Source organism: Pseudoliparis swirei, chromosome 4 (genome assembly GCF_029220125.1).
Source record: "Pseudoliparis swirei isolate HS2019 ecotype Mariana Trench chromosome 4, NWPU_hadal_v1, whole genome shotgun sequence".
NCBI classification, from domain to species: Eukaryota; Metazoa; Chordata; class Actinopteri; order Perciformes; family Liparidae; genus Pseudoliparis; species Pseudoliparis swirei.
The window spans coordinates 18210595-18353507 of NC_079391.1; the positions used below are offsets into that span (position 1 = coordinate 18210595).

Genomic DNA, 142913 nt, shown 5'->3' on the forward strand with positions numbered 1-142913 from the left:
CCCATGGGTCCCCAAAGAATTTGGAAAACACACAACATATTATAGGTGTAGTGCCTGATATTGTTTTAGATCCAAATACACACAGTTGCACAAATCCCAGAGCTTGCGGTCATTTGGGGATTTGGGAAGATTTAAATCAGAGCACTATGGCTACACAAAATATTTAGGATTGTGACACATTGTGTTTAGTTTGACCATGTTTTGGAAATTGGAAGTGCAACATTTTTTTAAATCAAGTGTCGTTGTTTGCATTAAACATATTTTTATAGTGATTAAAATGGCCATAAAGTGCATTTAATTGATGATTTGAAAATGTTAATTTTGCAAAGTAAATTTTCTTGAAAATTCATAGAAAAGAATCCCAGAAAAGACTTGCTTCTGAAAATATGACTATTTATTATATAGTGCAATAGCGCTTTATTGGTGTCTCTAGCGAGTTGTAGTGTACTTTGTAGTTTGTCATTCTGATATGTTATGTCCACATCTATTTCCCTCTACATCACATCCTGGTGCCGTCTCACCTGAGCTGACCTGTGTGACCTCAGACGTGGATTCATCTCTCTCTGTTCATGTGTGTCCTTGTCCTGTGGCTCCCTGTCTTCAAAAAGGGAAGTGGCGAGTGTCAAATGTCCCACACTCGGGCGAGTCATCCGGAGCTCCAGTCAGATCCCTCCCCTTCAGTGGGCTGCAGCGGTGTGTCCGGGTATAAAACCAGCGCGCTCCCCTCTCCTCGGTCTGGTGCACCAGCTGCGCAGTGGCAGCGAGGATCTGAAAATAAGGGACAGGGATTAGACCTCTCCAAGAAGAATTTAAGTTCTGCACATGCTTCTTTTGTCAAACTTGTTCTGATAACTTTTTCTACTTCACCTTGTAATCCGTTTTTCCCCCATCAAAATGACTGGTGGCCCACTGGCAGGGTTACTGGTTGCGCTGTGCGTAAGCAGCGCAGTCCACGGCTTACCGAAGAAGAGCAAACGACAGAGTGGCCAGTATCAGGTGTTTCCTGAGCTCAGGGACGCAGCGGCCGTCTCTCCAGGTTGGTGCAAGGACTTCCATAACCATCAAGTGTCTTGAGTTTAATTTAGAAGTAAAAAAGTTATATTTTATTGTTATGCTTTAGTTTAGATCGTAATTTATAGTTTGTGTCGTATCAATACATGACTTAACAGTAACGTAGGCCTATTACCTAATGATTTGAACTAGCAATAGTTTGATTTATTTTGAGATAAACCAAATCGGCCCTGAATGTCAGTGGTCATGTTATCTGTAACAATCTTTATGTGACATATGTTCCTCTGATGTGATTTGTAGTCGGCTGTGAGGAAAACGGTCGCTCACACAGAATAAACGAGCAGTGGGAGAAGCCCTACCTGGGGAGTACACTGATATGCACCTGCAATGGAGCAGCAGGCATCAAATGTAAAACTAAACCCGAAGGTCAGTGAGAGACCAACTGGTTCCATGTAGAAATGTCTCAGCAGAACATTTATTCACTGTCTCACTTTCCACATCTGGAAACGCAAAACCATTTGCTTCAGAATGTTTGTGTCGATTGCAACAAGTGAATTACAACAACAACACAAAAGACGTAAATCACACCATGACTGAGACACCAGTCCTGAGTTAGAAAAACTTTGTTTGGAATATTTTTAGTAAACTTCTTGTCAAGTTATCAGTGTGTTACGCAGTCGTATAAATACACACGACAATACCAAACTCATTGCTCCCTCTGTGTCTCTCAGTGGAGGAGTCCTGTTATGATAAGAGCAATGACCGGTCATACCGGGTCGGTGAAACCTACGAGAGACCCAAGGACAGGATGATGTGGGACTGCACCTGTATTGGTTCCGGTCGTGGCAAGATCAGCTGCACCATTGCAAGTGAGTTGGGAGGACATTTTATATTAAACAGATAAAAATGTTTGACAGTGATTTCTCATTTGAATTTGATAATTTCTGGTTTGCCAGTTATTTTTGAAATTGCCCCACTGTGGGACAAATAAAGGAATATCATATCATATCATATCATATGTGTTATTAGCTCGACAAAAGAACAGTGGATTATGTTCCCTGCTTCTTCCATGCATTGGAAACACAACATTACCTCAGGGTGTTTTAATTGAACATTTTACAAAATTGTACGCTACTGATTAAATATACAATCTGAATAATGGGCATGTGTCACAGTGGAGGTTAAGGACATCTGTTCAAACCAATTCAACTTAATACATGTTCTCCTTTACAGATCGTTGCCATGAAGGTGGGATGTCCTATAAAATCGGAGACACTTGGCAGAGGCCTCATGACACGGCTGACTACATGCTGGAGTGTGTGTGTCTCGGAAATGGCAAAGGAGAGTGGACCTGCAAACCAGTGGGTGAGGGCTTCATGTAAAACCTGCAGGGAAACCAGCACGTCAGCACTTTACACGGGAACTCTGGAATGAAGATACATGTGAAATGTTGCAACTCAAACATGACAGCTTGTATATTCAGCACGCTCACGCACACACACACACACACACACACACACACACACACACACACACACACACACACACACACACACACACACACACAGACACACACCTATAGACAGGGTTATTCCTCAGAACAGTGTGAACAAACCAGGTTAGCGAGTGAGAGAGCACACCTCTCCTCTTTGCCCATCATACACCACAGCTATTGATTTTCACCTGGTTTATGTCTCCCGACGCTATGATTTCATATCGGATATCACGGTGTCTTATGGCAAACTGCCGATGCTATTAATCCCTTGTGTTATCTGTGCAGCTGAGCGTTGCTATGACACCACCGCTACGGCATCGTACATCGTGGGGGAGACCTGGGAGAAATCGTACCAAGGCTGGATGATGCTGGACTGCACCTGTCTGGGAGAGGGAAATGGACGCATCACTTGCACCTCAAGGAGTAAGAGGAGTACAAACACGTGAACACACACTTTGGCCTTCTCCAGTAGCGGCTGCTGACCACTGTCGTTCTCCAACCAGATCGTTGCAACGACCAGGACACCAGGAAGTCCTTCCGTATTGGGGACTCATGGTCAAAGAAGGACACAAGTGGCCACATCGTGCAGTGTCAGTGCATGGGGAACGGTCGTGGAGAGTGGAAGTGTGAGAGACACAACGCAGGCCGAAGTGAGATTTACAAACTCTTGCTCAAATTCGATTTAGCTGAAACCCTTTTCTCTGACATTCAACATTCTTTCCATCCTATTGGTACACAGCTGCAGGTACGGTGGTGTTGACCCCCGACCAGTCCCAGGCCCAGGTGCTGCCGGACCACAATATCGAGGGGACGTGCCGCTCAGACTCTGGAGCCACCTACTACGACAGGCAGCGCTGGTTCAGAAGCCAGGGCAGCAAGCAGATGCTCTGCACCTGTCTGGGCAACGGGGTCAGCTGTCAGGAGTGGGGTGAGTAAAGCAGTGGTCTCTGTAGAGAAGAGTTATGATGATGAGCTCTGTTTTCTGTTATGTTTCTGATTGGGTTTCCTTGACATCAAATCAGTTTCAGAGCACCCGATTCATGTCATAACACTGAAATAATCCCCATTATTCGACGCACACTGCTTTGTCCCTGCCATAATAACCCTTTTCTCGGTCTGTGCAGAGGCCAGGAAGCTGGCGTATGGTGGCATCTCTGACGGCCAGCCGTGTGCATTCCCGTTCGTCTTCATGGGAAAGACGTACTACTCCTGCACCTCAGACGGACGCACAGATGGGCAGCTCTGGTGCGCGACATCTTCAGACTACGAGAAAGACCCGCAGTACTCTTTCTGTACTGAGAAGAATGGTGAGACTCAGTCAAAGGAATGAAAACCTGTGCGTGACCATTTTCATTGGTTTTGTCCATATATGGGGCTGATGTTGTCCTTTTATCACAACTTCCACCGCCAATGTATTTCCCTCCCTTAACTTTAAAAAGTCCGTAGAACCTGCAATGTAATGTTTTTTTAACATAAGTAAATTAATTCACTTCACTTAATGTATCATAGTTCCCTTTCTGGGTAGTTGTACATTTAGATTTTTAAAATGGCCACATTTTAAGATAGAGACTATTGGTGCAGATGTTGTCTATCACAGTCCCCGCACCCTAAAGACACCCTGACATCGTGGTATGGTGTGATATACAGTGTCTCCATCTCTCTTCCAGCCATTGTGGCAACACGAGGTGGCAACTCCAACGGCGGCCTGTGCCACTTCCCCTTCCTCTACAGTGGACGCAACTACACTGACTGCACCTCCGACGGGCGCCGTGACAACATGAGGTGGTGTGGCACCACCCATGACTACGACACAGAACAGCGCTTTGGATTCTGCCCCATGGCTGGTGAGTGTGTGTGTGTGTGTGTGTGTGTGCGTGTGTGATTGTGTGTAGGCTGCCTTTTTCCTCATGCAGTCATTTTGAGACTTGCCAGTTCAATGTCTAACATCATTAACTCACTGAGTATTCAGTTTCCTTCTCGAGAAAAGTTTAAAACAAGAAATTGAAAGATGAAAGTTGGTGAACTTGTGTTACGTTACATCAATTCATCCTCAGTGTTAATGCGTCTCATTGCCAACGTCAGACATGTTCAAATGCTGAACTAACATGCTGCAGATATGTTTTCTTTTGGGGGGGATGTAATCACTCTAAATGCTTTGGACTTTAGTTCATCTTGTTGTCATAGATGCTAATGACTGTTGGGTTGCATGGGCCACTTGTAGATAATTGGGGACTCATTGGGGTGTATGGTCATGGGAGAGTAATGTCTCTATAAGGGCTGTTACACTTACAGCATTTGATTCCATGCAGAGTGGTGACACTGGGCTAACTGGACAAAGGACAAACACACGCAGTGCTATTTTTGTATTTATTTACTCCCATCTTTCTTTATGCAGCCCATGAGGAGTCATGTACCACCAACGATGGACTGATGCACCGCGTAGGCGATAAGTGGGACAAACGCCATGATGTCATGGGTCACGCGATGGAGTGCACATGCCTGGGCAACGGCCGTGGGGAGTGGAGCTGTGTGGCTCAGTCACAGCTGCGAGGTCAGAGAGGTCACTCCGTTTGGATGTGACACAAAACTGTCGAATTAGTCTTGAAGCATTAATACGGTACGCTGACTTCACGCCACTTTTTTCCCGTGTCCAGATCAGTGTGTGGTTGATTCCTTGTCCTATGAAGTAAACCAGGACTTCACCAAGCGCCACGACGAGGGCTACATGATGAACTGCACCTGCCTTGGACAGGGGCGTGGACGCTGGAAGTGTGACGCGCTCGGTGCGTTCGTGGCTCTTTATCTCACCGGCTGCATTACAAATGCTGATGCTCTGTTCATCTGGAAAATACAGTCCTGTCCGTCTTTGTCTCACTTTACATCTGTCGTCTTCCTCTGTTTTCTACACATAGATCAGTGTCAGGAGCCACAGACAAGAGCTTTCTATCAGATTGGAGATACGTGGGACAAAGTCATCCATAATATCCACTACCGCTGTTATTGCTATGGCAAAGGGGTTGGAGAGATGAGATGTGAACCTCAGCAGACCTACCAAGGTTAGGAAAAGTAATCTTATGATTGCCATCTGTTTAACGCTGCTTTCCACTTCAGTTGGTTTACAGCTCTTTTTCGAGTTCCCTCTGTCTATTTTTGAATATTATGGTTTTAGGATTTTATTCACACAGCAACAAATGTAAAACAAGAAATTATCAGAAGACTTTGTTTTGATCAGACTCCTCCCCCTCCGAGTCATAACTCACCGACATGATACACACATATTTAGAGTTAGCAGGACTTTAACCCTTTATTTCTCAGACATCCATTACCGATATACGTAAACTAAGTAAACTTTGAAAATCATAGATTGAAAGACACTTCTTCTTCACAAATATTGCATTTGGAAGTGTTCTTCAAAACAATCAGAATCAAAGTAATCATGTGATAGCAGGTTAGCCCAAAAGGGAATTGCAAATTAAGTATTATCTAATTGGTAAAGTGTGAATACCTCCAGTGCCTCCCAGTTCTTTCATGCAGCTTTTCCATTGAGTCACATAGCTGTTGGTGTTTGTGTTTAGGGTACTTATTCGACCCTCCTTCCTCTCACCCACCCCTGTCCTCCCATCACACGTCACTGAGATAAAAAGTCCACTTGCCAGGCGAGTGCAGGGCAGCGGGGGTTTGGTGTTTTTCTTGACTTTGTAGTCTGTAAAATGGAGAAGTATTTGCCAATCACATTCCCCCCTGTCTTTGTAGTTGGACAAAGGTTTTTCCTCCCCCCACCTAGTGTTGTTCTACTGACCTGCTGAGGGGAAAGGGATGCTGGTAGCGGGGAGGTTGCTTCATGTGGTACTTTGCACTGCAGCACATTGTGTGTCCTGAAACATCGACCTGCAGAGTGTCCGTTGCACCATTCATCTCAACATCATCAGTGGTGTGTGCGGAGCGGGGGTTGAAAAGCTATACGTTAGCTTGATCAACGGTGATGAATATAGTGCTCCGGTGTTATGTCTGTAAGATGTCAGTGGGTGTTTGAGCTGGTTTAGCACCGTCTGGTGGTTTTGGTTCTGTTCCCAAACCATAAAACGAACTGACAGAGCGTCACCAAAAAGGAGCCACTGTCCACCCACCCTCTCTACAGGTAACACTGTTACATTGTATGTCTTTGATAGTGAGTGGGTCCTTTTCTCATTGCTAATAGCAGCTTTGTTCTGTGTCTCTTTCTGTTCCTACTCCTGCTTCTCAGACGGCCACAGACCTGTCCAGGTGATCATCACGGAGGCAGGAAAACAACCAGACTCACACCCTATTCAGTGGAACCCCCCCTCATCGGTTCAAATCACCCAGTACATCCTCAAATGGAGAATTGTGAGTCACTCTTTTGGTTCAGGTTAGAAATGGCCTTTTCTTTTAGAGACCGGTATTAGTAAAGGGGAGCAAACATTGAAGTGCTTGTGGTAATGTTGACTGAAGTTTGAACATGGACAACATGTTGATTAGAGGGGACATGAACTCCCCTTTACAGCCTAACACAAACACACTGACGCCAAGAACAACATCCCCCTCACTGGGATTTTTGTTCTCACACATCTTTTCCTCTTTGAAGACCTCAAGGACTGACAGGCTGGTTGTAATGTTGATGAAGCTTCATTGAAGTTGATCAGATCCCCTCTGAAGAGGTTTGTGTATTTTGGACAGAAAAGTTACGCAAAGCCCTCATCAGTTTGGTAGTTTTCCGACAGAGTGCAAATACTCCTAAAGCATGATGTAGTTTCCGAGTCTTAGTTTTCTGAATTAATGAATGATTCCTGTAAATTCTCTCTTATTTTTCCTCATATTTCTATTCAACTACAATATCTGGGCTGTCCAAATTGTTCATTACAAGACAGCTTCATGTTTGACACCAAGAGTTAAGAAATCAAAGTTGAGAAACGATTTCTCTACGAGGTCCATTTAGTAGCTCTTCTGGAGCTTTCAATCATAATACATGGCCAGATATCAGCTGAAAGAGTTTGCATATTTAGAATAAAATATTACTTTCAATTATTCTTGTCCATGTTTGCTCAACAACTGAGGTTCAGATTCCACCCTTGAGCTTAAAAACAGCAGTTGAGAAAATGTCTGCTTCATGTTTTGAAACTGTGGCTTGTAACCCATTAACCTTTCATCTTTTTATTCTTTCTGGTAGAAAAATAACCGCTCTCCCTGGAGGGAGGTCACCATCCCCGGACACCTCCACACCTACACCATCAGCGGGCTGCGTCCAGGCATCACCTACGAGGGTCAGCTGATCAGCATCCTGCACTACGGACGCCGCGAGGTCACACGCTTCGATTTCACCACGACCCACGGTTCCTGTGAGTAAACCTCAGCGTATACATTCCCCCAATGCCACAAATGTAAAGATATTTTTCATCGGAACATTATTTGCCTTTTTCTCTCAAGTGGAAACGTCGGAGGGAGAGACGACCCTGCCTCCTGCGGTGGTGGACACTTCTGAGTCTGTGACAGAAATCACGTCAAACAGCTTCATTGTGTCCTGGACGTCAGCCTCCTCGACCATCTCTGGCTTCAGGGTGGAGTATGAGCTCAGTGAGGACGGGGCCAAGCCCAAAGTCCTGGGTGAGATCCTTTGAGCGTCACTGAAACTCCCAGAATTCTTCCATAATCTCACATCCAAATAACTAAATGTTGTCGATTTATTGGGTGGTTTTTATTTTTATTTTCTGACTGATTTCATGTTAATTGTGATCAACACCAATTCCATTTATGGGCAATATGGGTAAAATCATCTATTGTGGTATATGTCATTTTAAATCAAGCTTTTGATCAATATTGTCATGGAAATAACCAGAAAAGTCTGCCTGTTTTAAATGAATCAGAAAATTAAATACCTGGTAAATCTTAACAATCCAATATTGCCATTTAGCAGCCCTCCTCATATACTGATACGTGTATTAATGAACTTTCTGTCTGCTTCTCCAGATGTTCCCCGGACAGCCTCCTCTGTCACCATCGTTGACCTCCTGCCAGGACGCAGATACAACGTCAACGTCTATGAGCTCCCAGATCAGGGACAACCAAACCTCATTCTGACTACCACCCAGACTACAGGTGGGGGAGTCCCTCTCTTCTCTCATGAAAATAACATCAAGCGATATGAAGGTACATTATTACACAAAATACAATGTGTCTCTTCGTTTCCTTTCCCCAGCTCCTGACACCCCTGCTCAGCATGCAGTCGATGAGGTGGGAGAGTCCTCCATCAGAATCAGCTGGTCCAAGCCTCAGGCTCCTATTACTGGTAGGAAATGGGTTTATACAAAATGTAATTGTTTGATGAAGATATGAATTGTATTTTGTCTGTGTCTAACTGTATGTCTGCGTCTGCCAGGTTACCGGGTGGTGTACACACCGTCAGTGGAAGGCAGCAGCACTGAGCTTAACCTGCCAGACTCAGAAACCTCAGTGACCCTGGCCGACCTCCTGCCCGGTCTGCTTTACAACATCAGTATCTATGCAGTGGAGGAGGACCAGGAGAGTGAGCCTGTGTTTGTACAGGTCAATACAGCCGGATCCCCTGTACCAGGTGCATATAGTTAAATAGATATGATCTTTCAGTTCATAAAAAGGCCAAAATGAATGCAAACCGCTTTACGACTTAAACGAATTGATTTTCTTTGGTTTTATTAAAACATTCACAGTATATTTTTTCTATTCTGTAGATTGTTAATTGTTCTTTTTATGTTTCTTTGTCTTTTTACTGCCAGTGAAAACAGAGCAGATTAAGTTTATACTTGCGGCTAAAGATTCCTTATAGGGCCAGACAGCTTTGTGAAGTGCTTTCTAGTGTTTGGGAAAGACTGAGCTTGTCAAAACATTGCTTTGTCAAATTCTGCCCTTAGAGTTATAATTCTAGTTGGTGTCATTTAAGCCTGTGGCCCCTGAATGAACTCTTAAAACGTTAAAACACAGAAAAGCAGCCATGCATGTGCAGCCCACTCCCACACACACACACACAGACTCAGTGGCGGGCCGTGGGCCTGGGGCCTGGGCCTTCAGTGAGGTCCTACACAGTCCCACCCGAATTAATCCACCTCTTATTACTATCATGGCTCTTGACCAGGGCTCAATACGTCGATCACGGCGTAGTATTGGTAGATCGCATGACATAAAAAAAAATTGGCCCGCCCCCGTCATTTTCTCTATAGCACGTCTTTGTTCATTTATTAAACTAAACAGCCGTCTGATGTTGATCGTATCTACACAACAGCATGTCATTTCTCTCGGCTCTCCGTCTCGCGCTGCAGAATGCGCGCATCGGGACGGAGAAAAAGAAGAAAAAAAGTCACTTGCACTCGTTTGTTCACTAAACAGGGCATTGTCGCACCCAAAGCAGATTTCAAGTATATGCTCGACCAAATCGACATCTTCTCCTCCTTCCGCCATTGTGGGTTGAAAAAACAGCTTTGTAGTCCGCGAATTAATTCCTTTATCAAATTCAGTTTCCTAGTTCTGAGGTTTTGCATCTACCTGCCCATAGGACCCGCCTCTCAATATTGGTAATCCAATCAAAAGACGTGCAGCACTCCGCCTGCTCGCTGCTCCTGTGCCGCTTCCGGGGCCTTCTAGAAGGCCTACAGGAGCCAACTCTAAAGCTGATTGGTTGACACAACATCGTCATTCCCATTCACTTGAAGCTACCAGCGCCTTCAATGTTGATTCTGAAGGCCTAAGGGCAGATGTTAGCCCCCTGGCAACACACGATGGCTGAATATGATTGGATAAAAGATCTAACATAAAGACCAGCCCTCCAAATCTCAACCTGGCGCTGGCAGCAGCGCAACCAAGAGGAACGCTATGAAATTAAGAGAATAACTCTTACTCTGGGAAATAATTGAATACATATTTGTGGGGAAATATATTTAGAAAAAAATATATATTCTGATGATGTTTAGGCCAGCAGAGAAGGCCTTGCTGGCCCTGACGGCCCGCCACTGCACAGACTTCATAAATCCTCAGTATTTCCTAAATATGTTTTCCTTTTCTGAATCCATCTTTGTGCCTGGCACGGCAAAACGTATTGTTACCTTCGCATTGAAAATGCAGAAGGTTATGTTTTGATCGCCGTGTATTTATTTATTTATTTGTATGCGTGTTATTCGCACAACACAAAAAGTATTAAACCGAATCGCATGAAATTCAGTGGGATGATTGGTTATTATCCGGGGACCATTTGATTAGATTATGGGATCGATCGGGTCAAAGGTCAAGGTCATGAAAAGGTCACAATCTTCTTTTTACCATAGCGCGGTCAATTTCTATCCAATTGGCATGCAACTAATGCCAACATGTTCATAATTCAATGCCCAATCTTGTGATATGTGAAGGTATGCGCTCTACCGAGTGCCCGTTCTAGTTTGATAATGAATTTGTTTGAACTTTGTCTTTGTCTTGTTTCTCGTTTCTCTCATATTTTCTTTATCTGAGTGTTTATTGTGTATTTATTGTGGATATTTGTAAATTGTTAAAGTCTTATCTTATTGCACTTTTACCCAGATGTTTGCAAATCGGACACAATGAAAGTTTTAGATTATATTGCTGTATTTAGAATGTTAACCCTATGCAGTGCAGCTAACTTAAAGGGGCCATGTGGAGTCTTTTATAAAATTATGTTTACGTTCAGTGTCAGAATGAGGACCGACTCAAAAACTCCGAAGGGTATCTTAAGGACCGATTCTGACTGATCTCCCACTTCCTGTCCACAGAGGATGTCCCGGCACCCACAGACCTGCAGTTCTACGAGGTGACTGATATGAAAATCACCATCACCTGGACCGGTCCACCCAGCGAGGTTACCGCTTACAGGGTGCACTTCACCCCCATTGGACCTGACGGCTCTGAGACGAGGCTCCTGCAGCTGCCTTTCTCCCCCAACGCATATGCTGATATCACCCACTTGCAGCCGGGCACACTGTACCGCTTTTACATCTACGCCATCAATGGTGGAGTGGAGAGCAAGCCCCTGATGGGAGAAAGGTGGACCAGTAAGTACCGCCATGGACAAAGGAGTCTGAGTTGGATCACAGTAATGTATGAAAGATGAGAAACTTTCTGCCTTACAAATGCAAAAATCTTTTTTATCCCCTCCAGAACCGGATTCTCCCAGTGATGTGCGCTTCACTGACATTGGCCACAACAGTGTCATGGTCATTTGGGAGGCCCCCCGCACCATCGTCAGTGGCTACCGTCTCTTCCTGAGCATCAAGGGCTCCAACCCCGTTGAGAAGAGGATCCCTAGCGGCGTCACACAGTACCCTTTAAAGAATTTACGTCCAGAGACGAAGTACACGGCCATCCTGCACTCAGAACTTGACAATGAGCTGAGCGAAGGCGTCTCGACAGACTTTACCACCTGTCAGTATTTAGAGAAACACAGCATCTGAAGAGAGAAGGTTAAATTGTTGGAATTAAATTAATTGTACTTCCCCTCACTCTGTCCTCCTCACAGCTCCTCAGATGGGAAATGCTCCTGCTTTTAACACTGATGTCACTGACAGCTCCATCACCATCACCTGGATACCTGTTCGTAGGTTCAGCTACAAGGTAGACAACTTCATCTTCTTAAAAAACTTAATTAAAGCTGCCCAATCATTATTTTCATATTTTTAATGGGTCTAACCACTATGTGTAATGTGAAGGAGGCTCCTCCCAGATGCCATCAACTTTACAAGGTGATAATGTATCTACATCGGGTTCACCTCTTGTGGTGCTTCTCCCAGGTTGTCATAAATTATATTTTCCAGGTTTCTGATCTCTGCCTCCTTCCCCCAGCTGTCTGTGCTCCCCAGCCAGGAAGGCGAGTCTCCCAGACAAGAGACCTCTGACTCTGGGCTTATTCAAATTCCCGGTCTGATTCCTGGGACTCAGTACACTTACAGCGTTCAGCCCATCTTCAACGGACGCAACCGTGGAAACCCCATCACCCGCAATGTTGTCACTTGTGCGTATCCAATTCACTTTCACAATAAAATAAGTTGTGTAACTGATCAACAGTTGGAGTTGATACAGCTGTGGGCCCACATCGCACTATTCTTGAGTTTGTTTGAGAAGTCACCGCTGCATTGAATCAAGTTTCTCATGCTTGTGTCATAATCTGCTTTCCTTTCCTTGCAGCCATGTCTCCTCCCACTGACCTGCGAGTGGAGTCCAACCCCGCAACAGGAGATCTCACTGTCCACTGGGTAGCTTCCAAAACACCAGGTAAATATTGACTGTGCTCCCCACGCACTGACTGCTCATTGGATTTCACCAAGTCTCGACCTTGGCCTTTGAATAGTATTTCTTTTCACCAGGAAAAATGTCTCTTCTGGGTATTTCCTTTTGACCTCTATATTTGTCATGTTCCTCCACCCTCTGCAGGCATCACAGGCTACAGAGTGACAAGCACACCAACCACCGGCCAGCGAGGGAACACCCTGGAAGAGTTTGTCCCTGCAGATCAAACCTCATGCATGCTCGAGAGCCTGAATCTGGGGGCCGAGTACAACATCAGTGTCTTCACTACCAAGGGCCATTTGGAAAGTGTGCCCGTGTCCACAATTGTCACACCAGGTAGGATTCACTAGGAGAGCATTCACACATGTTAATTGGCATCAAACATACCTTTGTTGTATCTGTGTGACAGAGGAATAAAAGAATAAGAGGAATGTGCCTTTAGAGGCTGGGTTGAAGTCAAACTGGAGCCAACTCCAGTCCTTCACTTCCTGTCATTACAGTAATATTCTCAATATTCCCACCCTTACAGTGTATTGCTCTTCATGCTGAGACCTTTACCCTACGTATCCATTCTTTCTGAAAGTGGCACCATTTCAAAAGAAAAAAAAAAGCTTGAATACATTCATGAAGCTGCAGTAATGGATTTTGGGCCACTCGGTAGCAGAATAATAACAAAACCACAATCTAAGTGACACAGCTCAGATTTTTTTTTACATCGACTAAAAGGATCCATGGAGCTGCAGAGCTGGGCTCTATTCTCTGTGGCTTTGTTACAATGAGCCCTTTGTAAAGAATATATTGTTTAATATTCGTAACCTATTACTAACATGATGATTTGAACCCTGCATGAAGGTCATGTTTATTAATTGGGAAATAAATAAATAGTTTTGAGCATGCACAGAGCAGTATAATTAATCACTGTTTTATTCATAACAAAGTGTGAATTGTCTATTGACTTCAGTAATTTGTAGTTTTCTCTACCGAGCATGGCTACTGTCTACTCTGGATCTCTGACTGCTTTATTGGGAATGCAATCATATAACTAATGTACTTGTTATGGCGATTGGGTCTTTCTGTCTCTCTAACTTTGCTTGGATCTTTGCAACTGACCGAACCCTTTCAGACATCCCCGCGCCAAGTCACATTGTCTTTGTCGACATTACTGACACCACCCTCGGCCTGCGCTGGATCCCTCTGACTTATACTACCATTACTGGTTACCGGATAACGGTGGTAACGTCAGGCGAGAGCTTGCCAATTTTTCAAGATATGGTGGAAGCATCTGCTGGTTATTACACAATTCGTGGTTTGGAGCCCGGCGTGGACTATGACATCAGTATCTTCACTGTTACAGAGGAAGGGGAAAGCGAGCCGACCGTATACACAAAGCAAACACAAGCTGGTGATTTAACTCTTCCACTCCATCTGTGATGAAGCCACATTAAACAACACTTTTATTAACACACATAATTAACTCGAGCACTGTAGTATATTTCAAAATGTTCTTCTTTTGTCATTATAAATCTACTTTTATTCAATTAACCTCTTTCATGTGTTAGCTATAACTTTCAACCCCTCGTTCTTACAGCTATTCCAGCTCCCACCAACCTGCAGTTTAGAGGGGTGGGTCCTGACCACATCAGGGTGACATGGGCAGTCCCTCATGTCGCCACACCGAGCGACATCTCTCGGTTTGTCATCCGTTACCATCCCACAGCCACAGACGACGACATCAAAGAGGTTAATGTTGGCGGAGCCACCAACACCTTCGTGCTGGAGAGTAAGACAACCAGTTTCAAAGTGTCTAACAGAGAGTCCAATATGAGTTGTTTTTCTCTGCAGTGCTCCATGTCACGCCATTCTAACGTATGCGTATCTCGCCATTTCCATATAGACCTGCTTCCCAACACTGAGTACCGTATAAGTGTTGAGTGTGTGTACGGTGAACGAGTAAGTGAACCAGCCACAGGGACCCAGAGGACAAGTGAGTATGACAGTGGTTAATTTCCATTTCTGTCGTGTTTGATGTTCCATTCCATAAAAATGAGGCAATATCTACATGAACTATTTTGTTTTTAAACATAGCAAATTTGACGACCAAAACAACACGCATCAAAAATCACTGCATTAAAAATCGGCTTAAATTTGGAATAATACAGCAACTAAGATTTCTCTGCTTTTGAACAGAACAAAATAGAGAAAATACATATCATATTTAATTAATTATTTCTTGTTCATTTAAAAGAGAAACAATATGTATATGAAAATGTGCTTAGTTTTTATTCCTGGGTTATCTTAAATTAGTCTTAAACATGAGACTAGATAGTTGATGTTTATACATGTTAGTGTCTACAAATGTTATTCTATATTTGAATGTTATTTGTGTTGTTAGCCCATTAAATAAAAATCTTATAATAGATATTCATGCTGGTAATTCTGAGCCATGTGTTTGAATGATCTGTTTCGGGGCCACTGGATTATGACAGTCCAAGTCAACAACCCCTCTGCTACAATGGTGCAATTGTCATTATTATTGCATGTAGTTTAAAGTCTCTCTCCTAATACCTTTCCCTGCAGCTCTGGACTCCCCCACCGGCTTGGACTTCTCCGACATTCGCACCAACTCCTTCACCGTTCACTGGCTGGCTCCGACCGCTGCTATCAGCGGCTACCGCATCAACTTTCAGAAGACGAGCGGCGGGCGGTCGAAGGACGAGAGGCTGCCCCCATCCAGGAACCACTTCACTCTGACCGGACTGACACCAGAGACAGAGTATCTGGTCTCTGTGTACGCTGTCAACAACAATCAGGAGAGTCATCCTCTGACTGGCACACAGGCCACCAGTGAGTTTCTTTACTGGTTTCCACTACAACCTCTCCTTTACTTCTCTTAGTGAAACTAATTAGCTGAATTTTGACCATACTTGTTTATTTTTAATGTGTGTCTTCTAATCCTCTCCAGTCTCCGATGCTCCCACTGACCTGCAGGTGACATCGTCCACCCCGTCCAGCATCACCATTCGCTGGGACGCCCCCTCTGTCACAGTGAAGATCTACAGGATCACCTACGGAGGCACACGTCTGTACATGTGCTTTAAGTCTCGGCAGTAATAGTTTCCTCTTATCGTCAACAATATTTGTAACGTTACACTCGGCTCTTCTTCGCTCTCCTTCTAGGTGGTGAGGCTCCTCAAGAGTTCAGCATCCCAGGCACTCAGACCACCGCCACCGTCACCGGTCTCAACCCCGGTACTGACTACACCATCACGGTGTATGCTGTTACCGGAAGAGGGGACAGCCCCGCTTCCAACACCCCCATCTACATCACGCACAAGACTGGTACAGCAACGTGGAAAACATGTATTCCTGGTCTGAAAAGTGTTGAATGGTGAAACAAAATCTAAATCCCATTATGTGTCCGTCCGTCTTCCAGATACCGAGTCCCCCACTGACATGAAACTGACTGATGTGAGTGACAACGCCCTCACAGTGCGCTGGTCTCCTGCTCAGGGACCAATCAGAGGCTACAGAATCACCAGCGTCCCCAAAAATGGCCTGGGGCCATCCTACTCTGAGGTGGTAGCCCCTGGTAAGTCAGCCTGAAGGAAGCTGCCGTCTCCATTTCATATATAGCATTTCATATTTTTTCCAACCCCGTATGCTCATCTCAGTGGCTCCTCTTCTGCTCCTCTGTTACAGATCAGACTCAGATGACATTCACAGGTCTGATGCCCACTGTTGAGTATGTTGTGAGTGTCTATGCCCTGGGCAACGATGGACAACCCTCCTCCCCCGTGGTGGAGAATGCAATCACTGGTTAGTTTGACTCTGAAAAAAGACTTCATCTTTCTCAATCAGGGGATTGTTTTGGCAGAAGTGATGCAATTTATTTTCCATCAATAATTTTGATGTTATTTACATGTATCGGGTTACAGGCGTCTCATTTATGTCTTACTGATTACTTTCCTTGATTTCATGTGAGTGAGAAAACTAGTTTCATAATCAAGATGGGGTATTAGGTAAACGTTCCCCAGCTGGATTCCTTCTGGATGCTTGTGTCTCCTCTCAAACATCAATCTCACTTTAAGATGTCTTCATAGCCTGAGAAGTGAACGTCCTTCATTGAAAACAACAGCTCAAAGCTGACAGAAAGTCCCCCTGTCTTCCTCCCATCCTGCAGCTATGGACCGTCCCAAGGACCTGACCTTTACTGACATCGACTCCAACTCCATGCGCATCACTTGGGACAGTCCTGACGGCACAGTGACATCATATCGCGTCCTGTACTCCAGCTCAGAAGATAGAGAGAGGGACCTGTTTCCAGCTCCCAGAGGAGACCAGAACACTGTGGTTCTGAGGAACCTTCGCCCCGGAACAGAGTACACTGTCAAAGTCATCGCCCTCCATGGACGCACACCCAGCACACCTTTGGTGGGAACCCAGGCCACAGTGATCCCTGCTCCGACCAACCTGACGGTCTCAGATGTCGGCCCATCCACCTTCACCGTGTCATGGCGAGCCCCCAATGCACGCCTGTCAGGCTACCGCATGGTCGTCAACCCCAAAAACATCAACGGCCCCACCAAAGAGATGAACGTTGCTCCGGACACCACCCGCGTTGTCGTCCCAGGGCTCATGGTAACACAAATTCTTATCTCAGTATTTACATGGATGTATTCAGTCAGCCGGTCAGTGATTAAATATCAACTGTCTGTCTGTATGTTGTAGGTGGCGACCACATATGAGATACATGTCTATGCTCTGAAGAACTCCGTCACTAGCAGGCCTCTGGATGGAGAGACAACCACACTGGAAGGTGACTGGCTGCACCATAAATGAACACTTTTCCAGTTATCACCAGTCGTTATGCACTGCTCTGTTCAATGTCCGTTTTCTTTCCCCCTCAATGCAGATGTAAGTCCTCCTCGGCGTGTGCGCATCTCTGACATGAAGGATTCTTCTTTTACTCTGACCTGGCGCTCCAAGGCTGAAACCATCACTGGTTACCTCATTGATGCCACGCCCCTCAGTGGCTCGCACCCCACCATTAGCAGTACCATCCCAGGAGAAACAAACACCTACACTCTCACAGGTACAACAGACTGACTTGATAAACACACCTTTAAAACCATGGAAACAGGTTTACAGAAGTATTGGAAGTGTGATTTAACAAATTTAAAAAAATCTTTTTTTCTCTTCCCCCTCAGGTCTGCAGCCAGACACAACATACTCTGTTCACCTGTATACTCTTAAGCACGACACAAAGAGCGACCCATTTACTCTCATCATCACAACAGGTAAACATGCCCATCTGTGTCATATCTTCCTGCTTTATTGTGAAAATGTTACATGATTTACAAAGTGACCTTCAATCTAAATCTGATTTATTTTACATCCATAAATGTTGATCTACACGTAGTTGCTAGAGCGTTATCTCTCTAAATCATTGCATACAGTACATCCTGTATTTATAGTACAAGTTAAATGCAGCCACAGTAGACATTTTCCCAATTATATCTCAGTTTCTGCAGCATTATTTATGATAATTATGTAAAAATTTTCACTGGGAGTTTGACATGTTTAAATCAGTGGATTACTCGTGTAAGTCAGGTCTTAAAAAACTAATTGAAATGAGAACTGCAGCTGTAGCATTAGACATAAATCACAACTATAACTGGCAAGGTACCCACAATGCAACAAGCAATCAGCTGATCTAAGGTGATGTTTTTCTCCTTAGCTAAAGCAGTGGTCCAGGCCCCCACCAACCTCCAGTTCACATCTTTGACCCCCACCTCCATCTCCTTCACCTGGCAGCCACCTGCCACACACATCACAGGATACTATGTCACCTATGAAGAGTCAGGAGGAGCACCACAAGAGCTCAACCCACGACCCCACGCCGGCCAAAACTACGCCACCGTATCTGGTATGCCCTTGTCAACTGGTCCATTATCCCTAAAAGCTGTATTGCCACTGGAGATATTGTATAGCGCTTGTTTTGTCACTGAAACAACACCTTTGCTTATTTAATTTGGCTACTGGGCATTTTATTTTTTATTTCCATTTTGATACAGGCTCTACCGGTAATATCATTATTTTACATGTAATCACAACTCATTCCACGATATGATAACTGCTTCTCTCCCCAGGCCTGAGACCAGCCACCGAGTACATCATCAAGATCATTGCCATCCAGAACACACAGAGGAGCACACCTCTGGTGGGCAGAATCAGGACTCGTGAGTGTTATCAGACTTCTGCTCTGTACAGTGACACATGTGATGGTCAGGGTGATGTCAGATGAGTTATGGCTCGATATTCATTAAAATGTAAGGTTTTGAATGGCAGCTTCAACCTGCTCAGCTGAATCAAAATGCCTCGCTGCAACAGCTCAGAGGCTTTGAAATAAAATGTGCAGTCAGTCAACGTTAGCTCTCCTAAAACAATAATAATAATACATTTTTTATTTGAATGCATCTAGAAATGCCATTCAAAATAACTTGTGTGTGCGTAATACTGCATTAAGACCCACTTTGCCGTGGAGAAGTAGCCCAGCAATGCTGCACATCCGTTGCCTCGTGTTGGCTGAGATACGTCACTGCAGCTCTGCTTAACCCCCCCATGTCTAACCTGCTCGCTTCCCTAACCGTCTCTCCCGCTCAGAACCAGACTCCTTGCTTCTCTTGCCTCTGCCCCACAACCCCGGAGGTATTGATGACAGGCTGGATGTGCCTGAAACAGACTTGGACAACACAGTCCAGGTAGTGGGCAACAATGGCCAGGATGGGCATGAAGGCCAGAGCCAGAATGTGGAGTACACAGAGTTCAACAACAACAACAGAGACAACAACCGATATAATGGGAACAGTGGCAACCCACAGTCTCCCTATGGGCAAGTCCATGAGCCCCTGGTCTTTGTGCCCCTTCCTGATGCAGAGGGCCGCAGACTGCCCATCCTGAAACTGAACCTGCCGATTGGCTCTTTGTTTGATAACGAGACGGGAGTGCCGCAGGAGGCCCAAACTCGGACCTCCATCTCCTGGAAGCCTTACAAGCAGAGCAACGCCTACCTGGTGTCCTGCCATCCCCTCAGTCACTTAGATGAGAAGATGTTCCAGGTAAGAGACGAGGGCCAAGGGTTCCAGTCCAGCCCAGCCCGTCATGCCGTCTCAGCATAATTGATCAGTCATATTAGAGGAATGGTCTCATCTGACGTGGTCTCTCTTTATTTGTCCAGGTCCGCCTTCCAGGCACAGCCACTACTGCTACCCTGATTGGACTCTCCTCCGGAGAAAACTATAATGTTATTGTGGAGGCTATAATGGGGGCGCTCAAACACAAAATACTGGAGCAGATCGTCACTGCCGGGAGCACAGGTAAGCCCCCGACAGCAACTGCTGTGTCCTAAGTGGGCGGGACAGAGTCAAATTCAGTGTAAAGCAACTTTTGCTGATTAAGAGCCTTTATTCACCTCGGTGGCAGAAAACATTGTTTTATATGATCAACTAAAGGATTTTTCACTTTGCAAAAATAGTACCTTCAATTGACAGAGCCTCACAAGCCTCCCCTAAATGAAGTCCATAAATGATTATTTTATTTATGCCACTGTGTTTTAATACAATGAAACCTCAGGAAAAAGGTTCCCTTGAGAAGTTTTCACATTTTAGTTTGTCCACTTATGACTGACATATAATTATTAATAAGCAACTGAATAAAAAAACATCATGGTCCAAAAGAAGTTGATCCTGTTGGAATGGCAGTTAATCAATCTTCAAGTCACTAGTGGCTGATGCACATTGTTTTCCTGTGTTTTCCCACCAGTCCCAGATCGAGTGCCCTCCACTAAGGACTCGTGTTACGACGCCTTTACTTCCACCTTCCACGATGTTGGCGGGGAATGGGAGCGGATGTCTGAGACGGGCTTCAAGCTGTGGTGCAGGTGCCTGGGTCTGGGAACTGGCCACTTCAGATGTGATTCATCCAGTAAGTTGTTGGAGGAATTGTATTACCCGGAGGTACAGCAGCAGAGCTGGAATTAGACAATACTTTCCTTGGTTTTTCAACATATTACTTTGTCCATCACTAGAGTGGTGCCATGACAGTGGCAACAACTACCGCATTGGAGAGAAGTGGGACCGCCGCGCAGAGAATGATCACTTGATGAGCTGTACTTGCTTGGGAAATGGCAAAGGAGAGTTCAAGTGTGAACCGCGTAAGGCCTCCTGAAGACATATTATATGACTGTTTCAAAAGGACGTGAAGGAGTCTCATCTTAATTTAAACGTGTATTTACGCCCATCCAGATGATTCGGTGTGCTATGATGGTGGCAAAACTTACCAAGTGGGAAACCAGTGGCAGAAGGAGTACCTGGGTGCCATCTGCACCTGCACGTGCTTTGGAGGACAGCAGGTACGACATGATAAGCCTGCCTGGCTCCGGCACTGTTGTTCAGTGATACATTTATATATTGACTTGTGATTCATTTGTGGTCATTCTGTGAGTTAAATGAAGCGCTTGTGAACGTTTGGTCTCATCAGGGCTGGCGATGTGAGAACTGCCGCAGACCAGGTGGCGATGTCGCTGCCAGTCTGCTGCTGCAGCCTGTGAGTTATGGAAACAAACTACAAGTGAGTGGAATTCATGTCAAATAGCTATTATTATTTCTTTATTATAATATTATTTAGTTTTCTTTCCCAATTAAGAGCAGGGAATTGCTCAGTGTGTTCTGCATATTATCACTTTTTTTATAACATGTTGATGGCATCCGATAAATCTAATTTTCATGACATACACTATGTTTTAAAAACCCTTTTATGAATACATAAAGTTTATTATGACCCTTTTAATGTCACACTATATAATTAATTTCTTTATTTTTTAAAATTTGTGTGGCATATGACTTTTTATGATATATCTTTGATGCCATAATGATCTATACATTTCTTTTTGCCTTTTTATATACTACACCATGCTATTTTAATGGATTACTATGACTACTTTTTACAACATACTATCTAATGACTTTTTCTGACAGATTTAATGACATACTATGACTTTTCTGTGAGTTTTGTTTCACACTTTTGTGATATTCTATGATTTACTATACAATTCCCTTCTTGTGACATTTTTACAACATACATTATTGTGACTTATTTGTGACATTTTATGATATTCTATAATACTGTATGATGTTTTTGATTCCACAATCAAACCAACTTGGGCCAAGAATAAAGTGTACGGTGCGATGGCCCCTTTCCTGCTTCCTAACCACCTACCTCTGGAGCCCTTGCTCAGACCAAACCGTTCTTCACTCGACCTTCCTTATAATCTCAACCACACATCTGTAATGTTTCGCGACACTATCCAGGCAACGATATCTTGTCTCCAGACACACGCGCGTCTAGCACGCAGAAGGCCCGTCTTAACTCCTGACCTTCTGACCGCCTTCAACACATCTGTAAAGTTTGTGCATCCTGCACGTTTGCGACGCCGCCATGTTCCACACACACACACTCGCAGACAAGAACTCCACCTTCACTTTGATCTACACATCTGTTAAGTTTTTTGACTGGATCGAAGGTGCTGTCACTGTCAAACAAATCTGGCCAAAAAACATCCAGACACACACATGGACCCACACATTAACAACAGAGGTCACTTGGGAAACTGACAGAGTGAATAAATGTTATGACAATACAGGATTGTTTGCACGGTCCCTAGACATGTGACCTTACCTTGTTCCTTTCTCCCTCCAGAATATTCATTGCCCCATTGAGTGCCTCCGACCTGACCTGCTGGCAGACGCACACGCTCCTCAAAGTCCTCTGGAGTAAAGCTATGAACATGTTTTGCTCTTTTTTCAACCAATTTGACACTGTCTCACCAATTAAAAAGCATCCCGTCTGCAACTAAACTAACTGCCTTATCACTTTCTGACAAATCTGTTACACTGCCCTGCTGCCTGATCAAAGAGATTCTCCTCTAAAGCCGGTCTTTTCACTGAATAGCAAGTCTCGAAATGCATGCTCTATTGTAAAATGAAGACTCCCGCTATTTCCTTTGTGTAACATGACCCTCAGAATTGTGTGTACTTCAATAAAAGCAATATAGGCCTTGTCGCCAATCAGGTTTATATACTTCTCAATTTGACATTTTGTCCATTTAAATATTCAGAAACACATTTTGATAGGAGCAGAAACTGTCAGAAAGTAAGCACTGTGTTAAAGAATGTCAATGTAGTTATTGTTTAAATTGTCTCTTAAATTGTGCTTTTCTTTTCCGTCGCCCATCTGTTACTGAGGGGTCGCACTGTGTGTGATTGACACATTCGTACATCATTTTAATCTCAATGTGTGAACCGGGATGAGAGAATTTGAACTGTTCTATTTTAATACTTTGTCAACCATGCCAATGTTGTTTCTCCCTTTAGACAAAAAAGTCCCTTATTTTAATAAAGCAGGAGATCCTAAAATCTAAACGCAATGTTATGTTTCTGGAAAAAAGGAGGTTTTAGGCATGAAAAGATTAAAGATAAACCCATTTTGGAGGTGACCAACTAAATGCCCTCGAAGTGGTATAGCCGGTTTAAAGTTGAAGAACAGTATATTGGCAAGTCACAAAACAAAGGCCAATCTCAAATGAAGTAATTGTATTGTAATGTCATAAGTCACAGTATGCCATACAAAATATCTAAAAAGTCATGCAGTCTGGCATAAATAAAAAAAAAGAACTGCAAAAAATGTGTATGCCATAAAAATAAATATCTTTTGTCATGACAATATTGTATACCATTAGATGATTATAAGACAGTCATACAAAAGTAATACATTCTAATGACCTTGTTTGTATGCCATTCAGTCATAGTATAAAATAAAACAGAAATCTCACAATATGTAATTGAAGTCAGTTTGTCACAAAATAGTTAAGAGTATTACAAAATAAATAAAACAATCATCTCATTAAGCTGTGCCATAACAAAGTCTTTGTATAGTTAGCCGCGAAGTAGAAGTAACGCCTTGTGGTTGTTAGCCTCCGAGAGCGACATAATAACACAAGAGAAAACTATCAGTCAATTAGTTTATTTCACACTGAAAGAAAACAGTTGAGTGCATCTCTGATATTAGGATCTCAAGTGAGGAATGTTGTTAATAAGCTAGGAAACAGTGGGACCTCCACACGTCAGCGTGATGAGGGTTGGGATGTTTGGAGTATCAGCAATGTTGGAAAAGAGTTCAACTTTAATGCTCCCAAACTGAGTCGAGTGTAGAGAACACCTGGAGCAGCGCTCAGTGGTGGAAGAGACGCAGGTTGGTGTGCACCAGAGTGATGCCTTGCTCATTACAGGCGGTAATCACCACCTGGTCAGCAGCAGAGCCGGCTGGAGCAGCGATGTACTTCACGCCACTCTACAGACAGAAACAGGGAGAGACGTGAGTGAAGACGATTGGAAAGCTCGTCAGTGTCAGACAGTAGTTTCCAAAAGATACAAGTTCAGCAGGTGTCTTCAGACCATTCCCAAGCAATTTATTAATAAAGTGCATACAGTGGGAAAGGTGCGTTATATTGACCTGTTTGGCACGATCGATGTTATCTCTGAAGGGGAAGAAGGCGTCGGAGCTGACGGCCACGGCCTTCAGAGAGCTGATCCAGTTCTTCTTTTCAGTCTCTGACAGAGGCTCGGGTACCTCTTCATATTTTGACTTCCAAACTGCCAAGTCTGGGCCCTGTCGACGCATATAGGACATTTAATTTATTCTCAATATCTCAACATGACATTGAACATCAGACATCAGCAGCAGACGCGTGGGCTGTGCGTACACACGTCCAGATGTAAACATGGTTACCCTCTTACCTCTCCAATGGTGCCGCTGACGTACTGGTCGATTGCGTTGGCCATCTCTGCTCGCTTCACACCACTACAAAACTTCATGCTCAGGACACGAGGGTGGTGTCTCAGCCACCAGTTATCCGCCTTGTCACCAGCCAGCCGCATGCAGTGGATACGAGACTGCTGACCGGCGCCAATACCAACAACCTGGAAAACAGACGAGAAAACACAAAGAATTTTTTTTTGGCTCATCCAGATGCCCCTCTCCTCCTCACATCTGCCTGCTCTTACCTGTCCATCTTTAGCATAGCAGACAGAGTTGGACTGAGTGTACTTGACAGCAATGGTTGCCACGGCGAGGTCACGCACAGCTTCCTCCGAGAGCTTATCGACATAGAAACGATCAAAAGGGTGCTCACTTGTCAATTACATAGAATTATGTCAATAATTAAATAATGAGTCGAAATGACAAAGCAGGATGAGAAGGTAAAAACACTGCAGTGACTCACCGAGCCTTCGGAGACAACGTTGCTGAAGAATTCCTTGTCGATAAGAGCTCCGTTCCTCTTTTGCTTGAGATAGAGGCCGAACAACACTCTGACCTCGGCCTCATCAGGCTCGTAGTCTGGATCCATCTTGGACAAAGAAAAACAGAAAATGTATCCAAGCCCTAATTGTAACCGTCCTTATATACACAAATACAAAAATGAAGATGATAAATCTCTCACCTGAAGCACACAGTAGTTGCCACCCTTCTTTTTGGAGAGGATCTTGAGGGCCTCCTCGTCATAGCCAGGAGCAATGATACCATCCGACACCTGAGAGCAAGCACATGTCGTCATGGTAAAAAATACAAATGTATAAATAATTATTTCCATTTATTTGTGTTGTAGGACACAGCTTTACCTCTCTTGATATGATCTTGGCAGTGGGAACGTCGCAAACATCTGACACAGCAATGAAGTCGCCAAAAGAAGACATGCGGTCGGAGCCTCTCGCCCTGGCGTAGGCCGTGGCCAGCGGGGTGAGGTCCTTCAGCATGTCGTGCACCATGCACACTTTGGCTTCCTCCTCAGTCAGAGGAACTCCTACTGCAGCTCCTTCAGAGGAAACACAAGAGTCATCATAAGTCAAGGCACTTCAAATCTAAAGAGTGTGTTTGCGGTTCCGTCTTGGTCTTACCAGCAGGGCTGACGTGCTTGAAGGAGGCGGCAGCCGCCATGCCGAGGGTGCCCTTTAACTCTCTGACCAGCTGCCAGGCGTTCAGAGCGTCACACAAGTTGATGAAGCCGGGGGAGCCGTTGACCACTGAGAGGGGGCAACAGTAATGATGTTTCGGGATAAATGTATAGTTTTCTCCCCATCTCCCTCTACTCCTGTCATATTTCTTGGATCAAATCTTCTACCGCACTGTAGAGATAACAAAATCCATCTGCCAGCACCTCCAACTCAGCGAGCCAGCATTAATCTTCTCATCTGACTCTCCACGACGAAGCAAAATAAGACTATTTATCAAAATGGTAAACTAGTCCTTAAAAAAATAAATAATAATCAAACAATGACGACACGTTCAATTCAGTTGAGGTGTAGCCGGGTCTACCTTTGAGGGGTAGGGCTGGGCGCAGGGTGTAGAGTTGGGCGGGTGCTTGGTGAGGGTTCATGCCGTAGCGCAGAGGCAGCTGGGAAACACCGCGGCTGTACTGACCACGAAAGTAGTCCGATATGGCCTCGTCATACTGCGCCGTGTGTGTGAAGGCCTGAAGAACATCAAATACACTGCGATGACACAAAAAACTATTCATGTACATCATCCTCTTGTAATGTGTACCAAAGCCAGAGTTATTAACCACAACGACTTCACCCATATTCAACAGGCCGCCATCTCAGATACAACCTCCAAAACAGTGTCAGTCCCTCAGACTCGCCTTTAAACTCGTGGTGAGCTTTTGAGGCGGTAGCACCAACGCTGTGGAAGGCTCTGCCTGCACCCCGAATGTTTGCAGATGCAATAGTATCATTTAAACTCCATCTCAACACAACTTTTAACACTGGCATTTGGTTAATCTAAATATTCTATGGCCTTCTTTTTGTCCTGTTCCTTTACTGCAGCAACTTTTACTGTGCATTCTAATTTGCTCTTTAAACTGTTTGTTTTGGCTCCTGTTATTGACAAATTGTTTTAATTGACTACTGCACTTTGTGACACTGATAAGTGCAATATAAATAAACTTTACTTAAACACATTAAAAATCACTTCAAACCGATAATGAGTATTGTTTAACATCTATAACATGACCCCAAAGAAACACAACTTCTGTAACCGTCATGTTAAACTCAGTAACCCGAAACACACTTGTGCTAGAAAGCCAAGTCTGGACTTTGTCTTGCACTGACCATCATCTCTAACCCTCATCTCTAAACAAACATAAACAGGTGTGAAATAATACAGACACAATATGGTGACTTAAAGAAAATTATCTAAATTGAGGGATATGATGAAACGTATTTATTATATTAACTGACTTTTGCCTCAGAACTCTTAGTATTTCCTCATGTTTTGTAGGAACCCATCACCTCATAGAAGCAAACGGTAAGATTCACCTCTTATGACAAAGTCTTTGCCACAGTTGAGATTAGACTGGTACAAGTCTGGATATTGACGGGGCAGAGTTAACGAGTGTTAAGAGGAAAATGTGATGAGAAGATAGAGGTCGGCCAACAGAAAGCCCAATTTAAGTCTTCCCCACTTTCAAAATGTTCAGCTCAGGATTATAAAAAAGGAAATTAGTTGTGTCCCTTCCCTCGCATCAAGACGATAAGCCCATCAAGCCAAATGTGAAATATCCAAACAGCTTGTTAAGAAAGACCAACAGTCCAAAACTGAGATACTCAGTTTACTATCACAGAAAACAAGCAAAGACGTATGAGTCAGAAAGGTCACCCTGAATATGCACCCTTGCACAAGTTCAGTTCATATGGTGCAAACTGGTGGGGAGGAAGAAAGACATTACTTTGAGGGCCAGAGTCCTTCGGGTTTCCAGGGTTGTGTCTTTGTCTGCTGAACTCTCCATCTCCTTGGCAACCACTGAATAGTCAGCAGGATCACACACTATGGTGACCCGAGCGTGATTCTTGGCCGCTGCTCTTAACAGAGTTACGCCACCTGAGGAGAGAAAGATTTTTTTTTACACGTGCATGCTAATAATCTGCTTTGATTTTTAATGCAATGTGAAATATTCACCTTTAGATTGTTTACTACAAGCACACAATCTCCTCTGCACAACTCACCGATATCAATCTGCTCCACAGCATCTTCCACTGGAACATTCGGGGTGGAGACGGTCTTCACAAATGGGTAGAGGTTGCACACCGCCACGCTTAAAAAGAGCAAACAGAACAATGATGAAGGTCAATACACAGACTTCACATCATGCACAACAAAACTTCCATTCAGGGTAGTTTGAGTCACTTTGTATTCTAGCTTTCACACTGTGGTCATGCTCATCACCTCTCAGAATTTAATTCTTTAAAGGGTAGTTTAACAAAAAAATAAAAAATAACTACTGTGTGGATCAATCTATTTTATTATTATTTATCGTTTCATCTTGCACATCTAATTTTTTTTCCTTAAGCACACATTTAATGCCTTTTTAAGTCCAGAACCTCAAAGATATCACATAAATAAAAAAAAGACAATAGAAAAGCACATCCTCACATTAATTAAGTTGAAACCTGAGAATGTTGGCATTTATTTGATAAGAGACTAAACATATTAATCCACCATCACAACTGTTGATTAGCCAATTGACCATTTCAGCACAGCTGCTTTTAAAACTGCAGCATGACAACAGACTGTGTCCTGCTTTTCTGGCCTTTTAGTAACATTGTTGCCAACGTTTCTATCGTACATAGTATTCTTGTGTCACACTTGTATCGCTCTGTGTGATCAACAGTGTGAGCTTCTCCTCAACACACTCATCCTCTATCTTTTAAATCACATGCTCCCAAATAACTTCAGAAGACAAGGAAATATAGATTGCAATGCATCCATCTGATGTCTTGTTTAATTCTCCAATGACAAGATATCTCATCTTATGGTAAATTATTCTTGTCCTGAATAAAATGAGTGTCACAGGACCAGCTTACAGCAGGAGCAGCAGCTTGCCAATAAACCAGCTGCTAATCAATTACACGTGTGCTTTCTAATGGTGGACACAAGTCTGCCCTCTAACCCTCTTAGCTTGTGATCGACCACAGGTCATGCATGCTCTTTGACCTGGCTTTTTTTTTAGGAATTACTCAATCTTGTTGCCCCTAAATCTTCACCATGTCATCACAATGACGAGGCTGCTTTAAAAAAAAAAATTTACAAGACTTTTTTGCCACTGCTCCTCTCACCGGACGAGGCTGTAGCCCATCTTCTCCATGTCTGCGGCGTCACTGGGGGTTTTCCTGGCCAGGATACCCCCATGGACCGCGGGGTGCAGGGTCTTCACTCGGCCCCCCAGCATCTCCGGATGTCCCGTCAGCTCCGACACATCTCTGACACACAGCGGAGACACCGACAGGTCACACGGGACAGCCCCCACAGGTGGCCGCTAGCTTCAGGTACATTTGGGAGAATTTTACTTTATTTTCAGAAGACCACTTCAGCACTCACCTGACCGCCAGCCCCGCATCCCGCAGGGCTTTGGCTGTGCCCCCCGAGGCGACCAGAGACAGCCCAACATCCACCAGCCGCTTGGCAAAGTCCACCAGTCCACTTTTGTCCGACACGCTCAAGAGTGCTGCGAGGACAGACACAAAGGACACGGAGTAAAACACCGTCGCGCATGTTCACTTCTCACAAGAGCGAGAAGGTGCTTAGGGAGGTTAGAGCCGACCACGTTGGCTCAAGTTAGCCAGCAAGCTAGCGTCGTGGTGTCGCGGGTCAAAACTTTATAGCGACGACAGGCGAATGAAGCGAACTTGAAGGGAACCACTTACCGAGCTCCGAGGAGGCCATGCTGCCGGGTCCGTGTACGTTTTGTTAGTTTGTTTTTTCGTTTCATTCCAAATACGGAATACGGAAATCACGTGGTTTTTTCGTTTTCCGTTTGAAAACCAAAAACGGAAAAACGGAATACCACCTCCGTATTTCGTTTCTGCTGTCTGAAACCAAAAACGACAGAACGGAAGTGCTTAAAATGAAGTCAAAATAAAAGCCAGTGATACATATTCGTATTACCTTAGAAGAATATTAATTAATCAATATAAAGAATAAAGAATTAAACGGGATATTTTAACGATGCAAACACATAGCAGGGTAACGTTAGAAGAATATTAATTAGTCAATATAAAGAATAAAGAATTAAACCTGGATATGTTGGCGACAGTGGTGACGACGGGAAGTTTAATATTCATGTACACAGCAAGAATCACCTTCTCACTTAATCGTTGCATTGTTTGATGCAACACAGTTCCTAATATAGATTAATCAAAGTAATGTTTCTGTGCAGAGTTGTTGCTGTTATTATATTTATATTTCCACCGCAGAGTAAACGGTTCACCTTTATACCGCTAGATGGCAGTATACCTGTTCTTGATACATATGTATTTAATGCCGTTTATTTCCTCCGATATTTATGTTCATGGTTAATTTCCAGCATAGTTGTATACATCATGTATTTACTTGTTTTATTTGGGTCATTTTGTAACTAAACATTCCCACATGGAAGAGTGAGGATATGATGACCACGAGGCAATACATATTGACAATTGAAAAATAAAGAGACAGTAGTTTTTTTCTTATTAAGCAGCCTTCAGTTAGCACCCAGTCACAGCACCACCTGTGCTTCACCTGTAACCTTCATTACTACATCATCATTACATCAACGGTTAATGGGGACACGTTTTTTGGTTTATGTTTATATGTGTGTGTGTGTGTGTGTGTGTGTGTGTGTTTGTATGTGTGTGTGTATGTATATATATATGTGTGTGTGTATGTATGTGTGTGTATGTATATTAATGTGTGTATATATGTATATATATATATATATATATATATATATATATATATATATATATGATTCTTTGAAATACGTTTTTTCGAGAAATCATAGGTTAGGGCACTTATAAGCTCGTTAGCTTCAGCCTCGACCCTTCGGTCAGCCACTTTCTTCTTTTGTTGAATTATGATTGTTGTATATTTTGCTGATCGAAATAAACTAAATCATCATCAACATGTAACCTGTTCTGTTGTGACTCTGCTGTCAGTGTCTTTCTCCTCTGACTACATCACATCATCATCAACATGTAACCTGTTCTGTTGTTACTCTGCTGTCTTAGCCCTCTGACTACATCACATCATCATCATGTAGTACTTTGGTCTCCAGAAGGATGGAGCTCTGTGTTGTGTGTGAACATGTTTTGAGGAGTTGATTCCATGAGTTATTGTATCAGAGTGAAACATGGAGAGCAAAGCTCCTCTCACATCTCTAACATGTCTCACATAGTTTATAGTAGTGATTGTTAGGCGTTATTGTCTGTGTTTAGCCGTATGGCTATATCTCTGCATGTACATTTAGATAAGCCATATTCAGCTCAGAGCCTTCTTTAGCTTAGAGCAGCAGGTCATGGCCTTCTTTAGCTCAGAGCAGCAGGTCATGACCTTCTGTAGCTCAGAGCAGCAGCTCACATGTACTTATATCTGATCCAATGACATCTGCACACTTCTAGATTAGTAAAGAAAGACAATCTTTGGTATTTTCTAATTATTTGTCAAGCACAAAAAGAGGAAGCACAAAAAGAGGAAGCCTTCAGAATTAGTGGTAGCATTGCATTAGGATTACATTTCTGTATTTGAATTGTATTGCTGGATCTCAATTCCTCTGATTCTTCCATCTGCAGTTAATCTGCTCGCATGATTTACATCATCAAAGTTGTGCCTTCCAAGAGCTGTTTCAAATTAAAAGTGAATGTCAAATGTATGAACCGTCCTGACTGAGCTTCCACTGAAGCTTTATACCTGCTACAAGCTCAGGTCAAAATGGTGTTTAGTATTATGTGATTTATAGGTTGGCTCAGATTGTTTATCATTGATGTTTGTTCCTGCTGTTTGATTGTCGTGCTCAGACATCAGCTGTGTTCTTAGTGAAGCAATAGGTATCAGATTGGCATCCAAACTGAGGGTGTCAGGGTCCTTAAGCTGCCCTTCATAAACAAGCGAGGTTCCCAACCACATAGGGGTCCTCCTCCAGTGGGAAATCTTCACACTGGGTCCAAATCTGTGATATCCGGCTGTCGGGGAGACCGATTTATGAGCCTGAAACAAGTGATACAATGGTGGCTAATGAATGAAGTTATCATGGCTTCACCGCCCGAAACCGGCTGTAACCATCTTGTGTGTGTATATTTTGGGGTGTACGTTTGTTACCTGGGTCAGAGGTCACTGAACAAGCTATCTTCCAGTGCCTTACTCACACTGGCAGGGGGTCAACACACCGTGTCACTATCAATAGTTGGTGTTACAGGTCCAGCCTTTCCCATTACAGATTAAAAATGAAATTCGTGCCAGACTTTAAAGACTGTTTATTCAAAAAGAACATATTTCTCCTTTAAACCCCCAACATTTGAAGAAAAGAAAAAAACATCCCGTCAGTTGAACCAATTAATTAAAAAGCACAGACAATAACAACTTAGACACACAAAAACATCAGCGTTGACAATTTCTCCTTGAGATGTCGATGAGGCCTTTGAGTCCATCTTTGAACGGTTGTGGCAGATTATTCACTGCATTGTCCAGCAGTACACTTGTATCAGGGCACTGCAGAGCAAATTCCCTCACTGCAGCTTCCTGGTCCTGTAAACTTGGAAATGGGTTGGTGCCAAAGTCTGACACTCGTGTCAGTGAGCCCACTTCCTGGTCGTACCAGTCTGCAGCCACAGATGCATTTGGCAAAGGTCTGTCGACAGCTTCTTTGGGCATCCATCTCTGGCCAAGTAATTTGGTATATACGCTCCTGTAATAATAATTCAATGTGGCTGTCACAACCATGCCATGTATTGCAACATGCTCCTTCTAGTATTTGATTAAACATGTTTAAGAAACATTCAATAGTAAAACATTTTGAAAATAATTATTCAAACAGCTTGTTAAGAAAGACCAACAGTCCAAAACTGAGATACCAAGCAAAGACATATCAGTCAGAAAGGTCACCCTGAATATGCACCCTTGCACAGTTCAGTTAACATATGGTGCAAACTGGTAGGAAGAAAGACATTACTTTGAGGGCCAGAGTCCTCGGGTTTCCAGCTTTGTCTGCTGAACTCTCCATCTCCTTGGCAACCACTGAATAGTCAGCAGGATCACACACTATGGTGACCCGAGCGTGATTCTTGGCCGCTGCTCTTAACAGAGTTACGCCACCTGAGGAGAGAAAGATTTTTTTTACACGTGCATGCTAATAATCTGCTTTGATTTTTAATGCAATGTGAAACATTCACCTTTAGATTGTTTACTACAAGCACACAATCTCCTCTGCACAACTCACTTCCACTGGAACATTCGGGGTGAGACGGTCTTCTAATGGGTAGAGTTGCACACACCCACGCTTAAAAAAAGAACAAACAGAACAATGATGAAGGTCAAATACACATCTTCACATGCGTACACAAACTTCCATTTCTTGTATTCTAGCTTTCACACTGTGGTCATGCTCATCACCTCTCAGAATTTAATTCTTTGGTAGTTTAACAAAAAAGTGTGGATCAATCTATTTTTATTATTTATCGTTTCATCTTGCACATCTAATTTTTTTCCTTCACACATTTAATGCCTTTTAAGTCCAACCTCTGAATATCACATAAATAAAAAAAAGACAATAGAAAAGCACATCCTCACATTAATTAAGTTGAAACCTGAGAATGTTGGCATTTATTTGATAAGAGACTAAACATATTAATCCACCATCACAACTGTTGATGAGCCAATTGACCATTTCAGCACAGCTGCTTTTAAAACTGCAGCATGACAACAGACTGTGTCCTGCTTTAGTAACATTGTTGCCAACGTTTCTATCGTACATAGTATTCTTGTGTCACACTTGTATCGCTCTGTGTGATCAACAGTGTGACCTCAACACACTCATCCTCTATCTTTTAAATCACATGCTCCCAAATAACTTCAGAAGACAAGAAATATAGATTGCAATGCATCCATCTGATGTCTTGTTTAATTCTCCAATGACAAGATATCTCATCTTATGGTAAATTATTCTTGTCCTGAATAAAATGAGTGTCACAGGACCAGCTTACAGCAGAGCAGCAGCTTTGCAAATAAACTGCTAATCAATTACACGTGTGCTTTCTAATGGGACACACAAGTCTAATCCTCTTAGCTTGTGATCGACCACAGGTCATGCATGCTCTTTGACCTGGCTTTTTTTTTAATTACTCAATCTTGTTGGTAAATCTTCACCATGTCATCACAATGACGGCTGCTGCTTAAAAAAAATTACAAGACTTTTGCCACTGCTCCCTCTCGGACGAGAGGCTGTAGCCCATCTTCTCCATGTCGTCACTGGGGTCACTGTGGCCAGGATACCCCATACCCCCATGGACAGGGTGGTCAGGGGTCTTCCCCAGCATCCATCTCCTCCCGTCCTCTCCGACACATCTCTGACACACAGCGAGACACCGACAGGTGCACACGGACAGCCCCACAGGTGGCCATATTCAGGTTTTGGGAGAATTTTACTTTATTTTCACCGCAGGGCTTTGCTGCCCCCCCCCGAGACCAGAGAGAGCCCAACATCCACCAGCCCGCTTGCAAAGTCCACTCAGTCACTTTGTCAAAGGACACGGAGTAAAACACCGTGCATGTTCACTTCTCACAAGAGCGAGAAGGTGCTTAGGGTTAGAGCGACCACGTTTGGCTCAAGTTTAGCAGCAAAGCGTCGTCGTGGTGTCGTCAAAACTTTATAGCGACGACAGGCGAATGAAGCGAACTTGAAGGGAACCACTTACCGAGCTCCGAGGACCCTGCCGGTCTGCGCGCGCGGAGCGGGTCTCCCTTCAGCCTTTGCTCGGCGCAACCTGCAAACTGCGGAGTGAGAATGAGGAGGAGAGAAGCTGAGGAACTTCCAGCAGCGTTTCACTGCTTCATCATGTGCTTCAAAAGTAGAAAAAGTCCCGCCCTGCCAGAGTCGCCCCGCCCCTCTGACACACAGTGCACCCAAAAGAGCCACGCGGCGTAGAAAATACGCATTTAGATCCACAACAATACAAACAATCGAACAGTGTTCAGGGACTAGTGCATGTATGGCTCATCCCCCATATTACAGTCTGACTTTGTACACATGAACAATTGAGTTGTATTGAGACTCTAATAAAATATAGACATATATTTAGTTTTGAATGTGTTTAAATGAAAGTCACAAAATATAATTCACATCATCGGTGTAAATCTAACCCAACCCAGTTATATCTAATTTCAAGATTTCTCAATTTGATTTAATAAGATTAAAATACTAATATTACATTATATTATTGTTATTATGATTATGATTATTATACAATTGCAATTATAGGAAATACCTTTTGCAGAAACTAACAAAATATGTTTATGATCATCTCTTATATATTTTAGAAACCCCAGAGCTGTTCGGAAATAGTATAGATCAAATATTGACTGAAGTAGATTTGCACAATCATTGAATATCTCTGCTAATGATTTGAGTCGAGTCAGGCGAAGTGTATTCTTTTTTTGCCACAAGAGGGCAGGGCAGACATGGACCATGTTCATACTGCGAGACACAATTATATATTTCAGATCAACATTATTTATCCACACTAACGTAAACGTTAATTACAATGTAAGCTGAGATGTATGTGGGCTGTGTCCCACCCACAGGTGTACTTTAGTTTATATTCTATTCATGTTATAATGTGTCTCTCGCACTATTTTATGTTTAGATTTAGATTTAGTTTTTTTAATACACATGTAAGCAGCATTATTGGAGGGAGGCTGAGACTTTAGATTTTAATGACCAACTCCTGCTTCTGTAATTGTTGTGCATATGATGAAAAAAATATCTAATTATATGTTACTAAAACATTTTTTTTCCTAAATCAAAAAAATGATTTAAATCAATGAGACTATATGATATATATATATATATCATTTGTTATTTTATTTCATTTTCATGGCAAGATATTTTTGCTCAACAGTATTTGAAGGTTACACTGACACCAAGAAAGGCCAACATCATCACTGCGTCCATAATTGGTCAAACACCTGTAACCGCCGTTTCCTGCAGCAATAAATGACGCTCATGAATACGCATCACGCCTTTTCAATAAACTTTATTGGCAAAAAACTGTGCCTTTTTTCTCCTTTGGAACCGCGTTTTAAGTCGGACAGATGTGGATTTATTGGGCTCCGTCACTCACTCGTTTACTCGGCCATTAGTTAAGTGACAGGCAGGGCCCGCGGAAACCGGCACCAATATTTGCGTTAAAAGATCGGGCAATCTGTTCATATTTTACGTAATGAGTCCGACATTTTGCTGATTGATTAAACTATGGGGTGTAAATATTTTAAGGGTGCCCTGATTTATCATCTAACAAATGCACAGACAAAAAAAAGGCCGCTTTCTTGGTTTAACTATGAAAATGTTTCTGGTAACTGCTCGACGTCTGAGGGGCCGAGGTGACGTCGCAGAGGGCGAGCTGAGTGATTCAATAGACGGTGAAACATTTTTATCGAAAGACACGCGCTTCACTATATAGCGTTATTGGTTAAAAGAAAGAAAGAGGCGGTCAGGTCGTCAGCACTTTCGTCGGGCTGGCTGTTGAGGGAGACTGACAGCAGGGACTTACGCAGGGATTTTTTAATCAACATGACTGGTGTATTCAGATTAAATTAGACGAAAACCGGAATCAATGCCCTCTCTACATTGCTGCGCTGCTTGATCAATTAACTGTGATTTTTTGTTCTGAGGGGCCTGTGTCATAAAACAGGCCACAAGTCATTCATCACGCAGCTGACAAGTCACACAACTAAATTAGCTCTTATTGATTCGCATGATTTTTCATCAGCCAAATTAAAAGCTGCAGTTTGATTGAGGTTCGGCCTGCAAGCTTGTTATGTATTCTATTCGCCCCCATTAAATCAAATCTGAAAAAAGTTCAATGAAAACTCCTCTGAAGTCCTTTGAGTTGACTGGAAGTGTTGATGTCGGGGACTGGACCGGATGTGTGAGGCTGCAGCATCCGGCCTCAGCCAGGTTGGTGAAAGCTGCTGTCACTTAAAGGACTGAAAGTTTAGATCGTAAGAAGATATTTATGCTTCATTCTGTTCGATGTGCTTGACTCTATTCCAACCAAGTCACATGCACGTTGTGAGAGGGGTTAACCAAAATAGTGACACATATATTTACACAACAGATGTATGTATATGTATATATTTATTTGTATGTATATATATATATTTATATATACATACAAATACATATATACATACATATAAATAAATGTATATATACATGTATATATTTACATATATATATATATACATACAAATTATATACATACATATAAATAAATGTATATATATACATGTATATATTTACATATATATACATACATACATCTGTTGTGTAAATATATGAGTCACTAGTTTCGTTAACCCCTCTCACAATTTGTGACCCGGTTGGAATAGACCCGTTGACAGAAAACCACGTGGAAAGTGTACTTTCAATCGTTCAAGTGGAAGAAGTCTCTGTTGCATGATAACTCTGGGACTCTTGACACTTTCTTATGGGTTTTCAGCAGAAGCCATGTGCTAGTCTCCACTAAAAGAGTGTTTAAATGCACTCCCAATCATTATAGAGGGGTGTGAGTGTAGTTAAGAATGCATTTAATCACTATATAAGCATGTGACATGTGGTCTGAGAAGGGGCCAAACGACACCGTGCTGCATGTTCTGCAATCTGCTCTTTAATCACAACCCTTACATGGGCGGCCATTAAAACGCCCCGTCGCAGTTACAGTTACACACACTCATCATGTTGTTGCACTTGGAAATTAAAATGGGCCCGTGTGACATCACCATCAGGCTTTTGATGGCTTTACTTCCTCTTCATCAGCTTAATTATTTAGCTATCAGTAAACCCCACAGAGTAATTAATATCTGAGAGCTTTTGTAATAAATTTAAAGTAAGAACTGAGAATTTGCTTTTCTTTGCTATACCAGCGGATGTGAACGAGAAAAGAAGAAGTTGAAGACGGCGGGAATACAAGGAGTTTTTCTTCTCTGTTCTGTCGGGTTGTGTTATGTGAATTATTTCTTTCTTTTGATCAAGTCAGTATGTGTCTTAATATGACTTTTTCTGTATCTCTGTCTGTGTGTCATGTCTGTCTGTCTGCTGCTCCCCCTTTTGTCCAGTTTTGAATACCTCAAGATCTATTGGATGAATTGCAATGAAATGTTGCTTTGACATGTATGTTCCCGAGAGGATGATCCCAAAGACTTCATGGTCCTCTGACTTTTCATTTAGCTCCATCAGAGTAAAATGTATTTGTTTCATCACCAACTATCTGCAAAACTTGAGATGTCATGATGCCCACCTGCTGGTGAACATGGTGAAACATATATAAGCTTGTTGGCATTATTGATAAAAGGCTAATCGGGAACCTTGATCAGCAATCTAGACATTTTAAAGTTTAGTTTTTATTTTGCTCTATTTTTTGTATTTTACATTTACACCACAAACAAGTTTCAGATAAATACATGTACGATTCATCTTTGCAATCATTTCAATAAATTAAGTTCATTTACATGGAAGTGACAATAACAAATTCATGAACACCATCGAGAACAAAGGAATCCCAGCAATATTGACACATGAAATGCACAAAAGTAATATGTGAGATGTTTGGCGATGTGCCCCCCCTCCCCCTCCCTAAACATCTGGAGAAGCAGATGTTTTTTAGTTTGAGTTGTGTCTTCAGTCACAACACCATGCACAAAGCTGTATATGTTTTATTTATTGTCTTCATGATGCAGTGGAGGCATTTGCACTGTACGCATACACTGCAGCCTCAGCCATGTGTGTTCACTGGGTGGAGCTCCAGCTGTCAGCGGATGGAGCAAAGACGAGGTGACGAGAAGGTGATTGGCATCGAAACAGCAACATTTTGGGAGGAAATGAGAACCTTTTTAATTGTATTTCTTAGCATGCTAAAAAATGTACAGTTGAGAAGATTTTATTCACAGATGGTTTATAAAGTATATTTGTGGCATTTGTCCGGGGATTGTCCGTGACCACAAGCACAGACGTGTCCCAGTGTAACATGTCTGTAATTCTCATGAAACCACACTGGCGTTTCCCCGAGTGTCTGTTCACAGTCCTGCCATGATCTTCCTGCTGTCACCTCCTCCTCCTCCTACGTCCTCCAGCTCCTCGTCAGAGAATGGGCTGTGGGGACTGTCGCCAACATCGGTGCTGCTCTGCAAGAAGTCCTTGGCTCGCGGCATCCCAACAGGAAAACCACGCTGGGCATCCTCCTCCTCCTCTTCCTCCTCCTCCTCTTCCTCCTCCTCCTCCTCTTCCTCCAGATCGAGTTCTATCAGTCTGTCGTCTGTGTTTGCAGCTTTTCGGCTCTCCTTTGTTTTGTCTTTGGTTGTTTTTCCTCCGCTGCGTGGTTGCTTGACCTCAGACTGGGCAGAGGTGGAGGAGGCCTGCTCCTTCGCCTTCCGGCTGCGTTTCCACTTCATCCTCCGGTTCTGGAACCAGATCTTGACCTGCCGAGAGACGAGAGGGCAACGGACATGTGTTCACGAGATGGTCCCAAATATTATTTTTTATTTTTCCACTGATACTAAGGAGCAAGTTACGCATTTTATTCTGCAGAACTTGAAATACAATTAAAAAATCATTGTTCATTAATTATACACATACCTCTTTTTCTTTGCTCTTTTACACACTACTTTAAACTCCATACTTTTAATATATCACTGTTGTTGATTAAATATTCTCATGTAATTCATCAATGCTACCAGAAATATGATGGAAAATATAATGAAAATAGAAACACAGAACAATATTTAAATCTTACTTATCCTAATGCATTTAGTTTGCTGAGAAATTACCTTAGTTTTGATATTACAATATCGCCACAATAATAAATACAAAATCCAATAGTGTGTCGTAATGTGTAATATAATCTGCATGTCCGCACATCATGTGCCCTTAATTTAAAATAAACTCCTCTTTGTTGAATTAGAACATAATCTGACATTTCAGCATGTCAGTCACAAATAGTTAAATAATTAATAACTGTTTAAGAGTGAAGGTATACTTCATATATAACTGTTCACATGCAGGGACGCATCACACACGGCTGCTGATGGGGTTTTATTTTACTCTTTGTAGGCTTTCAGCTCATGTTTGTTTTAGTTTTTCAGGACACAAATGTTTTACACGATTGTATTGGAAATGCTATTTGCCGTTTTATAGTCAAGCTATTGAACTCTGATTGTTGTTATTGCTGCAGGGATGAAAAGAGATTTCTCTATAACTGAATCAATTATCCTGGTTAAATATCTAATAAATAAAAAGCACAGGTGTCATCCAAGTAATCATCCTGCTCATATTACTAATGTGTGTTAAAATCCAGTTATAGTGCAATGTTTGTGTTCACTTTGAGACTGAGAGCTGAACAAGAATATTATGTCTTAATTTCAGTCATTTGTCTGTGTCTTTGTCTTGTGGTATTCAATGTGATGGGTCCTCGTCTCCTTCTTGTTTTATACATTTTAACATTGATATGATCCCTGTGGCTCCTGAAGTGGACTGGTATCTCCTCCTACCTGTGTTTCGGTCAGCATGAGTGAGGTGGCCACTTCAAAGCGTTTGGGTCTGGAGAGGTATTTGTTGAGCTTGAACTGGTTCTCCAGCTCCAGCAGCTGCTGACTGGTGAAGGCGGTGCGAGGCCTCCGGCACTTCCCCAACAGACCGGCCTGGGGCCCCGCTGGAGGAGGAAGAGATACGTTATCCTGATTTTATGACAACTTATTTGATACCACTCATGGGCTTTCTTTTGAATTGTTGACACGCAATATCTAAATATTTTTGTTTTGATATTTCAAGTAACATTTATTTTCTAATATCTGCCCTTTTAATTAAATATGTTGACAATAACTGCCAGCCGTCTTATTTATTTAATGCTAAGGACATGGAAGTCCAATATGCTGTGGCTTCGGAACAGGCCCACATATGCCCGCATTCTCTCGCCATCATTAACTATAATAGCTTTACTCCAGTTTATTGTTGACGGAGGGACACGGCAGAAGCGGGCGAGGGGCCATAAAAACACAGGCATGCCATTAACTTAATGAAAATTCAATGAAGGCTTTTGGGATTTTATTGATGAACTACAGAGCGTTTTAGGCGTTTGTTTATAGTTTCGTCATCACACAAAGACAATTTTCATCGTGTTGGCGTTTATAGAGAAATAAATGGGCCAAAATTAAAATATGACACACGCAGTCAACAGAGGCCAGTCAGGGCGATGTGACTGTTACCACAGAATATATGACAATCAGCGCCCAACCTTGAATAATTATTATAATAATAAAAGTGTAGAAAGCATGGAAAACTGAAATAGATGGCAAAGAAAAATATACTGCCTGTAAAATGAATTCAGCACAGAAAGCTCTTTGAAGAATTTAAAAAAGCGGAAACCATGTTTGTGTCTCATGTTCGAAATTGTATATTGTGTGTCAAAAACTCTGACCCGCACAGAAGGACAATAGCCGGAACAGACTTAAGTGTTATATAATTTGGATACTGAATTGAGTATTCTTAAAAAGGAAACAAGATAACAAGCTCACAATAAACAAGCAACAACTGACAACGAGCTATGAACGTATATGCATATAATTAATTAAGCATGTTATCTGTAATAATTGCATATATTAATTTCAACCTAACATTGATATTAATAGTCTCAACCGAACAAAAATAGTTTAGTCAAAAATCAACTGGTTTCATTCGACTGTAAATGTTTGTGTTCAATGAGTTTACAACACCTGCGGTTCTTCCGAGGTCAAACCATCTGATTAGAAGCTGTAAAACCCGATAACAGAACACGGTTAATGAGTGGCACAGATATGGCTTTGTGTAAGATAAACTGAATTTAATTGTTTGGAGAATTGAATTAATTTATTTCATTTTGTATTTTGCTTTTATATTTTAAATTCTAATCGTATCATAGGCCTATATGTTTGACTTTTTTTTAATATACAACTTTATTTCATATTTCCAGCAGCAGCCTGAAGATGAAGCAAACGAAAATCAGTGATATATACTTACTGGTATAATCTGGCAGACGTGGCATCATGAGCCCGGCGCGGAACCAGTGCTCCAGGGGCAGAGATCCCGCCATAGCAGCCGCCTTCAGGTGCTCCGGGTAGGTATGTGTTAGCTGCGTGAAGCCGGTGTATGCGAACGCGGGGTGCTGGCCGCCCAACGCGGATAACGGGTACATGGGTGCATGATACATGCCGGGAATTGAAGCAAGTCCTAGATGAGGGAGAGTTAGAACACCCGGTTTGTGGATTAATCCCTGAAGGTGTGCGGCCCGTGGGGACGGGGTGTCCGCGCGGCGGCAGGAGACCGGGCTGCCTGCGGGGCTGTCGCTGCTCAGACCGGAGGAGAGGTCTCGGCTCACGCGGTTGGTCTCATCAGCGAGCAAGGCGTCAATTCTGAAGTTTTTTGATTTTTCCATGACGGCTTCACTCAAAGAAAACAAAAACAAACAAACGTGTCAAGCTTGGCGGATGTGCACCTGTGCCGTGCGTCAGCGCGCAGACAGCGAATCCTCTTCCACTCACAAACTCATATGTTCTCCTTGTATTTTCAAAAAAGTTCAGGCTGGACGGAACAACACAAGTTATGCTATTCACAAATGAACATTAATACATGCTCAAAGTGTATGTTCACGACTGAAAATCACCGACTAAATGAGTGACGCGTGCATGCGCATTCCTCCATCTGTTTCCTGGAACTGTACCTGCATATGAAGTCACTCTGCAAAAGATAGGCTACTGTACGTCCGTCCTGGTGTTTACCACTAACTTCACAAGAGGGATGTGTCTCACTCCATCAGCCATCCTTCCTATGCAGGGCGCTGTGAGCTATAGGATTGGCTGGAGGCTGAGCTGCTCTGACGGGCCTCTAATCAGCTAATTACTCGCTCGTTTCTCCCCCCAGAAAGCATTCAGAGTGAGGTAATGTCCAACCCTTGTCCCGCCTGCAAACACCTTCAACTGCATCAAAGCGCGGAGGTACATTAGAAGATTAGGCGATTGTATTTCCAGTATCTATCTTACTGCCAGCTCCTATACTCACCACAGATTGCATCTACCTTGCAATATAATTACAGATAATTATATCCACCGCTTTGTCCAAACTAATTATGTTCTGCAAACATCCTCCACAACGTAGCAAATGACATTAGCTGTTTGTCAGCAGAATTGAGATTTCTGCTGCTGGGTGAAGTTTAAAAAAATAAAAAATAAAATGCATTTTCTCAAGTCCAGTATTTAAATCATTAATATTAATGGCTTTCTTCATTCTCATATACCAATGCCATTAAAGTTTACGAGCAGGAATTACACACAAACCATATAAAAGTGTAATGACTTGGCATGGGAGGCTATAAGTTAATTGGCCTTCTGCTTTAGGTGAACTAATGCCATTTTAAGACCTGAAGCAGTGGTGCATCAGTTAAAATGAAGTCTGTATAATTCTTTTCAATATGATCGCATGTCTGAGCTCTCCGTTATTTCACTGGCAAAAATAGAAACTAGCAATAATAATCGGCTTTAGCAGGATAACAACCTTAGTGCATGCAGACATGCACTAAAAAAATACGAATTAAGATAATGCTTCTTATTTGAGACCTTGTTTATATTGATAATCTGCATAATGATGCAAAAAATGTATACGACAATGATGCCCACCATTGATTCAACTTAAACTCAAAGAAGATAGCAATCTTTTAGAGAATGCAAATGTCAAAGATCTCCGTGCATGCCTATGAAACGCATAGCTTTTTAAATAAACTAAGAGTTGCAGCGAGGGCCTGTCAAGTCCCCCAACAACCCACAAAATAATAGCCTCTGATCGTTCATTGTCCAGATTTTTCAAATGTTGTTTAAAATATTCTATTTTTCTTCTGGAGGGGAATACTAATACTGCATCTTTTATCAATTTATTATTGACACATTTGTTGACCTAAAAGTAATCACATGAATGTGCTCAGACGTCTACACTTTCCGTGTTTATTAACGGCAAGCGGTTATTTGAGTTCTTCGACCATGTTGCAGTTCATCAATATTTCAAATGAGACATTTGTGTGAAATTCTTAAGATTGTCAAATTCATTCTTGAGTTATGGCCAGAAGTCCAGAGGTCACAGTGACCTTTGACCACCAAATAATATTCAGTTCAACCTTGAGTCCACATGGACCTTTGTGCTAAAATTAAAGAAATGTGCTAAATGCATTTCTGAGATATCCCATTCAAGCGAAAGATATGTACATGAGGTCACAATGACCGTGACCTTTGACCTCCTATTTTCATCTTAGAATTGAACCCTTTCACATGTGTTTAACCCTCCTGTTACCTTTCGGGTCAATTTGACCCCATTCAATGTTTAATGGCGGTGTTCCTTGGGGTCAATTTGACCCCAGGCTGTTTTTCACTGTGTCAAACATAAGAAATATCAACTTTTTTATATATTTAAAGGGCTATTTAGGTAGTCAACAAACAAACATAAAGTGCTTAAACTTGGGAAATAATATTAATTCTAATAATTTTCTGGAGGTTTTAATTACTGGGGTCAAATTGACCCCGAGGGTAAAATATGTTAATACATGTAAAGGTAACAGGAGGGTTAAGAAAGTTTATTGGAAAATATTTGGTTGGCAAAAAATGTCTTCTTCAGTGGTCAGTTGTACCTTCTCCGGTTACATGGTTGCAAAACAATAACTACAGGCTTCAAAACCGCAGCCCATCCAATGGGTGATGTTACGTCCATTTTATATATACTGTTTTCTAGTAATACATTGACTTAAGGCGTTCCTTAGATGTCACGAGAATGTGAAGGATGTGAGATCACAATGACCTTGACCGTTGACCTTCTACATTTAAGTAGTTAAAAATAGAGGTTTGTGCTAAGAATTGGATTCATGAACCGAACAGATAAAGTTAAAACATAATGCCTTCAGCTTTAACCGTCATTGGTGCTGAGGCTTAAAAAAAGAATAGAAAGTGTTGCCCTGCAGGTAGAATACACATCTTTTCCATGACGTTATTCTCCGACCTTTGTCTGTTATAATAAGGTATTTGAGGATCGATTTATGTTTTTTTTTTTATGCAAAAGTGTCAGGTTCACTGGTTCACTGGTTCACTTGTTCCAGTGTTCGGTTTTATTTGTCTTGAAGGCAAACTCTTGCTCAGTCAAAACAAAACATTTCAAGGTGATGGGCAATTTTTCTCCTGAGTTTTCAAGGCCCACATAATTTATCAAGAAAATATATGTCCAATACTTGCAGCCCTGCAGACACTATACGACGACATTGAATTTCCTCTAGAAATGAAATTCTAACGCTGCAGCTGTTTAGTCTCCAACATCAATTTGAAGGAGTTACCCCATGTGTAAATGGCTTCATCGGTTCTTCACTTGACACGCCTTCAATAACAAACAGCCAGTGCCGACGTCACAATGTTACACCTTACAGCTGCACCTCTAGCCTCCACCCAAAACGCCTCTAAATCGTGTCTCAGGAAAGAGATCCATTCAGCAGAAATGAATAAAAACCTATATAGCCTACCTGGGACGGGAGAATCTCCACAAGACCCCAACTCATGATATGTAATTGGCTGGTGCACGTGTACGTGAGCGCGCGCGATGTGGACCTTGAGAAAATTGGAGCTGTCTTGCAGGTCCCGCCCATCTCTCTCTCTCTCGCTCTCTCTCCCCTTCCCCAGTGTGGCTCTATGTCTCTCGCCCTCTGCTCTCTGCCAGGCAGATTACCGCCTGTCTCCGGCGCGCTGATATAGAGGTAATTTGCTTCAGGGAAATCAGCGCTGCTTTCTGCCTGTTTCTCTCAACCTCGGCCACCTCCAAAGCCTGGTTCCTTTGCTTTTATGATTTGAAAGTAATTTAAATAGCCTGGCCACGGGTGAACCCTCCACCGGGGCCTGTTGTGTTGACTGAGGCGCACATTAGATTGAATCCGTGCCCTGAAGGTGCGCACAGCTGAGCGGCGCTGCGCACACGGTGGCTCCTGGTGAAGAGATCCGATGGCGCTGCTACATGCTGTGCTATGCACGATAGAAAATATCAGCTATTTTTGACTTGACCCCGTGTGTCAATGAGCTTATGCGTTTAAATAGATGATGATAATATTAAATGAACACAACAACAAACAAATGACTTAAATGCATTGCAAATGTTATTTAGGTCAGAGAGCGACCATTTAGGTTCCCAGTATAACCTAAAACTTTAAATGATTCAGACTGATAAAGACAGAAAACACATAAATAAAACAGTAATAACATATGAAGAAATCAAACTAAGCACAACTTTATTCAGGAAATACATGTAGATAACAGATAGACTTAGACAATGAAGGTCTTGAAACAGTTACAAATCGGGACTACACTGCTTAGCGGATAATGAAATGCAGTGTTTCAAATCCCAACGTGCACGTTCAATTAATCAAATTGCAACTTAACTGACATGCAGTTAACCCAGGGATGTTGGGGGGGGGGGGGTGGGGGGGGGGGGTCCTGGGGGTGTGAGAGTTGTAATCCACTAACAGTCACCTTCCTGCGTGGTACAGGTGCATTAAGTGTCCTTGTGCGTTTGCTGGTAAAACCCTTCCTGCACGTCACCTCATTGCCATTCAACATTTAAAATGACAACTCAGAAACTGAGAAACATAACTCAAGTTTTCGAGATATTTTTTACTGTATAGTGTGATATTCCAAAGATATTTAAGTCAAGAATGTTTAGTCAGCGATGTGTCAGTCATCAGGTAAAATCTTAATTTGCCTAATAAGTTTTACGATAAATATAAATAAATAAATAAATATATATATATATATATATATAATTATATATATTGATCATTTAGGGGAAAACCTTTCAGAGGTCAGGGTACGCAACAGTCCAGCACGATGGGACCGGCCTGATTTACTGTGTTTCTGCTGACCCTTCAGCAGCGTGGAGTCAAGAACAACAGCATCAGAAAGACGCATCAGAAGAAAGTTTTATTTATCTTAACAGACACTTCTGGATAATCTAAACTCTCACAACATTCTTTCACACACATGTCCCTGCATGCACACGACCCCTTGAACCCTTCGCAGAACCTTCACACCGTGAGAAGACAATTGGTTCAAAGAGACCGCCAGCCCTTGACGTCGCACTACAAAGCCAGAGTTTATCGACGGGATGTGTAAACTTAGCGGCCAACGGGAGTTTACTGAAAACATTAAAGATCTTATCAGCAATTACAGGCATATTTTTCAATCATTACCACAGCCCTGAGACAGCCTGCCCATGTCCTTAAACTATTCCCTGTGTGCTCTTGTGCTCTCTGTCGTTGTGTAGTCACCACATTATCGACTCCCACTGGGTCACTGATCCTCGCTGGTTTATTTAACCACTGATAAGACTCTGTTGATAAGTGAAACTAAAGAAAGTTCAGGAGCTTTCAATTGTCCGTCTGATATCACGGCTCAACTAAAAACACGTCAACACCATTCAACAGACACAGATTCACTGTCATACATGTTGATGCATCACGATTCAACTTGCTCCGTGTGTGCACATTCCTGTGCATCTGCTCTCCCTTCACGTTTGTTGTGACACGTGTAGCTTTCAGGGCCGCTGTCCACGAGCACCAGTTTTCCCACAGGGTCCGGAGTACAACATCCGGACCGCGGCTGTGATAAATGGTTGGGTTGCACAATGGGCTTTCTGTGGATCCGTCCCCCCTGGTAAAGAGGCTAACTCCCACAGCGTTAATAAATCAGCTCACTTTCTGCCAGACCTTGAGACCAAAAAGGATGTTGTCTCATTAAGGAGATAGAGGTAATTTATTAGAGTTGTGCTTCTCTTCGCTGCCTTCGTAGACTGTTCCTATCATTTATTAACTAATATTGATCTTCGCCATATGACATCGGCCCACTGGATGTGACTCTCCTTCTGTCCGTCTTTGCTCCTGTGGTCTCTTGGTGCTGGTGGAGGACACATGAAGATGTCTACTGAGCCTGAAACATTTTCTTTTTGTAAAATGTTCATTTTCCAGTTGTGCAGGAGGAGCTACGAGGACAGTAATGAAGATATGTTGTATAGAGCAAAAACAATGCCAAAGTCCATTTTCACAATGCCCCTTATGAATAACCACTGTATAGATGTTATGTTGTTTAGGTACAGGAAAAAACATTCACATCAGCCTCTGAGTTGTAATTTAGAGTCGGTCATATGTTTAAAAAAATACAATATATAACTTATTAATCATTAATTGAGCTCATTTCAAAGTAGCTACTGTTTGTTTATATCTGATTTCACTTATTAACGGACCATTCCAAATACATAACACAACAGAAGTAGGTGATTAAGCCTATTTATCTTGTGTGAGTGCAATGCCAGAATACTGTCTTGGAATACTGGAATAATGCAGGTTGCCACGCAATGGACATAACGGGAGGTTTTCCTTATTTGCTCATTCTGGCTCCTTTGCGTTAACGCAGCATGATGATGTGATGAGTTATGATGCCGGACAGAGGAGAGGCTGGCGCTGGTCTGAAGCCGGCCCTGAGAGCCGTAACGCCAAGAGAGGCGTCACCTCAGAAAATGCTTCTAAGGGTCGTCTAAAAGGTCAGTTCCAAACTATGTGTAGCCTAACAGATTCCTAATGAGGTCAAGTCTGCATCCCCACATCCCCAATCCTGAGGCAAGAACCGGCTCACATTTGGTCGTCTGGTACCAGAAGCAAATGTCCCGACAATCGGCCGATTGGACTCTGGTGGATTAGGATGTTTATTCAGAAAAAAACATTTATTATAACTTTGAATCCCTCAGTGCAACATGGTGCTGCTGAAGTATCCAGATGTATTGTGTTACAGTCAATAACACTGTATTAGATAATAAATAAATATAAAACAGATACATTCTTGCGTGTTAAGATATCTGAAGAAATTCATCGAGTTGGTCTCTTTGGTGTGTTGATCTACTAATCTCACCTCTCATTTTCGCTCCCTTACACATGATTTTAGTCAATCAATGGCCGTTTATTAAAGTGGACACAACTGATGAACCACAATAGAAGCAGAACAAATAAAACAGCAAAGGGTTCAGAGTCTGCTCAATATCTAAATTAGGGGATTCCAACCGTGCGACTTTCCAATCTCTTTCCCAGCTCACCTGTTTATATTTTTCCACACTGGAACAAAAGCTTCCTTTCAACATAATCTGATCTAGTGTCAGTTTTATGACCATTTAATGGGTCCTTCCACCTAACAGCCCCGTGTTTTACTGTCACCCATACAAGGGGCCCATTGTGCAGATACATGGGAGATAGGAGATAAATGCACCTTATCTGCCACAACAAGACATCATTACTTGCACCATGCTATCTCACTCTCCCTCTCCGCCATGCATTATCTGGCCACTGATGAGGATATTCAGAGCCATCAAGTGCTTTGAAGATGTCCGCCAGTTGGATGTTTGCTCTCTCAGTTTCCCCTTCTGCAGATCAACTCAGTTTCAACTGTAGAAAGTGAGCATAATGTCATTTAGCCAAAGTGTGCTTCCTAAAATGACATTTAATGTGCACGTAATTGCTACTTTGGGGATGAGGCTTTCCGCTGTGAGGAAAGAGCCCACAGCCGTTAGCACTCAGGTAATGTCTTCTTATTGCCCAATTTACCTGTAAACACTATACCCAAAGGTTACTAAGATGAGAAAGACAGTGGGGTCGATATCGTGAACAAGACATAGGTAGGTTTCTTTTTTAAGTTAAAGCAATTCATCCACTTGCAGTAAATGTATTAACAAAATATCAAGTTTGTCCGCAAAGTGTTTTGGTTATTTTTCATTGCCTCGGCTTGACCAGCAGTCGACTGATTAATACGGCTGCTTTCAAACAGAAGAGGTTGCTGAGAAATGTTTCTGTTTGAGGCAAGCTGGCAGCTAATTGGATGCACGGCCATCACATTTTGTACAGACGTGTATGTACTCCTAATGACTTAAGAGTTTTGACTTCACCGTATAGCGCCAACTACAACTATTGGATGGATTATCATGACATTTGGTATAGTACACATATAATAGTGACTTTCAGTTTGTGTACTGCTGTTTTTTAAGCCTCTAGCTCAGCATTTTGGACGTTGCTATTTTGTGGAGCGACATACAACCGAACTCTTAATACGACTTATCTTTCTCATTGGCTTTTCAAACCTGGTTAACATAACTGGGTAATCTTTACTGCAGAAAATAATGGCCTTGATGCTACCTGATCTTCCTCATGTAAATCCAGTATTTTCTTGCTTTTTAAAAAACATAATCTCGCTGTCCTCTTGTGTGCACAGAGCAGCAACTAATCCACTGCCGAGGAAAGAATATATAAACGAACGAGAAACTGCGAAAGAGAAAGTCCTGAGCGCTGGTGATTGTGGGGACAGACAGGAAATAGGATTCAGCATTAGTAACATTTTGAATAAGCAGATTTAAAGAATCTCAAGGTTTCTTTATCACTTTAAGAACATGCTGTGAGCCGTGTGTGAAGGACCATACACATTAGAAAACACATTCAATCACACATCAGCCTAATCTTTTAAGCAAATGAGTCTCTTCGTGGTAATGCTAGTAGTGCCACCTCCCATCAGGTAATTTCCAGTTCTAACGCAGTCAATATAAAAAATAAACTTAAAAAAAATAATTTAAATGAATTGATCAGTCTCTTGACTTTGTCAATAGACTAATGGAGCCTCCTAAAATCTGTCAATCTATGAAATTGTGGCAGATGTAAATCACAGCATTGTGGTGTATTTTAATGGCTCTCAATTGATCAAAACGTCGTCAGGTGTGACAAAGTGCGGTCAGTTCAGCTCCTTTAGTAAAAGAGCTCTGAGGCAGTGACAGAACAGTGAAAATACCCTCACAGACAAATCTCCATACATTTAGCTTCATTTTATAGGTGACAAAATTAGATCTGAGTAAATTGGGTTCAGCCTTTTTTTTAAACTTTCAATAAATATCCAGTCCTGAAAGAGACACTGTTGTATTTTTCAGATTTAAGCCGAGATTCCCAGTACAGCATACAATGCAGAGACTTTGAGGGAACAATGGAAGTTTTGATACAATCATCTCTGTCTCATCGCCTCACCTCGCCTTTTCTTCACCACTTTGTTCATTCAATTTGTCTGTTTATGGCTAAAGGGAGCAAGGTCAGGGAACTCATCCCTCTCTGTCAGTGTGCTAATTGGTTTGAATAAGCTGCCCCTCCTCCCGATAAACTATGTGCTCAATCTTGACGGTAGCCTAAATCCTTTTTAGTCACTCTGTAACAAATAACGAGAGAAGGACAAATTCACCATCACCAAATAAGGAAGTGCTTCTCAAGACTCAAACAGTCATGCCTTAAGTCTAATCCGTGCTTATTTTGTATCGGTAGAGAGAAACAAAAACTCAAAGATGGTATTGCTTAATTATTTTGGGACCATATTAAAATAAAGACTTTTAAATCAGATATTAGAAAAGTTGTGCAGATATCCTCCAGGTGTTTCTACAACAATTACTGTAGTTGTTTATTAAATGAATACAACCGATAATTGGCTAACGTCCAATGTATGCCTTTGTGTATTGGATGCATAGACTTAATACAATGGGCGTGTAAGGCCCGGTTCCATTTCTCCTCTGTCTCCTGTGTCTCCTCTCTCATAATTGTTTCATTCCCTTCACCTGCCCTCAGTCACTCCTCTGTCTCCTTGATTAGTTAATTCCCTTCACCTGCCCTCAGCCACTCCTCTGTCTCCTTGATTAGTTAATTCCCTTCACCTGCCCTCAGCCACTCCTCTGTCTCCCTGATTGTCTCATGCTGTACACCTGTTTCCCCCCTATATATTGTGCCAGGCTTTACCTTGTCTCCTGTTGGTTTGTTTTCTTTAGCTCTGTCTCATAGTGTCTCTGTTTTGATCGCTCATTCCTAGTCTTTGGTCGATGGTGATTCCTAGTTTATTTGTAGCCGCTATCGAGCCACAGTTTTTATGTTTAGCTTTTTTTGGAGTAAAGTCTTTTTGCTTTAAACCTGGAGTCCAGCCTGTTCTTCCGCTCCTGTGACAGGGCGGACATAGTCGCAGTGACATTCCCCGTTGGTTTTGTAGATTGTGGTTTTAAAGTCTCAAGTTTGGTATTTTGGCCGTCGCCATCTTGGTTTCTAGTAATCATTGAACGGAGGTTACCATGTTTGGACTGCAAAAGAGTAACACCGTGGTAGAGACACTGTATACGGCTCTGGTAGCAACATGTCCATCACAAGGTAGCGCTGCCCTAAATCATACCTTGCTTTATTGTGTATTTTACTATAAATGCAACCATAATTCACTAAATAAACAGCATTCTGAATTGAAGACTTGAAACTATAGCGTTTGAGAAGATAGTCATTGTTTATTTAGGTCATAAATCAAGTAATAAGTAGGGTCAATTTCTCAAAGACTATAAAACTGTACTTCTTTTTGCAACTTCATCTTTTGTCCAAACAAATTACTTGGTTGGACAAAAGTTCTAGGCTGTGAAAGTTTTTTTTCAATGGCCAAGCTTTTAATGTAACATTAATCTAAAGCTTCTGCGATGTATCCTGAGGATGACTTTTTTCTGAAATTTGCTTTAATGTATCAATGTTTCCTTTAAGTGGTTGTATAAACACATATTTGTACCAATGTACACTATTGCCAAGGTTAAGATCTTTCTGACCTTCATACACTTAATAAGTCATAACCTCAACAAAAAAAGAAAGAATTTGCTTGTATTTATATTAGGGCTGTCAGCGTTAACACGTTAATCTATGTGAATAAATTGGCCGCGTTAACGCACTAAAATATTTTAACGCAATTAACGCAACTTTGTTTACTTCCGGTGTTCGTTGAAGTTTTTACACTCAAACCGAGTGTCAAGCCGCGGCAGTACGGTTTAACACTGTTTCCGTTTTTAAAACAAGTATTTCCCCGCGAAAATAAGAAGCAGAAATCAGTTTAACTCGTGGATGAATCAGTCGGGTTTGCTCCTGCTCCTCCTTCCTCCCGTCTCCCCATCTGATACACAGAGGAACGGAGGGGCGACGTGTCGGGTGACGCGGCGCGGAAAGAACGCGACACACGAAACCTTCAACGTGATTGGTCAATCCGTTTGTCTGTCAACATTTTTGGAAAAGAACAACCAATGAACACTCAGTAAATCACAAAGGACCTCCCACCTCACGGGTGAGGCTCTATAGCAGCCTGTCAGTCAGAGAGCAGAGAACACGGCACGAGGACAAGAGCCTCATTGAATAGAGCTGAGATTGTTCTGGAATGTTTGATGTATAACACGTGGGTATGTGTCATATGAAAACGCCTTTAAAAGGTGAATTTAATTTTTTGGGTAAAATGTATAAAATGCCCCCAGCCTCCAGAGGGTTAACGTGACATATGTGAATGTCAGTCAGTCACCAAGGCCACTGGTTCTGCTGTTCAGTGTTAAAGATGACAGGACCAATGGGGTCTCAATATACTTCTTTTTTTTTTACTAATCTGATGTTTCACTGAAGAAACAATTTATCATCCACAATATTAAATACCTCGCTGGCACTTTATAGGTAGGAGCCTCTTTGAAACACAGCTCTGTGTGAAGTTTGGTCTTTAAAAAGAATGAACTTTTAACTTTTAATTGCGATTAATCGCGATTTCAAAATGTGCGATTAATTAGTTAATCTTTTTTAATCGATTGACAGCCCTAATTTATATATAATTGTTTCAATTTACCTTAGCACTTTTACAACGCTTATTTTATTCTAAATATTTTGCATCTTTGATATTGTGTTTGCCTTTGCTTGTGGTTCTTAGTGTCTTTTGGTGTTTTTGTGCCTTAAAGTAAAGCACTTGAGTTGTGGCCCAAAATGAGTCCGTGGAACTAAATCACATGTTTATTGACATTTGGTTTTGTTCAAATATCCTTATGAGGTGATATTCTGTTTGCTCTTGGTGCACTGAAGAGTTCAATATCAGGAAATGTTACAGATGTGCCAAGCTGGGTACTGCTCAGAGAAAATCTAACTGAGGAATTAGAAATACCATAATTGGCCGACCGGTCAGAGGTTTTGAAAAGCCAAAATGACGAAGCGGTCACAAAGTGATCAGTCTCCTGCTCTCTCTCACTGTGCCAGCCCAACACACAACTTCAGTCACTGATTAGAACATCCACGTCCTGCTTTTCACAGCGCGATCGCAAGCAAAGCACATTCCAATAGATGTAATGCTGCTACCAGTGTTGATTGAGGTGGTTCCTGTTGTCAAAAGCAGTAACGTTTCCACATGTGTCGTGTCACCAGAGTCCCTTGAGAAAAGCTCTCCTTTCGCTGCAGCAGGGTCTGAGAGTCTGCATCGCTTAGTCCTGGTTCTGGTTCTCCCGTGCCTCTGCGCGCCCGGGTAAACCGCCTTGGCCTCCAGCATCATGTTGGTGTTTGCCTTAAAATGGGACCAGCAGAGCAGCAGGTGAAGCTCCTGGCCGGAGGAGGAGCCGCTGCTGACGTTGAGCTCTTCACCTCACAGCCGGACCTCCGAATGAGAGTTGACAGCGGCAGCAAAGCCGGATCTGCCCGCGGTGGATTCTGAGCTTAAGGAATTTCGGGTGAACATGTATGATTGTCTGATTTCACACAGAATCTGACTCCATGAAAAATATGACTGATTAAGGATTATGACTCCATCAGAGGTAAAGGAGGTGTCACGAATTCTCCACATTAATAGGAGTATTCATCCTGCCTGCTTAATTAACTCTCCTGTCTTTCCAGAGCCTGTTGTCCTCACCTGATTGTCCCTCATTCCCTTCACCTGGTCCTCACGCCCATCTCACCTGCAGCCCATCCCCTCATTAGCCCCTCACTATTGAGCGCCCTCACTTCCACTTGTCCTCTGCCAGATTGGCTTGTGTGTCATTGCCAAGCTTTCCATTATATTCTAAATATTAATTCTGATCTGCCTGTTTGCCTGCTGACCCGACTTTGGATTTGTTGCCCTATTGGACGGACCACCCGGGTTTGACCCTGCCTGAATTAACAAGTAAAGATCCTCCTCCTGCATTCCTGTTTCCGAGTCGTGCTTTTGGGTTCAACCTGTAACACTCACACGAGGAGTTCAAATGATGTTCCTTTAGAGAAACAAAGTCTGCACAAGGAGGTCAGAGTGGGTGGATGGGTCAATAAAACATCAGACATTCTCATTGGAGACAGCTGTTTGTTTGACTGTTTCCCACCCAGAGACAGGCTTTCTTTTAACCTTCACTACAATTGTTCTCTCACCTCAACAACGTGGTTATTACAAACTACCTACTTGTTGTTAAATGCGTTAAAGACCACCAGCTAAAAATACACATGAGAGTGTGTCCATAAACTGTGAAGTCCCTGCTGGATGTGGTTACGTAGAGATGCAACAGAGCACACTTGTGACCACACACATCAGTGATGCATGTGAATGTTTCAACCAGAGGAGGAAGTGAAACTCATTTTCAGACTACTATTTAAAGATTCAAGATTCAAGATTCAAGATTCAAGATGTTTTATTTGTCACATACACACACAGGGTGTGCAGTGAAATGAAAGTGGCAATGCTCAGCAGGAATGTGCAAGGGCAACAAGTACACACTATTTACAATAAAAAACAACAATATTTACAGTAAGTGTGTGTGTGTGTGTGTGTGTGCCTAAGAGGGGCAGTTGTGTGGGTCTATGTGGGGGTCCTGGTGAGGTCGGAGTTCACAATCCTGATGGCCTGAGGAAAGAAACTCCGTCTCAGTCTCTCTGTTCTTGCAGCGTGACTACGGAGGCGCCTGCCTGACCGCAGCAGCTGAAACAGTCTGTTGTTGGGGTGGTGAGGATCCTTCATGATCCTGCCGGCTCTGGTTCTGCACCTCCTGGTGTACAAGTCCTGCAGGGTGGGGAGTGTAGTTCCAATAGTGCGCTCAGCCGAACGCACTACTCTCTGCAGAGCCTTCCTGTCCTGAGCGGAGCAGTTGCCAAACCAGGCTGTGATGCTTCCTGTCAGGACGCTCTCTACAGCTCCAGAGTAGAAGGACTGAAGGATCCTCTGGGAAACTTTAAATTTCCTCAGCTGCCTGAGGTGGTAGAGGCGCTGCCTTGCCTTTCTCACCAGAGTGTCTGTGTTTGTTGACCATGTCAGATCCTCGGTGCCCCTATCTTAGTGACGCTTCAGTCTTCCAGACTAAATAATTAAGAGGAGCAGTGATCAATGTGGTATTAATCATCTTATTTAAAGAAAACCAATGGACATGTCATTAGCTGTGAACCTCGGGGTCAACAAGTGTTTTACCCAGACCAGAGAAAGACTACTGTAGTATGATGGGTGTTAAGTGCTTCCCCCAGCTGTCTGAAGTTAAGATATCAATATGGATTGCTGACAAGAGGTTGGATTAAGATGAGAGAAACATGAACATGAAGAACGTAAGAGCCTAGTTCATCTCCATTCTGTCTGCAAGTTCTCCCATTAAATACCAGACGTGTGCGATGTTTTCAAAACTAACTGAATGTGCCTTTAATGTCCTTCATTTTCCTTTTCTTTCTCATTCGTTCCCTCTTGTGTTCCCCTCTCCCCGATGCTGTTTGCTGGCCTTGACAATGCAGCATTATGGAAATAAATTGTTCCATTAGGTGCATTGTGTTCTGTCATCAGGCCAACAACACTGGGTTATTAATGGACACGGCCTCCGCTTTGATTAAGACTAAAGATTTATGAAAAAACACGTACCCAACATACTTTTCGTTACACCTCACAGAAAATGACCTCATGAAGGTCACCAGACTGGCACCTAGTCTGTTGTTTGAACTCTACATGACCATTTTCTCCTGTGGTCACTGATATTCTCGGTGGTCAAGTCAGAGTAGTATACAGTAGTCAAACTATAACATGCAAAAGACTGTCAGAACTGTCAGGTGAAGCCATTTCAATATCTCCACACATGAATTAGACTTTTATTTGATTATTTGTTTGTGAACGTTTGAACGTTTACGGTGAACTGTAAAATATATATACTTTCCATTATCTCCAATGCCAGATAAACAAGTTATAATGGCTCTGTGAGGCGGCAAAAAGGCATCACCCTTATGTTTTGTTTAACAACAATGGTGATCTTGTAAAGCCAGCTGCTTCTTTTGAAGATTGTGATATGTTTTTAAGCTTACTTTGTGAGAAGGTTCAAAGTAGCAAAGCTTTCATAATGCCCTTTTACGTCAAACTCAACTGCATTCTGGAGTGAATTGACCCCTATTTCACTGAATAATGTGCTTGACATTGTGTCACTTTTCTCCTCCTGTGGCGTTGACGGTCTACCCCACAGGCATGTCAAAGAAGTACGAGAAGTCACTGCCTCTTATCTTACCTTTCCCGACACAACGTTTAACGATGACAAGATGGACATCCATAATACCTGAAAAGGAAGAAAGCCTGAACTGATTACATGAGAGTCTATACAGCAGAGTTAGTCAGAGCTGGCAATAGTACCTATGATCGGCCTTCGTTAGAGGGGTGAGAATTGGCAAAGAGTCGATTTCTCGACAATAGTTTGTAAGCGACCGCCAGGCTTTTGATAAACACTTAACGAAGAGTGTTACCCCCATTCTGGCCCACTTCATTGGATCCCTGTACTTTAGGGATTCAGTTTAAGATTCACATTCAACGTCCTCATGGCAGAAAAGCCTCAAATATTTCTGAACCCAATACTAAGCACCAACATCATCTAAATTTCTCACAGTTCACCCTCAAAACAAAGAGATTGTAGCTCCAACATCATACGGTTGCCTAAAACTCCCCGTCAGCTTTTATTGCCGTGCATTTTTATCCATTTTCTGTTTGTGATTTGATTTGTCTTTTAATTCCGCTTCGTTTGTGCCACCAGGTAGCCTCCCTGTTTCAGCTCCATTGGTTTTCATGCTGAGTACCACTATGCATTTTCATTCATAACAGTGAAGCACTTTGATATTGCTGTTTTTGAAAAGTGATTTATAAATAAAGTGTAGTTGCTGAACTCAAAAGCACAGCTGAGGCTGATGGGAATTCCACTAGTTTAGCAGGTAATGTGGTCATAAAATAAAGTATTAGAAAACAATAATGTTGACCCAATGATGGCGTTCGATGAAAAGTCAGAGATCACCAAAGCCAGTCAAATTAATCCTCTGGGGATCATGAATGTCTGGACCAAATTCATTTAAAATAGTAGTTTGTTTCAGCCTGAAGGCGGAGAAAGCAACTTCCAAATGTAGAAGAAGATGATTCTCACAGATCGAAGATTGAACGAGCGAAAATGAAGTTTTTCGTTACAGTTACTCATACTATTTCAATATCTGTATCTTTGCCCATTTAGCTAGTATCATACAGGAATTCCTTCTCCACAACACAGGTAGACAGGTGTGTGTGTGTGTTTGTGTGTACAAGTGTGACTGATCCAATTTATCAGGCCAGTTAACCCTTGGCAGCAAGCAGTAATACGGAGCAGGAGACCATGGGGGATGCAGGCACTCGCTCTAATTAAATCCTCCCCTCCACCCACCCACCCACACCTACACAGACCGCCTCCCCTCCTCCGGCAAGAGAGACTCTGACCTTCCAACCCAGCCTCCCCCATCCCGACTGCCTGCATCTCCCACCTCAGCTCTGTAAACTGCAAAGTGACACAAGGAACGGGAGTTTACGCCTCAATCTTTAATGTCACCTACAGTACTAAGCTTAATGAAAGACAGTTCTTGTCACATTATAAATGAGGTTTTAAAGCCACGAGAACCCAAATAAACACAAATTAACGGGATCAAATGATTATGCTCTTAGAAATTGTGGCCTCAAAGTGAAACAGGAACATTTGTGTTCCTCTCCTCACATTGATTCATTTGAGTTTTTTGTCGTTTGAACTATTTGCTTTCCCAGGGCAGTTGAGCTAATCGACATATGATGATGATGTTTTCCCCCTTTCAACTAGTATGACTTCACTGAGCTGTTGACTTTCCTAATCCGGCCTGTTTTCAGTGCGACCGGCATATGATCCAAATGCTGACTCAAAATAAACGTGTCCTTCCTTCGCTTGTGAAGTAATGTCGGTGAATAAAGTAGCATTAGTGTGAATAAGTATTTGCACTGGTGTGAAGGCGCACAGCTGGCTTTTGTGTGGCACGCCGAGTTCAAAAGCGGGTTAAGAGCAGGGTGATCCGTCTGGCTGACAGCATCAAAGCAGCTGGCATCATTAATACAGTCGCAGGCCGAGGCGCAGTCGCCGCGGCTCCGCCCACTGTTTGTGAAGGTTACACATGAACTTGCATGTACGTACAGGTACTCGTGTTTGCGTGAGGGCAGAACTATGCACAAGTTAGAGGAATAAATCAAGTCAAACGGTCATTCTTTTCTTCTTCTTCTTTTTTTCTTGTATTAATAGTGATATTTATTTTCTGGGCCCCTTATGAGTTTGGTGATATTTGAAGCAAAGTTATGATTTTATTTACACAAAGTATAACATTTATCAGCATGCAAATGTTTAGCTTTCCTCAAAAAGTGATGAATGTCAAATGATTTCTCTGATTTTTTGGCTGACAATGTATGACATTTACTGTATACAAGTTGGTACTCTGATCCTCTATTTATTAAATGTATGCCCTGAAGATTAAATGTAAGGAAATGAAAACTAATTTATGTCTGTTAAAGGAAAAATATACAATTCCTTTAAAATGGAAAGATATTTAAATCCTAGTGAATAAGGAGACGTCTATCAGTTTGGAACTAGTAAAACTGACTCGTAAAGTTGAGCATTTTTATATGGTTGCTTCCTACAAATTATGACTGTGTGAATGACGATGACCAGACAAGGATTGGTGCTACTCAACTGAAATGAGCAAAAGCCAGAAAGAGGTATCGTTGGTTTATTTTGCATCTGCTGCAACACGAATATGACAGGAGCGGCCTCTGGGGTTTGTCCAAAGGGGTTCTGGGAAATGTGAGAAATTAAAACCCCAAGAATAAAGGTTTTAAACGGCAAACGTGCCAAAAGATAATATTATTTGCCACAAATTGAATTGCACTAAACATATACAAATATTTTTTGCTTGCCGTTTCAATTAATTTGCAAAAAACAAACAGAGACAAATTAAATTAAAATCTGTTGCAGTTGGACGATCCGGATTTATTTACCGACAAAAGCGTTTGGACAAAAGTGAATCTTCTAACACAAACGATGGATTCAGGTTGTTTACTAGATTTGTATTCCACCTATTTACATAATACTAGAGATACCAGTGTGTGTGTGTCTCTGCATGCATGCAGATAAAGGGTCACGTCAACATCTCATTTATGTAATGGCTCCACATTTATCTCACCATGACATGACTGACAGGTGGAAATGACATCACTAACATTTAAATTGTTGTCCTCTCTGCAGAGTAATACATCCTAAGTGATGCATATTCCGCAAACAAGCTATTTCTACACTCATCTACACCATCTTTACTCCACCTTTCTCACACACACACACACTCACACACACACACTTCAATCCCTCTCTCGCTTTCTGCGTTACATTTAACTGTCCCCCACAACCTCACAGTGTCACCACGCTATCCAATTGGCATAATTGCGCCGGGTCAGATGAAAAAGAGACCTATAACAATCAATGCAGGTGAAATAAAAAACAGCTCCGCATTATTACTTTTGTCCTTTTCCAACGTCAACCAATGCCCCTCCCCGACATCAGTTTTACAGACTGAGGCCGCTGCATTTATTTTAGGAGAAAATTTGACATCTCAGAAGGAAAAACGGAGGGACACGAGTAGGTAAAGACGGAGGAGGAGGAGGAGGAGGCGGCTCAGCAGTATCAGTGCTGAGATAGATGAGATGTGACAGGCTGCCACTCTTCTCAGCAACTTCTCATCAGCATGACACAGCTGTCACAGCCCTATTTCAGGAAAATGAAACGGCCTTACGGTAAACTGGCCTGCCTGGAGGGAGGGGCTGGAGGAGAGAGAGAGAGAGAGAGTGTGTGTGTGTGTGTGTGAAAATGAATCAGCTTGGAGTATGCAGATGGCTTTCTGCTTCTCTCCTCCCCCAATCTGTTCCCCTCCTTCGAGCACCATCCTCTCCTTTTGACATGGTAATGGCTTCAAATTGATGAAGACACTTCACTCATTCAGTGACAACTCCACTGGCAAGCGACATAAACACTTCTTCCACGCCTCCTCGTCCATCACTCATGAAGCCCCTTCCTTCTGCCGTCCTGGCATTGCCTGAGCGGGAAGTTGTTCAATCAGCTAATTTGCTCTCTGGCCACCGTTAATGACCGCACCACCTCTGGATTATCTTGTCATCCCATCCTCTTAATCAGCACTGACAAACTGCTCATCAAACTATTAGCATCCATTTGCCTTTTTCATGCTTCACACATCTCATAAGCCAGTAATTATAACTAATCAGTTGTGCCCGATTTCCCTCCTTCATGGACGGAATAGAAGCGATAAGAAGTAGCGTCCGAGACCGCAGCGCTCAAAGCACTGCAAGGAAACATCTTCACAACTTTGGCCAAGCGTAGAGGCATGTTGGCAAATAACTAAGTGATTTCATGATCTGTGCCGCAAATAAAACGTTAAATTGTTCTAATCTTAAAGATTTCTTTATCATTTTATCAATCCGAGAATATATATTTTGAGTATTCTGTTGCGACCCTAACGTAGAGGTCAGATGGTCAACAATGTATTTACTTAAGAAAAATGTACTTCAACAGGCTTAAACATAAACTACTGTAAGTATAGAAGTCAGTTCAAACGAAGGAGGTATCTCTATCAAGCACTGTGAAATTCAGCAATGGGTAAAGAAATCTATGCGCTGGTTTGTGTGATTGAGGTAAAACTAGAACTAGAAGCATTTGACTTTTGAGTTTAAGATTTGGTCTGGGCTGTTTAAGCCAACGTTGCTTCCTCAGCACCACCGTGCAGCACTTTCACTGCAGGTGAAAGAGTTGTTATGTCTTCAGAAGAATGAGTAACATCCAACTGACCTTACACGACAAATAAAAACTATCGACCCCCCCTTCCCAACACCCACTTTAAAAGACTTATTGTGGAGCTCCATTTCATCTAATCACTTGGCAAAAGAGTCCACGGTCTAAATAAAGAAGGAATAAATAAAAAAGTCCCCGAGCCAATGTGTTGCTCTCACCTTTGTAGATGAAATTACCCGAAAAGCTGTTACAAATCAATATAATCAATGCAATCAGCTAACTGACACAAGCAATCTCCTGCCAGTAAGTAAAACACCCCCGGTGGAGATATTTCAATCTCTCGTGCCATAATTGCACCCAAGGGCGACGTTAGGGTGTAGCATTCTGTACACTTAATGAAATGAGTGAGCTCTGTGGACAGGGTGGGTTGCCCATCTCACAGAGAACGGATAGGTCTGGCCCCGAGCCAGTAATTAAGGCAATACCTTTCCTGATTACGCCAATCCACCTTAATGAACTCATTATGCATTTTAACCCAAACACTCCCATGGATTAACGAGCTCAAAGAAAGGCCCTGGACGGAGAGAACGGTTCGATCACAAACACAAGTCATAACTCCTCCACTCAACGAGGCAGACGTAACGTCCATATTTCTCCCTCTTTCAGCAGCAGCCAAGGCTAATTTGGACTTGAGTGACAGCAAAAGTTCTGGGTCTGCATACATAAAGCTTTAAGGAAATAGAATCGCGTGTCTGGGAAGAAACTTTACTGGGCGACTTTACAAGGTCCCACAGGATCCATGTCGGAATTCACTGTTAGTGAGGAAACTTTTCTACGTTCATTTTGCACAGATAAGCCCACACGCTCACGCCATGCATGGGCCATGAAACATATGTGTCAAATGATTTAAAGAGACCTGGGAACACTGCAGGAAGGTCGCAGCTCTGCGCTGACCCATAATGCTTTGCTAATTAAATAATTCACTAATTGATTCATTGCCAAATCAATAAAGTCTTCAGATGGTTTATGGTGTGAGAGCTAAAGCGTGTTTGTGTTTGAGGAATGGAGCTGGGTTACAAATGAAACGTACACCCGAATCCAAACAATCGCCCCCCCCCAACTAAACGTCACGCAAAAGCACATGAAACTGGTGAGAACATTGGGATGACCTTGCGCTTGTTTTGTATGACATCATTTCAGCCCCTCACAGTCAGCTGATAGTGAATATAAAAGGTGTAAGGCAGTGTGTGTGGTGTTTGTGTGTGTGCGTGTGTTTGTGCGTGTGTCTGTGTGTGGGCCAACCCATAAACAAAGCTCTGTCCTCGATCCGGTCCCAAGGGAGTCTGGGATCTTTAGGTGGCCCTGAGGAGGAAATCAGCTGGAATATCATTAATTCAAGTGTAATGAATCCTTAGGGTGTTTGTATATAAAAGGGCATATGCACTGTAAATATGTGGTATGTTATGTATACTTTATGACCGGTCATTTGAGTGTGTGTGTGAGTGTGTGTGTCTGCTAAGGTCGGAATTACCTTTGAAAGTAATTGGGACAGCAGTGAAGTGTGACATCTCACTGATCTCAGTGGACGCACGGGTTGTAAATCTCGCTATGTGAGCAGTTTGATATTTGTTTCCAAGGATGTGTGCACAAGCACACACACCAACACACACACAGAGATGCAGGAGATGGCCAACAAGGCTCAAAATGCTGTCGGGTGAAGATTGTGCTCGTCTGTCATGGGAGACGTACAATTCATCTAATACTGAGCCACAGCTCCATATTTTAAAAGTAAAGTATTTCTGCAGATGAAAGCTGTATGTTAAAAGCTCAGCACAGATGTTGGGGATGAAGCCTGGCTCAGAGACAGTCTCACTTCAAAGATGTTGGCTGGAGTTAAAGAGGAAACAATGCTCATTTTAAAAATGTCGACATGTTCTTATTGTCTAAGAGAGCCAATGTGGAAGTGTCTTAAACCGGCTTTCTTTCTTTTTTGTATTATTCCCCCCAATTTGTCAGAAACTGTTCCAATTTGTAGTGACAGATGCCGTTATCTTCTCCATGTTATAAATGTCCATTTCAATGTCCATCCATGTATGTAGAATAGGACTCTCTTCTGATAACCACTTCCGAGTGAGAGAAAATACATTTTCTGAGTATCTGAGGAAGCGTGGACGACTGAAGAAGACATGGAAGAGACGGGTGGAGGAGGAGATTTGGAAGGTTGGTTTGAGGAGGGAGGATGCCCCAAATCGAGCGAGATGGAGAGACGGGGTTGGAGAGATTGCTGCGAAAGTGAAACCGGCCACCCCCATTTTTTGGGGAGAAACCCGGTTTAAAACTGGACGAAGAGAGATAAGGGCACATTTTCTGTTTCAGAACCCTACAGTAGAATAATGCTCATTTGTGTACACAAACGAAAACATTCTGTGGATCCCAAAACAAATCCGTCTCCCACTTATTGCTTATAGAGCAGCTCAAGATGTTATACTACATGACATCACACATTTGAAACATAAGTCTTTGGATTATGGCTTTTAGAGAGAGTAGCTCATATTTACAGATATTGGTAATGGAAATAACATATTGGAATTCCTAATTTAGGGTGTGTTGCCCTTTATGGGTCTGGACCTCTGAGCAGGCCAGGAAAGTTCTTCAACACCAAATGGGGAAATGCAACTTATTTATAGACCTGACGTTATTCATGGAGGCACTGCCGTGTTAAACCAGGGAAGGATGTTTCCCAAACTGTTGGAAGCACAATTTGTCTTAAATTCTGAAAAATTACAATTTCCCTTAATATGAAATAAGGGGCGTTGCCCAAACCACAAGACCTGTATTTAGTTGGCACGATGAATAGAGTGTCACTGTTCTCCTGGAATCTGCCAAACTACACTTCATCCATCGCATTGACAAATAGTAAAGCGTGATTCATCACTTTAACGGATCAACCCGTTTCCACTGCTCCGGGAGCAAATGTGCTCTACGCCACTCCCTCCATCCGCTGGCAATGCTCATAGTGAATTTAGGCTAGAGTGCCACTGCTCAGCCAGGCTAACTCAATTCATGGACAGTAACTTTGGAGTATCAACATATAAAGCCTGAATATTTTAAAGTTTCAATATTATTTTACTAGAGATGCACCGATCAGGTTTTTTGGTGCCGATCACCGATCACTGAAATCAGTATCTGCCGATCCGATAATACTGATCACCGATCACGGTGTCGATTGAAGCATTCTATTTATTGTGTAGCATTATTGCCTAGGACTATGAGGAAATACATATATAAAGCACCTCAAACATTAAATAAATTACAGATTTCTTTAAACATTAGGACTTTTACTTTGAAAAATGTCCTAATTGATACATTCAAATTGTTTGGTTGCTATTGTAGGGGATTTCAGATATGTATGGAACACATCTGCATCATTCATTTCCTGGAACTCTTGGGGAAATCTATATACAGGACTTTTCTTTACATACAAAAGTCTGACTTATTTTTATAAACTCTTCCTTGGTACAGTAACAATGTTTTAATGTTAGCATAATTTAAGCTAAATCCCAGAAACGATCTATAAAGATACAAAATCAGTTCATTGTTTACTTTTATATGTTAGTGTATGATTTGTCGTCATCTTATTTTGAAAAACGGATGTTTCCGCTAACTTTGCAAAACCGGATGTTGTCACTTAAATCCTTCTGCTCACTTTATCAGAACCCTCGCGCGCTCCCGATCGAATGCGTTTACCGTGAACATCATCAGGGGCAGACATGTGAGAGTCGGCTGAGTTGACCCAGAGATTCAACTCGGGGGACGGGGACGCCGCTCGGTGCGTGAGGATCCCCTCGTGGACCTCTCACTCTGCGGCCCTCGCCGGGCGCATCGTCTCCGTTGCGGTGCGCCGCGATTGAAACGTCTCTGATAGTTTTTCTCGCAGATGTTACGTCATCTGATCGGCCGTTTTGAGAACGCCGATCAAAACCGATAATGGGAATATCGGCCGATATGGATCGGCGCCGATCAGATCGGTGCATCCCTATATTTTACCACATTATCAAAACACTGGTAGCAGCAGTGCTTTCTGCTCTCTCTTCTCCAACTTCTTAATATACATCATTGTTGGATCAATGTTTCTCTATATGGTAAAATATAGAATACCAAATGAAATGGTATTGTATCGAAGAAATTACGGAGACTACAAACATGTATACACACCTCTGCACTCGGCACTCCTGTTCTGTCCGCTTTTCCGACTTTTTCCTTGACAGCTGAAAGAATAATTCAGTTTTTAATTAAATTAACTAGTTACAATTACTCCAGCACTGTCCCAAAATAAAAATGTTTAAGTATTTGGAATTTACGGTTTCGATTTCATGCAAGTTTATAACTCTACTCAGCCCCAATTTGTTAGTTACTTGGATTAAAAAAATACATGTTTAGCTTATAAATGATGCGCTAAATAAACTAGTTATAATTACCTCGACCAACTTCAACAATCAAAAACAACTTGTGCATCAGTCATAATAATGTAGTATTAATGCAGTAATTCATAACTCACACTTTCTGCTTTATTATTATTTAAACTTTTGATAGTTTCACCAAACTACTACTTTTACTATTTACAACAGTATTACTGCCTTTACCAAAGTAAAACATGTGAATACTTCCATCACAGAGCAAGGGCGAACATTAATAACCAGACTTATTGCAAAGCATTAAAGTAACTGAGGTCTTCAGTTCAACGTGTTTTACTTTGCATGTTTGTGATGGAGACTTTTGAGTTAAAGCAGCCGAACCAACTCATTCAGTGCAGTTCAAATATTTTTGGCTGGATTAGATCATGCGGCGTAAGAAATACAGATTCAAAAACTTGTCTAACAACTACTTCTCATTGTGGGATGTGGTTTTATTCTACAAATATATTCAAAAGCTGTATACAGAGTGCGACATATTTGATGTTTATTTATCCTTTACTGTGCAATGAATAAGAGAGGAAACAGAATCCCAACACATTTTTCCATAATCAAAGAACACACTCTTACTTAATCTGTGTAACCAGTACACTTAAAGAAATCCTTAGTTTACCAGCTGCATGATATCAGTATTAGCTCACCATTAAAAACACAAAAATTCAGAGTCATCTGATACATCCAAAATTAACATAAAAAAGATAATATATTTAAACAGCATACGAATAACCATTCCAACAATTAACTATATAAATATTTATTGATTTGAGTTCTTACCAATATCACCGCATAAGTCACAAAAGTATTCATCTTAACTTAAATGCCCAAATTATTATTTTTATCCAAGAACGCATTACACAGGCACCATTTAGGTCTACTGCTTCAGACTGCCAGGCCCTTTTAGATGTGGGGAAACCCTGAGAGAACAAAAGTGTGAGACCACATCCACACGACAGGAAAACCCAGGATTTAAAACAAGCAGAGCTGCAATGGAAGAAAAACTGTTTAAAAAAAGACAATACAGTGAAAAGTGAAAGCTAAACGGCAGATATAACACAACAAGGACTTTGACTTCATGAATAAAATCAAGTAATTCCATAAACTGATTAAAAGTTATTATTCAATGGTTTAAGTGAATGACACTCTTTGGTGGACCAAGCCGGTTCACACAGTATGATGTGTTGATGTGTGCAGCAGGGGAATGTGATGGTGGAGCACCTCTGTGTGTTTAAATGCAGCATTGCAGGTGGGGAGAACTCTACCTCTTGACTCTACACCCGTAGAGACAAACAAGTGACGGTGTGAGGAAAGCTGAAGGTGCAGTCGTGTTTCCATGGTTACAGCACACATGTGTAACCACACTATGTTACACACGCTCAAAACTGAGGAATAAAGATAAACGCATTTAAAAAATAAAGAGAACTGGACCATACTCCTTCTAGGGAATACAATCTGATATGTATTGAACCCGGATAGCTTTCACACCCCGGAAAGTTTGGCAAAGCTCTTTTGTTATCCCCTTTCTTATTAGAAATGCAAACTACAATATTAAGACAACAACGGTTTCTTTTTCAAAGACTGTTAGTGTAACTTAGCATAAAGACTAAAAAGGAGGGAAACAGACCGTCTGGCAACAAAATCAGCAAACCAGCATCTCTAAAGCTCACTAACCAACATATTATATTCACAAAACCACCATTGTTTTTAAATGTTAGTGTGGTGCAGATTAAACAAACAAGACATAACATAAGAACTAGAGTTTTAGAAGGCTAGCAGTTTCCTCAAACTCCTCGTTATGCTAAGCTAAGATAACAGGCTGCTCGCTCCAGCTTCACATTGAACGACATGAAAGTGGGTACATGGTGAAGCCACTTAATTATTAGAAGCATTGTGTACTACATTGCAGGGCATTTCAGATTCCTCAGATCAAGCCTACAAGAGTCCAATGGGATAGGCAGGCTGGATTTGAGGTCCCCAAACATAGTTATTTTACATGTCAATAAATAAAATCAATATTATTAAGCTCAGAATAATAGACGTTCATTGATGTGTGCAAAGATTTCCAAGATCCCACATCCGGACCACCGTATAAGATCAGACCATGTTGGTTTGGGTGTTGGGGCTGCGACTCTGCAGGTCGTGTACCTGGTCAAGAACCCAGTTGATGTGGGGTCTCTCCTGGGGATTGGACACCAATATGGAGCTCAGCAGCATCTGCAGGCCCTGTGAGTATCTGGCCACAAGAGAAACAAAAAGTTTGATCTGTATTTAGTTATAAGAACCTTTATAAAGTGACTTTCAATCTTTCAAATACAAGTGTGCATTATTACCAGCAATCAAAGGATCATTATTAATATTTAAACTTTTTGCACAAAAAGGAACAGGAAGTGAGGTTTCCAGGACAGAGCTGAGTTTGTACGCGACAAAAATATTCGAAAAAAACTAAGTTAGCAGCAGATTAAAGATGGCTTTTAATTAATGAAGAAAAATTAAAACGGAAGAAAATAAATTGGCCTGCAATGACATTAAATACTAAGACTCCAACAAACAACTGTTTGCAATGTAAAGATATAGTTGAGTAATGGATACCTGAGCAGAGAATCAAGTCGCTCTGCTTTGCTCTGAGAGTTGTAATCTGAGCAAAGCCGAGCGGGCGCGCATGCTGCATTCAAGTGCATGTAAACACCGTTAGATCTGTCGGCACTGTTGCCTTTGTTTGCACCGTTAGCTCCTTCAGCCATCTCCGTGTGGAGGCAATGGATATGCTCTGAATTACGTACATATAGAGCACATTTAAAAGTGTTGATCATATATGTTAATTGGGCGAGTTGTGTGACTGCTAGTATACAGTTCGTCCTTAACATAAGTTACACCTACTTACAATTACTGTTGTTTAACTTTTAAATGGGAAACAGAAGTATTGCCATCTGGTTGTGCGCCTCCACAAACCAGTCAAGTTTACCTTTGTGTCAACATTCCATAATTGAATAATATTAGATATTTGTTTTGACATTCTCCTAATTAGCGCCGAGTTACGGTTTAAAATCTATTCTGTGAGGTCTCTCATCAGTTCATCGTTGAATCCAATTATGCGTTTGTGCTATATTTGAAGAAATTCCCTCAAGGCATTCCTGACAATCAACCCATCGAGGAGGCATACAAATCTTTCTTCAGGTAACACTGAAAGATGTTTTAACTGACCTGCAAGACTGTGGGATGGTCACTGGATTCTGGACAGCCAGGGCAACGCTGTCCCCCTTCTGAAATACCATGTCATAGGGCCCCTCCAACATCATCATGCAGTAAAGTACACAGCCGAGTGACTGGAGTGTGAGAGGACATCAAAAGACGAGAGAAAGAAGTAGTCAGGAAATGATCCAGTCGCATTATCACTTGGCTTCAGAGACAGACCCTTACGAACACAACAAAGGGAATGAAGAATAGTATTTACCCAGATATCAGTGCGCTCGTCTATAATGCACTGGCTCTCTACATTAAAGAGTTCAGGAGCCCTGTAAGAAATGGTGCACCGCTGGGCTGCCCAGTCCTGAATAGTCATGGCTTCTCTGGTTCCTCTCACCTGAAAGTAACTCAGTTTCATTAAATTCATCACAGGGCAAGGAACATGGAGGACCTAATATATAGAAGATGAAAATAACTAGCAGTGGGGTCTAACTCTTGAAATGTTATGTAAACACATAATTATATGGCAATACTTTTTGGGGTTGTGCCCACATGGTTTAATGCTCTCGTTGTAAGTCGCTTTGGATACAAGTGTCAGCCTCATACATCTACAGTAACTCTTTCTGTTGCAATTATGTCTGTTGTGTAGAGGGAAAAAAAGCACAATAATAAGTGTTTCAAGGGAAACAATCAGTATTGTTTTCTCCAACAGCTCAAATCTAATAAAGTAAACTTGCCGACGCAACAATCATGATGATTGTTTACAAGCTTCGTGAGCATCATGTTTTAAAAATGTGTTTAATTGGCATTAAAACATTTAAAGTGATCAGTAAAATCTAACAAACTCTTTATAGACTTGGTGCTCTTACCTCAATCCTGGCCCGGTTCATAGAGCCCAGGTCCATCAGAAGCGGCCTGTCATCCTCATCCAAAAGCACATTTGTGGGCTTCAGGTCTCTGTCAAATTACAGCAGATGCATAGCATTCAAATGTCTTCAACTGTGTTAATATAAAGAAGTAAACTAAAATGTTGATATGTAAAAGTGAGTAAAGAATAATAAGAATGTTAAAATATGTACATTTTGTAAGAAAGGACTCCAAACAGACTCTAGTGTGGCACTCCAAGACAACAGCCTTTAAGCTGGAAAATATTTTCGTCTTAGGCGTGCGTGTGTGTGGAGAGACAGATTACCTGTGTGCATAGCCTTTTTCATGAAGGGCCTTGAGTCCAGAGCAGATGCCACACAGGATTCTCAAAACCTGTTTTTCAGGCATTGAGCTCCCCTTGTCTCTTAGCTTCTCCAGAACAGACCACAGACTGCCTTTCTGTTCACACAAACACACCAACATATCAGAATCAGACCATGTCCACCTGGGTTATGTGGGTCATACTAGCGGCTGCACCAGCTTACTCTGATATAAGGCAGAAGTAACCAGGCTTCAGTTTTTCCTCCACGATCAACAAAGGTGTGTGCAACCAGACTCAAGATGTTGGGGTGATTACAAATCTGATGCATCTCCACTTCTGTCTGAGCCTCCTGGTGGCCTTCCCGGTCATGGCACAGGATCCTCTTCAAGGCGTAGAAGTGCCCATCCTTTGCCCCTTCCACCAGATCAACATAACTGAATCCCCTGAGAAGAGGACACAGAGAGTTTTGATTCCAGATTATTATTTTGTTTTGTTTTAAAAGGCGAAATCATTTCGCAAAGAGCCGAGGACTACATTTATCAAAGATGTGCCACAAAGAGGAATACATGGGGCATGTGTGTGCACTTGGAACGCTAGTCAGTATTAATTGTATCAGGGATGAAGGATAAACATAAAACAACCCAATGTCTGTGTTCATTCACACACACACACACACACACACACACACACACACACACACACACACACACACACACACACACACACACACACACACACACACACACACACACACACACACACACACACACACACACACACACACACACACACACACACACACACACACACACACACACACACACACGGTTATAGCAACTTAATGTTCTCTTACCCTTCGTCTAGTTTCTGGACAAAGTAATAGGTTTTGTTCTCAATGGCGATCGAGCTACGGGAGCATATGCACAGGGTCTGCCCCATCTTGACTGGTACATTGTTTAACGCCAAGTTGTTAAGGGCCTTGGAGAAAAAGGACAAATAAAAGTTATTTGATAAAGACAGCCAGAGAAACACAGACAATAATGCAACGCTACGTATTAGCTGAAGCATTCATTATCGGAAGCAAACAGCGCGATAACCCTTTGGGTCATTGTAGAGAAACATATGTACGACAGCTCAGTGTCAACAAACGTTAGCAGTCAGCTAGCAGAGCACATCAGTGACATCTAACATAGCGTTAAGCTTAGCCACTTCCGGGAGACAACTGCCAAAATGTCGCATAAACGTTCATTTGTAATCGCTTCGTACTCTTCAGTTACAACCTAACACAATGAACAGCTCGGCGTGACGCACATATGCTGCAGCTGGTGGCGTTGCGGCTTTATTCTTACCAGCTAGCTGTCTGTTTACCAAAGTAGCTTACTGTCATATTTCTCCATCTTCTTCTTCTTCGTCGTCCTGCTTCTTCTTCTTGTCTTTTTAGGGAGGCTGGCCTCCAGCGCACGACCGCCACCTTCACTTCGGAGTGCGGACCAGCGCTTAGACTCACCACACTCTTCTTCTTCGATAAATTTGAATGGCGGATCGCAACCAACTTGACTAGGTGCATACCGCCACCGACTGTACCGGAGTGTGCAGATTCAGGGATAACTGTACTAACTAACTAAGAAACAAAACAAAATACTAATTAACTGTATAGATGGCTTCCTGACAGAAAGAGTCATCTGTATCCGTGTAATCTGATAAGTAACTAGTCCAGCTGAGTAACACCCTAATTATGTGGAGGATTAGCCTGTAGGCTACAAAGTAGCATTTAATGTAGGCTACAATACTCGAGTAAAATACTGGTACCATGAGTGTGTATTTAAGTACAGTACACGAGTACATACACTATTGTTAGCAGATTTGGATTGTATAGCGAGCATGGCCAGTCTTAAATTAATCCAAATATAATAATGGCGGAATAAGACAACGTGGGGCATCACTTGAGTTTCAGTGGAACTCATGTCATGTCATTACATTACATTACATGTCATTTAGCAGACGCTTTTATCCAAAGCGACTTACAATTAGTGCATTTCAACCTAGAGTACAAACTAAGAACAACAAGAATACAGGAAGTAACAATTCCTCAACATAGTCGAACTACAAAAGTACCATAAGTAAGTGCTATTTAAGTGCCACTGAAGTGCAAATCTGTGTTTTAATCCAGATATAGTCGGAAAAGGTGTGTTTTCAGTCTCCGGCGGAAGATGTAGAGACTTTCTGCTGTCCTGATGTCAGTGGGGAGCTCGTTCCACCACTGAGGAGCCAGAACAGCAAACGGTCTGGATTTCGAGTGATTAGCTCAAGGTGCAGGAGTCACAAGTCGGTTGGCTGTTGCCGAGCGGAGCGAACGTGCCGGGGTGTACGGTGTGACCATATCCCGGATGTAGACAGGGCCCGATCCGTTCAGAGCACGGTACGCCAGAACCAGTGTTTTGAAGCGGATGCGAGCAGCCACCGGTAACCAGTGGAGAGCGCGGAGGAGCGGAGTGGTGTGGGTGAATTTCGGGAGGCTGAAGACCAGTCGAGCTGCTGCATTCTGGATGAGCTGCAGAGGTCGGATGGCCTTAGCGGGTAGACCAGCCAGGAGGGAGTTGCAGTAGTCGAGGCGTGAAATGACCAGAGCCTGGACCAGAACCTGTGCCGCCTTCTGAGTAAGAAGAGGCCGTATTCTCCTGATGTTGTGCAGCATGTACCTACAGGAACGCGTTGTCGCAGTGATGTTGGCTGTCAGGGAGAGTTGACTGTCGAGTGTCACCCCGAGGTTCCTGGCAGTCAGGGTAGGGGCCAACACAGAGCTGTTGAAGGTGGTAGTCAGGTCATGGGTGGGGGAGCCTTTCCCTGGAAGGAATAGTAGCTCGGTCTTGTCAGGGTTGATTTTCAGGTGGTGAGCAGACATCCACTGAGAGATGTCGGTCAGACAGGCAGAGATTCGCGCCGCCACCTGTGTTTCGGATGGTGGAAAGAGAAGATCAGTTGGGTGTCATCAGCATAGCTATGGTAGGAGAAGCCATGCGAACGAATGACAGAGCCGAGAGAATTTGTGTACAGAGAGAAGAGGAGGGGACCAAGGACGGAGCCTTGAGGAACCCCAGTAGTGAGAGGACAAGGATCAGACACAGATCCTCTCCACGTTACCCGGTAAGTGCGGTCGTTAAGGTAGGAAGAGAAAAGAGCGAATGCAGTGCCTGAGATCCCCAGGTCCTGAAGAGAAGAGATAAGGATCTGGTGGTTCACGGTGTCAAATGCTGCAGAATGGTCTAGAACAGGGGTGGGCAAACTTTTTGACTCGCGGGCCACAATCGGTTCTAAAATGTGACAGAGGGGCCGGGCCAGGAGCATTTGGACACGCAATGTAATTTATTAAACCTGGAGATTGCATCTCTTTTTTATACATTTCAATTTAAGGTGCAAAGTTAAAGTAACCAACATTTACTGGAAAGAGATCAATGGAATCACTTTCAACATTCAAAACAAATTACCCAACGAAATACTCAAGCTCAATAATTTCTAATTGTTTTAAACCCTGCAAAATAATGGACGGATTGTCCTGAGAGATAGACTGTATTAAATATCCTGCCTGCAGCAGAAACTAGAAAGGGGTCTTTAAAGTCAGGGTGATGTGCGGCGTCATCTGGTCAGCATGTGTATGAACCCGTCACAAACAGACAGCGCTTTACTCGAGAAAATATGACCCTAAAGCTGACAATTGAAGTTCGATTTAAACAAATTCTTCATATCTCTTCTGAAAACACACCTTTACTCATGTGGACGAACTGTTTTGGTGTTTGAAATTGGTTTACCAAAGGTCATAGGTTCACAAAAGCAGTGAAATATCTGAATACAATGCTAGATACACGTAATTGCACCTGTCCATCCTGGAGAGGGATCCTCCTCTGTTGTTCCTGAAGGTTTCTTCCCTTTTTCCCCCTGAAGGGTTATTTGGGAGTTGTTCCTGATCCGATGTGAGGTCAAAGGTCAGGGATGTCTATGTGTACAGATTGTAAAGCACTTCGAGACAAATTAGTAATTTGTGAAATTGGGCTCTACAAATAAACTGAATTGAATTAAATAAATGCGGAAAACCAAATTTTGTATTCACGTTTTTTAAGTAAAAATTATGTGGTCTGTCACACATTCACCAAAATGATAAAGATGGGACTGAGAAATGACTTAATATTGCAGATAAAGTTTCATGGGGTGTGTGCAAATAAAAAACGACCATTATATATTTATTTTTTAATAAATATGTATTGTCCATAAAAAATAAAAAACTACATTGTATACATGTTGTGAAATAGAAAACAGAACACAACTATTGACTTTTTACAATATGGCTTCACAATAATAACATCATGTCATCGTGTCACGAGTCCTCTCTGCTGGCCGGGCAGGTTGAGCTGCAGGCTGAGCTGCAGGCGCTGGTGAATCCTCTCTGTAAAATACAAGACTAGTCAGCACCGCGCACAAGTTACGGACACCGGGACGGACACCGTGACACGTAACGTTTAGTAAAGACTCTTACCCGGTCCAAGTGGACCTCTTCTGGCTGCGTGTTCCTCCTCGTGGCTCTGCAGCCCCTCCAGGCTCCGCGCTGCTCGCCAAAATCACTGCGGCTGTTTCTAAATGAGTCTCACCTCTGTGGTGGGCGGGACCTTTGTGATTTACTGAGTGTTCATTGGTTGTTGTTTTTTCGCAAAATGTTGACAGACAAACGGATTGACAAATCATGGTGAAGGGTTTTGTGTGACGAGTACTTTCCGCGCCAACGCACACCGGAAGTAAACAAAGTCGCGATTTGGACAAATTCGGCGGGCCGGATTAAAAAGCCTAACGGGCCGGATGTGGCCCGCGGGCCGTAGTTTGCCCATGTCTGGTCTAGAAGGATAAGGACAGAGGAGAGAGAGGCTGCTCTAGCAGTGTGAAGCTGCTCAGAGACAGCAAGGAGGGCAGTCTCTGTCGAGTGGCCGGCCTTGAATCCAGACTGGTGAGGGTCAAGAAGGCTGTTACTGTGGAGATAGGAGGACACTTGGTTAAAGATAGCTCGCTCCAGAGTTTTGGAGAGAAAAGGAAGAAGAGAGACCGGTCTGTAGTTGCTGACTTCAGACGGGTCGAGCGTGGGTTTCTTCAGGAGAGGGTTGACTCTCGCCTCCTTCAGAGAGTTGGGGAAACAGCCAGTTGAGAGGGAGCTGTTAATAAGATGGGTGAGGAAGGACAGAAGGTCAGGAGCAATAGCCTGGAGAATGGGAGACGGGACGGGGTCAAGGGCGCAGGTGGTCGGTCGGGCGGAGGTCACCAAGCTAAGAACTTGATTGGGAGACAAGGGGGTGAAAGAGGAAAGAGAGGGGGATGAAGAAGTTGGTGTAGTGATAGAAGATGGATAAGTAAAGGAGGAGCGTATGTCGTCTATCTTGTTTGTAAAGTAGTCGACAAAGTTGCTCGGCAAAAGGGTGGAAGGAGGAGGGGGACAGGGGGGATCAAGGAGGTTGGAAAAGATAGAGAAGAGCTTTTTGGGGTTAGAGAAGGAAGACTGAATTTTGGTCAGGTAGAAAAAGCTTTTGGCTGCAGAGATAGAGGCAGAGAATGAGGAGAGAGGAGATTGATAAAAGAGCAAGTCTTCCGCTTGATTCGATTTGCGCCATTTCCTTTCCGTCGCTCGCAGGGTGGCTCTCTCGGCGCGCACCGAGTCCGACAACCACGGAGCCGGAGAGGATTTCCGAACCGGTCATGTCTTAAAAGGACAAAGAGAATCAAGAGATGAAGACAGGGAAGAGAGGACTGTCTGTGGCAGAGTTAGGCTGCATGAGTGAGAAGGAGTCAGTTGAGGGGAGAGCAGATAGGACAGAGGAGGCCAGAGAGGAGGGACAGAGGGTGCGAATGTTGCGGCGTACAGGTGCAGAATCTGTAGATATGTGTGGGTCGTCAGTACCAGAGAGTGAGAGAGAGTAAGAGATGAAGAAGTGGTCAGAGACATGGAGAGGAGTCACAGTGAGGTTAGAGGTAGAGCAGTTTCTAGTGAAAATGTAGTCAAGGTGGTTGCCGGCTTTGTGAGTGGGAGGGGAGGGACTGAGTGAGAGGTCAAAGGAAGACAGTAAGAGTAATAGATCGCATGACTTCTCTGTCTGGATGTTGAAGTCACCCAGGAGGAGGAGCGGGGGGCCGTGTTCCTAGAAGTTCGACAGGAGGGCGTCTAGCTCTTCCAAGAAATCTCCCAAAGAACCAGGGGGACGGTAGAGAACAACAATGTGTAGTTGAACCGGATGAGTAACCGCACAGTCATCCAAAAGTAAAACTTTATTGTCACATATGTCAACTTCAGCACTTCTAATTGGCTGTTCTATTTGTCCATCAAACATTAACTGAATTGACCCTATCAAGTCTGCATATGGCAATATATATATATATATATATATATACAAATAAAACATCTACTTCAACAAGCACAGAAAAACACACGTCTAAATGCTAAAAGGGCAAACATCTCCCCGAGCAGACTACGGAGAACTACAGAGCACTGGCCACAACAGACTGGGAGAACATCTCCAACATCTTGCTCCACATCTCGAAGGATCAAAGTCATCCCCTTCTTGTACGCAGCATTAATATTGGCCTTCCAGTTCAGTCTGCAGTTGATGTGGGTCCACATTGAAACCACACTGAATGGTTGCAATATTAATATGAAGAAGAAAAAAAACATATATATTAATATATTGCACTTGACTGTCTATATTGTGTTTGGATTAAGATTACCGCTGACGTTTTTATCCAAAGCGATTTACAATCATACATCGTAGACACAGCTACAGGGAGCAGTTCAGGGTTAAGTGTCTTGCTTAAAGAGACACATCATCGAAGGCCGTGAGCGGGGATCGATCCTTTGATTGAAAGATGGATCTGCTGACCACCCACAGTCGCCCACTGCATTGATGTGTTGCATTAGATGTTTAAAGTGTTGCTACTTTAACTACTTTATATACCTCTGGGTATGAGTATGTATCAACTGTTCCTGACCTTAGAAAAACAGAAGTTTTCAGATGCTGCATGTTCCAGCTGACCCAAGAGGGGAGGGCTTTTAAATATCGTATTTGTATACTCTTCACCCATTGGGGAGCATTTCATCTATTACAGCTATCAGTCTTGTTTTTTGTTTTGTTTAGATCAAGTCATCGAACGATTCTAGTGCTTGATCCACTCGGCAGCTACTTTACTGCCAACATCTTTTCTTTTTGTTTCCTTGTACAGCCCCACATTTACTAAATGACATTTAGTTTCCAATCATTAAGCAAACTGTGGCGTGTTCTTTCCAGGTCGTAGTCTTCTTCGTCTCTATTAAACAGTCTGCAATGGAGCATGCGTGTAGCACAGCGCTGGAGGACTGCTGTGGCGAGAGCTGGAACATTTCACAGAAGAAATGATGGCGGATTACGAGCATAACAGAAGAGGGGGAACCGACGACGGAGGTGATATTTGTGCTGTTTCAACGTCTAAATGTGTTTGAGAAATATATAGTATTTGGCGTTAGCTCGAATAGTTGCTTATCCATTAAAACCGTCCTTAGCCGATGAATGTTTGACATAGAAGACGTTCGTATAACTTCACTAAGCTAACTCAATGGTAGCTGCGTACCATTGGGCTAGCTAATGCGAACGCGGGGTGTCAGTTTATTTTGCATTAAGGTCCCTATTTGGCCACGTGAAAGCGACGGGCAGTGACCACCCCGGGCTAAAGCTACTTCTGACCTGAGACAGGTCGTAAAGCAAAGACGGGCTTGGAGCAGAAATGTCTCCCGTTAGCTTGCTGACCTGGCTTTAGCCTCACGCTAGCTTGTGTGTGAGCGCAGATCAACAACACCACGCGCGTTCAGACCCGTGTTGACGTCGGGGTATCATCCCCACGCCATTGCACATAGTTTCTGCACACACGGTCCCGATGTGGACTTTCATAAACCGTAAGTTAACTGATATCACAGTGGTGCGACTTTACGACACCCGTGTTTAGTTAACGGCAAAAGACGTGACGTTAGCCAAAGAAGTACAGGTGATAGCTTGAATTCTTCTCAAGTTCAAAGAAAACCGTTGTTCACCTTGTTGAGTTGTCTTGCCTCAAGCAGGGCCGCAGGAGGAGGGGGACAGAGTGAAAACTAAGACTGTCTCTTGTAGCACTGTGGGAGGAGAGAGGGCCGCAGTCAAACGCAAATCCGAGCATCTCGTGCCCGAAGAGGAGGACGAGTCCTCAGAGGACCCGCCGGCGCCCCGCAAAGTCTCCAAGATAGGCTTTAGCATGAGCAGCCCGATGGGGAAGAAGCCAATCCCCATATCGATCAAACTGGGAGCAACAGTGAGTGTGCTGCATCGTGACTGCCTGGGAAGAGTGAAACAGTCATTCATTGATTACATTAATCCATGAACGCATGAAGTCAAGAACAGCTGCACAATCACATATTTGATCCACTCATCTTTTCTTTGAGTAAAGGTGTGTAACGCTTTTGTGTTTCTCAAAATCAATTTTCTGAAATCTCTTCTAGAAACCCAAAGAGCCTGCACCGTCAGTTCCTCCAAAAAAGTCAGGGCTGGCATCTGTTTTTGATGAGGATGAAGATGATGTAAGAACACACACACACACACACACACACACACACACACACACACACACACACACACACACACACAGTCATGTCATAGTTGTACACATATGCAGAGGCTGACTTGTGGTCTCTGATGCCCTGCAGAGTGAACCTGAGGAGATGCCCCCAGAAGCAAAGATGAGGATGAAGAACATTGGCAGGTATAACTACCCAGTTGCATGGTGTACTTTAGAACAGGTCCCTCAGCTTCTGCTTTTATCAAAACATTCCACATTAAGATAAATGTGGCATGACTAATCTCTTCTCTTTTTAGGGAGACGCCAACCTCTGCGGGTCCTAATTCCTTTAACAAGGGCAAGCAGGGTTTCTCTGATCATCAAAAACTTTGGGAAAGGAAGATGAAGTCCCAATCAGACAAATAGTAAATGACTACTGTGGTCTTTGTCCCGAATGGATTGTTTTGTATACTTTAATCCTTGACAGATATCTATGAAGGCTCAAATGATTCTTCACTGTAACCTCTCCACTTTGAGGACATGCAATGAGGGATCATTTAAGTCTTCGATACTCGGTGACTGAACTCAAGTTTACGTTTCTAACCACTACCTGCTGACGCAGATGTACCAGTTTGCCAAACCTCTGATGAGAGTTGCAGAGGGGGGAGGGGGCGGAGATATGGGACACAAAAAATATCCAGAATGTTGATTAAACTGTGTAGAATAATATGGTTGTTTTCAACTGCAAAAAAAATAATCTAGCTTCTTAGAGTCCTCATTCCCCTTTTGTGACATGTTTGTTCCTGTCTGATTATATTTTTATTTTTAAATCCACAAATGGGAGTGTGTGTTTAAGAGTTATGTTATTGTGCGCGTGCGGTTTGGACTCGACGTACAGATGGATTGTTGTTTCCATTAGTTTCTCAGCATCAATGTCCACCCCTTTGTTTCCACTAGCTGTGCTATCTCACGGGCACTTTGTTTACTTTGAGCTTGGTGCCAGTGTTTCTAGTTTGGCTTACTCAATGCTCTATTTCAGTCTCCGTTACAGAACCTGGCAAAAAGAAACCTGTGTCTAATTCTTTTGTTCAAAGTGAAAGGACTGCGAATGTTTTTTTAGTTGAGAACTGTGTGAAGTCATGTGGTTACTAGGGTGCTGGTAAGTCATACTTTAGGGACAGTTCATCCCAACATAAAAATAGATATAAATTCTTCCACTTACCTGTAGTGCTAATAATCAATCTATTGTTTTGCTGCGAGTTGTCTTGTTTTGGAGATGGTGGAATTGTCTGCCTGCTATTTCATATCACGTGACTGTGGCACTAGTGCCAAAAGAATACATTAAAAAAATAAACTCGGCAGCAATGTCTCTTTTCTGAGATCATGCCATGGTTATTCAAGATATTCCACAGACTTTTTTGTGAGGAATATTTCCAGGGTCATGATTTCCGGGAAGAGACATTGCTGCTGAGTTTTTGAAATCTGTCTCTGACCACCACAAGCGAAGTGCCACGTGGTCCCATTTTGTTTTTCTTAAGAGGGCAGACATCTTTACAGTCTATCTCCTACACAACTTCCACCAAAGCAATATAGATTGCTACATATTTTACAGGTTAAAAAAAAGGGAACTGTCCCTTTTTAAAATGATCTCTGGCAGGTTAGCAACAATTAGGCTCTCACAATGTTTCATTGCCATTTTACCATCATGAAACCCAAACTTCAGAAATATTACACAACTCCTTTTACTTTAGATAAATGTGGCTACTTCTCCGGATCCTGACTTCGAACATTTTCTTACAATAATAAACTCCTCCGTGGTTATCAGACGGGTGTGCTTTCCCAAATGAATCTCATTCAGTGCTATATATGACCTGTTTCATCAAACAAATCTCTTCATTACATTTGAGTCAGTAATATTAAAGTTTGAATGATGATTATGTGTCAAATGTTTATTGCTTACGAGTCTGCTGTGACAATACAATACCTACATCCCACAACATCCATTTTCTCTATACTTGCATAGAAACAGCTTTATTTGACATATTTAAGGTTAATTGTTAATAGCATCCATCTGGGGTTTTTTTTTGGGGGGGGGGGGGGGGGGGTATTTTGTTTATCAATATATTAGACATCCTTCATTATATTAATTATTTGGACATTTGATATAGTTGAAAATTAAATGTATTTTTGTTACAGATACACAATCAGACTACATACCACTTAGTGCTCTGAGCATGGCACTAAGGGTGACTCACTTTTTCTCCCTTTATTTGGAAATGATACTTCACGATTTGTCATTTTTACCATTGTGGAAATTTCCTTGACACATTTGCTCATTCACGTTTTGGACTGGCCGGCAAACAGTTTCAGTGTGTGCAGAATGCAGTAACGGGCTGCATTGTTGAAACGCTGTGCATCATGTCAGGATCAAATGTTTCTGGTTCTTCAAGAGTGAAACTCATCACTCTGATCAGGCATGGCCTTCCTCAAAGACCTCCAGAATTTGCTTGTGGCTCTGGCAGGTTTGCCTGACGTCCAGTCCAGACTGGGTAGTACCTTCAAGGCCCTTTGGACCTGCATGGGCAGCGGGGAGTCCGGCTGGATGAGGGATGCCGAGGCTCTACTGGTCCATATTAGCAGGAGTTTGATGGCAGAGTTTTGCAGCAAAGCCTAAAGATATGGACAAAGTACCAAATCAGTGATGAGTGTTTTTAACCATAAGAACGGTTGTTTAAAATAACACATTATGTCATCAGAGGTACACAACAAAGGAGACCAATCTGTACTTCCATACACCGACTACTGGTGTCAGTTTATGTCAGTAAATCAATAAAAGGAAACACGTTATTTGATAATTTCCTTCAGGATGTACACTACTGTTCAAAAGTTTGGGATCACTTAGAAATGTCCTTATTTTTCAAAGAAAAGCATTGTTTTTTTCAATGAAGATAACATTAAATCTATCAGAAATACACTCTATACATTGTTAATGTGGTAAATGACTATTCAAGGTGGAAACGTCTGGTTTCTAATGAAATATCTCCAGAGGTGTATAGAGGCCCATTTCCAGCAACTATCACTCCAGTGTTCTAATGGTACATTGTGTTTGCTAATCGCCTTAGAAGACTAATGGATGATTAGAAAACCCTTGTGCAATTATGTTAGCACAGCTGAAAACAGTTATGCTGGAGATATAAGCTATACAACTGGCCTTCCTTTGAGCTAGTTGATTATCTGGAGCATCACATTTGTGGGTTCGATAAGACTCTCAAAATGGCCAGAAAAAAAGAAGTTTCCTGTGAAACTCGCCAGTCTATTCTTGTTCTTAGAAATGAAGGCTATTCCATGCGAGAAATTGCAAAGAAACTGAAAATTTCCTACAGCGGTGTGTACTACTCCTTCAGAGAACAGCATAAACGGGCTCTAACCAGAGCAGAAAGAGAAGTGGGAGGCCCGGTGCACAACTCAGCAAGAAGACAAGTACATTAGAGTCTCTAGTTTGAGAAATAGACGCCTCACAGGTCCTCTACTGGCAGCTTCTTTAAATGGTACCCACAAAACGCCAGTGTCAACGTCGACAGTGAAGAGGCGACTCCGGGATGCTGGCCTTCTAGGCAGAGTGGCAAAGAAAAAGCCATATCTGAGACTGGCCAATAAAAAGAAAAGATTGGTATGGGCAAAAGAACACAGGCATTGGACAGCGGAAGATTGGAAAAAGGTGTTCTGGACAGATGAATCCAAGTTTGAGGTGTTTGGATCACACAGAAGAACATTTGTGAGACGCAGAACAGGTGAAAAGATGCTGGAAGAGTGCCTGACACCATCTGTCAAGCATGGTGGAGGTCATGTGATGGTCTGGGGCTGCTTTGGTGCTGGTAAAGTGGGAGATTTGTACCAGGTAAAAGGGATTTTAAATAAGGAAGGCTATCACTCCATTTTGCAATGCCATGCCATGCCCTGTGGGCAGCGCTTGATTGGAGCCAATTTCCTCCTCCAACAGGACAATGACCCAAAGCACACCTCCACATTGTGCAAGAACTATTGAGGGAAGAAGCAGGCAGCTGGTCTGCTGTCTGTAATGGAGTGGCCAGCACAGTCACCAGATCTCAACCCCATTGAGCTGTTGTGGGAGCAGCTTGACCGTATGGTCCGCAAGAAGTGCCCATCAAGCCAATCCAACGTGTGGCAGGTGCTTCAGGAAGCGTGGGGTGACATTTCAACAGATTACCTCAACAAATTAACAGCTAGAATGCCAAAGGTCTGCAATGCTGTAATTGCTGCAAAAGGAGCATTCTTTGACGAAAGCAAAGTTTGAAGAAAAAAATGAATACTTCAAATACAAATCATTATTTCTAACCTTTTCAATGTCTTGACTATATTTTCTATACATTTTGCAACTCATTTGATCAATAAAAGTGTGAGTTTTCATGGAAAACACGAAATTGTCTGGGTGATCCCAAACTTTTGAATGGTAGTGTATGTTGTCAAACAAGAAGACAATAGTTTATTGCAATATAACAGGGCACTGTGGAGTTTCAGTCAGTGTCAACATATTTTCTATTTCAAGTGTCTGGCGTTCTGCTAATGCCACATTCACAATGGATGTTTTGATGGATGCTTTCTGTGAAATACATTTCCTACCTGGACTCCCGACTCCAGCACAAACACAGCGTTGCTGTTGGAGAGGTAGTCCGCTGACAGCAGACAGATAAGCATTCGGCTTCTCTGTATTGCAAGGACCACATCATTTGTATATGCTGCAATAGAAAATGAAAACCATCAGGAACATTTGCGGTCAACAGATACACACACACATACCCCCCCCCCCCCCCCCCCACACACACACACGCACGCACACACACACTCACACAATCACACACACACACACAGTTGATCCTCTGACCTCCTCCAGGAACCACATCCCTCTCCAGCAGACAGAGGCGATACCCCCACCGGTCCTCTAACACTTGGGGCAGCATCACTTCTAGCGGCCTCTGGGTGGACCCCCCTTCCGCAGTGTTCAGCAGGTCCATGCGGGATAAACATGCTGCAAATAAAAGTCATTGCGAATTCACCCCTCCAGTGTAGTTACGTGACAATGACATCCAGACATCACACACTGAACATAGCGGCCTACCTTCCTCATCAGTGTGAGGTCCTCTCGAGGAGGAAAGGCTCGAAACTCCCTCAACCCCAGCGGACGGCGGGCTCCACACGTACGACAGAAACACATCAAACTGTTTCTCTTCTGATCGGTGGTGGACGGGAAAGACAAGTTAGAAACCAAAACACAAAACAGACATTTAAACCTGGGTTCTTCCCTGTAGAGGTCAGATTGTCATCTTGGTCACCACCACAATACGTGCAATATCATAGTGTTCCTTACCTACTTTTTTCATGCACATATAGTGGATTAAGATAATCAATTTAGAGTATGATGATAATCATTCTGTAACGGTCACAATGGTACACTTCCTGCATTTGTATGTTTGCATGATTTTCTTTGTGATACATGTTTGACTCTCCTGCCTTTTTCTAGAAGTTAACCCACATCCTGTGAAGAGGAGGAGCTGTTGCGGCCAGAATGGGGGGCGGTGCGTGTGTGTGTGAGAGAGCGAGTGTGTGTCTGTGTGTGTGTGTGTGTGTGTGTGTGTGTGTGTGTGTGTGCGTGTTTTACCCATCTTGTGGGGCCATTCACAATAACATTGTGGGGACTTGTCTTTTTTTAGGCATAATGTAAATCATTATATTTTAGGGTGAAGGCTTGGTTTAAGATTAGGTTTTGAGTAATGTAAAGGTAAAAGTTAGGATTACGTTGTTAGTAGTTATGGTTAGGGTAAGTCTCCAGGAAGTTAATGTCAGTCGATGCAATTTCCCCAAAATTCATAAAAACACAGATGCGTGTGTGTGTGTGTGTGTGTGTGTGTGTGTCTGCATTCTAACCTCCATGATGCTTTCCATGTCGGAAGTGGGATCTGTAGATAAGTTGTACTTCCAGCCATTTCACATGTAAAACGATTCCTAGTCCAGCTACCAACAGCAAAGAGGCAATGGGATACCCAACCAGCGACGGCCATTTCACTGAAACCCAGTCAACAATGTTGTACCTTTTAATGCATCAATACTGGACTTGAGTGTTTTAGCTGTCACCACAGAGTGGTGAATGTATTGGTAGTTACTGAGTTACACATCCAGCACACACCAAGCAGCATTAGCATTCATTTAGAGTCATGATTGGGTGCAGTATTCACTCTCCTTTTAGCTCTGTTTTTGATTCCCCCTCCACCTCCACCACTATAGCCAGTTTATTACTTTACCTGTCTATCGTTTGGAGGTGGGTAGATAGTATACAATCGGCTTATCTGAGCTTTTTCCTAAAAATCCCAAATGGAAAAAATGCTGATTCGAGCAGCATACAACCAAAGACTTGAGCTGAAAGTCAGTGATGTGATAAATCATTGTGGATTCATGAGAGTGATTGCTACATGCATGTAATCATTGCTTGTAAATGAAAACTAATATTTCAATCTTCCGATCGGGATGGTGTCACCATCCAGCTTGCTGGTTAAATGATTTGCCTTATTGGATGGAACGACTTCAGTTTGAGTAATATGAGGTTTATTTGAGCTGCAACATCCCAATGTTATGACAACATTGTTGTATAAATACAATATATCACTGTGACAATTGAAACAACAGTACCTTTAATCTGATTCTTGAGCTCAACGGTGCCAGTTCTGTTTCCAATAATATTCCTGGCGATACAGATATATCTGTGGTTCAAGTGTTGGGGAGTCACCCGTGCGATGATGGCACTTCGTATGACCTTGTACTCGGTAAATGTCAATCTCTCCTGTCTGAATCAGAGGAAGAATATCAGCTCCCTTCACATCACAAAGAATACTTATTTTACAATTGCTTGTCATATATAACAAGCAATTACTGGCGCACATTGACAAAGGACCTGCAGTGACTCACTGTTGCTTCTCCATTGGTAATAGAGTCATATTCTTCATGTTGCTACCATGATTCATGTACCACAGCACCTCCCTCGAAAAGTTGCCCTCAAAAGGAAAATATACCTCACACGTCAGATTGTGAGGTCCACCTTGAACAGGTACAAAGACATGGTCATAATAGTTAAAAACTTAATGTCCAAATAAAAGTGATACTATAATTTATGTCTTGCCATCATACCAAATTGTAAGATGCACGAATGAGTCATTTAGACGAAGATATGGAGCCTGAATGTAAGTTACAGCAACATGTAGAGCATCACAAGTGAACAAGTACAACATTAGATTGGCATGAAAGATATCAGCTGAGTTCATACATATTCTAATTTATTTTAAAATCTTGGAATTGGTCAAAAAGTAAGTTTCAACAAACCAGAACGCAGGAATGTTTGGATGTTTGCTATATACCATACCAGTCATAAGATGATTATAGTGTCAACAGTGCTGACCTTTGAGTGACAACAACTTGAAATTGTTTTTTTCCCATTCATTCTGTGGTATTATGTCGTTTACACTTACCAAGCTCCACTATCTCTGTTGTGTTGCCATAAGGTTTTATAAACCTGGGAGGGGAACTTGCTTTGTCAGCTGTTTGGACATGGGAAATAAAGTCAGAGAGTTATGCATTATCATCTGTGTGTCTGAGAATCCTACTGTACACATCAGATCTGAGGTCTGCTTTGACACCCAGCGACACCCTCTTTTATGAAGACGTTATATGATTAAAGAAATCGATAAGATACTCAAGGAAAGGACTTAAGGATTTAAAATTCTTAAATAAAAACAAATCAAACAAAGAAAATAAGTTACATTGTTATACATTTCCTTTATGAATGCATTCACAGTGTCGTAATTAAATGAAAAACATATGTTAAAACGTAAGGATGTGTATTGAGATGCATTGCATTTCAGACTAGTAGCCATGCTATCAGCTTTGTTAGGCTTTACTTCAGGCCACCAGAGCCTTGAGCTGAATGCTAATGTCATGCTAACATGCTGCCATTGACGAAGCTAGCAATCTGATACTAAATGAGTGTAATGTTTACTATGTTTAACATCTTAGTTACTATGCTAATATGTCCTAATTAGCACTAAACACAATTTTGACCTGATGATGTCACGAGATAAAGTGAACCATCACCCAAGTTAGAAGCCGTATATCTGAGGGGTAGCCTACATGGAGGTCTGGACCAATTATCATGGAACAGCTTCATTTTTGTGGCGTTTTCTTTAACGGTTAACCTGATTTGAAAATTGTTGCGAGAAGTGGCAATTTCTTATTTTTAAAGTGGTTTGGTGGTTATGTTGAGGGTGATAGCAATGAAAAGCTGCACTAAAGATGAATTGTTCTTGTGATTTTCTTGTATGGCTGTTGTTCTGAAAATAGGACATTCCACGTTTTAAATAACAGTGGTCCTTAATGGAATTTCCAACTAGAAGCTATTATCGCCATAAGTATCTTGAGCATGCCATCTTGCACAGTGGGGCAATGATAGCAGTAACCACAGGCAGTTAACCACCTGCAGTGGAGAGAGCCTGTGGTTTTTGGGGTAAGCAACTAGATATGAAGTAATGTATGTGTGAAAGGTGCTGAAGCCTTTTTATTGAATGTGAAAAACATCATGAACTAGTAATCACTAGTCCCTCAGCAATGGCTTATTTATTATTTATTTATTTGTAATTTGAGTAGCTTTGTGGAGCTCATACAGACTGTGTGTAAAAAGGTTATTCAAACTAATCAAAAGGTCTATTTTCTCAAACTTTATTGAATTATTATTGTAATGTAGGAGTTATTTTTCTTCTTTTTCATTTTATTAATATAAGCCGCTTGAGTCCTAAATATTAGAATTTTACCATAACCAAGTAAAACACGAATTTCAGATTGGTTGACATGTTAACAACAGGACGCCTTAAAAATACTATAATTTGAACCCAGTAGCAAAACAGCCCCTTCTTCTGTCTCTGCGAGGCTGTGCTTTAAGATGAATGCTAACTCCACAAGTACAGACAACAACACAGATTGAGAAAGGCTTCATCTCATTTAAGTATGTTAGCAGCATGCTAACGTTTCCAAATTAGCATTAAACAAACCGATAGTTGTTAAGATATTTCGGTCTGGACCACTAATATAACAGACCAACATTTCCATCCCTAGAGTCTACTGCTCAAAGAAATACGAGCTAGTGTGACACCACTCCTCTTTTTGTCTCTATCAAATCTACCGTCTCTGGCCACGGGATAACTGCGATATTATCTGGATATTATGATACCATGTATCGTCGTATATTATCGCGTTCTTAACCTCTACAGACACACACAGAGCACTCACGTACGACTGTGACGTGAACAGCCCTCCTGAAGGTCCAGATCACTCCTCGCTCATTTATTTGTTGATCACAGAAATAGAGGCCAGTGTCGTATTCACTGACTTGGCAGAGCTTTAAGGACCCACTCGTCTGACAGGAGGATCTCTTCTGCTCGGACACAGCTTTGTTACCCTGGAACAAAGCACACGTGTTGTGAGCTTTAGCAGCGATTTATATGATGGCACATTGAGACGTTTTAATCCTGTTCATGTGTGTTGTTCACCTTGTACCAGGTGACATGTGTGTTGTTACTACACTTGAGACCTGGGCAGGGGACCTCCCCCCCTGCATCAACACGCAGCTCGAGACTGTTCTCCTCGGGCTGGAAGCATCCCAGTCTGATCTCTGACCTCTTCACCACCTGTAGGTGGAAGAACAACTCACTGCCACTGGACAGCAAAGTCCAGAACACTTAATAGAAGTTCAATCACATACATTTTACACACACACACACACACACACACACACACACACACACACACACACACACACACACACACACACACACACACACACACACACACACACAGAACATCTCAATGTGCTATTTGGTGTCCCGGAAAGGTTTTCAAATTTTTGACTTGAAATATTCGTATTTATCAATGCTTTGCAAATAATAATTTACAGAATACATATTAATCATAATTAGTTTGTTAAATATTTTGGGTTAAGGAATTAATGTAAGTACAACTTAATCTGGATTGGTGTATTGCGAATATCACCAGCCGCTGGAGTCCATGTGGACCATGTCCATTCAAAAACAGGCCGAACGCTTTACTGCCAAGGCCAACATTCTGATGTGGAGCGATGAAAATGGCGATGTTCAATAATTGCAGACTTACTAACCAGAGGTGAACTTTGAATGAAGTCAGACTCGAGACATGCACTTAAGATTTAAAGCTAAAGCTATTGGCAGAAATGTAATGTAATATTGTTAACCATTGTAAGTGCATTAGTAAGAAGAAATATTGCTGTGTTGGTACATTGCTACATTTCTAGGCGAGTTTTTTAGCCATGTGTAGGTCAGGGGAAAGGTGGGAAAGCGGAAAGAGATCCAAGTGTCTTGGCAACAATAAAACCTTGAAAACCAGGGGTTCATCATTTCTAAAAACAAAATAGTAACACATTTGTTGAAGAGCACAGCATGACATGTACAACAAGGATTAGGATTGTTTTGCTTACTATGGATTTGATTTTGAACTCCACAGCTAAGATTAAGAGGACATGAGTTGCCGCATCAGTGAAAAACAATTAGTTTAGACTGAGTCTAATCTGACACATTTGGGGACATGATAATTTACCTGCACAAGTACTTTCCAGAATGTCTTGCTTCTGCTGGGAACTCGCTCCCACAGACAAAGGATGTGCCTTCAGCTCCTCCTTCGGTCCGGGAACACACGACGACCGTGTGCCGGCTCACAGACCCGTGGCACGGCATCACGAACATCTCCCCCTCCACAGCTCTGTAGTGCTGGTGTGCAACATCTGGCTGAAGACCTGGAGAGAGTCGCGTTTCTGTTTCTCTTCCATTGTACAGTCAGACATAAACAGGTCCATGACCCCCTGAACAATTCCAATACTTTACTTTCAAGCCCACATTCAAAGCACCGTACCCGGTCTTTTCTCTGGACGGGTTCCCACGCAGCATCCCTCCGAGAAAATGGGGATGATACAAAACAACAGAATGTATCCAGTTTGCATCCTGTGTCGCTAATCTGTTAACATTGCTTGTAGAATTCAGTCCTGATGAAATCAAGCTCTTTTACATTTCAGCCTCTTTTCTTTACACAACCACATCTGGTTTTCTTGGTATTTTCTCGTTGTCACTTTTTTTTTGCTCCTCGTCTCTCTCAACATGAGCTGCAACATTTTCACAGGACATGTAGTAGGTGGTACTGTTTCCTGTTTGGTCGCCTTTGAACATGATTTCAAAAGAAACTGCTCTAATATTGTGTTCCTGTAAATTGCATTCTACTTCCTATGTAAACTACGGAAGAGCTGTTAAATATGAGTATTTTACTGTCTAGGAGATGCAACAGGTAGATAACATAGTTCCTTTAATAAGAAGAGACAATGAGATACATGCAAGCATTGCTTTTCAACATTATTATTATTAAAATTCAGGTGAAAAGGAAGACACAAACATATTCTGAGAGTACATTTAGATTCATAAATGATGTTGCACACCTGGACTTTGACCTGGTTTCTAATCTCACCACATAATCTCGCCGACACGTCCTCTCCACAATCTTTTTCTCTGCTGAATCTGCTGTATGCTTTTGTCTATACTATGTATAACCACTACTATAATACTACCTTTGTCATATCCATCCATAAACAATGATCTATCTGCGTATCCTGTTCAGGGCCACTGGAGGCTGGATCCAATTTGTTACACAGAGGTTTGGCATGACATTGTACATTATATTTATATTACAGCTCTAAATTAATACGGACTAACACAACCATTACTGAATTGTATCACTTATTAATCTGGTGTACACTGTTAACATAAGCTTGCTGACTCAAAATTAACTTTATTCAATATTTTCAATATAGCAATACATTGTAATACACTGTGTTTGAAAAATAAACCTGTTCTTAAAGCTACCTGAATTAGGTTTTTGGTCACAAGATGGCAGAAAGTCTTTTGGAAGACAAACATATTCGCTTTGAGATGAGAAATTATATAATATTCTCATGTCTGAAAAGTAACATTTAAGTTCTGGAAAATGCACCCATAAACCAAAACAAGCCATAATGAAACCAACAATGTTGGACCTTTGGAGGTGTTGGTACGTTGTTGCAGTCTTTACGCTAAGTTTGGAGAAGTATTGATCAGATATTTCTTTTGTTGATGTTTGCAAATAATTGTCTAGTTGAACATCCATCATGAAACAACTTGAGCATTCATTTGACCACCTGTCAAAACGACCCTGGTATTTTGAGAGCATGATGGCAGACAGCACAGATATTAAAACAAATGCATATAAATGTTTCGCACAGAAGACTTTACATAAACACAGTGGTATGTGAATAAATGTTTAATAATATAGAAGAGAAATCCAGTGACTACATTTGAATATATATGGGGGATTTTAATCAATGAGCCCCTGTGAAAAGCAACACCCTCACTTTCATGAGAATACATTAGTGGAACATTTCTGGATGTCAGTGACAGTGACAGTAAATATTGTTGTGACCAGAAGCAACTTCACATTTTTACATTAAATTCATAATTCTGTTACATGTCTTTGCATCAGCTTTCATAGTAAAAAGGAAACACGTGGAAACACGTCAATTTAACAATGCAAGATGCTCCATTGACATATTACAACAATAAAGGTAAATGTTAAACATGACCGTCTACAGCAGTAAATATATTTTCCTAGTATCCATTTGTGTTATTCTGTATCTGTAAGTCATACACTGAAAAGAGATATAATAACAGCTATTCATTCTGGCATGAGGTAACATCCGAGATTGCTGCAGGTAAAAGTTTCACGTTTGATGTTTGATGCCTCCCTCGGGGCCGGCAGGTGATACCGTAGCTGCTTCCAGAAGGAGGAAGAATGCGGCATGGAGCTCATGCCCTTCCACGTGACACAGTCTCCAGCCTCGCCAAGAAGCTGTAAGGCCTCCGGTAAGGACCCAGACCTTGTCGCTTCTGTTGTCTCCGTTTGGATGAAAATCAAGCGAGTCTGCCGCTCCACGAGGGCTGCATGGATGGCACTCAGCAGGCCCGATCCCGGTCCAGGATCTGGGGAGGTGGGAACCAAAACCACCGCCCGACTCTGCTCGATACAGTCCAGCACGGCCTCCGCTGCGGCTGCAACCAGCCAGAGTTCAGATTATTCGTTACTCCATGTAGACTTCTTGGGAGACTTTTTTCAAAGTAAATAAATACGTACCTTTCCCTGGTGAGACGTCACGATCATAAAGACAGAGAGTGTAACCAAACCTCTCTTCCAAAGCACTCTCCAGGCATTTTCTGTCATCTTCATTCAGTCCTGCGTCTGTGTCGCTCTTGTAACACATCACAAAGGCATCATAGCTCTTTCCATCTAAACAACAAAACAAACAGCTTTGTCACTTCTCTTATAAATCCACATATTGAAGGCCAAAGTGCAAAACCTCCTATCTGCACAATTCTGCAAGAAATCAAAAAGTGAATTCTTTAGATTGGAGGTTTTGCTCTTCAGCCATCGATATGAGCTTCTTAAACATGAGTTGTTTGCTAAAATTAACCAACAACATGAATCCCACCTGAGATGCTGCTGTGGCAGCCAAGAGTGTCTCTTAGGAAAAGAGTGATATTCATTTTGAACCTCACATAGATAACTACTGCCAAGACCATCACCACCATAACACCGACAACGGCGAGAGCCAGGGAGACGTAAGAAGGATGAGCTGTAGGAAAATAACAGCGAGAATAAATGTGACAAAATGTTAATTTAAAAACTCATATAGTAGTGGTTTTAATCTGATTAAATAGGATCATCGTTACTGGCAGACCCACTCAAAAAGAACAACAACACAAGCAGATTTAATAGGTTTAAGATTTAGGAAAAGGTTTTGAACACTTGAGACATTACATACCTTTTTGGGCCAACGTGATGGTGACGAAGCTTGAGGATCCAGATACAGCATCCAGTCTACAGGTGTAACTTTTTGATAAATCCTCCTCTGACACCTTTTTGAAGACTAGAGATGCTGTCATCTTTATCTCTGCACCTTTAACCTCCCTGGAAAGGAAATAAAAGTCAGGAAGTTAAGCTATTTTGTGTGTTGTATGTGTCAAACATGTGCACTTCCAGACTCAGTTGGGTGAAGTGTTTACCGTGTGTAATTGTAGAAAACAGGAAAGCTGTTGTTTGTTTCCACCTCTGATTTCCCGTGGAACCACAACACGTCGTCTAAGTCTGCATACATAACGGCTTTGCAATCAACCACCAGTGTTGCGCCTAAAAAAAGCAGTTGTCGATTTTGACAAGATTTAAAGGTAGTAATTTAGAAAGATCGTAAATGCTGTATATCTCAGCCTGTGTGTCCAAGATACAAGATGGACACTCACCCAAATCTACCTCAAAAACATCACGATTGCGTGGTGAAGTGATCACTGGGACTTTTTTTTTTTCTGTGCAAAAAGAAAGAAAGGAGAAAACACTTTACATCTTCTCACCCCAACCTATGAACATAACCTGTGAATATGAAAAAACAGCTCTTTCCTCACCCTTCGGTTTGACTTGAAGCACCACTGTAAAGGTCATGTGATATTCTTGTCTACGATACAGGTAAGACCTGGTACAGGTGTATACACCGTGGTCATTCTCTTCCACACTTGAGAAGTAGCCGTCTTTTGGCTTGCCCCCCCACAAGATGGAAAAATAAAGATTAATTTAAAAAGGATGAAAACAAGCCTTAAAAACACCACGGCCAAAAGGTTTGCTATGCTTTTGGGAAATTTGCTAATCAAATGGTTTAAAACTGGCAGTCAGAAGTCCCCACTAGAAGGATACACAAATCTCCAGGGCTGAAATATTATATGACAAACACTGCTGCGTTTACATACCTTGTTCCATATGATGCCGTTGCTGGTAATATTCGTGATGCTCACAGCAGGTATGTTTACCTCGGGACAGTTCAATGTGCAGGCCTCCTGTCTGTAACATATGTGAGGGTACTGGGTCCTCTCCTCACACTCTCTGGACTGCGGTGTGCATACGATGAGGCTGAACCAGAGCCGGCTGCTGGCATCAAAGAGAAAGGTTAACATGAAGATTTCCCATTCAAACATTTTTCAGAGGCTCTGAATGTGAATTGTGGAGACGGCTAAAAAGGTTCAGTTTCCAAAAATGCACATTTTAAATATCAGCCAGTGTGACATTTAGCCTCTTTTCTCTCTGCGTTGGGTAAACTGTCAGCCTGAACCAGTACTGCCTGCTGACATTCCTGTCACGTCACCAAAGAACAAGTATGATAAAAAAAAGAAGAAGAAGTATTGGTAATCTGAAACTCAAAATTATTTTTTCCAGAATACAAGTAATTGACAATAATTCATTGTGAACAGTTTCATATTCTCCACATTCAGGAAACGGAACAGCTTTGTTGTCCCATCACCATGTATTCTGTGTTAAAATGCAAACTTCTGTGTTAAAATGCAGGCATCCCCTGACATGGGATCAGGTCTAAGTCTCACTTCACCTACAAGCTTGTGGAAAAAGCCATTCAGGACTGTAATCCCACAAATCATTGCAACTCGATTGAGGGTGAAAAAAAGTACTGTATGTATTCACTGTACATCTACATTAATCTCCAAAGAACTACATAGCAATTCTATTTCTGGTTTTTCGGAGCGAAAGTCAGTATCATTGTGGGACTGACTGGACTTTACCCCGGAGAGCATGAGTAATTCCCCTGGTTGTTGACAGAAGCGTTGAGAATCACAAGACTCCTCCCACGAACCAGCAACCCCAACTGCGTCTGCTCAGCTGAGGACATGTCGGCCAGGTCCCTCTCCTGGCTGCTGGAACTGGTCCAGATCACTTTGGCATCACCATGACGGTCATGGCTGCAGTACAGCACCACCATTTCACCGGCCCGGACATATGTCTGTCTGGTTCTCCAGGGACACACGCCTGCAAATGAGTATCACAAACTTGAGCTCATTTAAGAGAGTAGAGCGATCACATGAACATGAGTCTGGTTTAATCCAGTACCATAGAAAGGCTGGCATCCAGCCTGCTGTTTAAGTGATGGTCCATATGAGCAACATGCGTTGGACCAGATCCAAGTGACATGTGAGCATCAATGTTTGGTTGTGTGCTTGTAAAGAGTTCACTAAATAGTGGTCTGTGTTATTTATTGGTTACAATATTTCGGTTCACTTTCTGGCCTGTAGCCCCTTGACCTTTGGAGTCAGAGAGGTTAATGTGATACTTTGTTAATTACCCCCTGTGTTATTCATTCATTTCACTTCCACCACAACTCCCACAGATTACAGGGATTAGTCGCATTACTTTTATATAACATCCAACAAATCTCAATTTTGTAATGCTTTTTAATTTTTTTAAATTGTTGCGAGGTATTGAAAATGTTTTCATCTCGTAATCCAGATGTCTGTTGATGAACAATTTACTGCTGTCAACCTATCAAAGAATATCTCCAATCAGGCGTTCAGATTTGCTATTTAAAGAAAGGGAATGGTTACATTTGGTGTGCCCTCTTAACTGGATCATTTGTGGAACTGCTGTGAGTTTGGCGGATGCAACCGTTATGAAAGCACAGTGGGGGCTCTTCACCACATCCTAATTTCTTGATGCATTTTGGTCTTGTGACTTCAGTGTGATGGAAAATGTGTCAAGTTTTGTCAAAGTCAGCACTGGTCAGGGCAACAAAGAGACGTTTGCCAATGTATTTAATCATGTGCATGGTTGATATCTATGATGATCCAATCTGCATGTCATAGTGTATTAAAAAAGTCTGTTTTATTAATTATTAATATTTGGAGCCAGCTCGGAAAGTTATGTAGACTGACAACATTATCTTTCAGTGGTTTTGCCCATGCAGTGTCAAGTACATTTACTCAACTATTTGTACTTTTATTTCCATCTTCTGCTGCTGTGTACTTAGTCCATTACATTTCAGAGGTGAATTGTGCACATTTAACTCCACTACATTTATGTAATACTTTAATAACTAACTATTTTGCAGATCCAGGTTAAAAACACAAAACATAATCACAAAATCCCCCTACATTTACCAGCTTGACACATTCATCAATAATTGTGATTCACTTTTCTCATAAAGGTTATGTTGTTTTTGTCTGTCTGTCTGTCTGTCTATGTGTTCAACCTTCAACCCACTGAGGGCATGTTCTTACCTGTGAAGGATGCCAGGAGTAACAACAGAGGAGGCAGAAGGGCTTCCACCATCATGACAACACGCGGTGCCGCACAACCAGACATTCAAGAGCGTTGTCAGAGCTGTGGTCCTGCTGAGTGGAAGATCATGTGATACCACACTGGGGTGATGATGAAAAGTGAAACACAAGGAAGAGTGTCACGTTGTTGCCAGCGCAGCAACTGTTGGATTCCTCCGAGCAAGACACAATGTCATTGTGGTGGTGGTATGTCGGCGTCATCTGCAGTGACAGTTGGAGCCACACACACATGTGCGCAGAGGTGTAGGTGCAGTTTCAGTTAGAGAGGAAACAATGTGGGGGACTTGTATACTCCTTGTGATATGGAGTTGGGACCAGTAGAAGTTAGACAAACGAAACAAGTTCACAATGATTCAATCTTCCTCCTGGTGGGGGAACGATGAGTACTTGGGTTACGAGTGGGCCAAGCCACGGGCTGCAGCTGAGCCCAACAAGGCCTAACAGGGATGCTTTTATTACAGAATGGATGACATATTTAGAGAGCAGGGTAAATATAATAGACACAGAGATGAAGAAGGACAGACAAAGACAGCTGCAATGATACGATAGAAATGAGGTGTAGGTTGCATGCATTGAAAGTGTAGTTTAGAGTTTCCTTAGACACGATGAGCATATTATTATGTCGTGGCGGCGCTCGGCAGTTTGACTGCGGGCAGAGTGGTGAGCATCCTAGAGAATCCCCCGTTCAGCGACAAGTACGCCACTTTGAAAGAACACTTGCTGAAGGTTTCTGGACTATCGGACTCCGAGCGGGCTCGCCGGCTGCTCTCGCTGAATGGCCTCGGCGACAGCAAGCTGTCGGAGCTTATGGACAAGATGCTGGCTCTCCTGGGTAGAAACCAGTCCGAGTTTTTATTCATGGAACTGTTTCTACAGCAGCTGCCTTTGCAGTTGCGGTCATCTTTGGCCAATTCCAGGATTACGGAAATGTCAGAAGTTGGCCGAGGAGGCCGATAAGTTTTTTCTTGCCGGACAACAACACTGTTTGGCCGTGCAGAAGCCGGCGCAAGTTGCATGGCTACCAGCTGCATGTCTACCAGCGGAGACAGCGGTTGTCGCGGCAGCGGAAGCAAGTCAACGACGGGGAACCGCAGGCTTGTGTTTTTACCACGCACGGTTTGGACCGAGGGCTACACGGTGCCGCTCGCCATGCAGTTACAGCAGGAAGGGAAACGCCGGGGCCGGTGTTACGGTTCAACCTGAGACCCTGTTAACTGGCGACCTTCGGTCGAATGCGTCTGTTGTTGTCGTAGTTACGGCAGATGTTGATAATAGCAAGAGAACACGCAGCTGTCCTCGCGAATGCCGCATCCTGGTGGCCAGTTCATCAAGGGCAGAGCATATGTCTCACCTGCGGATTTTTTTTGCCCGGCTCAACCAACACGGGTTGATCGGCGACCCGGCTAAGTACCAGTTTGGGTTGACAACCATTGACTTTCCTGGACATCGCATCAGTAAAAACGGGGCCGTTCTCCTTCCAGTGAAGGTGGACGCGGTGGTTAACTTTCAGCGCCCGCTCACAGTGAAGGCACTGCAGGAGTTTTTAGGCATGGTGAACTTTTACCATCGGTTCATGCATGTGTTCAGGCAGCACAGTTGAGAACCAGCTTCAGAGTTTCTTAGGTCACATTTAACCCACAAACAAACATATCGGCGCGTTCGGCTGAATCTTTCCTCTCTTGATTCTACTATTTTGGTGATTTGATCATGTTTTCTTGACAGGGTTTAACAAATGCTTTTGTCGAAAATCCACTCAGTGATTAGATCTCGTCTATCCTAGATTACTGACTGAAGATTAATGCAGACTCATACCAACTAAATTACTTGGTTAGTAGCTGTATTTGTTTTTCATATTAGTTAAGAATGAACCTCGCCACTGTATAACTTAGTTCCCTTCTTTGTATTACTTTTTAAATTGTTATAACTTTTCAAATTAATTTGTAAAACTTTTTAAAACTTTGTAATTATATTTTAACTTTTTTATAACTTAACTTTTTATGACTTTTTAGTACTTTTTACATTTTTAAACGTTTTAATTCCTTTAAAACAAAAAACTTTTTAGTACTTTTTTACTTTTAATTTAATTTTTTATAACTTTTTTATAACTTTTGTACTTTTTATTACTTTATAACTTTTCATTACTTTATTACTTTTTATTACTTTTGTACTTTTTATTACTTTAGTACTTTTTATTACTTTTGTACTTTTTCATTACTTTTGTACTTTTTATAACTTTATTACTTTTTTTATTACTTTTGTACTTTTCATTACTTTTGGACTTTTTCATTACTTTTGTACTTTTTCATTACTTTATTACTTGTTTATTACTTTTGTACTTTTATTACATATGTACTTTTTCATAACTTTTTTATTACTTTTGTACTTTTTCATAACTTTTGTACTTTTTAATTACTTTATTACTTTTGTATTACTTTTGTACTTTTCATTACTTTTGTACTTTTTCATTACTTTATTACTTTTTTATTACTTTTGTACTTTTATTCCATATGTACTTTTTCATAATTTTTGTATTACTTTAGTACTTTTTGTACTTTTTATTACATTATTACTTTTTCATTACTTCTGTACTTTGTATTGCTTTTGTACTTTTTCATTACTTTATTACTTTTTTTATTACTTTTGTACTTTTTCATTACTGTTGTACTTTTTATTACTTTTGTACTTTTTCATTACTGTTGTACTTTTTCATTACTTTTGTACTTTTTATTACTTTATTACTTTTTATTACTTTTGTACTTTTTCATTACCTTTGTACTTTTTATTACATTCATACTTTTTCATTACTTTTTTCTTACTTTTGTACTTTTAATTACGTTAAATTTTTTTTTCTTCTGTTCCACAGTCAAGGCTAAAAACTAAAGGTGACCGTGCTTTTGCTATCGGGGCCCCTCGGCTTCCCCGAGGAAATAAAAGGCTTGCAGAATCAGTGATCTCTTTAAAATCACCTCTTAAAACTCACTAGCTTTTCGGTGATGTCGTCATTTTACTGCTTTTTTTCTTTGTAATGTTTCTATTGATTTGATTACATTTTCTTCGTATTTTGTACTTATTGTATTAATTTATCTGTTGACGCTTTTTACTTGTTGTAGTTTTATCTCAATTCTACGTAAACTTTTTTTCTTATGATGTAACTGTGTTCCCCTCCCTTTCCATCACATTACCTTTAATGATACACTTGTAGACTGTATGACCTAACTCACTCGCCAGCCTGCAGTCGGCAGACCGTGACTTGTGTTGTCTTTTCTCGGTGTTGCTCGTCTAAATGTTGAAACTTCAGAAAAGATCGCTTTACGTGCGTCAGCATATTCTGTCTCAACAACTCTTCTGTCTGAGATATATCGTACAATGATTTTATTCAGAAATATATTGATTTATTGATAAACACACAATGCATATGGCATTTGAACATTTCTGTTTTTAATTTACTTTAGCTTCTAAATGTGCTATTTAAAACTCATTCACTAGCCTCTGTCAACATGGGAATACAGCTATTTCAACCAGGTGACACATATACTAATTTCTTCCGGAATGTGTTCTGCTCTATATTTTATGAAAACCTTTCTCACCGCAGACATTTTGATGTGTCAAAAGTGGAGATGTTATTAATATCTCAGTGAGCCAGCATGCAGGCAGCAATAGCGCCAATGAAAAACTCAGTGGAATTCTCTAATCAATATTTCATAGTGAGTTTGTATTATGATTGAATTAGCTGTTCTGCAATAAAAGTGTCTCCCCCTAGTGGGAGACCCTTTTAAATCACTTAATGTTGTTCACAGTTGTGAACATTGAGTGTTTCATGCACAGTATGGTGTTCAAACAGCCTTGATGAAAATGTGACTGGCAGTTTGTTTTATATAATCATGTTGATCTTTTTCCTTCTTCTTGCTTTTCACTGTTTTATACCATGTAAAGCACTTTGTAACTTCTTGTGAGGCACTGTTCTTTTACGTTTTACAGTCGTAATCCCTATTCAGCCCATTCAAATCAATCTGCTGTGTGGTGTTGTGCTCTGACTGTATATGAGAGAACTACAGCAGACACTGTGTATTCTGTGTTGCAGGGCTGATCCTGGCTCTGTCCGTCGAGCCAGGAGTGGATGCCAAGAAAAAAGAACATACAGAAGATATGGAGGTCTTCTTTATTGTCGACGCCTTGGTGGATCTAGCCTGGTGAGAAGAAAGTGTACACTTCCGTTCAAAAGTTTGGGGTCACTTAGAAATGTCTTTATTTTTCAAAGAAAAGCACTGTTTTTTCAATAAAGATAACATGAATCAAAAATACACACTATACATTGTTAATGTGGTAAATGACTATTCTAGGTGGAAACGTCTGGTTTCTAATGAAATATCTCCATAGGTGTATAGAGGCCCATTTCCATCAACTATCACTCCAGTGTTCTAATGGTACATTGTGTTTGCTAATCGCCTAAGAAGACTAATATCTGATTAGAAAACCCTTGTGCAATTATGTTAGCACAGCTGAAAACAGTTATGCTGGTGATATAAGCTATACAACTGGCCTTCCTTTGAGCTTGAAGTTTGAAGAACAAAATTAATACTTAAAATATTAATCATTATTTCTAACCTTGTCAATGTCTTGACTATATTTTCTATTCAATTTTCAATTCATTTGATAAATAAAAGTGAGTTTTCATGGAAGACACGAAATTGTCTGGATGACCCCAAACTTTTGAACGGTAGTGTATATATTGACATTATTTCTGGTTTCGCTGCACATCCACTTCAGCAGGTTTTAGGGTCAGTGACATCATTACCTTCGCATTGAAAATGCGGAAGGTTATGTTTTGATCGCCGTGTATTTGTATGCGTGCGTGCGTGTTATTCGCATAAGTCAAAAAGTATTAAACCGAATCACATGAAATTTGGTAGGATGATTGGTTATTATCCGGGGACCATTTGATTAGATTTTGGGATCGATCGGGTCAAAGGTCAAGGTCATGAAAAGGTCAAAATCTTATTTTTACCATAGCGCGGTCAATTTTTATCCAATTGGCATGCAACTAATGCCAACATGTTCATAATTTAATGCCCAATCTTGTGATATGCGAAGGTATGCGCTCTACTGAGTGCCCGTTCTAGTTTCAGAAATGGGAACGTCAAACAACAGTATTCACATTCATTAATGTTTTTAAGCAGAAATAATTAGGGATTTCAGGTTCTCTAGAATATTACGCAAACATCCAGCAAATCAATTCGTTGATAAAGTCGCATCTCTTGAGTAATTTCCCAAAAATATTAAAGCCCACCAATGAATGTGACTTTGACATGTTTTTTACAGGAGCATTCTCCCACAAAACCTGATCCTGGACTGCTCCCGAAAGGTGCGCTTTTCATTTGAGGCATATGAATCATTTCTTATCTTTTTTATATTTATTATTTGAACACTTTCTTTCTATTATAGTACAAAACTGTGAGGTTTGGGATTGAAGCGGACGAGCAAAATTTGACTCTGCAGCCGGTAAATATTTTTCCCGTGTAAAGGTGCGTTCACACCAAAAGCGAAACTATTTTTTCCGAATCCCATGAAAAGTCAACGTACAGATGCGTGTGGCTGTGATAGATGCGATATTTCTCCGGGCGGCGCGTTTGGGGCGACGCAATGTGGGCGACGCGTTTACAGCGGCGCAATTTTTCGCCCCTAGTTGAAATAATTCAACTTTGAGGCAGTAATCTCGCAACTCGGGCCAATCAGCTCTTGAATTGCTCCGCGCGTCATCGCTGTCCCGCCGCTGTTGAATCAGAACAAGAAGGACAATAATGTTATGAACACAATAACATATATTATATATTATAAATTTATAATGTTATGAACACAGTAACAGCATTTCGATGTTCCGCTCTCGTAGCGCTGGAAGCGGAAGTCTTTCAGACGTAACAGTAACTTCATCGGTGAAAGTGACCGAGCTGAGTGAGCCTACGGGTGATGTCATGAACCCAAACACGAGGGCGTTAGTGTGTGGGATGTCCACAACAAATATAAAGCAGAACTAGTGGTTAGGACCTTAAGAAGATCATTTTGTGGATATAGCATTTGCAGAGATACTCTTTCATACATAAAGTTGCTCTCAGATTATTATTCATAATGAGTTTACGTCTGGTTACAGAATGCAGCACAAGTGCAAATTGAGAGACATTATGTTCAAGGCACCAACATACTGGGCCTGATTTTCGGTGCCGGTATTATTGTCCTGATGGCGCCGCGAAAGGTCGCCTCGGTGTGTTGGTGCGCGATGTTTTTTATTGTTTTCGTTTTAAATACTGTTTTCTGCTGGGATTCCCAGAGCTCTTTTACCAGAGAAGAACTCTTGAACATCAGGGGAACAACTCCAGCGGATTTACTTCCAACGTTTTTAACTTCTGTGGAGTTACTGGACATTTTTGTAAAAGGTGTGCTCACCTTCGCCATCGGTGAAACGCCGGCGGAGAGGGAAACGCGGGAGCGCTTGTACGGCTACGGAAACGGGGATCTCGTACAGCGCTGCCGGGCATATTTCTCTCCAACGTCCGCTCACTGTGCAACAAACTGGACGAACTCCAGCTGCTGGTGGGGAGAGACAGAGACTTCTCCTCATCCTCCGTTCTGTGTTTCACGGAATCATGGCTTAGTGGCTCGATACCAGACTCTGCGCTCCAGCTCGCTGGCTTCCAGCTGTTCCGAGCGGACCGCCACGGAGCTCTCCGAAAAAGGGTGGAGGAATCTGCTTTACCTCAACAACGGCTGGTGCAACGACGTAACGGTGATTCTACAGCACTGTTCGCCGGACCTGGAATCTTTATCATCCACTGCAAACCCTTCTACTCCCACGTGAGTTCGCTTCATTCATCCTGGCCGGAGTTTACATGCCGCCGCGGGAACGTGCACGAGGCACAGCGGACCCTCGCCGAACAGATACGGTGTGTGGAGCGGACCTTCCGGACTCTTTAGTTATTGTACTCGGGATTTTAACAAAGGAAACCTCAGCCACGAACTCCTAAATATAGACAGTTAATTAAATGCCCTACCAGAGAGAAGAGCATTCTGGACCACTGCTACACAACAATCAGCAGGGCCTATCACGCCGTCCTCGAGCTGCACTGGGAAACTCTGACCACGTCATGGTTCATCTGATTCCTCATACAGGCAGAGACTAAAGCTCTGCAAACCTGTGGTGAGGAAGTTCAAGAAGTGGACCAGTGAGGCTCTGGAGGATCTACGGGCGTGCTTTGACTGTACTGACTGGGATGTCTTCAGGACTGCTACCAACAGCCTGGATGAGTACACAGAGGCTGTAACTTCCTACATCAGCTTCTGTGAGGACAGCTGTATTCCATCCAGCTCCAGGGTGAGTTATAACAACGACAAACCCTGGTTCACAGCGGAGCTCAGGAAGCTAAGACTGCAGAAGGACCAGGCATTCAGGAGTGGGGACAAGGACCTGTACACAGAGTCCAAATACAGGTTTAGCAAGGCGGTGAGAGATGCTAAACGACTGTACTCTGAGAAACTGCAACAGCAGCTCTCAGCAAACGACTCTGCTTCTGTCTGGAGAGGGCTCAGGCAGATCACCAACTACAAGCCCAAATCACCCCACTCCATGAACAATGTGCTTCTGGCAGATGAGCTAAATGAGTTCTACTGCCGCTTTGAAAGACAATGGAGCAGTCCTGAGACAATCCCGCACAGCCCCACCAACAAGCCACAGACCATCAGCCCACCCTCCCCAGCCCATCAGGGGCTCACACCTCTGGAGCACCCTCCATCAACTCAGCGACGCCTCGTCATCCTGGAGAGAGCGTCAACAGGCTGTTTAAAAGCAGAACCCCGCAAAGCAGCGGGCCCGGACTCGCCTCCCTCCACCCTGAAGCACTGTGCTGACCAGCTGTCTCCGGTGTTCACCGACATCTTCAACACCTCCCTGGAGACATGCCACGTTCCAGCCTGCTTCAAGGCCTCCACCATCATCCCCGTCCCCAAAACCCAAGATCACAGGACTCAATGACTACAGGCCCGTCGCCCTGACCTCTGTGGTCATGAAGTCCCTTGAACGCTTGGTCCTGTCACACCTCAAGACCATCACCGACCCACTCCTGGACCCCCTGCAGTTCGCCTACAGAGCCAACAGGTCTGCAGACGATGCAGTCAACATGGCCCTTCACTACATCCTCCAGCATCTGGACTCCCGAGGAACCTACGCCAGGATCCTGTTTGTGGACTTCAGCTCTGCCTTCAATTCCATCATCCCGTCCCTGCTGCAGGACAAGCTCTCCCAGCTGCACGTGCCCGACTCCACCTGCAGGTGGATCACAGACTTCCTGACCGACAGGAAGCAGCACGTGAGGCTGGGGAAACACGTCTCAGGCTCCCGGACCACCAGCACGGGTTCCCCAAGGCTGTGTTCTCTCCTCTGCTGTTCTCCTGTACACCAACAGCTGCACCTCCAGTCACCAGTCCGTCAAGCTCCTAAAGTTCATGGATGACACCACCCTCATTGACTCATCTCTGGCGGGACGAGACCGCCTACAGGTGGGAGACTGACCACCTGGTGACCTGGTGCAGCCAGAACAACCTGGAGCTCAACGCCTGAAGACAGTGGAGATGGTTGTGGATTTCAGGAGGAATGCAGCCCACCCGCCCTCTCATCCTGTGTGACTCCCCGACGCTGTGGAGTCCTACCGCTTCCTGGGCTCCATCATCTCCCAGGACCTCAAGTGGGAGCTGAACATCGGCTCAATCTCCAAGAAGGCCCAGCAGAGGATGTTCTTCCTGAGGCAGCTGAGGAAATTCAACCTGCCAGGGAAGATGATGGTACAGTTCTACACGGCCATCGTTGAGTCCATCATCTGCTCCTCCATCACCGTCTGGCACCCTGCAGCCACAGCCAAAGACAAGCGCAGGCTGCAGAGCATCATCCGCCGGCCGAGAGGGTTATCGGTTGCAATCTGCCTTCCTCCAGGTCCTGTTCACTTCCAGGTCACTGAAGCGGGCCAGAAAGATTGTCGCCGACCCTCCCACCCTGGACACTCCCTGTTCGAGTCCCTCCTCGGGAGGAGGCTGCGTCCATCATGACCACGACCTCCCGCCACACCAATAGCTTTTTCCGACGGCGGTCGGGCTCATCAATGGACCCCGGACTGACTGACTGTCACCCCAGGACTACCACCTCTTCTTCCACCTTCCTCTCTCCTCCTTCTTCCCGCTCCTTCCTCTTCCTCCTCCTCCTCTTCCTCCCACCTCCTCCCTCCTTGCGTTGATTGTTGTTTGTCATGTCCAAATGTTGCACCTTCCACCAAAAAAAATTCCTCGTTTGTTTGTGAAAACATTCATTCTTTGGCAATAAACCTGTTTCTGATTCTGATTCTGATTCTGATTCTGATTCTGATTGGCCTGTTAATGGACAAGATAGAAGAACATGGAAGTCCTTTTAGAGTTATTTACTGTCCTCAACGAGGCCACACATTGTTTGGTCCACTGGATTCTGGGGTAAGGTGTCATACCATTAAATATGTGATTTACTTTCTCCAACAAATATAGAAATACAGTACATGTCCAACAGTTGTAAGTATTTATGCTAAGATGCTGAATGTAATACTGTGGTGTATTTTTTGTTCAGAGTATTATTACAAATAGTAACATGTTATTACTGATAAAACATAGCAGCATCTTTCATGCTTCTACCCCTGTTAAATGTTACTTGCATTATAGAGTTTTAGGTCAGTTGTAAAGTTCTTACACTTACTGAAATTAGAATTTTTTGATGGTTTCTTTTGTTTCACTTGACTTGTATAAAGACATTTCATGTTGTTGTTGATTGTTGTTTTATATATATATATATATATATATATATATATATATATACGATTGTACGTATTGGATTTTTCAGCTTATTTTCCTTGTTTCTAGCTGTGTGGACATTCTATCTTCCTGTAAATTATTTTTGACGCAATATTATCCCTGTATCATGTATTCATATTTTTCATATTCTATTGTAATTTCAATTTGTTCCTGTATTTTGATTTCCTCTTAATGTTTTATGTATATGCACCAAATACCAATGTAAATTGAAAGTAAAACTATTTACTTTCACTACTTGGCAATTCATATTGTTTAACTCTCAAAACACGGGGCTGGTTATTATTAAGAAATCACAGTAAATTACACCTATTTGTTACAAAGGTGAGTGCTGGGCTGAGCACAATTGTTGGACTGTAAAACTTCCACTGGGTGACAGAAAAACATCAAACAAGCTGACAAAAACATCCCTCATCACTCAAACTGTGGTTTGATAACTTGACTTGGCTTATCAGTGCGTCTGTCATGTTGTCATCAAGACAATACAGAGTTTCCCTGTGTTTCTGTCTCCTATGTGTTTACCCCGTCTGTCTAGGGTTCACCAAGAAGGCGTGGCTGTCTCCTCCCTCCCCTGGGCGGTGATTGCCGGAGCAGCTGGGACTGATCGTCAATTAGGACGCTGCCTACTTAACCTGTACTCATACCCCTTGATGTTGTTGGATCGTTAGTTTCTCTCCTGTTGACAGACTGTGGTTCTGCTCAGTACAAGATTAAAGAAACCTTTTTATTTTGAAATAACTCCTTGTGCTGCTTTTGGGTTCCCGCCTTGCTCAGCCCTAACAGTGTCGGCCTTCAGGGAGTTTATGAGAACATTTGACAGCAACATGTTGAATCAAAACAAGACAACACACTAGACTAAATAGCTCATATACATTGGTATATTGTTGATATCATAAACATGTATTAATACAGATTTAAAAGCAGCGGTAGAACACAAACTACAGGAAAGTGCATTTTTAACAAATCACTAATATCTTGACGTGTGTCAGTGCATATTTATATCATTCTCTGTAGTGCCCACACCTGATAGGCCGTTTTCATAGAACACATTTGGACATTTTACCGGAGGAAAGGCAAAAGTGACAAAAACTCAAATTAATAATAGCTGAGTTCATATAAACTACTTAGTGTTTAGGTTCCTGGTGCTTCACTGTCATGACTTCCTGGTCGTTAGGTTACAAGCAAATCAAATTATCTGCAGAGAAAATGGCAGATTTGCTTAATTAGGTTCAACCGATCACCAAGAGCTGATCAGATGTGAGCAGTGATGGCATTTTGTGCTGTATGAAGAAGTAAGGGGAATATATAAGGGGGTGAAGGAGGAATAGAGAACACCGTGAGAACAAGTAGTTCCATTTAGAAAGACACACTTTTAGGGTTGATTGTAACTCCAAAGAAAGCTTGAGAATATTAAAACACTTAATGATTTATAATATTACATATGAATTCTCTCTTATAAATAGTATGAACGTTGTCAACCATTTTGCATTATACCTTGACTTAATGACAGAAACATAAAGCAATAGATCTGACTAAATGCTGTAACAGTTATCATCCTGGGTAGTTGTCTAAGGTAAAAGCTTCACGTTTGATGCCTCCCTCGGGGCCGGCAGGTGATACCGTAGCTGCTTCCAGAAGGAGGAAGAATGCGGCATGGAGCTCATGCCCTTCCACGTGACACAGTCTCCAGCCTCGCCAAGAAGCTGTAAGGCCTCCGGTAAGGACCCAGACCTCGGCGCTTCTGTTGTCTCCGTTTGGATGAAAATCAAGCGAGTCTGCCGCTCCACGAGGGCTGCATGGATGGCACTCAGCAGGCCCGATCCCGGTCCAGGATCTGGGGAGGTGGGAACCAAAACAACCGCCCGACTCTGCTCGATACAGTCCAGCACGGCCTCCGCTGCGGCTGCAACCAGCCAGAGTTCAGATTATTCGTTACTCCATGTAGACTTCTTGGGAGACTTTTTTCATCGTAAATAAATACGTACCTTTCCCTGGTGAGACGTCACGATCATAAAGACAGAGAGTGTAACCAAACCTCTCTTCCAAAGCACTCTCCAGGCATTTTCTGTCATCTTCATTCAGTCCTGCGTCTGTGTCGCTCTTGTAACACATCACAAAGGCATCATAGCTCTTTCCATCTAAACAACAAAACAAACAGCTTTGGTAGAGACAACATGGCTGGCTGTTTTTATGCGGTTCAGTGCTGAGAAAAATATGCACCTGATACACAAAACTCTCATCAAAACCATAAACATGAATCACACCTGAGGTGCTGCGATAGCAACAGAAAGTGCCACGCAGGAAAAGAGCGATGTCCATTTTCAGTTTCACCGAAACAACAACTGTTACAACAATTACTAGCATGACGGCCACAATGCCGAGAGCCAGGGAGAGGGACGAGATAGGCGCTGTAGGGACAAATAACTCCTCAAATTAGAAGTAATTTGAAAGCAGCAGACGCCAGATGAAACTTCCATGTAATTTGAACGTGTGGGTTAGAGACAGACATCTAGTTTGAGCTTCACGATCCACTGCTGGCAACAACCATATGCAATAGTTTTAAAAAAAAGTCAAGCAGAAGCTCTATTCATCTTACGTACCTTTTTGGGCCAACGTGATGGTGACGAAGCTTGAGGGTCCAGATACAGCATCCAGTCGACAGGTGTAGGTTTTTGATAAATCCTCCTCTGACACCTTTTTGAAGACTAGAGATGCTGTCATCTTTATCTCTGCAGCATTACCCTCCCTGGAAAGCATGAAGGACTGTTAGCTATGATATCTGTGTGTGTGTGTGTGTGTGTGTGGGAGGGGGGGGGGGGTGAATATGTGGCTCCACATAACAGTTGCACTTCCAGACTCAGTTGGGTGAAGTGTTTACCGTGTGTAATTGTAGAAAACAGGAAAGCTGTTGTTTGTTTCCACTTCTGATTTCCCGTCGAACCACAACACGTCATCAAAGTCTGAATACATAACGGCTTTGCAATCAACCACCAGTGTTGCTCCTAGAAAAAGCAGAATTTTGACAAGTTAATTTGAAAGCTAATAGCTAATGTATATGTTACTACACAACAACACAAGACACTCACCTAAATATACTTTAAGCACACCATTTCTGCATGGAGAAAGTATCATTGCTTGTCCAAATTTTCCTGTGCAAAATAAGAGCAAACATACAACACACAAATAAAACATATTGAAGTCTATAACAACAAACAGATCCAAATAGTGTTTTTCCTCACCCTTCGGTTTGACTTGAAGCACCACTGTAAAGGTCATGTGATATTCTTGTCTACGATACAGGTAAGACCTGGTACAGGTGTATACACCGTGGTCATTCTCTTCCACACTTGAGAAGTAGCCGTCTTTTGGCTCACCCTCCTACAAGATGGATTTTAAAAATTTAAACCATGAAGTCACGGCAAAACCAGCTTTAGCCTCAAATGTAGAACAACATGCAGCTTTTTATTTTCACAATCAAATATTTTTTACAATAAAAAATCTGCTGCGTTTACATACCTTGTTCCATATGATGCCGTTGCTGGTAATATTCGTGATGCTCACAGCAGGTATGTTTACCTCGGGACAGTTCAATGTGCAGGCCTCCTGTCTGTAACATATGTGAGGGTACTGGGTCCTCTCCTCACACTCTCTGGACTGCGTTGTGCATACGATGAGGCTGAACCAGAGCCGGCTGCTGGCATCAAAGAGAAAGGTTAACATGAAGATTTCTCATTCAGAATTTTGCAGAGGCTCTGAATGTGAATTGTGGAGACGACTAAAAAGGATCAGTTTTCCAAATGTTTAAATCTTTGCCAGTGTGACATTTCTCTATCCAGATAGAGGCAGATAGTCTGCTAGCGCCACATTACAACATACACCTTCTGGCATTTGTTTTGTGGCTGAGAAAGTTTTGGACTGCAAATAACCAAATCAAACCACAGCAGTCTGGATGGAGGGATGAAGCTCTGGATCAGCATGAACAAGTCAGGACGGTTAGACCCTCTGACGTTACATCATGTGACTTTGAGTTAAATAAATGTATTTGGGTTTGCAGACTTATTGATGGGTCACCTTGAAATGTGATTCAGACAATCATGTTCGCTCAACGACGACTTGTAATCCATAACTTTTACTCTAGCGGCACCATCAGGGCAATTTTACAATTTGTCCAAATTGGTCTTTGACCAAACACTTGCAAATAAATTATGACATTCCTATCATCCTCACTGTACATTGTGTTCCAAGCCAGTTAGCGAATGTTAGCATTCTGTCAAGCTAAACTAAGACTGTGAACACTATCAGCTTGACATCAACATGTTAGTGGTGTTGATGTTAGCACGTATGTCTTCTGATGTTAGCATTTAGCTAGCATCATCACAGAGCTGCTAGCTTGGCTTTAGACTCTTGGACCTGTTTATAGAGCTCAAAGTCATGGCAAGCTACCGGTTCAAAGGTTCAGGGCCAGGGTTGACAACATTTATGTTACTGCACAGATAAGACAACAATTGATAAATTATGCTTTCAGAATATGAGCTCTATAATATTTTCTAATACAGCAAATATAGAAAAACCTCTACACATTGAGTTCATTAGATATGAGAAGATATGTAGACATCACCACTGTAAAATGTCATTCATTGGTGATTTCAGCAGCTGAAAGCCAATACAATCCTGTTGGGGTCAAATGTATTTACATGCCTGAACTATTAAGGCAACTTTTATAGTCTTGTTCAATGTCAGTCTTAAGAACGAAACACAGTTTGAATGGGCTTTCTGGGAATTATGCCTCCTTGTCGAAGAGGAATGTTGTTTGGACTTTACCCCGGAAAGCATGAGTAATTCCCCTGGTGGTTGACAGAAGCGCTGAGAATCACAAGACTCCTTCCACGAACCAGTAACCCCATCTGCGTCTGCTCAGCTGAGGACATGTCGGCCAGGTCCCTCTCCTGGCTGCTGGAACTGGTCCAGATCACTTTGGCATCACCATGACTAGAACGTCTGTCATGGCGGCAGTACAGCGCCACCATTTCACCTGCCCGGACATATGTCTGTCTGGTTCTCCAGGGACACACGCCTGCAAACGAGTGTCACAAATGGCAGTTAATTGTATTATGTACAATTATTATCACTGTGAAATTGCCAGCTATCCAATAGAAACAAAAGTCACTGCATTCAGCCAAGAAATGGTCCTGCATGCATAACTTTATCCCAAAACAGAAATTGTAGGGGGACTTTTTTTATGGTCCAATTTCTTTTAATGAGATACACATTCATGCGTTGGATTTAGTTTGTTCTGGACAGAGCCTCGATAGCTGTTTCCCCTTGTTTACAGTATGTATGCTAAGCTATGCTAACCATGACCTGACTGTAGTTTTATATTTATTCAAAACGAAAGTGGTATTGATCTTTTTATCAGCAATGTTGTACCTGTTGTATAACATTACTGTGAGCGTGGATGACTTAATGATTGGCCGAGCCTACATCCCAATTTCTTGGTGGTTATTTGTCTTGTGATATTCTGAAAAAGGAAGTTAGTCAGCATCTGCGGGGGCACTCATCCCCCTTTGTTGCCTTAGGGTCATTTTGACCCGAATCAATATTACACCCTCCCCCCGCCTTTGGGTCATTTTGACCTGATTCAATGTTTCACCCTCCTGTTACCTTTATATTTACTAACATATTTTACCCTTTGGGTTCAATTTGACGCCAGCAATTAAAACCTCCAGAAAATTATTAGAATTAATATTGTTTTCCAAGTTTAAGTGTGAGGCACTTTATGTTTGTTTGTTGACTACCGAAAGAACACCGACATTAAACATTGAATGGGGTCAAATTAATCCAAAGGCGGGGGGAGGGTGTAATATTGATTCGGGTCAAAATGACCCTAAGGCAACACAAGGGTTAAGATAGCTTTGTTTACTATTTGGCATGTTTCATATCCACGTGGGTATTTCATAATGTAGGATTGCTGAGTTTGAATGCAGACTTTTTCAGACTCCCTTCTTCATTCAGAATTTTGTACCTATAGTTGGAATGTATTATGTATCATACGGTCTTAGCATACAATATATCTATTATATTGTCAAACTCCATCCCAATACAGAAATATTAAGAGCAAAATGTTTGAGTCAAAAGTTCTCAATACGCATAAGAACATCCCCTTAGTATTATACTGATGCAACAATGTGTAAGTAGCATTTTACTGTTGGTTGAGTCTAACTTTCGCTTTAGATACTTTGAATTAGTTTAGTCCAGTTGTTGCCAACCTTCAAATGCCCAGAGAGTCACAGGACCAATTTGAGTGGTCGCAAGAGGATTAATGAGGTCTGGAAAGTAGTTCAAAATAATAATTAAAATTTCTGGAACATCAATCTGTTATTTCCTTTTTTTGTGAAATACTGAATAATTGTAGCTCTCTGGGTCTGGGTCATTTATTAGCAATCAAAGATTAGAAAGGCAATGACTCTTTGGTGGAAATTCCAACAACTCATAGATATCTGACAAGGAGCCCGGGGTTGGTCTGGTTTAACTTATGAGCTAAATGTGTTTTATTTGATTAACTCATCAGATTTTTTTTGTAAAAGCTTTTCATCTGTAAAATAAATGTAAGCTAGTTAGGGAAATGATATATATAGTGTTGTAGGCTATAAGACAAGTTCAGCACTAGTAAAGTACTTCTTACCAGGCTTTTAAATATCAGTTATTTGAATGTTGGATATTTCACTCCACACAGGACTCAACCTGCAGCTATGACGAACCACTCATTTTCTCAGACCTACCTGTCAGTGACGTGAGGAGGATCAGAATCATCAGTATTTTCTCCATCATGATGAAAACAGCTCACATCAAGGATCCACAATTGTTCTCTCTGAAATGTCTCGGTGTTATGTGGAATCATTTCGTTTCTCCATCATACAAAATGAAAATGAAAGGAGCTGGAACATAAACACGCCCTATAAGCCGGCATGCCTCCTGAAGGGCTGATAACATAAACATCCCTTGGTGATTTATGGGCTGTTTAAAGCACTCACTTAAAAAAGAAAGAAAGAAAAGAAAAGAAACAGGCATTACAATAAGGGAAACGGTCAATAAATTCTAATAATTATATGTGGCTATAGGCTACCTTTAGTGACGGGCAAACAAAAAAATGTTGCCCACATAAGCATGGCATTTGAATTTCTTAATTTGTCATGTGTGGTGGAGGGGTTAAGATCATATCAGTGTTTGACGGCTGCTTGTCAACTTCTTAGAAACACATTCTTCAGTGACAATCTAGTCTTTACCGGCATTAACGAACAAACCTCAGAAAACCCAGAAAAAACCATCAAAGAATTCATGTCCATACAGCTCAAACTACCCGCAGAGGTCGTCAACAACATAACTTTCCACCGCGTCCACCGCCTGGGACCGCAGAACAACAGCCGGCCGCGGCCAATCATCGCTAAGTTTGAACACTATAAACAAATAGAACAGGTCAAACAACAAGGCAGGCAGCTCAGAGGAACGGACTATGGACTCAACGATCAATACCCAAAAGAAATCATGCAACGTCGCAAAGTTTTATTTCCAATCCGCAAAAACATGATGAAAGAAGGAAAGAAAGCAATAATATCACTGGACAGACTATACATAGATGGACAATTGTACCGCGATAAGGACGTAACCCCCTGGCTCTTCTAGACCCCGTTTTTTCTCTCTCTCTCTCTCTCCACGTATCCGCATACATACACAAAACTCCCCATTGTAATCTCGATAGGCCTATGCCCCCCTCTCTTTTCTTTGCATTTCACTTTCGATTATTATATTATTTAGTATTGCATCCATGTCGTACTGTACCTGACAGTATGAACCCCGATCTGGTTCACACATTGCCTTGTATTTCTGTTAGGTGTAATATGTTACTTACTTTGTTGTCTTCACGTTCCTCTGTTTTTTTGTTTTGTATATGTTTGTTCTTCCCTGATTCAGTGTCTGCTCATACTGCTGTGTCATTTACACACAAACACACACATACACACACACACACACACACACACACACACCAACATTAACACTCAGTCTATAGTAATTCAATCAACATGTCTTCTCTCAAATTCTTAACCTGGAATATCCATGGAGTTGGTTCTAAAGCAAAACAAATTAAAGTTCTAAATCATCTGGCTAAGCTGCAAGCAGATATATGCTTAGTTCAAGAAACACATCTTTCAGAATCAGGTCACAACAAATTTAAATCAACACAATTCACTCATTCATTTTCAGCTCACTACAACACAAAACAAAGAGGGGTCTGTATTTTAATTAACAAGACAGTTTCCTTTATCCACAACTCTACCATCACTGACCCAGAAGGCCGGTTTATCATTATTAACATAACCATCAACAATAGTCCAGTCACAATCTGTAATGTTTATGGCCCAAACTCTGATGATCCATCCTTTTTTCATATTTTTTTTTCATCCCTCTCAAACATTTGCAACTGTCCAGTCATAATAGGAGGCGATTTTAATACAGTTATCGACCCATCAGTAGACCGATCTAATATTACAAATAATAAACGTACCTGGCAATCCACAGAAACAATAAAACAGTTCATGAGGGATTGTTGTCTTGGCGATAGTTGGCGATTACAGAACCCCAACGCAAGAGAATACTCATTCTTCTCTCCGGTTCACCGTTCATACTCACGCATTGACTTCTTCCTTAACAGAAATTCAATTATATCGGATATTTCAGACTCAAAGATTCACCCTATAATTATCAGCGACCATGCTCCCGTAACATTTACATGGAACAGAATTAATATACATAAACCAATTACTAGATGGCGTTTCAATACGTCTCTTCTCAAAGACCCTCAGTTTGACACTCTGATTAAAAAAGAGTGGGCATCCTTCCTAGAAATAAATGATTCCCCAGAGTCATCACCGACCCTTCTATGGGAAACAGGGAAAGCAGTTTTAAGAGGAATAATAATTTCATTTTCCGTCTAGAAAAAAAAGAAAGAAAAAAAAGAAGAAGCTGAATTGGAACAACAAATCAACCAACTTGAAATCATTAATGTAAGCAACCCAACATTGGAAACTCAAAACGAATTGAGAAAATATAAATTACAAATAAATGAAATAATAAATAATAAAACTCAATTCCTAATACACAGACTTAGACAAGAACATTTTCACCATCGCAATAAATCTGGTAAATATTTGGCAAGTCAAATTAAACAAAATAAGGAAAAAACTACAATCACAATCATTAAAGACTCAACAGGGAATCCAACAAATTCACCCGATGAAATCAATTAAATCTTCAGAAGTTTTTATGCCAAACTTTATTCATCTGAAAAGGACCCACACCCAGAAGACATCCATTCATTTCTCAACAGCATTGATTTACCACAGATTAACAAAGAACAAAATAACACACTTGACTCCCCATTAACACAGGATGAACTTTGTACTGCCCTCCATCTCATGCCCAATAACAAAGCACCCGGACCTGATGGCTACCCTGCAGAGTTCTATAAACACTTTTGGTTCATCATAGCTCCACTTTTCCACAAGATGATAACAGAAATAAAACAAAATTCGCAATTTCCAGCTAGCATGAATACAGCCTGTATATCACTCCTCCTCAAACCAAACAAAGATCCAATTCTTCCATCAAGCTACCGTCCCATTTCCCTCCTCAATGTAGACATTAAAATCATCACAAAGGCACTAGCTCACAGATTAGAAAAAGTCACTCCATTTATAATTCACCCAGATCAATCCGGCTTTATCAAAGGTAGACACTCATACACTAACACACGCAGACTGTTTAATTTAATCAACTACTCATCATTACAACAAACCCGAACCATCATCGCCTCCTTAGATGCAGAAAAAGCATTCGATAAAGTAAATTGGACATTTCTCTTAGGTGCATTAAAAATATTTGGTTTTGGGGAGTCATTTATTAACTGGGTCAAAATTCTATACACTGCACCTACAGCCACCGTCATCACCAATGGACACACCTCTCACAGCTTCACACTGCACAGGGGGACAAGGCAAGGATGCCCACTCTCTCCCTCACTTTTCATCATTTTCATTGAACCGCTAGCTGCTGCCATTCGTCAGAATACCATCATAAAAGGAATCCAAACACTCAATACCCATCACAAAATCAGTCTTTATGCCGATGATATATTGCTCTTCCTCCAAAAGCCATATTCATCGTTACAAGAAACTATTACAATTATAGAAACATTCTCCAAAATCTCTAACTACTCAATTAACTGGAACAAATCATCCATCCTTCCATTAGACAGTAACAGTTGGGATGGGGCAGGCCACACACCACCTATTCCTTTTTGCACTGGTGTCATCACTTATTTGGGAATACATATTTCCTCCAGGCTGTCAGAGCTGTTCACACTCAACTTCACTCCACTACTTAAAACAATAACCGACGACCTCCTCCGCTGGATGAAACTACCACTGTCACTCATGGGCAGAATAGCAACAGTTAAAATGACAATTCTTCCTCAAATAAATTACCTATTCACAATGATTCCATCTCAACCCACCCACTCCTGGTTCAAATCTCTTGACTCACTCATTACTAAATTTTACTGGAAAAATAAGACGCCAAGAATAAAACTGGCCACTTTACAACAAACAAAAAAACAAGGAGGACTTGAAGCTCCACATTTTTCTCACTACTCACTAGCAAACCAACTTCAATATATTCTTAAATGGATCCACCCCACTCACTCAGACAACACATGGTTAGACATCGAACAGACAGTATGAAAGGACATCCAGATTTCAGACCTACCATTTCTCAGCCAATCAGTCAAACGCCATCCTTGTTTCAAAATGGTAACAATAGCAGAAACTCTGATAGCCTGGTGGAAATTCCACAAAATCACTAATATCACTTTTGCACCCTCAAATTTCACCCCTATATGGAATAATCCGGACATTCTAAGCAGTAATAAGCCTTTAAATCTCCACACATGGTCCACTAAAGGCATCACTCATTTGAAACACATCTTTAATAACAATACCCTGGTTTCATTCCCCCATTTGGTTCAGAAGTACGGCATCGGGAAAAATCACTTTCTGGAATATCTACAACTTAAATCATCCCTTCAAACAAAATTCAACATTAAGGCCACACATTTGGAATTACCTCCCTCAACCTCACAGTTAATTAATATCACCTCCTCAAATAAATTAATCTCAAAGATATGTAGCATAATATCACACTCTGAAATAATAACCATACCAATAATAAAATGGGAATTTGACTTAGCTATCACTCCTGATGCTGACTTCTGGACCAAAATCTGTACTAATATATATTTTATGACCAAAAATACAAATTTACAATTAATACAATATAAGATACTTCACAGAATTCACTACACTGGGCACACAATGTTTAAAATAGGTTTCACTACAGACATCTGTCCACATTGCATGCAAAATACTCAGGATAGTTACATTCACGCCACCTGGCACTGCACACCAGTTCAACACTTTTGGAAACAAATAACTGAGTCATTGTCTGTTTTCCTGGGCTGCCTCATCCCATTATCCCCATCACTCTGTTTACTGGGAGACATCTCATCTATAAACCTGAGCAAAACAAACTGCAAAATACTTCTCGTGGCCCTAACTATCGCCAAGAAAACAATCCTCGTGAACTGGAAATCAAGGAATAACACACATATCTCACACTGGAAAAATTTAATGTCAGAATATATTTCAATGGAACAACTCACCTCATCTATCATTTACAATACAACAGAACACCACGACATCTGGTCATCATTCACTATATTTTTACAAACATGACACCACTCTTCTTATTTATTAGTTAATTCATAATGCACACGCACACACATATACACATGTACACATGCATCTGTCTTTCTTTCTTCTTCTCCTTCTAATTATTATTATTATGTTTGTTTTGTTTGTTGTTTTGTTGTTGTTGTTTTTTCCACAAATACTCTGACTTTATGATGTTATGTCCATTGTTTTGTCGTCTGCATTGTTTATTGTCCTCTAGGTGTTATGTCTATGTTTTGTCTTATAATAAAATTTATTAAAAATAAAAATAAAATAAAATAATAAAAAGAAACACATTCTTCAAATGATTGCACTTCAAGCCATACCTGTTTGTTTAGGAGGCTGTCCTCATATATTGTGTACATTCTTTTTGGCCTATATTATTTGATTGTAGAATTTAATTAACTGACTCTCAAGCGATGTCTTCTGTAAATTTTATTTTCCAACATTGATATTTAAATCATGCTTAAAATCCCATTAAACAATTAGGCTGTTGTCAAGGGGGAAACTTGCATGGCCTAGTTTATAATTATTATTCATATTATTATTATTATTATTATTATTATTATTATAATCATTAATGATAATAATAATAACTTCACTATTAAAATACACAGGGAGTTGACCATGTCCAGGTCACCCTCCTGCTATGACCTTTTACGGCTTATCTGTCCGGCGCGTGTCCAACAGTATCGTGCCGACAGCCACGAGAGGAAACTTGACCTGCTTTGTTGTGGCTGCGTGTCTCCGCGCGCATTGTTACGGGCAACCGCGGCTCTCACGCGCTCCTCTGGTTCTCATGGCAGTGGCAGCGAAACAGCCAGAAGACGCTACAGAGAGACGCTCGGTGAACTTCAGCCTGCGGCGCTTTATAAAGCGGTTTGACGGAGATGACGGACATCCTGCGGCTGCTGTCCGAAGCGGACGGGCGGACATTACCTCCTCTCTCCCAGCTCTCTGAAAACGGTCAGACATAAAGTTACTGTTTATTCTGCACTTTAGCTGTGTTCGGTGTGCCGGCGTTTCACCGTATAACTAAACGTGCGTTTGTTTGTTTGTTTGTTTATTTCTTTCAGATATACAATGTATTTGGGCGGATGTATCTGCCTACATTGAACGTCAGATGACCTTACAAAAGGTTAGACCTATCTATTTATTAATCTATCCGTCCATCTATCAATCCATCTTTCCATCCATAATTGATTGATCCAACAGGGGGTCCACCTGGCGGGACTGGGGACCTTCACCTTCTCTCAGCAGAAGTTGGACATCGGAAACAAGTACACAATGATCCAACGACCCATCTTCCTCTTGTCTGGGAAGCTTGTCCAGTCTCTGGGGTTAAAGCAGGTCAGACCGCTGGCTGCAGGTGAGCACCTCTTTTGAATAAATGGCTTCTGAGGATTTATGTAATCCGAAAAGCAATTCAAAAGATGGAGGAATTGATCCAATATATAGCGATAAAATGTTGCTTTTCAATCTTCTTAAGTGATAGATAGGTATAGTTAAATTCATTAATAATACTATAATATCATAATATAGGTGTGTGTGTGTGTGTCTTGCACCAGCAACACACCTGCCAGTGGTGCAACTGAACTTTGCCGCTGTGTCCCAAGAGACTCCTTTCAGCCGAGACGTGGTGGAGGGCTGCGTTAGAGAAACTCTTCTTCTCCTCTTCAGAGCTTTGGCCTCTGAACAAAACATATTCCTCATCTTCCAGGGAATTGGAGTCTTGTCCTTCAAGAACAACAAGGTGGCTCGCCTGCTCATCTGTATTGCTTCTAGTCTGGGAGAATGACCACAGGTTTCCTGCTAAACGTAATCTCTTCTGATGTTATCCAAAGGTGCAGATGAAGTTCAACAGAGCTTTTATTACCGCTATGGATGGAACTGGTCGGCTGCTGTTAGCCTTTAACAAGGTGCGTATAAAGGCATGCATGTGTGTGTTGAAGTGTATATAATGTGGGTATTGGTGCAGATCACCTGTACTATGTCCCTGCAGAGACCTGGGAGCAGTGTCTCTTTACTGTCTGGGGGCCTGTCCAGGCTTCAGAGGCCACAGACTGCCACCCCCGTCACCCTGCCAGCTGTCTGCTCTCCTCAGCCGGACAACAACGCTGGGGACAAAGACGTATGGCGCTCGTCACCAGCTCCAGACCAGAGGAATGCAGGAGGTGAAAGCGCTTTTGGCACAAGGCTGACCATTTGGGGTTTGATAGCACTTTAATGAATCTAAATTAAACATTGGATCAAATACAAATCCTTTCAAGTCTTGCAGCACAGGAACATGATATCTGTTCCTCACTGGCTATAGAAGCTGAAATAAACAGGATGTGAAAATGAGGTTAATTCACATATATCATGAAGGTTATGTATTTGGAGAAGTCGTTGTCAACGTCATTTTGGGATCCACCCTCTAAACTCACAATATATCTCGTACAAAAAAAACAAAGTGTAAAAATGTCTGCCAGTGTTTCTTGTTGGAGCAATTCAATTCAAATCAGTTTATTTTGTATAGCCCAGAATCACAAATTACTAATTTGCCTCAGAGAGCTTTACAATCTGTACACATAAGACCTCACATTGAATCAGGAAAAACTCCCAAAGAATATGAAAAAAACTTGGACCCAAAAGCAGCACACAGGATCGGTTCAAGTTTAGCTTAAAACAGATGTAATCAATCCGAGCAGGACCACAGTCTGGGAACGGAAACAAAAACGATCTGACAACATCATAACGGAAGACCAGAGTTTAAATAGGCAGAGTCCTAATTGGTGATCGGTCACAGCTGCTCCAGAAATCACCGCCCAGGAGAGGGAGGAGACGGCCACACCTCCTAGACTGACAGGGTAAAACACACAGGAGACAGAAGGACAGGGAAACAGAGGAAACACAGGGAAACGATCGTACTGTCTGGATGAGAACATGACACAGGGGGCACGGTCAAGGAGGCAGGGACCATGAGCCAGGACCAAGGGCCAAGGGGCAGGAGGCAGGAGGTAGGGACCATGAGCCAGAGCCAAGGGGCAGGAGGCAGGGACCATGCAGGGCCAAGGGGCAGGAGGCAGGAGGCAGGAGGTAGGGACCATGAGCCAGGGCCAAAGGGCAGGAGACAGGGACCATGAGCCAGGGCCAAGGGCATGAGGAAGGAGGCAGGGACAAGTGCAGCAACTTTCTGGATTCTCTGGCAACCTTACGACTCAAGGAGTTTTTGTACATACAGATGTTTTCTCCCGGGGTCTTTATGCTAAGCTAAGCTAACTGGCTGCAGCCTCATATTTAACAGACAGCGAGTGGTGTTGATCTGCTCAACAAACGCTCATCGGAAAAGCCAATAAGTGTTTCCCTAAAATGTCACATTCTACTGTGAACCCACTCAGAGTGTTGTGTGTCTCTACAGAAGTTCCCCAACAGAGAGAATCCAAACATCATCAGCCACTGCAGCCTGCCAAGATGAAAACTGTCAGCCTGTTCGAAGAACTGAATCCAAAACCCCCCATGGAGGCCACAGACGAGTACAACACACACACACATACACACACACACACACACACACACACACACACACACACACACACACTATGGAGAGGTTCAGTTTGCAGTGCACAGAGCTCTTGTTTGCAGGTAGACGAGTCAGTGTGAGCTGAGAGCTTTGTGGTGGTCTTATATTGTTCCTGCCCCGAGGCAGCTTCCAGCTCCATCAATGATGCACAACTACCTGTGGGACAGATTCCTCCTCTGTCATCACTTCACACACGCACACACCCACACACACACACACACACACACTTCTTCTTGAAGATTTTTTGTAAGTGTACCTGCAAGTGTCAGCTGATTTTCAGCCACTGCGGATAACAGTACAACCCATTGAGCTACTCATTCTGTTATGTATCCTCAGAAACAGCTCGAGCAGCCGTCATACCTCAAACACATGTCCGTGGTGCAACAAGGCCCCATGGGAAACCTCATCAAAACACAACCGCTGTTCACGACAATTATTGAGTCCAAACTGAGGGAGTTGCTTTGTATGGTAAAGGGTGTGTTTCCACTCCCAGGCCCACCATCTCAGTCACACCACCAGAGGTCACTCCCAAACTGGAGAAGCCTCGCACAACCGTTAGCTGCTCTGGCCACACCCGTGCTGGACAGGTGTGTACTGTGTACTCAAGGCGTGTACGTGCTTGGAAAGTAAGACTGAAAGGAGATGTTATTCATAAAGAATTAGGTTTCATTGAAGAGCGTTTGAGTATTACATTGCTTGACAATGTAAAGTGTTAATGCTTTGACTGTATGGGTAGGTCTCTGGGGGAGCGGTGATACAAATCTCAATATAATTTAAAACCCAAGCAATGCATTAGCTACAAAGTATTTATATTACACAGCGCCCACATAATTATATGTGTGTATTACCGTTTAATTACTGTGTATAATTGTGATCGCTGTTTGGTCATCGTAGGAGCTGTGCTACCTGTGCATGCAGCGGGCCCAAAGAAATGTCCCAGTCTACCTGAGGGAGCAGCAGCAGGCGGAGGAGAGAGCTCAGGAGAAACTGTTACTGCTGAAGGAGCAACAGAGAGACAAGCTGTACATGGACCAAGAACAGGTGTGTGCATTGCATACATGTGTGCAATTGGTGTGTTTGAGTGTTTTTCTACAACAATTGTGCATTCAGTTAAAAAAAACACACAAATCTGACTGCACGGATATTAGCTGTCGGCTGTAAGCAGACTGCATCTGTTGGAATGTGTTGCCTCCTTGTGTGTTTCAGTTTCGATCAAACGCGAGTAGTGTCCTTTTTATCCCCCGTCTTTGTCCTCTTTCCTCTCATCTCTGGACGATGAAGCAGACTCATGCAGCTCTGGGATAAACAAACTTGTCACACTTTCAACTTGCAAAGCAACGCCCAATTCTGCGGCCAAGTCTGGCTGCATTTACGCCTCTAAAGTTCACGTTCTATCTGAAAACTAGAGCTTAAACAGCCACACCTCACAACTAAGTTCAGCTTCTTAATCATGCTAATGTTTGGCAATTCACTGACACAGCTGTTGTATACAGCTGAGGCAGATAGGAATGTGATTAGTCATCATTGCCAGGAGAAGGTTGTGTGTTTGTGCATTGCTGTGTCTGTCCACGGTGAATCTCACATTTGGCTGCAGCAAAGTGCTTCATATTTTGGGTGGCAAATTATGGCGCCATGCTCAAAGACCTCTCGTTGTTGCAGTGACTCCCATCTTCTCAAAACACCTCTTATTGCCTGTTCTGGCTGCTCACTCACTCCTCCTAACGGGCAATCGGTTGGTCGAGGCGCTAGTGATAACACAGCTGAGTGCATCACCGCCCACCGGACACAGTGACCGAAAACTGTTTGCTTACATTTAGTGCTTTGGGCAGGTTGTTTTGCTAACGGCTATCAGCTAACGGAACTACCAGTCCAAAAAAGTCAATTACATTGATTCCGCGGCACATTGAATAAAATGTGTTTAATGACGCCTAACAGCCAATATGTTACTTTCTAGTACTAGGCGTACCTTTCTAGTTTTGCAAGTATTGGTTCATAAACCAAGGAATTGTATATTTGATGGATGTGGCAGCGGGGGGTGTTTAAGCTCGGCTGCAGAGTGGGTGGAGCGGGGGTGTGGTTCAGGGAACGGTGTCCGATTGTCATCAGCTGGTCTGAGGACAATCAGACCAGCTGATGACAATCTGTGTTTGTGTATCTGCGAGGCTTTGTCTCCATAAAGGAGCGGGACAGGAGGAAGATGGGGGGTGCAGAGCAGAGACACGGTCTGCTGTCTGGAAACAATAAAATATATTACGCCTAACCATCCGACTACTTATTCCATGGTGCTTGAAGGGGGGAACCTACTAGTGACGGCGAGACACCTGTCACAATGGAACTCAATGAAAAGTTGAGTGAATCCTGAGGGTAACATGAAGGAATGAAATAATCGATGTTGAGATATTGTACTCCAGACCGACTCAAAGACCAACACAAACTACATTAAGCTATGATCGTGCAGGTCAAATGGGAGAGGGCTTTAGAAGGCTACATTTGAAAAAAATATATTAAAAGAATGAACACCTATTAGATACCATCTGCTGTGGGTTACTGAAGCTGATTACCTTCGCATTGAAAATGCCGGAAGGTTATGTTTTGATCGCCGTGTATTTATTTATTTATTTATTTGTATGCGTGTTATTCGCAAAACTCAAAGTATTGAACCGAATCGCATGCAATTTGGTGGGATGATTGTTTATTATCCGGGGACCAGTTGATTAGATTTTGGGATCGATCGGGTCAAAGGTCAAGGTCAAAGGTCATGAACAGGTCAAAATCTTTCGCAGAACTCAAAAAGTATTGAACCGAATCGCATGAAATTTGGTGAGATGATTGTTTATTATCCGGGGACCAGTTGATTAGATTTTGGGATCGATCGGGTCAAAGGTCAAGGTCAAAGGTCATGAACAGGTCAAATCTTCTTGAATCACATGGAATTTGGTGGGATGATTGGTTATTATCCGGGGACCATTTGATTAGATTTTGGGATCAATCGGGTCAAAGGTCAAGGTCATGGAAAGGTCAAAATCTTTTTTTTACCATAGCACGATACATTTTTGTCCAATTGGCATGCAACTAATGCCAAAATGTTCATAATTCAATGCCCAATCTTGTGATATGCGAAGGTATGCGCTCTACCGAGTGCCCGTTCTAGTTTGTGAGTGCTCTGGGTTTTTTTTTTTTTCTGAGAAAAAAGAAGAAAAAAAGGGATCAGGAAACAACGCACGGATTGAGGTGTGAAAACTGTTGGTTTCACAAGGTCGAGGGTAGAAGTCCACTCATACTATTATGTCAAGAAAATCTGCAATAAAAAAACATCTCAACAATTGATCATTAAGGGTGGTTCCAGACTGGTTGGGTTCAGAGAGTTGAGAAAACAGCGTCATCCTCTTTACAGCACTGGGGAAGACATTTGAGACATTCAAATTCAAAATGAAACAACTTAAAGTGCTTTTTGCATGTTGTTTTCTCTGATATTATTTCATGGTTTAATAAAACGGTCCTCTTAAAAAGTTCACTTTTTGCCCCGGAGAGCATCATAATAATAATAATAATAATAATTTCTATAGCGCTTTTCATAGTACTCAAAGATGCTTAATGTTCTCAATGTCTTTGCTGTTTCAGTCCACATGATGATACAAGGCTTGTGTTTGTCGTCTGGCAGGAGAAGCTGAATGAGCAACGGAAGCGTGCAAAGCAGGCCGCTACATTCAACCTGCAAATGTTAGAGAAGAAAGAGAAGACTTGCTGCTCTCTCTTCACTGTGAGTAGAACTTGCTATTCACTTTGTAAGACTTCAGTCTTGGTAGGTAAAACTCTTTGAGCAGCCAGTTTGTGAAAAGAAAAGCAACTTTTGTATCTGTTTACATTGCAGCCAAACAAACTGCATACGCCACTAATAGTTTTGCACTCAACAGCAGATCAAAGTAAAAGTGGTGAAAATGGCCATGACTGGTATTCACGTTGTTTGGTGAACAATCATGGTCAGAATGTAAAGACATTGAAAGGCAGAACAAAATCTGACCATAAGTTTGTCCAAAAATACAGGTTGAATTTGTGAAAATGGGAAGGATTATTATCAGTGGCGGCTGGTGGAATATTTTTTAAAATATTTATTCCAACACTGACTAATAAGGACATCTTATTCATAAAAGTCAGTATAAAAGTCAGTATGAAAAATCTAATAGAACATGTTTACACATTAAGATGCCCCTATGAACCTTGTTAGGCTTAAAGTGAGCCTGTTTTTAATCCTCCTCCTCATTGTGTTTCTTCACCTCCTCCTGTGTCCGTCGTCCAGCTGGTAGCGACGTTCACTTTGCCCAATATGGCTGCTTGACTGAGTTATCCATGTGTGTCCTGGTGTTCTCTTGTTTTCTTAATTCGTCCAATAAGTGCTTCATGTCCCTTTCTCCCGTATCTGTCCATGCTGGTTCTGTCCCCGTTGATTTATAAAGCAAATTTCGGCACTAGCACGACAGCATCCAGCTAGCAACACCTTCCAGCTCTCCAGAAGCTTCCTGTGCCGCGTCCCTTTCAGCCAGTCTGTTGTCTTATTCAGTCCGGTTGATCTGGGCCCAGATGTTTGACTTGTAGTTTCTCCCCCAAAGTTCTTCTCTCAAACGAGTCTTGGAGGAGAGATTTTACCGAGCCACTGATTATTACAATAAAACATGAAATCCCACTTCACAACTGTATGTTTTGAGTGTAACAGTGGCTTGTAAAAATGTGCTTAGACTTCGTTCGTCTTCCCGGCCCGGCCCTTCACCCCTGCCAGGAGGATCCAGCAGCATCGCTACATGAACGAGCTTCAGAGTCAGATAGACACCCGGCGGCAACATGAGGCTCAAGACCAGCAGACCCGTCTGCTCCTGGAGCATCTAGACCAGGTCCAGCTGGTCCAGGAGTGAGTAACAGCGGTACTGCTCGGGAAATGAAAATAATAATTTGTTGTGGTAGCGAGTGTGTAACCCGGTGTGTGTGTTCTAGGGTAGCTTTGCAGAACGCTCAGCAGCTCCAGCAGAAACATGACAGAATTACGCACTACAAGAGGGCTCTGGACACGCAGGCAAGAAAATACTTCACACGGTTTACTTCCAGACTTTTGCAAAAGGATGTTGGGGAAAACACGTTTTCTTTGTAAACCAAGTTTTACACACAATGATCACCAGTCACAATATGGTGAGGTTAGTGAGTAAAAGTACTTCACATGTTTCGTTGAACATTCATTGATTTCACAGCTAATCAATTGCTCAGAGAATCTATCAAATATAACTTTAATGTCAACATTAGAAGTAAGTAGTACAGTTTTGAATAATTCTTGAAAAAAAGACCCAAACAACTAACTGTGCTTTTCAATTTGAGGATAGAGGTGAAAGGGAGATCAAGGGGCACCAGTGCAGACAAACCACGTAAACTAAAGCATTTGAAACATGTTGAGCTCCATCTGGATACTTGTCTACTGCATTTAAAAAGTAGATATAGTCAGTGACGTCACCCTTTGGTTTGTGTCAAATGGTTTTGAAGTCACAAGTTCTGCATTTTGGCCGACGCCAAACACAACACGGTGGTAGCAACCTGTCAATCACAAGGTAGCCAAGCCCTAAAACATACCCTGCTTTATCTATTATCAATCTATCTGATTCTAAATGGGACAAAAATGGACTAAATAAGCATCATGCTGTATTGAAACCAGTATAGCGATTGATTAGCTTCTTTGTACAGACCCAGAGGCTGTCGCCTGGTTACTTGGTTTATTTCAACCCAAGAAGATTAAATCTGTAAGACCTTTAACATAAATCATATTTTTCTACTTAATTAATTAGAACTTTTTTTCTTCAAGAATATATTATGTAATTTCTTTCAAGGTGTATCAATTTGTTTGTGGCTCCAGGGGGAGCTTTGTGAAATTTGATGAATTACCTTCAGTGATGTCACTTTAATCATCGTCAATGAGTGATTTTATATATTTATTTTTAATCTGGAGTTACAAAGAAGAGACCTTAGCAGGCCGCTGTGTCTCCTCGTCTCTGCTTGGGGCAGCTGGAAGCTGCATTAGCCGTTACTACCATAACACACCCGAGCTGCATTGTTGTTAATATAGGCGGCATGTTTTGACAAGGAAGAGGAATGCATGGAATGAAAAAAAATATCTCCGGTTCTGCAAAAGTATTATACGAGCGCAATACTAAATCTGTAGAGGACTGGAATCCTACCCAGCTGTTCTTTTGATGGACCAAAATGATGCAGGTGTCCTATGTTAAGCATATGCAGGTAGTTAGTTGTGTATACTTCCATTTCAAATTAAAAGTCACATATTTACTTTCAGGGAGAATATAGTTTTCAGAATTTTGCAATATTTTTTTGGGGTATCACATTTTTTATTTGTCTTAGTTTTGGCCTTGTGGGCCAGAAAGTCATAGTCTGCTTATGGTCACCTTACAACTACAATGTGTCTGTCCTTTAGGTCGGAGATAAGAAGTGCACAGATCCTCCAGAGTGCCAAGCTGACAACTCTGGGTTCAACCGCTGCGTGACAGCAGCCAACAACGCTGAAGGTCGAGAGAGGGCACAGAAGGTCAACGCCGTTTCCTATTTCTCGCATGAATCTTATTTTTATTTGTTGGCATTGCGTAAACATGAAAAAAAATCACGGTCATTGTTGTTCAATTAAAATAAGTCAAATCCTTTACTTAAGTAAAAGTAGCCATACCAATGAATACAAATACATAATAAATATAAATATTATTAATGTATTAACATGCTATAAGCAGTTTCCGGTTGCAGCTATTTGAGATGCTGCTAAATACTTTATATACAGTAGAATGGCTTAAACTTAAAAAATGCCTCTGATATTTGTTGCTCAAATGTTTTTGCATAAAATGTTAACAAGTACAGACTACAGATATTATATACATATGGTGTAAAAAGTGTATTTCCTTCTGAAATGTTGTGAAGCATAACATTAAATCGTAAAAACCGAAGTACATTTCTTGATATTCTCTGTTTTGTTTTTAAACTGATTCCCTTTATATTGATGTCGTGTTATTTTACATTATGTGTACATATGTATTTCTATTGGCAGCTCTTCCAAGTGAATTTCAGTGCTTCCACTCAGCGGAAGAAGGAAGAACTGCACAGCCGCCACGCAGAGCTGGAGAAAGAGAGAGAAGTTCTCAAAAACAACAAAATGGGGTGAGTAAAGGAAGGGTGCAATGAAATATATGGATACCAGTGAAGATAAAGGAAAACTATGGTCGTTTGTCTCTCTCTGGTATGTTTCCTGTCCAGGTTAATATCGGGTCGCATCAATCGCTTCGAGAAGAAGCGAGACATCAGTAAGTCACTGGAGGACGAGTGGAGTCGCAGTGCAAAGCTCAAACACCAGCGAGAGGAAGAAGAGACGCGCTTCCTGAGGTCTGTGGATGAGGGATAACCTCCGTCAGCATTCACCCATTTACATCTATTTATATAATCTTGAGTTCAGTTCTCACACGTACTGACCGACCTACAAGTACTTACATACTTTCCTCTGTCTCCCTGTGGTCAGATCTGCTGGTGAGCTCCTGGTCGATAAACTGGCCCAGTACAGGCGCTGCTGCCAGTGTAAGAGGAGGACCACCAACTGTGGAGAGACCAACATCTGGAAGGACTCTCAATACCTCTCTGGCTCACAATTCATGATCTGATGACCAGTGTAGCCCACAGCAGCTACAACTTGAACATCAATACCTGAGAACCTAACACGAGACCTCAATCCTTGTGCCTCATCATTTGTGTCACTTAAGATTTAAATTGGACAGATTATGAAAATTCCACTTTTTTAGTGCTTCTATACGTTAATTTGGGTATCTGGCATGTCTCCCAACACAAAAACGCTGGAAAAAAACAACTCACGCGGCTTGTTGTGATTCCTCTATGTCAGAAACGATATGCTTGAGTGCGTCAAATGGGATCACCACCAACGTCTACGTAGATTTTGAAGCACGCCCATGTAGGGAGTCTGGCTACATGGCCTTGGACCGCCCCCCACCACAACTTTGCAGGTAAAGTTTATTTGAAAGTTGTGTTCATATTAGACATGAGTCATCAAATAAGTCATAAGTCATCAAATACAACGATTTAATAAGTAAACAAGGTTTAAACGCTAATTAATGGAGGTAAAAACGTTACCCCCGCCCCTGCTTGGTCACTTACTGTTGTCAGATAACACTTTAGTTTACAGATGGAACTTTACTCATGTAGCATTTATATCTTTATGGCGTTCCCGTTACTTGCATTTACACAAACACTTTCACAAACAGTAACTTACATAAACACACTGTATTTGCTACATACTCATACAGGGCTCTCAAGTGTCACGCATTGAGCGTGAGACTCACGCATTTCGGTCTTAAGTCACGCACTCCCGCCACACATCGTATTTCTCACGCTGAAAAAAACTCTCGGCTATTTAATGTTTTAATGTGCCGCAGCGCGCCAACATGAGCTGGCCGCGCTGCCCTCACCGTGGAGGAATCAAGCGCTCCCCTGGAGTTCTGCTGTGAGGAGCCACTTATCCGCCAATCCAAAAAAAGAAATGGGCGACTGACTAATATCCGAGGAGGAGGGGGAATGTCACTCTTGCCTATCTTCAAAACTTGAGAGCCCTGCTCATACATGCACAAACTATTCACGTACTCGAATCTCTAGCACTACTATGCTCTCAAAACCGCTAACAAGACTGTGAGACCTGAGCCAATGTACAAACAAACAAAAAATGTAGAAGTGACATTCAGAAACGTCCTGTTGAGCCCTAACTTCTCGAACTTGTTCGGGAGCCTCTTCTTGTTCAGGGTCTGACTCTGGTTCAAAACGATATGGTTGCACGACGCTATCTTCATCTGCAGTAGCCATATTTCTACAAAGGTAATGGCTAGCTGGGCAGGCAGCAGCTAGGCGAGCGCATCTCGTGGAGGAGGGGGGAGGGGGGAGCTGGCTCATTAGCATTTAAAGGAACAGGCACTCAAAACAGGTACATCTGTGGGGAGGTGTTTTTGACAGGGTAAAAAGGGTGCTGTTTGAAATGATTCTTGTGGTATTTTGACCAAAATATGTTACAAACATTTCATTAAGACCCCAAGGAACCATATCAACTTGTGGAAAAATGGGCATACGATGGGTCCTTTAAAGGATACGTTAAGCATATACTTTTATCGGCTGTGTTGGTGTGAGATTTATTCTCTCTTTTTGTCTGGTCAGAGTTCCTGTTTGTTGTACTTTTTATTTTTCCTAGAATGTGGTTGTTTTCGGAATTTCTGAGTTTCCAGTCAGAAATGTCAATGTGAACGCCGCCTGAATTCAGATTTCCGACTGGGAAAGTTGGGCAAACCTCACCAATCCCAACCTCTAAATCCAAGATGGCTGCTCGGTGCATCTACAGAAAAAATCTATGTGTGTCAAGTTGTATTAGTGACTGCAATGAGCCTGCTTTAGGCTACAACTCTTTTTTAAATGGGGTTGATGCAGCCACTCTCATGCTAAATATTGAGCTTTTGTTTTGAAGGGCAACAGCAGAAAACCGATCTCACAAAGATTGGCATTTGGCAAAAAAGCAATAATTGGCCGTCGTGCATGCGCGAGCGTAACCTGTTAACGGTGTAGCGTAAACATGTGCACGAAGGTACAGGCATTTCGTCATGTATTTATCGATGACTCGTACTTTGAACTTGTGTGATATGTGAAGTTCTCAATAAAGGTATTTCTGCATTTCCTCCTGCGCCCCACCTGTAGCACCAATGCGCCACACTAGAGGGCCGCGCCACACAGTTTGAGAACCACTAGTATAAGCTAATCACACCTATAGTAGTTAGCATGGTGGTATATGCATTCAGCCCACCTCCCCCAGCCCATCAGGGGCTCACACCTGAGGCTCACCCTCCATCAACTCAGCGACACCCTCGTCATCCTGGAGAGAGACGTCAACCCCTGCAGTTCGCCTACAGAGCCACAGTCTCTGCAGACGTGCAGTCAACATGGCCCTTCACTACAGGAACCTACGCCGATCCTGTTTGTGGACTTCAGCTCTGCCTTCAAATCAATCCATCCCTGCCCTGCTGCAGGACAACTCTCCCAGCTGCACGTGCCCCACCCGTGAGCTGGGAAACACGTCTCAGGCTCCCGGACCACCAGCAGGTTCCCCCCAGGCTGTGTCTCCTCCTCCTGTTCCTGTTCTCCTGTACAACAGCTGCACCTCCAGTCACCAGTCCGTCAAGCTCCTAAGTTCGGATGATGACACCACCTCATTGGGCTCATCTCTGGGGGGGTGAGGACGACACAGGTGTGGTTCAGGAGGAATGCAGCCCACCCGCCCTCTCATGTGTGTGACTCCCCGTCCGCTGGCTGTGGAGTCCTTCCGCTCTGGGCCCATCATCCCCAGGACCTCAAGTGGGGAGCTGAACATCGCTCCATCTCCAGATGGCCAGCAGGAGGATGTCTGCCAGGGAGATGATGGTACAATTTCTACGCGCCATCGTTGAGTCATCATCTGCTCCTCCATCACCGCTCTGGCACCCTGCAGCACAGCCAAGAAGTGCAGGCTGCAGAGCATCATCCGCTTCGGCCGAGGGTTCGGCGGCTCTCTGCTGCTCCGAGTCAGGTCCTGTTCACTTCAGGTCACTGGAACCGGGACTGACTGACTGTCACCCCAGGACTACCACCTCTTCTTCCACCTCTCTCCTCCTTCTTCCCTCCTTCCTCTTCCTCTTCCTCCCTCCTCCTCCCTCCTCCTTCTTCCCTCCTCCACACGTCACTTTAACATGCACTTTAACTTGCCTCTCCCACACACACTTTCTTATTTGCATGCACTTTAACTAACATACACCGCCACGCCAACTAATACACACTTAACACACCACACCACTTTTTTCACACACACCATGTGAACACTTTCTGTCATGTTGATTGTTGTTTGTTTGTCATGTCCAATGTTTGCCTTCACAAAGAAAAAATCTCGTTTGTGTGTAAACATTCCTGGCAAAAAAAATTACTTTGTAAACCCAGATTACATTTGGTTACAACAAATACGTGTTTTTTACTGAATTAGAGCAGGTTTTTATCATTGTTGCTGGTTCATTGTCTATCGCTTTATCTAAAAGATCAACAATGAATTTCCTGTACACAGTAAACATACATATTTAATTAGACGCACATTTATTTCAGTTTTATTTTTTTAAGCCATACTATAAATACAAATTCCATCAGCTGACATTATACCACATACATTGGCTGCCTAAATGAAAATGTTTAGCTACTTTAGCATCCAATGTTTTATGAATTTGGACGCTAGTTGTGACACTTACAGTTTCTAGAATGTTGAGACTGTCTAAAGAAATTAGCCAGAGATTGAGGAAAAACTCGATAAAAAGGTTTCTGACACTTTGAAAATTCCTGATTTACCCCAGTGCAGCACAGTGGCGGAGGGAATAAAGAGAATGTCTTTTGGTCGTTACATACTTTGAGAGGCAGCTGTCCCATATGACCCCGGCAAGTGATGAGGGAAAGCTGTATATGCTATAGGCATACATACAGAGAAGTACATAACTTAGAGAGATGAAAAGCAAAAGGGCCCCAACAGGGGCCCCAAGTTTGTGAGGATTGCGGAGATAGAAGGAATGGAAACGCAAAACATTACACATTGTGTGTTTCCTCACACGTCATTACAGGCTGAAGACAAATTGCAGCAAAGAGAAAAAGTGAGGAAAACAAAACAAGCTGAGGATGAAAGACGGTATGTGGCTTTGATTTGGGAGGATGTGTTCATGTAGCGGGGAGTTTCTCCAGTTGATGTATGTGTTGCAGGATCATGACAATATTATTCTGGCTGAAGTCCCAGTTCTCTGTGAACCAGAACTCGTTTAATGAGCTCATGGAGGCGTTTTGTAGGTCTTCGTATCAAAACAGATGCACAATTAACTGCCCCACGCGCTCTGGATGATTAATCAAGTAACTGACAGACCAATTGTGTGTGGACAAAAACATGTGTGATTGTGAGTTGTGGTGCAGAAACATACCTCACAACATTCATATTCTGTGCATTCATATTCTGTGCAACCCAGAACAGATCCACCCTAAAGCTATTAAACTGTGCAACAAGGGACCGCTGTAGCCTCCCTGCAAGTCACAGGAGTGCTTTAAAACAAATAGTTATCCTTGGTGGGGGGGGGTTCATATTTGTATAAGCTTGTAAAATATTACCTGATGAGATATGCATGGGGAAATTTATACAAGAGTCAGAGACACGGTCATATACCACATTTAGTGAGTGAGGCATCCCTGTGTGGGACCAACACATCCCCTGCAAAGTATTGTGCTTCCACTCTACAAGTGGTTTAATATAACTTCCCCTTTATGTTGCAACACTCTAAAAACTCAATTGGTCTTGTGAGAGATCGACCCCTGACTGACTGAGGGAGTGAACATGTTGGCATGCTGGTGTTCGGGCTTGTGCTTAAAGGAGGGCAGATGTGTTTAATTTGTAGGGTTCCCTGTAAATTCTGAACAACCCACAACTATTCGTTGAAATGTCACAATAGCTACTTATGCTTTCATCTTTTTTTTCATTGTTTGCTCTGGAGTGGTCTCTCGGGTTTGAGCGTTGAATTAAATACAGAGGATTTAGGACCTAAAATCTGAATCTGATGCCTGAGCTATTACTTTAGTTGCGTGTACATCAGACCGCCAATAGAGAGCTGCAGGAACAACATGACGACGATCAACCTTCATTACCTTCGCATTGAAAATGCCGGAAGGTTATGTTTTGATCGCCGTGTATTTATTTAGTTATTTATTTATTTATTTATTTATTTGTATGCGTGTTATTCGCAAAACTCAAAAAGTATTGAACCGAATCACATGAAATTTGGTGGGATGCTTGTTTATTATCCGGGGACCAGTTGATTAGGTTTGGGATCGATCGGGTCAAAGGTCAAAGGTCAAAGGTCATGAACAGGTCAAAATCTTTCGCAGAACTCAAAAATTATTGAACCGAATCGCATGAAATTTGGTGGGATGATTGTTTATTATCCGGGGACCAGTTGATTAGATTTTGGGATCGATCGGGTCAAAGGTCAAAGGTCATGAACAGGTCAAAATCTTTCGCAGAACTCAAAAAGTATTGAACCGAATCGCATGAAATTTGGTGGGATAATTGTTTATTATCCGGGGACCAGTTGACTAGATTTTGGGATCGATCGGGTTAAAGGTCAAGGTCAAAGGTCATGAACAGGTCAAAATGTTCTTGAATCGCATGAAATTTGGTGGGATGATTGGTTATTATCCGGGGACCATTTGATTAGATTTTGGGATCAATCGGGTCAAAGGTCAAGGTCATGGAAAGGTCAAACTCCTTTTTTACCATAGCACGATACATTTTTGTCCAATTGGCATGTAACTAATGCCAAAATGTTCATAATTCAATGCCCAATCTTGTGATATGCGAAGGTATGCGCTCTACCGAGTGCCCATTCTAGTTCATTAAGGTATTGCGAGAGGTCTGCCAGAGCGTGCCGAATATTCCTGACAATACTGTGATGCTCAATCACTGGTGCTGGGGGGAAACCTGGAGAATGTGACAGGAGCGTGTTACAGTCACAAAATAATTATTAGACATGTCTAAAAAACTAACTTTTGTTTAACAATTAATACATGCACACAAACTTGTGTATGATCAGAATTTCGACAAGTCTAATGGCTTCAAATGCTGTAGTGTGTGTGTGTGTGTGTGTGTGTGGGGGGAGGGGGGGTAGATCTGAATGTTTATTCATGATACTTTTACTGGCAGGCAGAGTGTAGCTTTTTGACAGTTAGTGTCAGAGCTTCATTTCAGATCCAGATGTTTCCAAAGTGCCCACACGCCATCCTACAATGAATGAATCCCTATGAACCAAGCGCATCATGAGATCAGTCCTTGAGGGACAACCAGCACATGGTCAGCTGTATACGCTCTAATGGGGAACGATGTGCATGTTATGTATGAAATACGAACAGCAAATGAAGTAAGCAGGACAACAAAAATGTGTTTTTATGTTCATTTAGTTCAGACACTTTTACCCCTGAATGCTGAACACAGAAATTATGACTCTTTAAAGCTACACTGGTCAATATTGAGAGAGATCTAAATAATTGTACGTCATGTGAAAAGTGCTGCTCACCCCTCAAATAATTTGAGCTCATAACCAAGTTTCAAACCATCAACTTTGTGTCACGGGTTTGTCACGGGGTGAGGCTCAGGTGCAGAGAAACAGGCTGGACTGAGGGCAGGTGAAGGGAATGGCTGAGGGCAGGTGAAGGGAATTAACCAATCAAGGAGACAGAGGAGTGGCTGAGGGCAGGTGAAGGGAATTAACCAATCAAGGAGATAGAGGTGTGTCTGAGGGCAGGTGAAGGGAATGAAACAATCAAGACAGAGGAGACACAGAGGAAACAGGAGAAACAGAACAGGGCGTTGCAGCTTGTGCTTAAAGACAACCCGCTCTGAGCCACAGTCGCCCGGCTGACCAAAGCACCAAGTAGCAAAGTTAGTGACAGTTACGCAGTTATGTCTCCACATGTTGAAGAGTTGTGAGTGGAGCTCTTGAGAGCACATCCACGATGTTATATTATCCCACTGTGTGAAAACTCGTCACCTGAATGTAAAATCAGACAAAGCTGTTAGTTTGATAACTGAAGGAGCAGCATTTCAGCTCTTTACTGACAACATGGTCCACTGCGAGGATATTTAAACACGGAATGAGCAGCTATGAGTTGAGTTTTGCAACCACATTTTTCACACTGAAAAAAATAAAAATAAAAATGACTTCAAGACTTGATGATGAAATGAAAGACAAATATGCTATTGATTAGACACATTTTCAGCACGCCTGAGAAACCAAAAGCTATTTCCTATTTCCAATGAAACCAGTGCAGGCAAGAGCCCAGAAAAACTACGCCTGCTCCCCAAAGCCTGTCCCTCAGCCTGTCATAGACTAGCACACGTGAGTGCACACACACACACACACACACACACACACACACACACACACACACACACACACACACACACACTCGCACAAAACCAGAGGGCTTCCCATGTCACGCACTCTGCAGGTTAAAATAAATGTTATTTCCTGCTGAAATTGTACTTGTACTGTTCTTTTGAAGCACCCTCCTTTCCTTTTCCTCTTTCCGATCATAAGGAACATACCAAAGGTTGGCAATGAACTCCCATTCTCCTCCTCTTTTATGCACATTTAGCGCCAGGATCGGCCTTCTCCTCTTTATTTTTTTCTTTGTGACTTTGAGTAATGCCCTTCTCGATTACTTCTTTTCCTTCACCACTCCACTTATTTATCCCATCATACGTTTGTGTTTGCCCGTCCCTTGTGTCTTATCTGAGGCTCCTGTCCGCCTTCACCCAACACAAATTTCTTCCAAAGGCCGTGCTTTCTTTCTGCGATACGACGCTGTAGAATTGTAAAGTGCAATGTCATTAGAAACCGCTTGTCACTTGCTTCAGATGAACTTAAGCTGCTCAAGCACTGAATGTGATGAGATCTCTGTCGCTAAAGCTGCAGCTGCCTTTGTAGCATGTTGTTTTACATTCATACTGGCTGGAAGGAGCAGGTGGAGTTTGCGTTTCAACATAACATTCATCTTTTCAGTTTCCTATTGTGTGTCTTCATGGTGACGTACATGTGCACATGTTACGTTTGTGTGTTTCTGAGAGTCCAACCCTCGCTCATGCCTGCTTATGGTCAAACTATGCTAGCGGGGTCACAGCCAGTAGACATGGGAAGCAGGAAAGAGAGAGAGAGTGATGAAGAGAAAGAGAGAAAGTACAACCTCTGTACGCCTCCGGGGTCAAACGGTTTAGTTTCTTGAATTCCGGTGGAGCACCGTAGACTTCCGTATGACGCACCGTATGCCTGCACCAACCACAGCCTTCAACGTGATTCGTCCATACTACACAGACCACAAACCAGAACCCTGTAAATTTACTCATTCATTTCATACTCAGTTGTATTTTGTTTCCTGGTATTTCTTCAGCTCATTACTTTATTATACAAGGGCCAATTCATTTGCAGTAAAAGTACATCAAATCTGTAGCCTAACTACATTTAGTTCTAAGTAACTTTCGACCACGACTCCCCACCAGCAGTTGGCCCGGACCTGCAGAGTTCACACACCCTCCAACTAGTAACCAACTCTAATGTAATAAATTCCTTTCAAAATGTAGAACCTTCCATTCACACACAAGTAATAACATTGCTGTAACACGTAATGTGTCGCGAGCTTTTGAGCTTCCTTTTGATTACATTGACAGGACAAGCCTTTGCAATGGTATGAAGAAGGTGACGATAAGGTTCACAAGCAAAGCCTCGAAAGCTCTTCAACATGCGCACGCACACACACGCACACACACAGTAACAGTGAATTGCATGCAGGCCTGTGTCATCACTTGTGAATCAACTTCAGTTCATTCTCTCCGATCCCTCTGCACTTGTTCTGTTTCTTTAATAACTGAGACAGAGGGTGTCTCCTGATGTCTGGTCCCAGCTAGCTGCGACCTCCGGTCCAGTCTGACAGCACAAGGTGGAAATATTTTAGTTTCATGCAACAGCTTGGCAGATAACAGGGAGGAGCCTCGAGAGACTTCATTCTGATCCAGCTGCAAGCAGATCACAGTGGAGCTGTTGGAGCAGCATGACTGATTACACTGCTGCTCTGCATGAACACACACGCCACATTCAATGGCAGTGTGTGTGTTTGTGTGTGTGTGTGTGTTTTTGAATAGGATATGGAGCAATCTCCTTTCAACCCATAAATTGCCTGCTGCTAGGTGTTGAGTCTTGATAGATATGAACAGCTGGAAATGGAGGTTGAATGTTCAATGTTGATAACCTGCCAAAATCTAGATGCAAGGCCACTCTGCATGTACTTGCAAACACCTATTGTCTTGAAGTTGAGAGGACGTTTTGGTCACTGTTCACAGCAGGAAAATATATTTCTAAAAGTGGTGCATTAAAGCTGCACTGAACCCTATTGTAGTCACACAGCCACAACGACCTCTCACACGACTCTGCAGTTCCCCTCACCTCTACGGAGCTTTCTGTGTCTTTCAGCTCATTGTTTGGATTCAACAGGGCACACCTTTGACGTGTTAGTGCTCATTGCTGCTCAATGCAGTTTTTATCAACTTTATAAAACTATAATAATGTTGAGTTTACAGCATGTTCTGCCTCCCACTCCTATGTAGCCAAGAAAATCAAGTTATGCAGTTATAGCTTTTACATAATTCCACGTTTAAATATCTGTTCTCACAACTACAGCAGAACCAGGCTGTGCTGTATGTATGTGTGTGAGTGTGTGTGTGTGTGTGTGTGTGTGTGTGTGTGTGTGTGTGTGTGTGTGTGTGTGTGTGTGTGTGTGTGTGTGTGTGTGTGTGTGTGTGTGTGGAGGGTAGATCTAATGGATATTCATGCTAGTTTTACTGGCAGGCAGATTGTAGTTGGCTAGTTGTGCGAGTATTCGTGGACTGCAGCCCAGGTTCAACATCAGCACGTAACATTACATAATCATTCACTGAGCTGAAGTCGATCCAAACCGTCCGCAGACTGCATTCAATATTGCAACACTTCAACCTTAGTTTGCTAGATTACGGGGAAAAAATTAAATCTGAAAATGTTGGATCTGTACGCACAGCAGACAAATTGCATCCATCTTAGTCAAAAACTCTGTTCTCAAATTCAGCTTTTTTGCGGGGCAAATCATCATTTGGCCAGTTGGAGAAGTCTTCTCGTTTCCAGTGCAGTAACAGTTAAATAGTGTGCATATCAACGCGTTTAATTGGGGACTATCCTTTGCACATTTGTCAGATCTCGCGCTCTGTCATCTTTCCGCCCTTTCTCCTGACTGTGACCTGACAAGATGCAGCAAGATTATCGCAGCGTCGTACCAACTAAATTACAAAATGATTTACTTATTTACTTTTTAAAAAAAATATTTTTTATACTTTTTTAATTACTTTTTTACTTTTTCATTACTTTTTACTTTTTCATTACTTTTTTACTTTTCATTGCTTTTTTTACTTGTTCATTACTTTTTTACTTTTTCATTACTTTTGTACTTTTATTACTTATGTACTTTCTCATTAATTTTGTACTTTTTCATTACTTTTTTACTTTTCATTACTTATTTACCTTTTTCTTACTTTTTTTAATATTCTGGGCTGTTTGTGATTGATCAAATAACAGGAATATTAATCCAATAACGGTGTTAGTCCAATAACAGTGCTATTGATCCAGTTACTGCACTATTCATATTTCATGTGTGTAACACAAAATGTATTACTTTTTACTTTGTATTTCTTTATAACTTTTTATTACTTTTTGTACTTTTTATAATTTTTTTACTTATTCATTACTTTTTGTACTTTTGTATTACTTTCTTACTTTTTCATTACTTTTTTACTTTTTCATTACTTTTTTACTTTTCATTGCTTTTTTTACTTGTTCATTACTTTTTTACTTTTTCATTACTTTTGTACTTTTATTACTTATGTACTTTCTCATTAATTTTGTACTTTTTCATTACTTTTTTACTTTTCATTACTTATTTACCTTTTTCTTACTTTTTTCCTTTTTCTTACTTTTTTTAATATTCTGGGCTGTTTGTGATTGATCAAATAACAGGAATATTAATCCAATAACGGTGTTAGTCCAATAACAGTGCTATTGATCCAGTTACTGCACTATTCATATTTCATGTGTGTAACACAAAATGTATTACTTTTTACTTTGTATTTCTTTATAACTTTTTATTACTTTTTATAATTTTTTTACTTATTCATTACTTTTTGTACTTTTGTATTACTTTTTTACTTTTTCATTACTTTTTTACTTTTCATTGCTTTTTTTTACTTGTTCATTACTTTTTTACTTTTTCATTACTTTTGTACTTTTATTACTTATGTACTTTCTCATTAATTTTGTACTTTTTCATTACTTTTTTACTTTTCATTACTTATTTACCTTTTTCTTACTTTTTTAAATATTCTGGGCTGTTTGTGATTGATCAAATAACAGGAATATTAATCCAATAACGGTGTTAGTCCAATAACAGTGCTATTGATCCAGTTACTGCACTATTCATATTTCATGTGTGTAACACAAAATGTATTACTTTTTACTTTGTATTTCTTTATAACTTTTTGTACTTTTTATAATTTTTTTACTTATTCATTACTTTTTGTACTTTTGTATTACTTTTTTACTTTTGTATTACTTTCTTACTTTTTCATTACTTTTTTACTTTTTCATAACTTTTTTACTTTTCATGACTTATTTACCTTTTTCTTACTTTTTTCCTTTTTCTTATATTCTGGGCTGTTTGTGATTGATCTAATAACAGGAATATTAATCCAATAACGGTGATGTTAGTCCAATAACAGTGATATTGATCCAGTTACTGCACTATTCATATTTCATGTGTGTAACACAAAATGAATAACGTCAATACTTTTTACTTTGTATTTCTTTATTACTTTTTATATTTTTATGTACTTATTCATTACTTTTTATATTTTTCATTATTTTTTTACTTTTTCATTACTTTTTTACCTTTATTACTTATTTACTTTTTCATTACTTTTTTACGACCACCCAAGCAGGAATTGAACCCACTGCCCTGTATCTGTGATGTGACAGTGCTCGCCACTACACCATCGTGAAGCCCCACCCATCTAACCAAAAGAACTAACCTCCATATGAAAAAGTTAAATAGTAATGAAAAAGATCAAAAGTAGTAAAAAAGTTCTGAAAAGTTATAAAAAAGTTACAAAAAGTTAAAATGTTATAAAAGATATAAAATATATTAAAAAGTAAAAAAGTAATGACAAGTTATAAAAAGGTTACCAAAAGTTAAAACGTATAAAAAACTAATGAAAATCTAATAAAGTATTAAAAAACATTCACACTCACATATATGGGCAATTCAGAGATCAATTACACTGAGCATGTCTTTGGACTGTGGGAGGATGGAGGGAACCCACACTGCCAAGGGGAGAACATTTAAACTCCACACAGAATGACCACCCAGACCGGGAATTGAACCCACGGCCCTGTAGCTGTGAGGTGACAGTGCTCGCCACTACACCACCGTGAAGCCCCACCCATCTAACCTAAAACACTAACCTCCATATAAAAAAGTTAAATAGTAATCACAAAGATAAAAAAGTAATGAAAAGTTATAAAAAAGTTACAAATAGTTAAAACGTTATAAAAAAGTTTAACAATTTAAAACGTTATGAAAAAGTTATAAAGTTATAAAACATGTTAAAAAGTTAAAAAGTAATGAAAAATTAATAAAGTATTAAAAACCATTTGCACTCACATCTATGGTAAATTTAGAGATCAATTAACATGAGCATGTCTTTGGACTGTGGGAACCACCCCAACTGGGAATAGAACCCACGGCCCTCTTGCTGTACTTGCTGTACAGTACTAGCCATTCCACCACCGTGAAGCCCTACCTAAAAAACTAACCTCCATATAAAAAAGTTAAATAGAAATAAAAAAGATAAAAAGTAGTAAAAAAGTAATGAAAAGTTATAAAAAAGTTACAAATAGTTAAAACGTTATTAAAAAGTTACAAAAAGTTAAAACGTTATAAAAAAGTTATAAAGTTATCAAAAATGTTAAAAAGTAATGAAAATGTAATAAAGTATTAAAAACCATTCCACCACCGTGAAGCCCTACTCATCGAACCTGAAAAACTAACCTCCATATAAAAAAGTTAAATAGAAATAAAAAGGAAAAAAAGTAGTAAATAAGTAATGAAAAGTTATAAAAAAGTTACAAAAAGTTAAAACGTTATAAAAGTTGTAAAAAATATTAAAAAGTAATGACAAGTTATAAAAAAGTTACAAAAAGTTACAACGTTATAAATTAGTTAAAAAGTTATAAAAAATATTAAA

General features: G+C 41.9%; 8 protein-coding genes across 24 annotated transcripts; 3 read left to right on the forward strand and 5 right to left on the reverse strand.

Annotated features, from left to right (window-relative positions):
- The first annotated feature begins 752 nt into the window (after positions 1 to 752).
- Positions 753 to 22914, forward strand: fn1b (fibronectin 1b). 4 transcript variants are annotated; one of them, XM_056412030.1, is made up of 45 exons: positions 753 to 1036; positions 1312 to 1437; positions 1743 to 1880; positions 2245 to 2376; positions 2792 to 2929; positions 3010 to 3156; positions 3246 to 3434; positions 3631 to 3813; positions 4174 to 4350; positions 4902 to 5057; positions 5161 to 5289; positions 5419 to 5562; positions 6750 to 6871; positions 7692 to 7860; positions 7949 to 8125; positions 8489 to 8617; positions 8718 to 8807; positions 8898 to 9092; positions 11272 to 11550; positions 11657 to 11920; positions 12015 to 12109; positions 12338 to 12506; positions 12680 to 12766; positions 12926 to 13117; positions 13905 to 14183; positions 14370 to 14561; positions 14676 to 14765; positions 15359 to 15625; positions 15744 to 15860; positions 15959 to 16120; positions 16215 to 16370; positions 16481 to 16597; positions 16962 to 17419; positions 17510 to 17597; positions 17694 to 17873; positions 17989 to 18078; positions 18519 to 18707; positions 18931 to 19020; positions 19445 to 19899; positions 20019 to 20157; positions 20603 to 20764; positions 20868 to 20993; positions 21085 to 21191; positions 21320 to 21409; positions 22538 to 22914. In XM_056412030.1, exons 1-45 carry the CDS (start codon positions 895 to 897, stop codon positions 22613 to 22615), a joined length of 7401 nt encoding a protein of 2466 aa, XP_056268005.1. In that variant the 5' UTR covers positions 753 to 894; the 3' UTR covers positions 22616 to 22914. The 4 variants fall into 4 exon arrangements, with proteins under 4 accessions (XP_056268005.1, XP_056268007.1, XP_056268006.1 ...); XM_056412032.1 differs by having other exon boundaries at positions 19718 to 19899; XM_056412031.1 differs by having other exon boundaries at positions 14136 to 14183.
- Positions 22915 to 23844: 930 nt separating this feature from the next.
- Positions 23845 to 34733, reverse strand: atic (5-aminoimidazole-4-carboxamide ribonucleotide formyltransferase/IMP cyclohydrolase). Its single transcript, XM_056412034.1, has 15 exons — positions 34630 to 34733; positions 29596 to 29615; positions 29270 to 29396; positions 29008 to 29151; positions 27898 to 27986; positions 27621 to 27772; positions 26210 to 26366; positions 25792 to 25917; positions 25516 to 25709; positions 25338 to 25427; positions 25119 to 25244; positions 24901 to 24993; positions 24634 to 24816; positions 24350 to 24505; positions 23845 to 24187 (listed from the first exon to the last, which is right to left on the reverse strand). The coding sequence occupies exons 2-15, from the start codon at positions 29612 to 29614 to the stop codon at positions 24068 to 24070; spliced, it is 1776 nt and encodes a 591-aa protein (XP_056268009.1). The 5' UTR covers position 29615; positions 34630 to 34733; the 3' UTR covers positions 23845 to 24067.
- Positions 34734 to 39305: 4572 nt separating this feature from the next.
- On the reverse strand, positions 39306 to 72211 carry stk16 (serine/threonine kinase 16). 3 transcript variants are annotated; one of them, XM_056412954.1, is made up of 12 exons: positions 72130 to 72211; positions 71602 to 71726; positions 70972 to 71191; positions 70752 to 70885; positions 70429 to 70516; positions 69828 to 69956; positions 69578 to 69699; positions 68522 to 68609; positions 66123 to 66175; positions 41967 to 42176; positions 40463 to 40623; positions 39306 to 39394 (listed from the first exon to the last, which is right to left on the reverse strand). In XM_056412954.1, the coding sequence occupies exons 1-11, from the start codon at positions 72133 to 72135 to the stop codon at positions 40497 to 40499; spliced, it is 1302 nt and encodes a 433-aa protein (XP_056268929.1). In that variant the 5' UTR covers positions 72136 to 72211; the 3' UTR covers positions 39306 to 39394; positions 40463 to 40496. The 3 variants fall into 3 exon arrangements, with proteins under 3 accessions (XP_056268929.1, XP_056268927.1, XP_056268928.1); XM_056412952.1 differs by having other exon boundaries at positions 72098 to 72165; XM_056412953.1 differs by lacking the exons at positions 39306 to 39394; positions 40463 to 40623; positions 66123 to 66175 and having other exon boundaries at positions 41997 to 42176; positions 72130 to 72205.
- Positions 72212 to 78150: 5939 nt separating this feature from the next.
- LOC130193167 (PEST proteolytic signal-containing nuclear protein-like) lies at positions 78151 to 81265 on the forward strand. The gene is made up of 5 exons (XM_056413573.1): positions 78151 to 78211; positions 78862 to 79088; positions 79276 to 79353; positions 79480 to 79535; positions 79649 to 81265. Exons 1-5 carry the CDS (start codon positions 78163 to 78165, stop codon positions 79755 to 79757), a joined length of 519 nt encoding a protein of 172 aa, XP_056269548.1. The 5' UTR covers positions 78151 to 78162; the 3' UTR covers positions 79758 to 81265.
- Positions 81266 to 81364: 99 nt separating this feature from the next.
- LOC130193166 (interleukin-18 receptor accessory protein-like) lies at positions 81365 to 90425 on the reverse strand. 2 transcript variants are annotated; one of them, XM_056413572.1, is made up of 11 exons: positions 90015 to 90425; positions 88937 to 89096; positions 88677 to 88845; positions 86867 to 86935; positions 86310 to 86439; positions 86034 to 86188; positions 85275 to 85412; positions 84469 to 84579; positions 84235 to 84378; positions 83973 to 84088; positions 81365 to 82001 (listed from the first exon to the last, which is right to left on the reverse strand). In XM_056413572.1, the coding sequence occupies exons 1-11, from the start codon at positions 90158 to 90160 to the stop codon at positions 81777 to 81779; spliced, it is 1563 nt and encodes a 520-aa protein (XP_056269547.1). In that variant the 5' UTR covers positions 90161 to 90425; the 3' UTR covers positions 81365 to 81776. The 2 variants fall into 2 exon arrangements, with proteins under 2 accessions (XP_056269547.1, XP_056269546.1); XM_056413571.1 differs by having other exon boundaries at positions 88937 to 89102.
- Positions 90426 to 91742: 1317 nt separating this feature from the next.
- Positions 91743 to 96679, reverse strand: LOC130192781 (interleukin-1 receptor type 1-like). Of its 6 annotated transcripts, none has more exons than XM_056412930.1 (10): positions 96596 to 96679; positions 95108 to 95351; positions 94286 to 94460; positions 93947 to 94076; positions 93788 to 93850; positions 93554 to 93677; positions 93313 to 93458; positions 92980 to 93123; positions 92625 to 92777; positions 91743 to 92542 (listed from the first exon to the last, which is right to left on the reverse strand). In XM_056412930.1, the coding sequence occupies exons 1-10, from the start codon at positions 96648 to 96650 to the stop codon at positions 92169 to 92171; spliced, it is 1608 nt and encodes a 535-aa protein (XP_056268905.1). In that variant the 5' UTR covers positions 96651 to 96679; the 3' UTR covers positions 91743 to 92168. The 6 variants fall into 6 exon arrangements, with proteins under 6 accessions (XP_056268905.1, XP_056268904.1, XP_056268906.1 ...); XM_056412929.1 differs by having other exon boundaries at positions 94286 to 94463; XM_056412931.1 differs by lacking the exon at positions 92980 to 93123 and having other exon boundaries at positions 94286 to 94463.
- A 10551-nt stretch (positions 96680 to 107230) lies between these two features.
- LOC130193225 (interleukin-18 receptor 1-like) lies at positions 107231 to 113912 on the reverse strand. Of its 4 annotated transcripts, none has more exons than XM_056413671.1 (11): positions 113827 to 113912; positions 113305 to 113555; positions 111347 to 111599; positions 110042 to 110219; positions 109765 to 109903; positions 109612 to 109674; positions 109404 to 109527; positions 109126 to 109271; positions 108790 to 108933; positions 108511 to 108663; positions 107231 to 108428 (listed from the first exon to the last, which is right to left on the reverse strand). In XM_056413671.1, exons 2-11 carry the CDS (start codon positions 113351 to 113353, stop codon positions 108094 to 108096), a joined length of 1584 nt encoding a protein of 527 aa, XP_056269646.1. In that variant the 5' UTR covers positions 113354 to 113555; positions 113827 to 113912; the 3' UTR covers positions 107231 to 108093. The 4 variants fall into 4 exon arrangements, with proteins under 4 accessions (XP_056269646.1, XP_056269645.1, XP_056269647.1 ...); XM_056413670.1 differs by having other exon boundaries at positions 113649 to 113899; XM_056413672.1 differs by having other exon boundaries at positions 110042 to 110216; positions 113305 to 113898.
- Positions 113913 to 119083: 5171 nt separating this feature from the next.
- LOC130193089 (coiled-coil domain-containing protein 81-like) lies at positions 119084 to 131675 on the forward strand. 3 transcript variants are annotated; one of them, XM_056413427.1, is made up of 16 exons: positions 119084 to 119331; positions 119442 to 119503; positions 119581 to 119734; positions 119934 to 120118; positions 120210 to 120284; positions 120368 to 120539; positions 121766 to 121880; positions 122421 to 122514; positions 122822 to 122968; positions 125589 to 125687; positions 126661 to 126830; positions 126914 to 126992; positions 128391 to 128501; positions 129009 to 129118; positions 129215 to 129340; positions 129474 to 131675. In XM_056413427.1, exons 1-16 carry the CDS (start codon positions 119256 to 119258, stop codon positions 129610 to 129612), a joined length of 1914 nt encoding a protein of 637 aa, XP_056269402.1. In that variant the 5' UTR covers positions 119084 to 119255; the 3' UTR covers positions 129613 to 131675. The 3 variants fall into 3 exon arrangements, with proteins under 3 accessions (XP_056269402.1, XP_056269403.1, XP_056269404.1); XM_056413428.1 differs by having other exon boundaries at positions 121769 to 121880; XM_056413429.1 differs by having other exon boundaries at positions 119982 to 120118.
- Positions 131676 to 142913: the final 11238 nt, after the last annotated feature.

Bases quoted from the DNA above. Each gene is read 5' to 3' on its own strand.
- fn1b (XM_056412030.1), top strand. From the start codon at position 895: ATGACTGGTGGCCCACTGGCAGGGTTACTGGTTGCGCTGTGCGTAAGC. The intron at 5,290-5,418 runs GTGCGTTCGTGG...TTCTACACATAG, and splicing joins CTGGAAGTGTGACGCGCTCG to ATCAGTGTCAGGAGCCACAG. The intron at 21,192-21,319 runs GTACGACATGAT...TGGTCTCATCAG, and splicing joins CGTGCTTTGGAGGACAGCAG to GGCTGGCGATGTGAGAACTG.
- atic (XM_056412034.1), bottom strand. The intron at 27,987-29,007 runs GTGAGAGGAGCA...GCTCTTTTTAAG, and splicing joins ATGGGCTACAGCCTCGTCCG to CGTGGCGGTGTGCAACCTCT. The intron at 27,773-27,897 runs GTGAGTTGTGCA...TTCTCTCCTCAG, and splicing joins TGTGGAGCAGATTGATATCG to GTGGCGTAACTCTGTTAAGA.
- stk16 (XM_056412954.1), bottom strand. The intron at 69,957-70,428 runs GTAAGAGCACCA...AGTTACTTTCAG, and splicing joins TGAACCGGGCCAGGATTGAG to GTGAGAGGAACCAGAGAAGC. The intron at 69,700-69,827 runs GTAAATACTATT...CTCACACTCCAG, and splicing joins ACGAGCGCACTGATATCTGG to TCACTCGGCTGTGTACTTTA.
- LOC130193167 (XM_056413573.1), top strand. From the start codon at position 78,163: ATGATGGCGGATTACGAGCATAACAGAAGAGGGGGAACCGACGACGGA. The intron at 79,089-79,275 runs GTGAGTGTGCTG...AATCTCTTCTAG, and splicing joins CGATCAAACTGGGAGCAACA to AAACCCAAAGAGCCTGCACC. The intron at 79,354-79,479 runs GTAAGAACACAC...GATGCCCTGCAG, and splicing joins TTGATGAGGATGAAGATGAT to AGTGAACCTGAGGAGATGCC.
- LOC130193166 (XM_056413571.1), bottom strand. From the start codon at position 90,160: ATGTTCGTGATGCCGTGCCACGGGTCTGTGAGCCGGCACACGGTCGTC. The intron at 86,440-86,866 runs GTAAGTGTAAAC...TACCTGTTCAAG, and splicing joins AACAGAGATAGTGGAGCTTG to GTGGACCTCACAATCTGACG. The intron at 85,413-86,033 runs GTACTGTTGTTT...ACTGGGTTTCAG, and splicing joins GCTCAAGAATCAGATTAAAG to TGAAATGGCCGTCGCTGGTT.
- LOC130192781 (XM_056412929.1), bottom strand. From the start codon at position 96,650: ATGATGGTGGAAGCCCTTCTGCCTCCTCTGTTGTTACTCCTGGCATCC. The intron at 95,352-96,595 runs GTAAGAACATGC...ACTCATTTGCAG, and splicing joins ACTCCTGGCATCCTTCACAG to GCGTGTGTCCCTGGAGAACC. The intron at 94,464-95,107 runs GTAAAGTCCAGT...CTTTGATGCCAG, and splicing joins AATTACTCATGCTCTCCGGG to CAGCCGGCTCTGGTTCAGCC.
- LOC130193225 (XM_056413671.1), bottom strand. From the start codon at position 113,353: ATGATGGAGAAAATACTGATGATTCTGATCCTCCTCACGTCACTGACA. The intron at 109,675-109,764 runs GTGAGGAAAAAC...TATTTTGCACAG, and splicing joins GCTTCAAGTCAAACCGAAGG to GAAAATTTGGACAAGCAATG. The intron at 108,429-108,510 runs GTACGTATTTAT...GGCTGGTTGCAG, and splicing joins TGACGTCTCACCAGGGAAAG to CCGCAGCGGAGGCCGTGCTG.
- LOC130193089 (XM_056413427.1), top strand. From the start codon at position 119,256: ATGACGGACATCCTGCGGCTGCTGTCCGAAGCGGACGGGCGGACATTA. The intron at 122,515-122,821 runs GTGTGTACTGTG...TGGTCATCGTAG, and splicing joins GCCACACCCGTGCTGGACAG to GAGCTGTGCTACCTGTGCAT. The intron at 128,502-129,008 runs GTCAACGCCGTT...TTCTATTGGCAG, and splicing joins GTCGAGAGAGGGCACAGAAG to CTCTTCCAAGTGAATTTCAG.